A 144,179-nucleotide genomic window follows, 5' to 3' on the forward strand; every position below is an offset into this window, starting at 1 on the left:
GTGGATAGGACCAATTACAAAGGAGGCTCTGCCAAAATTTTTGAAAAATTTAGGACTTAAAAAAAAATAAAAATTGGTTGCCTAGAGAGTGGGCTTAACTGTTGTGTGAGTAAATGCAAGAATTGCAGAAGAGTTAAAATTCCAGATGATTCGTGTTTCCACGAGCTTATGATGGAGTGAGTTTAATCTCACCATGATATTACGACAGCAATAGAGTATATGTGTTGTGATCTATGGCTTCGAGCCAAGTTGGGGAGCTTGCTGTTGATTAGCTGATTGCACGGTCTATTACCTGCGTGAATTTTGGTTATTGGCGTATTGGTGGGTTATTGCAGCTATGGAAAAGGACCATGAGTGGTAATTTGAGTAAATGAATTGTTGGATGCATGCTATGGTTAGCCTTATTGGCTCATGTTCAGACTTGAGAGAAGATTCATGATTTATGCCTCGTATAGGTGCATGCTTCGAGGGAAGTGATCCCTCTAGGTGCTTTATCGAGAGGGTATTTATATGTTATAAAATTCAGTAGAGTTGGTTGCATTCGAGGCCAAGTCAGAGCAAGGTGGCTCTCAATAGCGGTCCTAGTTAATTCAAGAGGTAAAGTGTGGTGCCTAATGATTTTGAGTCTATAAGTACGATTAAGAGTCAAGCTTTTGAAGCAGCTTATGAAGAAAGGCACAGAATGTTCTATGATGTTTTGACTTGCAGTGTAGCATTTGAGAGACATGAAATGGTCATGGTATTTGAGACAGCATGGTCTCGTGATTTAAGGTCACTCAGGGTGAGTTTGGTTGAAATAAGTTAGGTGTTAAAGGGAGATATTATTATTTCTAAGGCAATCAAGGATAAATTGGAAGGAAGTAGATTGATTAGCCATAGTTGAGTTGGTATACTGGTGTCAGTGATCGGTTCGTCCAGCGTGATCGAGTTATGCATGTGAGGCTTGTCGGCCGCAGTGATTGATGTTATTCTAAAGCATGCTTTTGTTAGGGCCTATTATGAGTAGGCGGATCCCAAAAAGTGTTATGGTGGCTTGGACCACTACTTAGAGATTGACATATTCGACGGTTATGAGAATTCGCCTGTATGTTGCTATAGTTCTCCTGAAATGAGTTAAATGGAAGGTCTTATGTGATGAAGTATTAGCCTATCGTCGGTTCCAGAGTTATGATGGAGAAAATGTCTATTGTATATTGGCACATGAGGTGCAGTGAGTGGTATGGAATTTGAAGTAAGGACCAAGGTCGCAGTTTGATCAATGAATATGATGTCAAGAGCTCGGATGAGCAGGAAAGGAGTTTCAGTGTTTGAGTAAGATGGGTATTGGCGTCAGTATCACCTGAGATCGGTGTTATGTGAGAAAGGCCTTGCATCCTGGTTAGGGATTCCTGATCGCTTTTTAGTGTTAGTGCAGCTGGTGGTTTGAATGTGCGAACCCGTTAATTATTTCGGAAGATGGTGGGAGCTTGTCCCACAGGAAGATTGTATAAGTGTGACATGTAGTCACTTGACTAATTAGAAATTTAAACCAAGTATGAGGATTTTTGGTAATATCATCCATTTGAGAATTTATGCCTGGAGGGCACTCTACTTATTGGGTTATAGACCTGTGAAATATTATTAGCCTAGCTTGGCACGATCAGGATCAACTTGAGGTCGGGGGATATATTTAAATGTGGAAGTGAGCCTTACGTCAGGTCAGTTGTGTTTATTTCAGCAATGCGCTCTTTATGGAAGGATAACCGCGGTCTTATTTCGTGGTCAGATAATTCATGTAAAGATATATTGTGATGTATGAGTTGTGAGACGGCTTGGTAAATTCCTTATGTGTTGAGGTTCCGCTCAGCGGTGATGTTATATGAGCAGGATGGCTCTTGAGACTTAGATCATGTATCACACCTCAGTTGTGCTTGAGTTTGTAGCCTATAGCGCTATATATTTCCTTGGGAATGATATTATGCACCTTAGTGTGTTTATGACCGATATTCAGTATTTTGATGTGATGAGCTATTTAGCTCGACGTATATCTCCTTATGTGAGTTCTATATGTGGATCGGGTGGCACACCGCCATGGGTATGTTGTTTGGATCGGGTTGCACGCCGCAACAGTGTGATGTTCAGTTCAGTACCCATATTTGCTTTTGTGTGTTCTGTTTCCCTGTTTTCTGAGGAAGTCTATGTTAGTGTGCGAGTTGAGTAGTTCCTTCTAGAGTTCGCCTTCCTTTTGTATCGCGTTCGAATTGATAGCATACTGGCACATTGTGGCGTCTTGTGGGATTTTTGATTATGTCTGAGGTGGCTTATTGCCTGAGCAGTTCGTACTGGGTGAGACGAGGTTACTAGATTTGGGGTCAGTGCAAACTGATTATATGAAGTATATTATAGAGCAAAGATCATTCTTTGGTTTGGGACAAGGTAATGGAACTTGTCAGGAGTGTAGATCCAATGAATTGTTGATTTAGTAGTTGGTTGTGAATTTCGGCACATCTCTTCAGTCGTATCGGTGTTGAAAAAAAAACTAGAGCAAGACCTGTGTAGATCATGAGATGCAATGGGAGCATCAGATTCGTGGAATTTCGACTATTATGTTTAAAGAATGTTATTGTGGTTCTATGAGTAAAGTGATGCAAAGTGTGAATTCAGCAAAGTTATGCAGTCATGTTTGGGTACAGCGTGTGGAGATTGATATGGTGGTCGTATGATGGAAACAGGCTTGGCAGGGAAATTCAGGATGTTGGAATTGGGCCTAATGGCTTATTTGCTTGAATAAATAAGTATATCTACAGAATTATCGAGCTAATGTGCTCAACGGAGTAGTGGTAGCATGGGAAGGTGCATGATGTGTTAAACAAGTGATTTCAGACTACTTCAGTGTAGTTCTCAGCACGTTCGAGGACGAACGTATGTTTAAGTGGGGGAGATTGTAACGACCCGACCGGTCGTTTTGAGCTCTGGCGCGTCATTTAGCAGTTTGAGGCCATGAGCAGCTTCATCTCAGGTATATTGACTTGTGTGTATGGTCAGAATTAAAATTCAGGAAGTTTGGAGTCAAATCTAAATGGAAATTCTCATTTTGAAAGCTTAAAATTGAAGAAATGAACTAGGATTAGAATTTTGAGTAAACGACCTCGGAATTGGGATCTGAAAGTTCCAGCATGTTCGTATGATGATTTCGGACTTGGGCGTATGTCCGGATTTGGTTTTGGGTAACCCGTGAGCATTTCAGCGTATATTATGAAAGTTAGTATTTTAGAAGAATTTCATAAATTTGGGTTGGAAGGCATTTCAGTGTTATAGATATCCGTTTGGGATCCGAGTCTGGGAATAGCTCCGTATGGTGATTCTGGAGTTGGGAGCGCGATCGGAAGTGAATTCGGATGTCCGGGGTCATTTTGAAGTCATTTGGCTAAATATAGAAATTTGAAGGTTTTTGAGAAAATTTGACCGGAAGTGAAAATTTTGATATCGGGGTCGGAATGCGGTTCCGAAAGATGGGGAAAGTACGTAATATCGAATGTGACTTGTGTGCAAAATTTGAAGTCATTCCGGAATGATTTTGGTAAGGTTTGAGACACTTAGTCTCTTTTAAGCAAGCTTAAGTTGGAAAAGTCAACCGAATATTGACGTATGTGTTAGAGAGCTCGAAATGCAAATTTTATGGTTCGGATAGCTTCGTTAGGTGATTTTGGACTTAGGAGTGTGTCCGGAATATTTTTGTGATGACCGGTGTAGAATTAAGCTTGAATTGGCAAAGTTAGTATTTTGGCGAATTCCGGTTGATAAGTAAGATTTTGATCCGAGGGTCGGAATGGAATTTCGAGAGTTGCTGTAGCTTCGTTATGTCATTTTGGACTTGTCTGCAAAATTTGAGGTCATTCGGACGTGGTTTGGTTGGGTTTTTGATCAAAAATGGAATTTGGAAGTTCGTGAGATTCATAGGCTTGAATCCGATGATGATTTGATGTTTTGATGTTATTTTGGGTGTTTCGAAGGTTGGGACAAGTTTGAATGATATTGTGGGACATGTTGATATAATTGGTTAAGGTCCCGAGGGCCTCGGGTGGATTTCGGAAGGTTAACAGAATGAAATTCGGACCAAAAAGAAAAGAAAAAGCTGCAGAAATTTCTGCTGCAATTTTCTGCAGGTCTTTGGACTGCAATCGTGGAGCGTACTTCGGAGGCCTATAGATTTTGATCTACAAGGAATTTTGAGATAATTGAAAAACGAGAGTTGTAGCCCTTCGTATCTAGTTTCGAGAAAGATAAAGAAATCGTAATTTGGACATTTGTAGAGAAAGTTATGATTGATTAAAGATGACTGGTGGAGCAGTTTCTCCAGAAATTTTCTGATTTCATGGAGCCGATTTAGAAGCTCATATCTCGGGATATATAAAGAGTTATATGGTGTACAACCTATCAAATTAAATATCTTTGAGTCTAGTTTCTAAATCTTCAAACCGTTTGTCATTTGGATATTTATACAAGACGTTATGGGTGTTTAAACAGAAGGTGTCCGACAAGGAACAATTTTAATAGGATGTACAACTTGTATAGCACAAGTGCAAGGTACAACTCGACGAAGCACAGGCAGATTCTTTTATACACGGATTTAGCTCACTTTTCTTCATTTCTTCAAAGTATGGACGATTTTTGGGGAGCTTCAAGAGGGGATTTTCATCATCAATGTGAAGGTAAGTTATCCCCACCTATTTTGAGTTAAGTACATCAATTATGTATGGATTTGAGCATGAAAATTGTAGAAAAATTGAGGATTTAGGCCTAGGGATTTGAAAATAAGATTTGGTGATTTGAGGGGTCAAATGAACTCCGATTTTAGTAAATTTTATATGTACGGACTCGTGGCGAGACGAGGAATCCGGTGATGTGACTTTCGTAATTTTTCGAGAAGTGGGCCCGGGGCTCGGGTTTTGCTAATTTCGGTATTTTCGACATTTTTCGAGTCTTTTCGATTGGGTTATATTCCCTTAGCCTATTGTAACATATTCGTTATGGTTTTGACTAGATTCGACGCGCGAAGAGGTCGATTCAAGAGGAAAGGGCATTGCGGACTAGTCTACGGCCGGTTAAAGGTGAGTAATAGATGTAAATGTTGTTCTAAGGGTTTGAAACCCTGGACTTTCACATCGTAACGCTATATTGAGGCGTAACACGCACTCCATGGCGAGTGCGGGGTCGGATACTATTGGGAATTGTGACTTGGTCCATCTTGTGTGATGTTTATACTATACTGGTGATTGATACACATACTTCATTGATATTACTGGGCTTGATGCCATGTTTGGGGCCTTGTGCCGATTTGTAAAATCCTTCGAGGATTGATATTTCTGCTTAGCATGATTTGCATATCATTTAATTTCAGTCCAAGGTTTTAAATGCTGTTTTGCAAACTCAGCCATAATTCTAAGTGTTGAAAACTTAAATGATATTTTTAAATGTATTCCGGGCTGGGAACTTCTGTTTTGTAAATGCCCAAGGGGCTTATTATATTATTTTCTGGACTGATTATAAAGTGACTTGAAACAGTGGTAACAATGACACTGTGTGATATACTTGAAACAGTGGTAACAATGACACTGGATGATATACTTGAACAGTGGTAACAATGGCACTGTATGATATAAATTGGTCAGGTAACAATGGCTGACCGGTCAGGTAACAATGACTGACCAAGATATTGCGCTTGGGCTGTAGGAGCCCCTCCGGAGTCTGTACACACCCCCAGTGAGCGCCGTCGACGATAAATAAATATGGATGGCTCGGGCTGCACGCCGCAGTGGGTACTGGAATGTACCATCATATGCATTGCATTGCATTCATGTATTTCTATTTATACTGTTGTTTAGCTGCTCAGTTCCATATGTTGCTGTATATTTGGATTTTAGCTTACTTTGTGTATTTACTGGATTTTCTTATCTTCGGACTGTAGTTACTTTTATTACTCATTGGGTCGGAGTACTCACTTTACTCCCTGCACCTTGTGTGCAGATCCAGGGCAGTCTCAAGCTCAGTAGATCCAGTTGATCAGCAGATCCAGCTTCTGGGAGTATCGAGGTAGCTGCACGGCGTTCGCAGCCATTGATCTTCTCCCTCCTATCCTATCTCTTTATTTCCGCATTATCAGACTTTGGATATACCATGTATTAGGATGATATTCTGTATTCTAGAGGCTCAGATTCATGACACCGGGTCCTAGTGAGATTATATTGTGTATTTTGTTAAAATCTTCAGTACTTTAATCTTGCTTAATTGATAATTTTTCCGCTATTTTTGATAAATTGGGTTAAGTGTTGAATAATGGTCGGCCTTGCCTAGTAGTGTGTTGGGCGCCATCACGACCGGGATTTGGGTCGTGACATCCCTGAACATGATATCTAAGTGAGCAAGGGTTATAAAGTACTGAATTAGGCCAATATGTGAAGGATCCTATTTAACTTGCCTACTGATTAAACATGTTAAATCTGAATAACTTTAAGTAGCAGAAATGTAGTTTCAGAGTTGCAAGATTTGAAAATGCCCTATAGGCTTGCCTAACGCAGAACAGTGATGTCCTAAGAGCATGATAACTAAGTCTGATGTAGTACAACAGTGAGCAGTTTTTTAAGTACAGATTCTCGGGTTCCTATAGGCATGTTGTCTAGTGATAGTGAAGGCAATATTTGAAAGAATTCATTTAAGGAAAGCAACCAATGATTAGGCCAGTTCGAAGTAAACTAACATGAGTTGAACTGACTTATTTGAACTAAATTGATTTTAGATTTATAGGCAAAATTTATGATATTATTCCCTATAAGCATGATATCTAGTTGTTAATAGCTGATGTTAGAAACTTGTAGGCATGATATTTAATGAAAAACAAATATAATTACCCGATATAACAGAAGTTGAACTGGATCACATTCTATAGACATGATATCTACTTGTGAAGTTGATTATAAAACCTATAGACATGATTTCTATTATCGGAAGCACTTGAAACCTATAGGCATGATTTCTGACATGGTAAGGCAAACATAGAAAATATAAAATCCTATAGGCTAGGTTTCTACCCATATTACCCCACAAATATGTAACTACCCACCCCTTTTTACTAATCACCCCATTATTCGTTTACAAATTATTACAAACCAGATGAACGGATAACATAAATAGATAAAAGAAAAAGAAGAAGTTACACTATAGGGAGACTGAAGCAGGACCAAGTGATTTCCCATACCTCCAATAGCCTCAAATGCCAATTTCATAGGCAATATCATTATCTAGGTACGTCAGAGTTCCCTAAGGATCTCAAGGACCCCTGGCAGTGCTCACACCTAGACTTTGTAACCAAATTGAGTAAGTGTAGTGTGGAAGGGCCAGCCTCAGTGTGCTAGAGTTCAGAGGGATCTCAAAAGGATCCCATGGTAGTACACACACTGGAGGGGGCAGAACCTAGGGACTTAGGAGTAGAGTGAGAGTGCTTGACACAGTTTGAAAGGGTTTTAGTAGGAAAATAGTGTTAAAAGAGATTTTCTCGAAATAGTTTTTTAAAAACAACATAGAAGTTATTAAATAAAATAATTTTGAAAAGGGTATCGTGATCAACAATCAACAAACCAAATAGAAAACCAGAAGAGGTTCATCAACACTTCAATACATGGACTCAAACAGGTACACACATTCACTCAGGGGTAATGGGGGATTTAGGGTAAGTATAGGGCACTTTGTAAGCACAGATGCACATAGGTACAGAAGAGAAGCCTTGAAAGGGGTCCAAGGGATTTTAAGGTACAACATGAACTTCAGAGTTAATACAGAATCAAGCAGACTTAGGATAGCCAACTACTTTACGCAGGAATGTGCATGCCAGAAATCAGAGAAACATAGTTACATTGGGGCATACTAGAAAGGGGTTCATGAGCAGGCTAATTCTAAGGGGGTATATTCAGAGGCATGCAGTAAAGAAGACAGTGAAGTAGCCATGTTAGTTGCAGGTTGAACAACAAAACCATAAATAGAAGCATATTAGAAACATGACAAATTGAAGTAGTAGGAGATGCATATTATTTTGGGACTTGAATTAAAATTAGATTATACCAGTAAAGAGATAGTAAACAAAAAGTGAAAGAGAACTCAGTAGTTAGCCTTGGCTTGCAACCAGCTAACTTAGAAGAGTAATAAGCAACACAAAAGCGAGCAGAAAGCATTGAGTGTGTGAGAGAGAGTTTTGAACCAATGTGTTTGTATGTTGTGTCAATGAGAGAGTATGTATATATAGTAGTTCGAAAGTAGGTAAAATAAGGCAAGAATCACAATTGTATAGTGATTATGCATCTCAGAACCAATTAGAGCAAAATCAGTATAAGTATTCCTTTAATTTAAGTGAATCAGTTCAAACGGTAAGAACAAGTAACAAATAAGGAAAGAAATCAATATGTAGACAAGGAAATAATTCGAACATAGTAGGCATAGAGTAAACCATTAGGGCTAGGTTCAGAAAAACTCTATTTAAGTAAGGGAAAGTTAATTTAGGCAAGCAAATCAATCATATTTAGTAAGAAGGTAAGAAAAGAAGGTTTAAAGGGAAGTTTTCAAGTTAAACCGAGAAACAGGGAATTTATAATCAATCAAAGAGAAAGTCATGAGTCAGTGTTCAACATATAAATAATGTAAGACATAGATAGTCAAGAATCGACATAGAACTCTAGCAAACATGATAGTCAAACAATACTGATTCAATGATAAAGATGGAAGTTTTGAATGGTGAAGATGAACACAAGCATATAAAATCAGTGTAAGTTTAGGCTAAGAGACTCAGTAGAAACATATCAAGGCAAGATAGTCACAAGAAATCACAGAAACTCAAAAACGAGGACCGGTCAGTCATGCTAATACACAAAACCAAACGAAAAAATCCTGAAAATTAGGTCTTTCAACATAGACGAGTTAAAGATGTAGTAAACTCATAGAATCAGTCAAGATATGCAAGAAATAGAAGTTTAAACATAAAGAATCAGTTAAACAAGGTTTAAAGGAAGTTCTAAAAACCCTAGTTTTAGAAGAAGATGAAAAACACTTGAAACTACATGATTCTTGTAAAAAACTTCAAGGAAAGTGTAAAAAATTCAAGAAACAAACTCAAATCGCCCTAGATTTGTGGGTTATAGAAAAGAAATTAGGGTTTCGGAAGAACCCATATAGAGACGAAGAAACCTGTCCAGAAACTCAAAGATCGTGGCGAATAGATTGATTCTGCTTGGAAACACACTGGAATAGCTAGGAACAGGCAGGAGATGAACCCTATATGTAGGTCAGCATGTCCCTGGGCCTTTGAAGACCTTAGAGAAGGCAAGCGTGGTATGAGAGAAGCCATTGGAGGCTTAAGAGACGATGAGAGGTCACCGGAGATGGGAGGTCGGCGGTTGACGATTAGGGTTAGGTTGAGAGTGTTTTGAGAGAGGAGAGGATCTTAGGGTAGCGGATGTGGAAAAGTGATTAGGGTTAAGGGGTTGTTTGGAATTAAAATGGAAAGAACAAACGAGGGTCGTTGATCTTTTAGATCAACGACCAGGATAGATCAACGACTAGGATCTGATGGGGCCTTAGGTCGGGTAGGTGCATTTAGGGCCTGGGTCGGGTTATTTAATCCAAAATTGGGATGGGATATTGGATTAAATTGAGGCTAAAATTGAAATACAATTTGGCTAAGTTTTAAATAGCCAATTTAACCCTATATAATTTATAATAAATAATAAATGATTTCTAAAAAATAATTTTGTGTGCTAAAATGATTTAAAATATATATTTAACATTTTAAAAATATAGAAGATCATTTTATTTATTAAAACATAATTATGCATTAATAGGGATTGCAAATATATGCAAATTAGTATAAAAATATAAATGCAATTATAAAAAATGCACAAAAATATTTAAGCAAAATTTTGCCATACATATATGATTTAGATGATTAAAATATCACAACAATAATTTGAGCAATAATTATTGGAAATTTTATAAGTAAAAAAGGAAGAATTAAATTATTTTAAAGCCTTTAAAATTATGAAAAAATTATAAAAATCATGTGCATGCTTATATATGCTATTTTAAAAGTATATATCTATATTAAAATATATAGAAAAAAATTGGGTATCAACAGGCCTAATCCTGAGGACTATTCCATTCTCGCCACCTTCTCACTCGCCTTTTCTCGTTCTTACATCCTGTCATAACACTTTGTCGCTTTTCTATACTTTAGTTTCCGACCTATACATATCTATTTATACTACTTGTAATCTTCCTTCAACTTGCTTGAATTTCCTTGTATTATTTTAGAACATCAAGCGAGACATCACATCATCTCTAACTTTTCTTTACTTTCTTAACTAGACCTCTCTATACCTAGAAATCATTGACTAGAAGATATGCCACTGACGATGCCGCTATTATTCTTGGATATTGAATCCTGGTGCTTATAGCCTTCTATCCAAAGTATGGACTATTCACGATCTTCTGCCTTTGAGTATCTTGTACGTTGTTCACCTTTACCTTACTTACCTTAAAATCTTGCATCATATCTTCTATGTCTCTCATGACCTCCCTTTCACCTAGGTGTAATCCACCTCCATAATTTGAAGTTCTATTATAATACTTGCACCTATGGTACATACAAAATCCCGTGAGAGTTTCATAATGACTTCTTATGAGACTGGTACCCTTCTAACTGGATTTATCGTAGAGCCGTTATAGAACATAGTTGTTGTGCTATCTCTCTTGCACCTCTAATATTAAAAGTGATTCTGCTATGTTCTTAATCATGATTCCTATAACTTCTGGGTCCAATAATTAGATTCCTAATTTACTTTGTTGATGTAACTCTTTAAGTTTCCTTCTTCTTCTGATCGGCCTTTATGCTGGCTTAAGTTATTTTCCAATCTGTGGCTCGTGGTATTAGTTATTACTTTAGCCCTCCATGGACGCTATGAAATATCCATGATACAATCTTTTAACAATTCATTCCTTTGTCTATAACCTGGGCTCAATTCTTTCTTTTAACTTATACCACAATCTTTTACGGCTGTATAATTGTCAATATATATGTTGTATGAATAAAAATCCAAACTCTTAAGTGCGTTAATAACGTCACCAACTCGGGATCATTGATCAAATAATTCCTTTTGTTCCTTCTCAGCTTTCTTTTAACATAAGCTATTACCTTTCCTGATCTTTCTTCCCCTTGTTGCGTGCATACTTAGCTTAACTTAGCTCCCACGCATGCCGAAATTTTTGTACAACTCATATGATTCGAATATTTCTTTTGATTTTTACTTCCCGTTCACTAACCACGGTAGATTCCTCTTTCTTGTGGAGGACATACAATGTTGTTGTAAAACTGTTGTTCCAAGACCATTTCCTCTTTAGGTCAATATGCTTAGGTTGAAGCCTTCTTCCTCATTTTCTCAGATAATCCTTCACTGTAGTACTTAGGAAGGATCCTCTGGCTCTTTTAAAGATGTGAGCTTATTATATCGTATTCCCGATAGAATTTATGATGTTCGTGCTCACTTATAATTATCCTTAGTTACTTACCTCCATACTCATCTGCTTGTACAGCTGCTTCTGAACTGAAGTTTTGATTGTCTTCCAAGTGGAACTATCTTTTGTTTCCATAACGCTCATACGGTACCTTTAACTGCCCCCCAACTCCTATTTGAATATTTCTCAAGTATTACATTATCATAACTGCGGGGCTAAATTCCCTATATTGGGTTTACTATCTTTATCTTGCATGACCTACTGTCTTGTCTGTATCCTCTTGACTAGCCATAACTAGGCTCTTCTTGAATCAACTACTAACTACTCGTTGGCCCATTCTCATACCAATATTCGGCGAAATCTTTCTTGGGTTATTTCCTTGGTCTTACTTATGTCTCGTACTGGCTCCTTAATTATCAATAACATCTTGGGCAGGAACCCTTACTTCTTTTCCTTGACGTCGTGTTTGCATAATGTTTTGGAATCGTATCATATCTGTAGCATTTAGATAAGTGCAATCTCATCCCTTTCTCATTTTTTATTGCATTCTTCCTTTATCATCCCATATTCCCCCCTTTAGGAGAGTACTAAGAGTTGAGGCTACGACGACCTGCCTATAGATGCTTCACCTTTTCTTCTTTGGCGTCCTTTTACATCATCTATGGACCTTACTCGCCTTGTGGTAATCCTTATGTATCAAGGATATCAAAATTCCTTACTCACAATGGTGACACTTAGTGTAACTGACACATACATTCCCTTAAGCTTAACCTTGCTCCCCTTGCTTGCTTTAGGGAAATGTCTTCCTGAATGACCATTCTCTGAATTTTCCATGAATCTTCTTTTGTTGTCCATTCTATTATTGCCGGAACGCGATCAGAAATTCTCATGATGCCGACCATTATAAAATCACTCAGTCCCTAATTCATGTTTAGTTTATCTTGTTCACCTGCCCATACTGATTTCTATTATTGTGGGTTTAATTCTCCCTTATGGTAATCATGTTAGAGTCACGAACTTATTCCCCAAAATGAGGATGTGACTGTATGGCCTATACTATTTTATTTTCTTAAGACCCATCACCTTTCGTCTCTTTCTTCATTTGACAATAGGTTCTGTAACACTCTACCGTTGTCATCCATGTATAACACCTTATTCATAATGCTCCCTTATCTCTTTTCTCATTACTCTACTAATATTTCTGCATATCCCCCCCTTTTTTGTGAAAACTTTAACTCGACATTCTTTCACTTTTAGCTCCCCTTTGATCCATTCACTGGATCTTCGAGTTGCCTAGCATTTCTCTTTACTACGGACAGGAGTCATACTAAGATAATATTTATCCTTTCCAGCCTTCCAGCGCCTATCTTTGTAGCACTCATATCTAGTGGTACTATTTTAAAATGCATCATCTAGGTGTTTCACAAGGAGATCTATTATCACTTTTTGTAATGTCCTTTGAAATTTTCAACTAACGCATACCATCCATTTACCAATTTGGGTTACCCTAACCCCAGTCGGATCTTGATATCCTGTCCTTCTCTAAACTATACATGTTATCCCCCACAGGGCATAATTGGAATGGGTGTTGCCAATTGTACATACCACTGTTACTACTGAATATAACTCAAAAAGCTTAGGTTGCCCTGCCTGAATTATAAACACTATTAACCTTCATTAACTGGGCGCCTCGTACCATCTTCATCTTGCTTCTTTGCTTGTTGAAAATTTTATTTATCTTCTTAATCTCTCATTGTCTTTCACTATTAAGATGGATATGCATTCTTTACTTAAGGCTCCTTATCAGGAAGCTTACACCTTTTAGTACACCCATGATCTACTAGAGACCTCACATTTACTTATCGTAGGCATAATATAAAAAAATCCAATTCCTCTGACTCAACTCTTCCACAACCATCTCTCTTTCCAACATTCTTTCCGAATGTAGATATCATCTTATTACAAATAAAATAGAATTTTTGATTTTGAATTCTTATAAATGAGCTCTATCACACGATCTAGAGTAAGAAGAAAGAGTGGCAATCCTAAATACCCAGTAGCCTTCTGCTTATAAGTGTGGTGCACGACACACCCATAAACAAGACTCTACTAAACACGACTTGTAGACTTCCTAGGACAGACGGGCACCTGGTAGCTTACTCAACCGAGTACCAACATAACATATCTTTCTTATTACATTATCATATACACGTGATATACGGGCCTAATAGGCCAACATGATCATTTATAAACTCAAAACATAGGTCGTACAATCTTTCACGTACACTACATATGTCTACAAGCCTCTGAGAGTACATAAATGTCATAAAGATCGGGAAAGAGTCCCGCCATACCAAACAATACACGTCTAAATCATACTAACCTAACAAGCAACTCCGTAGCAAATGGAGCGCACCAACATCTTCCGTTTAGCTGATAGCCTACTTGGAGGGCTTTCGACCTGTCTATAGAGACCTGCGGGCTTGAAACAAAGCATCCCTAGGCAAAAGGGACGTTAATACGGATAATGTACCGAGTATGTAAGGCACATAAATAAATACATAAGAGACATGGAAGAAATATAGAGTACATGACTTAACTTATATGTCTGAATAACTTTGTAAATCACGAAATAATTATATTATCATGCATATGCGTAAGAATATCATGTCGTGCATAGGTACATGGTTCAAAACATCATCAGCCTCTGAGGCATCCCATCATATCATCTTGGCCACTGTGGGCAAAATCATCAAAGTATACCAGTTGATCAAGTAGTTTGTGCGTATATAACACCTTAACCTTTCCCATGTCCCATATATATATATATATATATATATATATATATATATACATATATATACGTATATAACACCATCTAGTCATGGGTTAATGTACATGAATACAATGCAAGAAAAGCACGTTAATAAAAAATTTCGGAATTGTCATAAGACTATTTTCCCTTTGAGTTATATCATAAAGTAACTTCTTTTCAACTTTCGTATTTTTCTAAGACCCATGAACAGATCATAGAATATTATGATACATGGAAATTCAAGAGCATAGATATTTCTAATACTTATATGAATAGAGTCATTCATGGAATTTTTGCATTTGCATGTTTCGCTCGTATCGTATGGATCATGACAAAAGAATAGAAGGAATAGCCTTAACATACCTGGAGTAGGAAAAACTCCGTATAATATTTCGTTGGAAACATTCATGGATTGAACTTAGAACCTAAAAATCGGATTAAGCTTCTGCGCTTTGAAATTGAGGAACGAAATCTTGCTTTGATTGTTGAAATTTGACGAAATACTTCAAATGAAGCTTTCGTTTGAAATGAAATGTTTCTGCTCACATTTTTGGCTTTAGGAAGCATTTCGTTAGTTTCAGATTGCTTTCATGAAAAGCCTTTCTAATCTCTTAAATATTGAAGATATAAATCTTCTAATTTGTAAGATAAATATGTAGCCTTTTCAAATTCAAGACTTATCTTTTAATTTGTTGCCACCTAATCCCAAAATGATTAATGAGTTATTTAATTTCGGTGGTGGTTTCTGCCACGTTTTGGGGGTGGGGTTTTTATCTCATCCCAATATTAATAGTTAACTGGGTAATGTCCTGTTACTCGGTAATTAATCAATTACCCGCATAATTTAAAAATTATCTCAAATTACTTAAAATTCTACTTATTTTTAATATATTTTATATACCTTACTATTATGGTTATGGGGTACCTTGTATGGTACTAGTCCATAAATATCAGGTATTTTAGCTGAGGCCATATTTTATCTCAAAATGCCAAACTTTGATAAAAATTCATTTTCTTCGATATTACTTACCCTCTTACCTTCACGAATTTACTCATTACTTCTAATCCTTATAATCCCCAAATAGTCTTTTCCTTGGACTGATGCCAATTACCTTACGACAAATGCAACGTACAAAACTGTAAGGTGCAACATTATCGTAACTTAATACTGCGAAGCGTGATGTCACAGTAATATAATACTGCAAGGCATAACATCATCATAATACATTACTGCAGGATGTAAGATCATCGTAATATATTACTGCAAAGCATAACATCGTCGTAATACTGCGGGGCGTAAAACATTTCTTGGCCTTAGCATTCTATTCCCACTTCTTCAAGTCCTCAGCATTACAGTCAGCTCTAGTCTTTGACACATCCACTCCTTCAGCATTCTTCTTCATGGTAGCCAAGGGACCATTAGTAACAATGTCCCACAGTTCATATTCCTCTCCGATGATGTGATCTCTCATTATGTTCTTCCACCAGGAGAAGTACTGGCCATTAAAGAGTGGAGGCCTAGCAGTGGATTGTCCTTCCCAGTTTCCAGGTGGTGCACTCATCTTGATCTGTTCCTAAGGTGTTAGCCTCTTCAAGGATAACCTACTCTGATACCAATTAATGTTTTATACTTCAATACCACACAAGAGAGGGGGTAATTTGTGTGGTGTCCAATTTTTCGCTTAACCTGATTATAGAAGGACCTAGTTCTTCTATGTGTTCCAACTACTACTATGGCGGAATAATAAATACAGAAATTAAAGAACACAAAGATTTTTCATGGAAAACACCTGGCTCAAAAGGTGAAAAATCCACGACCTACTTTCCAGTAGGATTTTCCAAAACTCTCCACTAAAATCATTGAGCCAAAAACTGCATTTACAAAACTCTTTGTAAACCTAATGATTACATCTAATCCTTTTGTAGCAACCAACCTCTAACTGTTGCGATAACTTCAAGTTAACCCTAAATTGAATACTCAAAGTACCTATTACAATTGCTTCTAGTTAAAGCTAAAAGATATAATATGAAAATACCTACTACAATTGAACTAGAATAAAAGACAGACACTTGGAACTGGTTCTTCTATCTAGTTCAAGTAGCTTCAGGTTTGCACACTTGAATCACACACAAATTGCTTGCAAAGTTTCTTTGTTATTTGCTCTCAATTCATGTTTAACTTGTGCTTATGTGCGTTACCTATAAAAGAGAACAACACTGATATTTATAGAGTTAGTAAATAGAGATTGACTAGAATTCTGATGCTACTCTTCCTTGGTGGAAGAGTTCTAGTTGATCTCAACCTCTAACTCCTTCGCTTTCTTAAACCATGTTCTCTTTGAGTAATGACTCTTTCTCCTTATCCAATATGCAGCCTTTTTAATTAGGATCAGGAGATATCACTTCTGTTAAGTTAGGTTTATCTCAGTCACGTGCATCTCACATGCTTGAGTTGACCATATCTGTGATTCACTAGGATGGACCTAGTCCATGTCTGAGTTCCTTCGCCAGACTTCAAAACTCACCTTTACTTGGGCCAACATTTAGTACTCTCCCCGTTTCAATTTATGTGAACCTATTTTCTTTTTAGTCCGTTAAAAAAAGGATCATTTTCCCTATTTGGAAACAATTCACCTTTATGCAATGATTTGTAGCCACACAAAATATATGTGTCTTATTTTACACTACAAGTTTAAACTCTTCTCTCTTTTCTTAAACTTCGTGCCCAATCAATTGGATTCACATAAATTGAAATGGAGGGAGTACTTGTTTTTAAAGTACAGTGATAGTTATCTTGAGACCGTTAGGACAATCATTGGAGAGAGAAGAAATGTAGTAACGAACCCCAACTTTGTCAAAAGTGATAGTGGTTTTCCCAGTGTTATCAATGTACAATATATTTGTTGGAAGCCAGGAGTTATAGCAAGTGGTGTCCACTTGAAACAAGTTATGGAGTTTTGGGTCATAACAAAAAGCTGCAAAACAAAAACTACACAAAGTTTTCATTACATATTATTAAAAATCTTTTATAGTAGGTTATATTTTTTTGAAATGAAAGAACCCAGAAAACATACTTACTTCGTCCCAATTTATATGATTCCTTTTTTTAGTCATTCCCTTTTCTATATTTGATAATAATTTAACTGTAAATTTTTCTTTTTATCATTAATGAGATGATTTCTACCTACATGTCCAGTCAAGCACTTTCATATAAATTGGGACAGAGAAAGTATAATTTATGTGAGAAAAATAAATGATAAGTTAGAATATTAGATATAGTTACGTGACTAACTATTAAGCCCCACAATATTATGTCCCGCATTATTATATTACGATGATGCTATGCTCTGCAGTAATATATTACGATTATGTTATCCTCTGCAGTAATATATTACGATGGTGTTACGTCCTGCAGTAATATATTACGATGATGTTATGTCCTGCAGTATTATATTACGATAATGTTATGCCTTGCAATATTACATTACAGTGATGTCACGCTTTGTAGTATTAAGTTATGACAATGTTGCACCAGCAGTATTACATTACGGTGATGTCACGCTTCACAGTATTAAGTTATGACTATGTTGCACCCTGAAGTATTGTACATTGAATTTGTCGCAAGGTAATTGACAGCAGTTCAAGTAAAAGACTATTTGGAGATTATAAGGATTATGCTATTTCACAAGTGATTAGTAAATTCATGAAGGTGAAAGGGGGAGCAACTCAAAGAAAATGAAGTTTGTCCAAGTTTGGCATTTTGGGGTAAAATACGGCCCGGTCTAAAATACCCTGTATTTATGGACTAGTGTCACGACCCCAACCCCGGTCATGATGGCGCCCAACACAGTGCTAGGCAAGCCCGACCATTCAACAACATTATTCCAAATTCTTATTCAGATTATAGATAAATATCACAGAGAATTTACTAAGTCATTTCATTCAAGTGTATAATTAATAATAAAATCTGCGGAAGTTCAATTAAAATACCACACCATAGCCCAACAGAATCCGGTGTCACGAATATGAGCCTCTAATACAGAATATCCACTTATTACAAGTCTATCTAGGAAAAACACGGAATAAAAGATGGAGATAGATGGGAGAGATCAAGACTGCGAACGCCATGCAGCTACCTCGATACTCCTGGATACTGCTGCTCAGCTAAACAAATCCTCACTCAGCCTGCGGTGTACCTGGATCTGCACACAAGGTGCAGGGAGTAATGTGAGTACTCCGACCCAGTGAGTAATAAACATAAATAAAGGCTGAGAATAAGAAATCATAGAAAAATAAACTATAACTGGCAGTTTAGAACAACAAATAGTGAAGCAACAAGTCAATTAAGTTAGAGTACCAAATACTGAGACATGTATAACAGATAAAATCAAATGCATGAGTGCAATGCAATGCAATGCATATGATGGTACACTCTAGTACCCACTGCGGCGTGCAGCCCGAGCCATCCATTTATTTATCGTCGACGACGCTCACTGGGGGTGTGTGCAGACTCCGGAGGGGCTCCTACAGCCCAAGCGCAATATTAAGCCATCTCGTGGCATCAAATCTAGGCCCTTGGCCTCATATCAATATCAGTATAATCACCCAGGCTCTCAGCCTCAATATCAATGTAATCAACCAGGCCCTCGGCCTCAATATCAATGTAATCAACCAGGCTCTCGGCCTCAATATCAATATAAAACTGCTGCAGCGCGCATCCCGATCCATGCTCAGTCCAGAAATCATCATAAGCCCCTTGGGCATTTGTAAAATAGTAGTTCTCAGCCCGAAATATCGATTAGAAATATCATTTAAATTTTCAAATCTTAGAAAGATGACTGAGTTTACAAAACAGTATTTAAAACCTTGGACTGAGATCAAATGATATGCATGTATGCGAAAGCAGTGATGTCACTCCCTGAAGGATTCAAATAATTGGCAAGAAGCCCAAATGTAACAATTAAATCCACGTAACGATGATTCTCAATTTAGTTCAAGTAGAAAACACGGTAAAAACATCTCTCAAGCCCTATTTTCTTACAATTTGGCTATATTTTCATGAATTTCAAGGATGATTTCACAATATAATCATGTATTTTAGTTCATAGGACTTACCTCCAATCACTTTCCGTCAAAACCCTTTTAATTCCCGTCCAAAAGCTCTCAAGGTTGCTCAAAAATGGTGGAAAAATGGGTTGGGTTCGCGGATGAAATGTTAATTTTTCGGAAGTACTGTTCACCGCGCGGTTACTGTTCACCCGCGTGGTCACTGTTCACCCGCACGGTTTTTGTTCACCCGCGGTTACTATACACACGCGGTTACTGTTCACGTTGCTAAAAAATTACAGCAACAGCGAAAAAATTTGCAGCTTTTTTTTCGCTTCACTAAAATGGCTCTAACTCCATCATACGAACTCGGAATTTGATGATTCTTGTTCCTATGAGTCACAAATAATTGGCAAGAATCCCAAATGTAACAATTAAATCCACGTAACGATGATTCTCAATTTAGTTCAAGTAGAAAACACGGTAAAAACATCTCTCGGGACGGACCATGTCACAATCCCCAATGGTGCTCTACCCCACGCCCGTTATCCGGCGTGCAAGTCACCTTAATATAGCGTTACGATGTGAAATTCCGGGGTTTCAAACCATCAGGAAATCATTTACATCAATTACTCACCTCAAACCGGTCAAAGCTCTAGCTCGCTATGCCCTTGCTTCTTAAATTAGCCTCCTCGTGCGACGAATCTGCCCAAAATCACAACGAATATGTCGCATTATGCTAAAGGGATAATACCCAATCGAAAACACTCGAAAAATATCAAAATTCACGAATTTGACAAAACCTGAGCCCCGAGCCCACGTCTCTAAACTCAAAAATTTTTATGTCATCGGGTTCCTTATATCTCCACGAGTCTATACATACAAAAATCTCTCAAATCGGACCACAAATGGCCCCTCAAATCCCAAATTTAGAATTTCAATTTCAAGCCCTATTTTCTTACAATTTGGCTATATTTTCATGAATTTCAAGGATGATTTCACAATATAATCATGTATTTTAGTTCATAGGACTTACCTCCAATCACTTTCCGTCAAAACCCTTTCAATTCCCGTCCAAAAGCTCTCAAGGTTGCTCAAAAATGGTGGAAAAATGGGTTGTGTTCGCGGATGAAATGTTAATTTTTCGGAAGTACTGTTCACCGCACGGTTACTGTTCACCCGCGTGGTCACTGTTCACCCGCACGGTTTTTGTTCACCCGCGGTTACTATACACACGCGGTTACTGTTCACGTTGCTAAAAAATTACAGCAGCAGCGAAAAAATTTGCAGCTTTTTTTTTCGCTTCACTAAAATGGCTCTAACTCCATCATACGAACTCGGAATTTGATGATTCTTGTTCCTATGAGTCACAAATGATGATACAAACATAGTCCTTCAATTGAAAGTCAATTCGGAGCTCGTTTGCGCAGTGCGATATCCATTTCGTTCGTTAAACAATTAACTCATGTTTCGCGTCAAAAACCCAATCGCGACTTGATGAAATTAGACCAAACTTTCCAGATCACTCCTATAATTCATTATTTAAATTTTGGAAATCTTGAAATGAAATTTCTATCTCTAGAACTAAAAATAGACCTTTGGATCATTACATGCTTATGCTCAAACGGTAAAAATCTTCCAAAAACTCTTCCAAAACTTATTAGAGCCTCATGGGACCACGACCAAATATGCCAACATAATTCATAACATTATTCAAACCTCTTCCAATCATCAAAACACCTCAAAAAATATCAAATTACCTAAAACTCATCGAATTCAAGCCTAATTTTCTAAAAACTTCCGAAATACACTTTCGATCAAAAACCCGACCAAACCACGTCCGAATGACCTGAAATTTTGCACACATATCCTAAATCACCTAACAAAGCTACAACAAAACTCGGAATTCCATTGCGACTCTCGGATCAAAATCTCACCTATCAACCGGAATTCGCCAAAATACTAACTTCGCCAATTCAAGCCTAATTCTACACTGGGTCTCCAAAATTACTTCTGATCACACTCCTAAGTCACAAATCATCCTCTGAAGCTAACCGAATCATCAGAATTTAAATCCGATCCCTCTAACACATAAGTCAACGTCCGATTGACTTTTCCAACTTAAACCTTCTTAAAAGAGACTATGTGTCTCATTTCCTATCAAAACCAATCCGATTTAACTCTAACACACCGAATACCGATAATGAAACATGAAGAAGCATAAAATAGGGGAAACAGGGGGGGGGGAGTAACTCATGTAACGACGGGTCGGGTCGTCACAACTAGTGTCATACAAGGTACTACATAACCATGCTAGTAAGGTGTATAAGGTATGTGAAAAGTGAGTAATATTTTAATTAACTAGGAATAATTCTTAATTATACGGGTAATTGGTTAATTACCGGATAATGGGACATTACCTAATTAATGGCGGATATATTGGATAAGTATCAAATAACATGAGGTGGTAGCCCCATATTCAAGGTTAATGACTCATAGCCTTGATTGAATTACGTGTAAGGCATTTATGAAGTTGGGCTTCATTTGATTAAACAAGAAACAATATAACATTCTTACTACTTAAAGACTTAGAAATAACAGAAACAAAAGAGTATATGCCATAAAGTCATATCCTCATCTCAAGAAATAAGTTCGTGGCTCTAACGTGATTACCAGAACCCATCAGTTTGGGTCGCGACAAAAGTGGTATCCGAGCAGTTCGGCCCTAGAGAGTCTACAAGCCGTGTCTAGTAGAGTCTTGTTTATAGGTGTGTCGTGCACCACACTTATAAGCAGGAGGCTACAGGGCATTTAGGACTGTCACTCTTTCTTCTTACTCTAGATTGTGTGGTAGAACTCACTTATAAGAATTCAAATTCTGAAATTCTATTTTATTCGTAATAAGATGATACCTACATCCGGAAAGAAGGTTGGAAAGAGAGATAGCTGTGGAAGAGCTGAGTCAGATGAATTTGATTTTTGTATGATGCCTATGATATGTAAATGTGAGGTCTTTAACAGATCATGAGTGTACTGAAAGGTGTAAGCTTCCTGATAAGAAGCCTTAAGGCAAGAGTGTCTATCCACCTTTATGGGGAAAGCCAATGAGAGATTAAGAAGATAAATAAAAGTTTCAGCAAACAAAATAAGCAAGATGAAGAATGGTATGAGGCGCCCAGTTAATGAAGGTTAATAGTATTTATAATTCAGGCGGGGCAACCTAAGCTTTTTGAGTTATATTCAGCAGTAACAGGGGTATGTATAATTGGTCACACCCATTCCAATTATGCCCTGTGGGGGCTAACATGTATAGTTTAGAGACGGGATATCAAGATCCGGCTGGGGTTAGGGTAATCCAAATTGGTAAATGGATGGTTTGTTGTTAGTTGACAATTTCGAAGGACATTAAAAAAAGTGATAATAGATCTCCTTGTGAGATACCCAGATGGTGCACTCTAGAATATTACAATTAGATGCGAATGCTAGTATGATAAAAAAAATCAGATGATAGGCACTGAAAGTTGGGAAGGGATAAATATCACCTTAGTGTGACTCTCATCCCTAGTAGAGCAAAGATGTTGAGCAACCCGAATAGCCGATGAATGAAGCAAGGAGAGCTAAAAGTGAAAGAATGTCATGTTGAAGTTTTCACAAGAAAAGGGATATACAGAAATATTAGCAGAGTAATGGGAAGAGAGATAATGAAGCATTATGAATAAGGTGTGATTCATGGATAACGATGGTAGGAAAAACAAGAAATGGCAGTATTACAGAGTTCAGTCAAGTGAATGAAGAGACAAGAGGTGACAGGCCTTAGGACAACAAAAGAGTATATGCCATAAAGTCATATCCTCATCTCAAGAAATAAGTTCGTGACTCTAACGTGATTACCAGAACCCTAGTTCGTGACTAAACAGGGCTTAGGAACTGAGTGATTTGATAATAGTCAGCATCATGAGAATTTCAGATTGCATTCCGACAATAATAGAACGGACAATAGAAGAAGATCCATGCTGAGTTTAGAGAATGGTCATTCAGGGAGACGCTTCCCCAAAGCAAGAAATGTGATCAAAGTTAAGCTTAAGAGAATGTATGTGCTAGTTACACTAAGTGTCACCATTGCGAGTGAGGAATTTAGTTATCCTTGGTACATAAGGATTACCACAAGGTGAGCATGGGTCATGGATAATATGAAAAGACGCCAAATATGAAGAGGAAAAATATCTATGGGCAGGTCGTCATAACTCTAAGTCTTAGTACTCCCCTAAAGGGGGGGGGGGTATATGGAATGATAAAGGAAGAATGCGATAAAAATTAGAAAGGGATGAGATTTCACTTAACCAAATGTTGCGGACATACTATGATTCCAGAACATTATGTAAGCACGACGTCAATAAATAGGGAGCTATTGCAAAAGGTAAGATAAGACAAAGAAAATAACCCAAGAAAGATTACACGGAACATTAATATGAGAATGGGACAACAAGTAGTTGGTAGTTGATTTAGGAAGAGCCTAGTTATGGCTAGACAGGAGGTTACAGACAAATCAGCAGATCATGCAAGATAAATATGGTGAACCCCAACATGGAGAATTCAGCCTCGTTGTAATGTCATTATAATACTTGAGATATATTCAAATAGGAGTTGGGGTAGTTAAAGGTACCGTATGAATGTCACATGATTAAAAGAGAGTGCCACTAGGAAGATAGTCAAATATCAGTTCAGAACCAACCCTACAAGCACAAGGGTGAGAAGGTAAGTAACTACAGATAATTGTAGGTGAGGAAGGACATCAACAATTTTATTGGGTATACGATGTAATAAACTAGCAGCTTTATAAGAGTCTGAGGGTCCTCCCTAAGTACTACAATGAAAGGCTAGTTGAGAAAATAAGGAAGAAGGGTTCAACTTAAGCATGCCGACCTAAAGAGGATGTGGTCGTATAACAACACTCTCACAACAACATTATAAGCACTCCAAAGGAAAGTGGCACCTACCGTGACTAATGTACGAAAAGTAAAATTAAAGGTAATATTCGTGATCATATGAGTTGCATGAAAACTCTGGCATGTGTGGGCACTAAGATAAGCTATGTATGGACGCAACAAGGGGCAGAGAGACTAGGAAAAGTAATAGCTTACGTTGAAAGAAATCTAAAATTGAAGGAAAGAAATTATTCAATCAATGATCCAAAGTTGGTTATGTTATGATCTCACTTAAGGGTTCGGAGTTTTAAACATGCAGCATATACAGCCGTAGAAGATTTTGATATACGTTAAAAGAAATAATTGAGCCCAGGTCATAAACGAAGGATTAAATTATTAAAGGGTTGTATCATGCATATTCCATAACGCCCATGAAAGGCTAAGGTAATAACTGATACCATGAGCCACAGATCGGAAGATAGCTTTAGCCTACGTAAAGACTGGTCAGAAGGAAGAGGAAACTAAAGAATTACATCACCCAAGTAAATCAGGAGTCTGATTATTGGACCTAGAAAAATTATAGAATTTGTGCTTGAGAACATAACAGAATCACTCTTAATATCAGATGTTCAAGAAAAATAACACAACAACCATAATCTATAATGGCTTTACAAGGAAGCCAGTTAGAAGAAGTACCAGCTCATAAGAAGTTAGTACGAAGCTCCCACCGGATTGTGTATGTACTAGAGGTGCGAGTATTATAATAGAGCTTCAAGTTATGGACGTGAATTACACCTAGGTATAAGTGAGGTTATAAAAGATATAGAAGATATGATATGAGATTTTAAGTAAGTAAGCTTAAGGTGAACAACGTACGAGATACTAAGGTGGTGCAGAAGACCGTGAATAGTCCATACTTCAAATAGAAGGCTATAAGCATGGGGATCCAGTAAGAGGGAATGATAGTGGCATCGTCAGTGGCATGTCTTCCAACCTATGATTTCTAAGTACTAAGAGATATAGTTAAGATAGAAGAGAAGCGTTGGAGACGATGTGACGTATTGCTTGACGTTCCAGAATAACATAAGGAAATCTACGTTGCAAGCAAGTTGAAGGAAAGTTGCGAGTATTATAAATGGATATTTATAGGTCGCAAGCCAAAGTATGGTAGAGCGACAAAGTTTTAAGAAAATTTGAGTAAGGATGATGAAAGGCAAGTGAAAAGTTGACGAGAGTGGATAAGTCCTCAAGATTAAGTCCATGAAAACAAGAGAGATAATGGTTTCTCTAAGTTATTGAAAGTACAGTATAGCCTGAATAAACTCAAAGGAATCTAAGATTAATAACATTTAGAAAGAATGAAATACTTACCTAGTAATAAAATGAGGGTATAATTGTGACAGATCAAAGATAACGTTTGGGCCTTCGTTTGAATAATGATTTGAAAAAAAAATAGAAGAAGAGAAGGAGAAAATATTTCGCTGGCAGCACGAAATTTGGATACCCCGTAAGGTGAATCATATTGAGACACTATGAAATATGATTATGGAAATCACTTCAAATATTCCTCAATGCAACGTAAGCCCTAGCAGTAATGTATTACGTAAGAAGTTTCAAGTCTTCAAGTAGAGGATTATAGATCAACATTAAGGCAAATCAACAATGGTTAGATACAAGTTACAAAGTATGACATGAGATTAGACCATGATTCTTAAGACGATTGGTAATGAAGGAGTATTGAAGGACTGAGATTTATACCTAAAGGATAGGCAACAAAAGTAACTAGGAGCTTGTTAAGCATACATCAGTAAAGATAGATTGAAGTAAAAAATATTGTGGTATAGTATAACCCATGTAAATGCAGTAAAGTCATATGAATGGATAACCAGATCAATGAAATAAGATATGGCCATATTCACAAGTTCTACAAAGTATCAAGCAAATGACTTCAGTATACCTATAGAGGCCTAGAGAGGCATCCTATTAAGCCTTGTATATACAAAGTAAGGCCTAGAGATTGGCTAAAAGATAAAAGGAAAAAGGAAAGATGAATCGCATAACTGCACTTGCAAAGCCAGGGTCATACAGGTTGTATCACAAGAGGTAACAACAGTTGCAAGATTAGGAAGATTTCGACCACAGGTCATGATAAGAGCAAAAAGACTAAAGGGGGAATACCCTAGACTTTGGATTTATTCACACAGCAACTGCTTAAATGGCAAAAAGAGTATATTCACAAGAGCTATAAGTTATGAAAATGATAAGAGCATCAGTTAACATTCGAGGACGAATGTTCCAAAGGGGGGAATGATGTTACGCCCCACAATATTACATCAATATTACATCCCGCAGTATTATATTACGATGATATTATGCTATGCAGTAATATATTGCAATGATGTTACCCTCTGCAATAATATATTACGATGGTGTTACGTCCTACAATAATATATTTTGATGATGTTACGTCCTGTAGTATTATATTACGTTGATGTTATGCCTTGCAGTATTACATTACAGTGATGTCACGCTTTGCAGTATTAAGTTACGATAGTGTTGCACCCAGCAGTATTACATTACGGTGATGTCACGCTTCACAGTATTAAGTTACGACGATGTTGCACCCTAAAGTATTGTACATTGAATTAGTCGCAAGGTAATTGACATCAGTCCAAGTAAACAATTATTTGGAGATTATAAGGATTATCCTATTTCACAAGTGATTAGTAAATTCATGAAGGTGAAAGGGGGAGCAAGTCAAAGAAAATGAATTTTGTCCAAGTTTGGCATTTTTGGGTAAAATACGGCCCGAGCTAAAATACCCGGTATTTATGGACTAGTGTCATACAAGGTACTACATGACCATGCTAGTAGGATGTATAAGGTATGTGAAAAGTGAGTAATATTTTAAGTAAGTGGGAATAATTCTTAATTATACGGGTAATTAATTAATTATCGGATAACGGGACATTACCTAATTAATGGGGATATATTGGATAAGTATCAAATAATATGAGGTGGCAGCCCCATATTCAAGCTAAATGATTCATAGCCTTGATTGAATTACGTGTAAGGCATGTAGGAAGTTGGCTTCATTTGATCAAACAAGAAACAATATAACATTCTTACTACTTAAAGACTTAGGAATAACAAAAACGTGATTTTCCAATTCATTCCATTACAAGTCCTTCCAATTCATTCCATTATAAATACAAGTCTTTTCAATTCATTCCATTACAAAAACAAATAGTAGCAAGATTAAGATTTTGCTCAATTTATTTCAAGAAAATGTGAAGGATCAGTAGATTAGCTTTCTTGATTTGAACAAAAGGGACTAACATCCCAAAATCTTGACAAGCAGAAAGAATTTCGTTCCTATTTTATAGAGTCCAGGAATCAATTTCGTTCAAGTTCAAAGGAGCAGAAGCTTCATTTTGTGCAAATAATTCAAGGAAAAGGTATGTTAATGTTATCCCTTAATCCATACGATATGAACGAAACGTGCAAATGCGCAAAATTCCATGAATGACTCGATTCATAGAAGTATTAGAGATATCTATGTTCTTGAATTTCCATGTGTCATAATATTTTATCATCTATTCATGGGTCTCAGAAAAATACTAAAGTTGAAAAGAGTTTACTTTATGATATTACTCAAAGGCAAAATGGTCTTATGACATTTCAAAAGATTTTATTAACGTACTTTTCATGCATTGCATTCATGTACATTGACCCATGACCATATGGCGTTATATACGTGTATATATATGTATATATATGTATATGGGATACGGGAAAGGTTATGATGTTATATAAGCACCACCACCTGATCAGCTGGTATACGTTAATGATTTTGCTCATAGTGGCCGATATGATATGATGGGATGCCCTCAGAGGCTGATGATGTTATGAAACATATACCTTTGCACGACATGACATTCATATGCATATACATGATACTATAATTATTTCATGATTTACAAAGTTATTCAGACTTACAGGTTGAGTCATGTACTTTATACATGTTCCATGTCTTTTATGTACTTATTTATATGCCTTACATACTCGGTACATTATTCGTACTGACGTCTCTTTTGCCTGGGAATACTGCGTTTCATGCCCGCAAGTCCCAATAGACAGGTCGAGAGCCCTACAAGTAGTCTATCTGCTCAACGGAAGATGTTGGTGCGCTCCGTTTGCTTCGGAGTTGCTTGTTTGGTTAGTATGATTTTGACATGTATTCTTTGGTATGGAGGGACTCTGTCCCGACCTTTATGACATTTATGTACTCTTAGAGGTTTGTAGACATGTGTCTTGTACGTAAAATATTGTACGGCCTTGTTGGCCTATGTTTTGAGTTTATAAATGATCATGTTGGCCTATTAGGCCCGTATGTCACGCGTATATGATGATGTAATAAGAAAGATATGTTATGTTGGTACTCGATTTAGTAAGGTACTGGGTGCCCGTCGCGACCCATTGGTTTGGGTCGTGACACTAACTAATAAATAGAGAAATATAATTCAGTAAAAACATAAAATAAGATTGACAAAAAAAATTATTTTGGTTATATTAATTAGAAGAACATATTTAGCTATTAAAAATTAATATGACAATAAAGAAATAAATTTATCAATAATAGGAATAATTATATAAATAATATACTATATATAAAGAAATTGAGTAGTAATTCTAGGGCCCTTAAATTCTTGGGGCCTAAAGCAAGTGCTTTACTTTCTTTAGGGTCTTGCCGCCCTTGAAGAAAACTTACCGAGGACATCCCCGACCTTGACAGTTAGCGACTGTTATTTTAGAGTGTACCTAGACACACTAAAACAAATATAAGCTATGATAACATTTAATTAGTGACATCTATGAAAAATACGGGAGTTAATTAGTTTAGCGGCATTTACTTGAAATTGTCATAAAACTAGTGACATTCGATAAAATAAAAATGACCGAATATTATAACATTTGCTTTAATTAACACAATATTAGTAAATTTTGACCAACTTTTTACAATTTATAGTAGGAAAGTTTGCCACATATGGGGCATTTTTTTAAAGTGAAAGAAATTAGACTCGCAATTTCTGTTAGGTCTTATTCGCCTTATGTGCAACGCTCTTTTCTTTCCGTCTACCATAGCGGTTCCACCGGTCTTTGCGGTCCTCTGAGTTCGTCTCCACTAGTGATATTTCTGATGTTGGTGCCTCTGCTGCCGTTAGTTTCTTCTATGCAATTGGTGTCCACATAGATGAGAAGGACCGAGAAACCAATTGGGATGAGTAGGGTGAATTCGATGGATGATGCCTGATGATAACTAATCAAGAACTGAGTCTTTCAATCTCTCTTTCTATGCTACCATCAAGTATCTCTGATTACATCCAAATGCATGCCTCTAAAGAGGTATGACACGGTCGTTTGCAATATCAAAAACCCAACAAAGAGTCGGGGTTGAATCCACAGGGAGCTAGGATGTGAGTTAAAAGTATATATTCAGAATAAGCAAGTGCAGTATATACATTACACTTCCACAAATATGTTTTTGTTTCTATTTCTGAAATTAAGTTAATGATTTTAAATCTAAAGATATAAAACTAGAGATGATTATTTTTGAGTATTTTCAAATATATAAAAGGTCTAGGGTTGCGACCATGACCTAGGTGTTTGCCTAATGGAATAAAGACTTTTATGCTCGTTTTATTGACTAGGGTGTATCATAGCTTACAATACTCCTTTGTCCACTCAATACCTCTCATTCAGAGAGTGGTTTTTCCCAATTTGGCTTTCTCAAGATCAAATGGGTATCTACCAAAATGATTGATAATAGCTCAAGTCAGATTGTTACTATCTTTAGGTTGAACCCATTAATTTGGTTAATCAATCTCTCAATTGACTCAATTCCTTGTTAGCTAAGTTAACCTAGGCTAGGTCCCTCTTTGTCAAGAAGAGACTAAGTCAAATAGGCTTGAGTCAATGTTTGCAACCATTAATTTTACAATTTCAAGCATGAACTAAGCTAAATAATAAACACTCATTCATAAATGAGCATAAAATTAATCACCCATAAGGTTTATACACTAGGTTTGGGTCACCAACCTAGTAAAAATCTAGCTACCAATAGTGGTTGTAGAAGGAAATAAAGAAGAAAAGATAATAAAACTCATATTGAAGGATTAAAATATAGAAATCCAATGTTAAATCACCAAAATAAGTTAGAGTTGTCTAAAGAAGCAAAGAAAAATGGCTATAAGACTTGCTGATGTCAAGACTTGACCTATGTTTGTGAAATTCTTCTATTTATACAAAGCTGACAATTTTGAACAAACATTTCCCTCGGGAGGTTGTGCGGCCACACAATTCCATGTGCAGTCCGCATGTTTTTTCATCTTGTCAGGAATTGGAGGTCTGTGACTGCACAATTTTGAAATACGGTCACGAGGCACTATGTTTACGGTTTGCAGATTTAGCATAGCGGCCGCAAGGTACTCTTTTGTGGTCTGCAATAGTTTAATTTTGGCCGCACAAATCTTGTGCGGACCACAATTTGAGGAAGCTATGGACTTGGCTTTTTGTTATCTCTCTGATCTTTGTTCATAGCCCAGCTTTTGCGGCCTCACATTTCATGTGCGATCCACAATTTGCCCAAAAGTCTGCTGATTTTTCCGCAAATAGAATTCTGCGGACCGCACATTGTAATCTTCTATGCCTTTTATTGCCTTGTGTTTATACTACTCCTTTTTGAGTCGTATTTTATCTCGGGAGTCCAACTTCTAACATTCATGCAATTTTACACATTTCATTAGTTTCGAAAGCATAATTCAATGATTTTAGACTAAAACAATATCTAAAAGGCGTTAATAATTAGTCAAAATCCCCACTTATCAACTCCCCCAAACTTAAGTCTTTGCTTGTCCTCAAGAAAACAAATTAGTTCTCACCTCCAAAAGTTAAGGGACATTACAGGTAGCCATGGATGAACCATTCACACCTCAGTTGGGACCAACAATTACCCACATCGCTCATGCATTATTAACAAGGCAATAAGTTAAACATTTATGCACTTATAGTTCTAATGTGACACTTGAGAATCAAGAGTTGACTTGATTCATCAAGGAAGCTCTCTCTCTCATGTAGGTTATGGTGGATCCCAAACTCCTCCTCCTCTATGCTCTGTTTTCCAAGCTCACTTAATACTTATAGCACTCAATCCAAAGGTGTGAAAGGTCCACTCATCCCTCTGAAGATACTGTCGCAAGTACGGTTTCAAGTATCATAGGGTTGCCCCTCATGTAGATCGCCAATAATGTAAACTCACTTGGATTAACATCAAGTAGGGCTTTTTTAGAATGTAATGAAGGCTTTTTGATTAGGGATTGATACAATATGTTTTAGTGGTTACACCTTCCTTAAGCACTCCATCTTTCAATTTTTCGGCTCACACTTTGCCACGGGGGACTAGAGAGACTTAACAACATTCTTTCTTGGTCATTACTTTCATAATCTCCCTCTTTGATTTCTCCATATTTTGGATCATTATCTTTCTTTGAATTCTTTCAACACTTTCATTTATTCATTTTTTTTGCATTTCTCTTTTTGTTCTTTTCTTTTCTTTGCCTTTCCTTCTTATCATTTCTTTTCTCTTTATTTGCCTTTATATCTCTTTCAAGTTCCTCGTCTTTCCCCCAAACATGCATTTTTAACCTATTATTTTACAAGAGTGTTAAGAAAATCTCGGGTGCCAAGAGAGGGTCACGATAAAATAGGTAAAGGCTAGTAACATGGTTATCAAATGAGAAGACTCGAGGCTCAAATGGGTTTACTAGAGATAATAACATTGGTAGGAAATGGAAAATTCAAACGGGCCAGGGAGATCCTACAATCACTTCTCAAGCCAAGCAAAACTTATGATTTCACCTTAAAACACATTCGGGGCAAGTTCTAGGCCTTACGCATGGGTACTTGGACTAGCAACAAAGCATCTCACCCCTCACACAACTAGATTATTAAAGAGGATAGAGTCAAGGGCCAACAATGACCACATTCATGATTGAGGATCACTATGGTCCAATGTCACGACCCCAACCCCGGTAGTGATAGCGTCCAACACACTACTAGACAAGCCTGACCAACTAACAACCTCAATCCGTCTTCTTATAAAAATCATTATTAGCTAACACAGTTAAATTGCTAAATTATCCTAATAAGAGTTTAAGACAACGAGTTAAATATGCGGAAATTCAGATGATAATACTACTACATAGCCCATACAGATCTGGTGTCACAAGTCTCGAGCCTCTAGTACAAGTTTAACAACCTAATACATAATCAGTCTAGGAAATTCGGATAAAACGAAAGGATAGAAGGGAGAGATCCAGGCTGCAGACACCGTGCAGCTACCTCGATGCTCCTGGATATGAACTGATCGATTGAAAATCCTCACTCAGCCTTTGGGACACCTGGATCTGCATGCAAGGTGCAGGGAGTAATGTGAGTACTCCGACCCAGTGAGTAATAAGCATAAATAATAACTGAGGATAAGAAGTCACAGAAAACACAGAGTAATCTATAATGCATCAGTTTAAACAAGTAATATGAAAGCAGTAAACCAATGGAAACAAAATATGGTAATGCTACAACAAATAAGCGGTTAAGTGACATATATATAAAGAAAATCAACACATAGAACGGTACCCTATAGTACCCGCTGCGGCGTGCAGCCCGATCCATATATTTCGTCGACGACACTCACTGAGGGTGTGCACACTCCGGGAGGGGCCCCTTACTGCCCAAGCGCAATATCAAGCCATCTCGTAGCATCAAATCAAGGTTGTCAGCCTCATATCAATATCAGTATAACACTGTTGCAGCGCACAACCCGATCCTATAGTATCCTTACATCTGGACCTTGGTTGTACTCAGTCCAGAAATCATATAAGCCCCTCGGGCATTAGTAAAACAGTAGTTCTCAGCCCAAACATCATTTAATATATCATTTTAGTTTCAAAACCGAGTAAAAGTGGCTGAGTTGTAAAACAGTGAAAAACGGTATGACTGAGTTCAAGTAGTAAGTAAAAACAGTGAGGAAATAGTGATAAAACTCCCCGAAGGGTTCAAATAGTTGGCACGAAGCCCAAATATGGAAATCAGTCCAAATAATGATGATAACAAATAAGCTTCAATCAAATATGCGGTAAAAGCATCACTCGGGACGGACCAAGTCACAATCCCCAATAGTAAACGACCCCATTCTCATCATCAAGCGCGTGTCTCACCTCAATATAGCACTACGATGTGCAAATCCAGGGTTTCAAACCCTCAGGACATCATTTACATTCATTACTCACCTCGAACAGGCAAAAACTCTAGCTCGCTACGCCTTTGCCCCTCAAATTGGCCTCCTCGCTCATCGAATCTGACCAAAACCAGAACGAATACGTCACAATATGCTAAGGGAACATAACCCAAGCGAAAACAATCGAAAAATATCAAAAAATCCTGAAATTAGCAAACCTCGAGCCCCGAGACCACTTCTCGAAACTTAGAAATTTTCACATCAACGGGTTCCTTATCCTTCCACGAGTCCATATATGTCAAGAGTTCTCAAATCCGACCTCAAATGGCCCTTCAAATCCCAATTTAAAATCTCAAAATCCCAAGCCCTAGTTCTTCCATTTTTAGCTAAATTTCCATGAATTTCTAGGTTAATTTCACAATAGAATCACATTTTATGCTCATACATTTTACCTCCAATCACTTCTCCTCAAATCCCTCTTCAATTTCCCTCAAAGAGCTCTCAAAATACTCAGCTATGGTGGAAAAATGGCTCAAAATCACGGATGAAATGTTTAATAAACTCACTGCCCAGTTTTGAATTTCCTTCATCGCGATCGCGAAGCACTAAATTTCGGCTTCTCAAAATAACACTATGCGAACACGATGATGCTACTGCGAATGCGATGCTTTAACTTCCCAGAGCTATGCGAACGCGACTGTGAACACGTGATTTTTGCTTCACGAAAACTACTCCAAAAGAAATCGAAAAATAAAACAAATGTCACTTGGCTACAAGTTTAAGAATTTCGCGTGACATTTTTTCATAATTATTTTGTCTGTGAGTGTTTATTTTGTTTAATTAATTAAAAAATACAAAAATATGTGTTGCATGTGCATTTAGGATTTAATTTTACAATTTAGGAATTAATTAAACAATCAAGTTTGTTTTACAAAATGGAAAAAAAATCACAAAAATATGAACTTTGCATTTTAGCATTTAATGTCCAAATTGTGTGATTTTATCTTTATTGGTGTCTAATTTCGTGTGATAATTATTATTAGGAGCCAATATTTTAAGTTAATTGTCGATTTTATAATTTAATTTAGGATTTTTTTTAGGTTTTTAATTTTGAAAAAATTAGTTTTAAGAAGTAAAAGAAAGTAAGAACAAAAATAGCAATGAAATCCGACTGGGCCATCCCTTAATTTGAACCAATCAGGCCCAAACTCTCACACACCTCACACACCCAATCCAGGCCCAAACCGACCGGTCCCAGATATATCCAAACGATGTCGTATCTGGATAATAGATCCAAGCCGTTGATACGACTTGATCCAACGGTCCAGATCACCCCATCCTCACCCGGTCTAGCCCGACCTACTTTACATTCAAACCGACCCAACCCCCACCTAAAAGAAGCAGTGTCGTTTCTATTAAGCGTTTAATCCAGTCCGTTAATTTTAATTAATCTAACGGACTGGATCGAATCCTTCATCCACTATATATTCCCAAACCATACCCCATCCCCTCCGCCAAGCCAAACCCCCCCCCCTCCACCTCTTCGTCTCTGAGCTTTAGAGACCAAACAGATCCTCCGCCTCTTACCACCGTGCTCCGCCCACCAGAAATCGCCTTACGGCGGTTCCGGTGGTCCAAACGACCCCATCTTTTCACCACTGATTCCCCTCGACCTCCCCATTCTGAATCCCTAACTCTTATCTCTCGAATCCCAGCCGTGTGCTTCAAATATTAGATCCAAAATCAGGCCGGAACCCTATCTCGTCCAATGGCCTCCAATTTCACACCACAGCTTCCCCAAGACTTCCTCGTTCCAGTCGTATATTCATTTCCCTTCGAATCAAGCCCAAGAATTTCGAATATTCATTCGAAGGTCCAAACCCTAGCGCCGCCACAAGATTCTTTGATGGAGGCGCCACCTCCCAAGCCATCCCTAACTAACACCCAGTAACCTCCTTGACTCCCTCACCCCAAATCCCACCCAGGTTCTGTCCAAATCTTGTTAGAGTCTTTCGAATTTCAGATCAAAGGCAAACCCTAGAGGAACCAGCTTCAGACTGTGTACAAGGTTAAAGGTTTGAGGTCTTAACCGACTTTAGTCGAGTGTTCTCAGTCGAGAACACTCGATTAAGGTCTGTTTTGGCTTCAAAATTTCAAAACGAAGTGTCAATGAGAATGAGGTTCATTTGGGTTTTTCTGATTTTTGAGGTAATTCTCCTCTTTTCCTTTTTCTTATTTGATTATTGTTTGTTATTTGCCTAATTAAGTTTCCTTGCTATGTTTGTCAATCAATCCTCCTCCTCTTTCGGACCTTTTCTGGTCCAGTTTTCTCATCTTGGTCGATTGGCATATGTTGAATTTATTATTATGATTCGTCGATTGACCTGTTCATGTATATAGTTCAGTTGTTCTTCTCAAGTTATTGGTTGTTGTTTTCCGACCTTGTTATTTTCAGCCTCGGGGCTCATAGCCAGTATACTTGTTTGTTCCAGCATTTTTGTTCGAGGTGAATTTAGAATTGTATTTGTTCCCAATATAGATTGCTTACTCTCGTGCATCTGTATGAGTCAATTTCTTGACCTTAATAGTCCAGTCTGACTATTGTCCTGAATCATTGAGTCCCCATATTGGTTGAAATGTTGTTGGATTTGATTTGAGTTTAGTTGCTGATTAAGTTTAATGACTTGGATCTACTTGTTAGTTCTGTTAAGTTTGTTCTGATATGAATCTGGCTTTGTTGAATTGTCCTAATGTTGTTGATTGGGAGTTAGTTTCATGTGTTTGATTAGTCAATTGTTAGGATTTCTAACTTAGTTGAATTGGTTATAGCTGATGGATTTGGTACAGATTGAAAAGGGTTGAGGTAGGATAGTAATTTCAGGGGTTTTAGGAGGGTATTTTGGGATTGAAAAGGTTTGAAAGTAGTTTAAGTTGAATGGTCTGACATTAGGGTACTAAAATACCATTAAACTAATGAATTTTTTAAGTGCTAATGAGGAACAAAACATAATGGTAGGGGAAGGTTTAAAGGAAATGGATTAAGAAATAGGTGCCCATACCTATTTGAATTTAAATAAAGAAAAGACAAGGGTAGTGGGGAACAAGTGAATTAAAAAGGGAACAAAAGATGTAGTAGTGGTCGAGGAATATCATGGACAGAAAATCTGATAGTTTCAAGGCAGAGAGGGCAGGCCTGTTTTTGGGTTATAAATAGAGTCATTTTAGACATATTGGGGGGATTTTGAAAAATCTGAAGGGGGCTTTTTGAATCTGAAAAAAGTTCAGAGAGATAGAGTAAGGTTACACTGGATTTTTGACACTAAGAATTCAGAATTAAAAAGCAAAGAACAGGCTGGTCTTAAAATCAAAGAAGAGTTCAGTTTTAGAGAGTGAACACAGGCTGTCTTTGTCCTGAGACCAGTAGTTTGAGAGTTTTTTGAGATTGTTCTATTTTGAATGTTAAAAAAAAATCAGAACTGTCCATTGAATCTTTTCCACTTCTGAATACATTCTGGTTATGTTCTGATTGCTGGCTATTTCTAGGATTTCACTGAGGTTTTAAGTGGTTTCTTGAGTTGTTATTTCTGGTCTGCATTGGTTTGTGTTGGTACTGTTTCATTGAGTGTGCTGGGATCCTGTTGGTTTTCAAATCTGTCACTAGGTGTGTTCTGTTTACTAGTTGTTGCTGGTTGTTGTTGTTGTTGCTGGGTTACATACTACTCTGCTGATCTTCTTCTTCTTGTGTTCCAATACCAGGTACACCACCCTGAACCACATTGATGTAAGCTCGTTGAAGTTTGAAATGAAATGTTCAAACACATTTATTGTTCAACTGAGGACTGCCTACATTTTAATTGATAGTAGTTTAGATGTTTTCTTGTTATATAGATGGTAGTTATGTGTATAATCAAAACTGTTTCTTAAGGTGAGTTATCTGTTAAACATTGTATAACATTGAACTGTTAAATTGAACCCTTGGAATGGCATGAAGTGTAGTCAGTTCAATAGGTTTATGAAATGGGATTGTTGAATCAGTTTGGAGGAACTCGATTGTCATCAGTAATAGGTGGATCTAGATTAATGTCAGGTTAAAAGGGTAATGAACTTATAATAGGATTTCAATTCATGAGCTGATCTAGTAATATTCATCCTACTCGCTAGTAATTTTATCATTAATCATGCTAGTGTATTAGGATGTCTTCTTTTGAATAACAGTTTTTGAATTCGATAGTAAGCAAAAACTGAATTGTTGTTGGTAGATTAGTGTTGAAATCAGTTAAAAGTCAGGAAAAGAAAGGCTCATTTACATTAAATCGGTTCATTAAAACCCATAGTTCGTAATAGATAATGGGTATGATAAATTGGTTTAGGAATTTTGGAGTTCTTGTCTGTCAATTAAAATGAAGGTATGCATTGTCGTTGAGGTGCGTCATCGTTAAGTTGTTGGTCCGAACAACAAAAGATGGGACATTGCACGCTTGTAATTAATTAGGCCTTTTTCTCTATCTTTAGAGACAAAAGTAAATATATAACCATAGTCGCTTTAGGATATCCTTAAAATAAACGAGGCGTGCCTCGCCTAATAAGTTGCAAACTGCGCGGCCCTCAATAGGTGCTTATGATAAACACTTAGGTTTCGGGATATGTCGTCTTAGCAAATTTCGCGACATTCTCAAAATAATAACGTGTTAGCATCTTTAGGCGCGTATTTAATAATGTTATCATCCTAAACTCCGGTGCACATTTATGTGACCCAAATCCAAATCTCAACGAAGTTGGAACGTATCGAGAATTGCGGGTACATTTATGTGGCGCAATTCGAGATGCATTCTCACGACGTTGCAATTCTTTAAATAATAAATGACAAAAGCGGTTCAAGGTTAAAATTGGTACATACGTTCAATATGTATTAAAATCAGATAAATAAGCCAGATATGATAGTTGAGCGACCGTGCTAGAACCACGGAATTCGGGAATGCCTAACACCTTCTCTCGAGTTAACAGAATTCCTTATCCGGATTTCTGGTTCGCGGACTGTAATACAGAGTCAATCTTTTTCTCGATTCGGGATTCAACCGGCGACTTAGGACACCATAAATCTCCTAAGTGGCGACTCTGAATCTTTAAGTAAAATCCCGTTTGGATTGCCCTTGAATTGGAAAAACTCCTTTTACGCCCCTTTACGGGGTGTAGGTAAAAAAGGAGGTGTGGTGACTCTGCTGGGGACCGAACCCAGAATCTCTGGTTCAGGGTTCAGAATTCGAGCTTAGATGAATTGTTATATTTGGCTTTATTTATTATCTGATTTTATTACATATTTTGTCCTAATGTGCTAAAATGTTGCTTTTACCGCTTTGATATTATCTGAACTATATATATAAACTGATACGGAATCCCTCTCTTCTCTCTCTTGAGGAGTGCACGCTGGTCGTGACTTCTTTCTGTTAGTGTCATATCCCAAAATAGAACGAGGATTCCGAGGAGTTGCAAAACCGGATGATCTTTTGGTTACCGGTATGCAGTTCCCATCCTCGGCTCGAGTGGTCCGCTTGGGTAAGCCAGGTCTAGAACAAACACCCAGGATAAACCTAGTATAACAAAACCTCATGTCGGATCCTTAGTAGGAATGCTTATTTGCATCATGTGCACTTGACTTATGGGACTCAACACAGGGGTTGGGTCCGTCTAGGACAAGCGACCTAAAATGAAAAAGACCATCCTGCTGCATCCTGTTTGTTTTACACATTTATTTGCTGCAGACTTGCATGCGGACCGACTTCTGAAAATACTGGAATATCGGAAAAAGGAAAAAAAAGAAAAAAAATGGAAAAAATGTTTTTAGTGTAATTTATTTAAACAAGTCTTGTTTTCAGAATTATGTTATTTTCGTTGTCCGAACTGCGCTAGTTTGATTCTCACCGGATGTGAGATACGTAGGCAGCCCTCATCGGGTCCAACCTCCCATTTTGCAAAATAGCCAAAAATGTCAAAATTTCAAATCTTTCGTCATAAATAAGTCGGGTGATTCCATTCTTGTAAAAAATAGCCGAATGTCCCTGAAAAGACGCCGGAAGGCTATTTTTGCGAGAACAACCATTGTTGGTCATTTTCAAGGTTTTTGTCCGGTTGGTAAAACACAACCTTTAAATCTTCTTCGAAGTGCTGAAAGGCCGTATTGACAAGACCGGAGTTTTATTAAAATGTGTGTCAATTTTAGTTTATTCTTTCTTTGAGTCCAATGGATCTTAATCACCCCAAATAAACATGTAGAATGAGCACGAGTCCAAGTTTGCCGGTAACAGATAGGAGCAAGATCCCTTTGGAGTTGCGCTTGTGGTGGGAGGATTTGGAAAAGTCAGAGCGAGATAAGATCAAACCACATCTGGGAGGTCTCACCAGTTTGTTGAACGTCAGACCCAAATGTGACATCATAAAAGCTTTGGTTACATTTTGGGACCCGGCCCACAGCGTATTCCACTTCTCAGATTTTGAACTCACCCCAACCTTAGAAGAGGTAGCAGGTTATATGGACCTTACTGAGGGGCTAAGGCACAAATATCTTATTGCTCCAAGAGCCGTCAATTCGCACAAGTTCATGGATCTACTGAAGATAAGCAAGGGAGTCCCATACTCTGAGTTGGATAGGGGTTTTTCTACTCTGCAGTTCATATACCAGAGGTATGGGCACATAGGAGGGTTCGACGATATGGAAAGCGGGGTTTGCAGCAGAGGGAATCAGACAAAATGGGATGAACATAGGCGGTTCGCCTTCATGGTAGCATTCTTGGGCATTGTGGTGTTTCCTCGGAAAGATAGAAATATTGATTTGAAGGTGGCTGGAGTCGTCAAGGTCCTGATTACCAACAACAAAAGCATACTTGCCCCTATGATAGTGTTCGAGATATACCGAGCTCTCACAGCCTGTAAAGCCGGGGCAGATTTTTTTGAAGGATGCAATTAGTTATTGTAGATGTGGATGATCGAGCACTTGTGTCATAATCCTCAGTATATGAGCTATAGATCTACAAACGAAGGCTGCATTGAAGGATATAACACGAGGGTTTCAGGGCTCAAATTGCCAGAAGGGTCTGAAGACTGGGTATCTTGCCTTCGCGCCATCACTGCAGCACAAATAGGGTGGTCCTTGGGTTGGCTTCCTGTTGAAGAAATTGTGTATATGCCCGCCACAGGGCCTTACTTCCTCTTAATGGGACTCCGAGGTATTCAACTTTATGCGCACTATCAGGTGATAAGACAGTTAGGAAGGTGTCAGGTGGTACACCCAGATGAAGATCTCAGTGTTTATACAGTCAAGATAAGCACCGACAGCCAATTTCATGAAGAAACCGTCCGTTATATATGGAATGAATGCCAGCATTTGACGGTAAACACTCGAGTGCGCGACCTATCCAGAGGTGATGTCTCACCGGCTTATCTCGCCTGGTACAGAAAGAAGGTCATTATAAGAGACGAACCAGAACGGCCAACCAAAAAACCTCACATTCAAGAGTTCGTTGGGGCATCACAAGAACCGTGGGACTGGTTGGCCAAAGAGCGCGAATACCGGGCCGAAGTAGGCAAGCTGAGGCAACAGATTAGAGACCTGGAATTTGAAATAGTCTGCAAGTTGATGCCGATCGTGGTGAAAAGAGCAAATTGTCCCAAGAAAATGAGGCGTTGAAAGCCCAAATCCGACAAATGAGGAGAGATGCTGACAAACAACAAAGGAGTCGGTCAGATGAGCGGTTAATAAAAGGGTTGAAAAAGGAAATCGGTGAGTGCCGGGATGATTTGAAGAAATTTGAGGATACCATACCACAACTCCAGGCACAATGGTCAAAGAGAACGAAAGAGCGCACACAGTACTTACAGTAGGCAAGGAAAGATCATGAAAAGACCATTGTCAGTCTAAAAAGGAAGGTGACCACCCTAGAGAGCGAGGTGGCTAATTAAGCCAAGACTTTTGAAACCGAGAGTAAACACTGCTATAATCTGATGGCCTCGATGGAAGATGAAATACAACAGTTACGGAAACAACATCTGCATGATTCTAGGGTTTTGAAGGCTAGAGGGGATCAAATAGAACGCCTACTCCTCGGGAAAGACCAAACCAGGAACAAGATTTTGACTATTGCTCGTGCTATTACCAGGAAATGTCGGGAGTGTGAAAACATGACCCGTACTACCTTCTTCTCGGCGGTGATGATATTTGTGAAGCAAATCATGTATGAATTGGAATAGCTGGAAAGGAACCTTACACCTAAACCCGCGGTGAGGCCGAATGACGCCCCGCGGGCACACAAATTTAAAACTTTAATGTGTTCATAGTTTGAATCTGCATTTTCTTTTTCTTAGAGTCTGTTGCCTGTTAGAGTCTATCTTTATTTCGCATCAGAGTATGTCAGTAGTTATTGAGTTCGTACTTAGTTTGGTTTCGAGTCTGTTATTTTCCTTTCCAAAAAGCGTCTAGTTTGTAATAGAATGTTTATTAATGAAAAATCGAAAATTTCCAAAAGTTATCTTTTTACTTTTCGCACTTATAGGGCAGAACTACGCGCGGTCTGATTCATGCGGGGACATGATATGTAGGCAATCCACATAAGATTCGACCACCACTAAAAAGAAAAAGAGAAAAGGCAAAGTGAATAAAAGAAAGGAAAAAGAAGGAAATAAAAAGAGAGATAAAGAAAGTTTCAGAAACACTTAAACGAGGCACAAACAAAGTAAGCCGGAATGACGCATGCGGTCGAAGCAAAGACATGTTAGAAATGGTTAAACTGCCTAGGAACATTGCATCCCCCAACGTGAAATTGCAATATGTGTTAAACTCTAACGCTAACAAGTTTGTTGTCCTACCAGAGATTTCGAACTAGTTAGTTTGTTAGAACGTTCTGGCAGATTACCATTACCAAACACGATCCAAAGGGCCCGTACTACAAAGCATGACTAGTTTAGACCAAAGTGTCGAGGATGAAAGGACGGAGAATCAAATGCTGAAGGAGGAAATGGATAAGATGAGACAGGAGATGAAATAAATGCAGCTGGCCTTAGCTAGGGTACAAAAAGTGCCTGGCCCTCCCGTTACTCCCACTCTCCCACCAGGACACACGCCGGAATACCCTCCCTCCGGCCCTTCGACAAGCTTCCCCAGTCACCAATACTATCAGGGAAGGAGTTCCTATGATCCCCAAGCTTCACAACCCAATCAGAACCCTCCTCCACCAAATGTTCCTGTTTTCGTGGCACCCCCACCAGCCACGCTGCAAAGATCATCCAGCGAGCTGTTGTTTCAGGCTCACAATAACCAATATTACCCCCTGAACCAACCTTCCAAGCACCCGAGCCTCATACTTATAATACTCACTTCGAGATACCGGTAGAGACTGAAAAGCCGGCTAAGATACTAGAGCAAGACGAAGTGCTTCAAAAGTTTAAAAGCCTGGAGCAATCCTTCAGGAATATTCATGGGTTAGGCAACCAAGTCAGTATGGCCTACAAAGATCTGTGCCCATTCCCCGACATTCAATTGTCGGCAGGGTTCAAGATGCCAAAGTTTGATCTATACGAAGGGAATGGTGATCCAATGGCACATCTGCTAGGTTTTTGCAGTAAGATGAGAGGGGCCGAGGGAAAAGACGAGCTATTGATAGCTCATTTTGGTCAAAGTCTAAGCGGGTCTGCACTGGAATGGTACACAAGACAGGATCCTAGCAGGTGGTACACCTAGGACAATCTGGCACAAGCCTTTGCAGGCCACTTCCAGTACAACCTTGAGATCGTCCCTGACCGTCTCACATTGCTGAAACTTGAGAAGAAGCCCGGGGAAAGCTTCCAAGAATTTGGGTTCCGCTGGAGAGAGTGTCACACCTCCTTTTTGTGCGTCCGCCCCGAAGGGTAGAATGCACGAGGGAGTTTTTCTAATTTAAGTGACAATATTCAAAATGGGATTATTTATTTAATTCAGAGTCGCCACTTGGGAAAGGTTTGGCTTTTGGTGTACCAAGTCACCGGTTTATCTTGAATCCCGAATCGAGGAAAATATTCGACTTTTCCAAATGAAGTCTGCGACCCAGAAATTCTAAGTAAGGAATTCTATTGACCCGAGGGAAGGTGTTAGGCACCATCGAATCCCGTGGTTCTAGCACGGTCGCTTAAATTGTTATAATGGCTAAATATCTAATTTAAACACATGTTGTGACTTATGTGCTTTTATTAAATTTAAACCGCTTTTATTATTATCATTTATTTTTATAGAATTGCAACGTCGTGAAAATGCATCTCGAACCACATCACAATCAATGCACCCGTAGTTGTTAACACACTTCAACTCCGTTGAGATTTGAATTTGGGTCACATAAATGCGCACCCGAATTTAAGAATATAATTTGATTAAATCGCGCCTAAAGAGTCTGACGCTTTATTATCTTTGAGGAAGATAGTGAAATTCACTAAACAGTCATTCCCAAGTTCTAAGTATTTATTATGATCGACCATTGAGGGCCCCGCGATTTGCGTTTTGTTTGGCGAGGCTCGTCTCATTTATTTTAAGGATATTCTAAAATGACTACATTTCTATTAATTTCGTTTCTAAAAAATAAGAAGAGAAAAAGGAAAATCTTACTTAGCTAACATGCTACAAGCACATCATTTTACATACTAGATTAAGATGAACGTTAACAGAAAAGAATATTACTTAAAATTTGAAATTATAAGGGAATACAAAATCGACAAAAAGAATGTATTCAAGGAAGATTAATTACTCTATAACTAGCTTAGCTTCACATAGTTATGTGGATAGGCCAATAATTGTTTTTGACTAGTCAAAATAAGCATTAACCTTGGGTCTTAGTGTTTATTCTAAATTTTAAGCCATCTTGCTAGATTCACGGCTATTAGATTAAAGCTTTTAACCCTGCAGCATTGATTTGTACTCCAAATATGTAAAACCCAACGATTCTATAAAATTAGTAGCCACTTCGTTTAATGGTGAGCCGATGCTAACATCAATTATTAATCTATGCTATTTAAACTTTATCGAAGCATGGAATTTAAACAAGAGAGTTGACATTAATGGTTAGTCCGTTGGCATTAACTAACGTAATATGAAAGTTTGCTTGAGACATATGTTAAAAACAAACTAGATTGGGCCATGACAAAACGACTCGAAGATCCAATGGGATACATACAAACGCCCGCTAACATTCTGTGTTATATTGTCATCACCAACCAAACTAGATTGCTAAAATATATGGAAACATGTCTAATCGATCTAGCACCGTGTTATTTAACAGTCCCAAAATCGCGTCTGAGTACGTTCCGATTCACACAAAGTAAATACAATTAGGATGAGCTTAAACAATCAAAAACTATTTTATCATTCATCCTATTACTACATCTTGAGCATAAATACTGTGAAGCAGACTTTATTCACTTCAAACTCCAACCTCAAGCTTAAACATCACACTGTGTCAGAAATATGTACCTGGAAATGCTTACAAATGAAGAAGAAGATGGAAGCAGAAAGTCAGCAACAACTCAAATGGCAGCAGTGACCACAGATAAACAGCAACGAACAGCAGCAGTAGCAACAAATAACAGCATAACAAAATCCAGTGCAAGGATGCAACTATAACCGATGGAAAGCAGTAGCAAAATGACAGCAGCAAACAGTATAGTAGAATCAAAACTCCAGATGGACCAAACCGAGAAGCAAACTAATGATACAAGCACCCAGTACACTCAGTTGGGACTTGGAAACACCACTGTTAATCAATAGGTCAAGAGGTGAAATCAAGACAACAATGGGAAAAACAATTTCTAATTCTTGTCTGTGTGTTTTCTATTTTCTCCTTCTATGTCTATATGTGTGTATGTATATCCTTAACTAATGGAACCCCCCTCTATTTATAACCTTCCCTCAGACCATCTACAGCCTGTAAAACCATTCAAATTCCCTACCAATCCCCCGCTGTTTTTCCACTCAACCATTAAAATAAAACCCCTCCCATGAGATTCCCCTGTCAACAAACCTTTTCATTATTAAAATGGGTTTCTCTTTTATTAAGCTAAAACAAGAGTATGGGCAGCCTGCATATGCCCTGGCAGCACATGCTATCCCATTTGCTCTAATTAATAAAAGAAACTATAATGCACATGTTGCCCAAGAATACACAAGCCATCAATTCAAAACTCAAACCTAAACTGAAACTATAACCCAACCCATAAATGTTTCTGATTCAAATTGAACAACTAACAAGCAGCTATACTCAGTTCCTAATTGGATTCAAACAAAACTTCAGCATAAAAACCAATAACATGAATCAGATTATTACCATTCAAAGCTGAACTAATCGACGACATATATCGACTCGACTACGCGAATCACAACACATAAAAAATCGAGCCAATGATCAGAATCCAACAGTGTTAACATGTGATTCAAATTGTACTAAACAAACAAAGTTGCCCTGGAAACTAATTAATCGACCAAATTCAATTTCAGTCGATTGTACAGTTTACACACATACACACGATCAATAAATGAAGAAAAACTTGACCAAATACAGAAGTCTGGGCAAAGTGGACGGGGCAGTCGACAAGAATTCAAAATAAATCAACTAAAACATTTGGCCATATGAACAGACATTTAACTATAACAACAATAAAATGAACTGACAAAGAAAACAAAATACCTTAAAGGCTTGAACAATCAGAAAGCCCTAGCCCAGATTTGAATCAACCTTTCTTGGGGTTGAATGGACTTTAATCGAAGTGTTCTCAACTGAGAACACTTCAATTAAGGTCCATTAGACCCTAATCTTCTGGTTCAAACGGACACAAATTGAACTCAAGACTTCTAGGGTTCCTAAAGGCAGATTTGGGATTCAGGTTGTCCTGGTTGGATTCGGACCAATCCAAACCTGGTTTGGTCATGGGGGAGGTCAGGGGAGTGCCTGACATGGATTTGGGGTGATTTGGTGTAGGTCAGGGTCCGGCTCGAATCTTCAAATAAAGATTCGAGAAGGTGGGGGAGGATTCGAGACCTACGGTTAGTGGATCTGTGTTAAGGGGGTCAAGGTGGTCCTAGGGTGTTAAGGTGGTGGTCACCGGTGTCCTTGCCGCTGGGTTTATAGTAAGGGGAAAGGGGGCGGCGCTACGGTTCCGTGGGGTTTGGGGTCTGGTGAAGGAGACGACTCAAGGGGGGAGAGGGTCTGGCTTGGGGGCGTGGGGTAAAAGGGACGGGCTTATATACGGGGTAGGTGAGTGAGTTCAAGCCGTTGGATCTGATGAGATCAACGGTTTGGATTACCTTAACTATATAAAACAGGGTCGTTTCAACTAAAGGGGGTTGGGTTGGTCCGGGATCGAACGGGTCGGGTTGGCTGAGATGGGTTAGGGTTTGTGATCTTGGCCGTTGATCATTCTGAGATCAACGGCCCAGATCAAGCTAGATCAAAACGACGTCGTCTGGACGCCCCTGAGGTCAGCTGATCTGGACCGGGCAAGGCACATGTCTTGGGCTAGAGTTGGTCCAATTGGAACGGCCCAAATCCAATTTCAAACCCATTTTTCTTCTTTTAATTTTTGATTTAAATGAAATTCCTAAAAAAAATGTAATATCAAAAATAGGAATCACACAAATACTAATTAGTATTCAAACAACAAATATCACTCTCATTAAACATTTAATTAAAATAAAATCATTTAATGACAACAAATAGAATAAAGACGTGTATTTTTATGATTTTCCTTTTAAAACCAAATTGTAGTTGATTAACTCCTAATAGTAAAATGACATCCTAAACTCACATGCGACCTATATTTTGTATTTTTGTTGGATAAGACTAAATAGACACGGACAAAACCACAAATAGCTAACAAAAAATGCCACGTAAATTCCAAAAATTGTACGGCAAAGCCATTTGTTATTATTTTGATTTCTTTTGGAGTAATTGTCGTGTAAACAAAAATCACGTGCTCACAGCTGCCCCTCTTTGTGCGAAAACACGAAGAGTTTCCGTACAAAGATAAAGTGAGCGGATATGAGCGATTTTGCATATTGGGATACTCCATGTGAAGCGCTTTTTGAAAGATTTGACCGAATCTTCGCTTCAAAGATTTCCTACATATCCTGGGCTAAACAGGAATCATGTCAATGTAGTTCGGGAAATTTTTGGTAGCTAGGACTACCATGGGATTGCAATGCTTGTCGTTACTGCTGTTGTTGTTGCCACTACTGCTTACTGACCGCCTTATTACAACCAAAGGAAATTGAAACTGAACTAATTATTTATGTCTGTCAACCGCTAGTTACAAGATTCCTATTTATAATTCTTTTGCAACTTGATCTTGGGTCTTGGCTGATTCTGCTCGTAGACTTCGATCCGAATCTTGATGCTTGCAAATTGTAGGCGCTTGTTTATTTCTGCGATATTGAGTGAGACGGATTGGCGGAGTCGGGACCTTGATTAAATTTTGGAGTGATCCGCCCTTTGTCTATTAAAATGTCTCAGAACAATCTTTTTTTTTGTCTTTTCTTCTTTTCTTCATTCCGGATTGGGACTCATCCCGTAGGTCGTCTCGATCCATGCGCCTCGAGGCCAAATCTGCCGAGACAAAACAAAATAAACGAGCGAAATTTTCCTGCCCCAGTTTCACTAGGAAAATTTCGTGAGTTAATTGTCATAATAATCTACAGCACTGATTCGGGGATAAGAAAAAAAACTAGTCTGCAAAACGCAACTCAGAGGCTGGAACCCTAATGTCGCCAAAGGTAAAAATGCTCAGTTCAGGGTTGGGGCCCTAATGCTGGCTAAATGGAAAATGCTCAGTTCAGGGTTGGAGCCCTAATGCTGGCTAAATGGAAAATGCTCAGTTCAGGGTTGGAGCCCTAATGCTGGCTAACAGGAAAATGCTCAGTTCAGGGTTGGAGCCCCAATGCTGGCTAAATGGAAAATGCTTAGTTCAGGGTCGGAGCCCTAATGCTGGCTAACAGAACAATGCTCAGTTCAGGGTTGGAGCCCTAATGCTGGCTAAATAGATAATGCTCAGTACAGGGTTGGAGCCCTAATTCTGGCTAACAGAAAAATGCTCAGTTCAGGGTTAAAGCCCTAATGCTGGCTAAACGGAAAATGCTCAGTTCAGGTTTGGAGCCCTAATGCTGGCTAAATGGAAAATACTCAGTTTAGGGTTGGAGCCCTAATGTTGGCTAACAGAAAATGCTCAGTTCAGGGTTGGAACCCTAATGCGGGCTAAATGGAAAATGCTCAGTTCAGGGTCGGGGCCCTAATGCTGGCTAACAGAACAATGCTCAGTTCAGGGTTGGAGCCCTAATGCTGGCTAACAGAAAAAATGCTCAGTTCAGGGTTGGAGCCCTAATGCTGGCTAATAGAAAAATGCTCAGTTCAGGGTTAGAGCCCTAATGCTGGCTAAACGGAAAATGCTCAGTTCAGGGTTGGAGCCATAATGCTGGCTAAATGGAAAATGCTCAGTTCAGGGTCGGAGCTTTAATGCTGGCTAACAGAACAATGCTCAATTCAGGGTTGGAGCCCTAACGCTGGCTAACAGAAAAAATGCTTAGTTCAGGGTTGGAGCCCTAATGCTGGATAAATGGAAAATGCGCAGTTCAGGGTCGGAGCCCTAATGCTGGCTAAATGGAAAATACTCAGTTTAGGGTTGGAGCCCTAATGCTGGCTAACAGAAAATGCTCAGTTCAGGGTTGGAGCCCTAATGCTGGCTAAACGGAAAATGCTCAGTTCAGGGTTGGAGCCCTAATGCTGGCTAAATGGAAAATACTCAGTTTAGGGTTGGAGCCCTAATGCTGGCTAACGGAAAATTCTCAGTTCAGGGTTGGAGCCCTAATGCTGGCTAAATGGAAAATACTCAGTTCAGGGTCGGGGCCCTAATGCTGGCTAACAGAACAATGCTCAGTTCAGGGTTGGAGCCCTAATGCTGGCTAACAGAAAAAATGCTCAGTTCAGGGTTGGAGCCTTAATGCTGGCTAAATGGAAAATGCTCAGTTCAGGGTTGGAGCCCTAATGCTGGCTAACAGAAAATGCTCAGTTCAGGGTTGGAGCCCTAATGCTGGCTAAATGGAAAATGCTCAGTTCAGGGTTGGAGCCCTAATGCTGGCTAAATGGAAAATGCTCAGTTCCGGGTTGCAGCCCTAATGCTGGCTAACAAAAAAATGCTCAGTTAAGGGTTGGAGCCCTAATGTTGGCTAAACGGAAAATGTTCAGTTCATGGTTGAAGCCCTAATGCTGGCTAAATGGAAAATGCTCAGTTCAGGGTCGGAGCCCTAATACTGGCTAACAGAACAATGCTCAGCTCATGGTTGGATCCCTAATGCTGGCTAACAGAAAAAATGTTCAGTTCAGGGTTGGAGCCCTAATGCTGGCTAACTGGAAAATGCTCAGTTCAGGGTTGGAGCCCTAATGCTGGCTAAATGGAAAATGCTTAGTTCAGGGTTGGAGCCCAAATGCTAGCTAACAGAAAATGCTCAGTTCGAGGTTGGAGCCCTAATGCTGGCTAAATGGAAAATGCTCAGTTCAGGGTTGGAGCCCTAATGCTGGCTAAATGGAAATTGCTCAGTTCAGGGTTGGAGCCCTAATGCTGGCTAACTGAAAATGCTCAGTTCAGGGTTGGAGCCCTAATGCTGGCTAAATGGAAAAATGCTCAGTTCAGGGTTGGAGCCCTAATGCTGGCTAACAAAAAAATGCTCAGTTAAGGGTTGGAGCCCTAATGCTGGCTAAACGGAAAATGCTCAGTTCAGGGTTGAAGCCCTAATGCTGGCTAAATGGAAAATGCTCAGTTCAGGGTCGGAGCCCTAATGCTGGCTAACAGAACAATGCTCAGTTCATGGTTGGAGCCCTAATGCTGGCCAACACAAAAAATGTTCTGTTCAGGGTTGGAGCCCTAATGCTGGCTAAATCGAAAATGCTCAGTTCAGGGTTGGAGCCCTAATGTTGGCTAAATGGAAAATGCTTAGTTCAGGGTTGGAGCCCTAATGCTGGCTAACAGAAAATGCTCAGTTCGAGGTTGGAGCCCTAATGCTGGCTAAATGGAAAATGCTCAGTTCAGGGTTAGAGCCCTAATGTTGGCTAACAGAAAAATGCTCAGTTCAGGGTTGGAGCCCTAATGCTGGCTAAACGGAAAATGCTCAGTTCAGGGTTGGAGCCCTAATGCTGGCTAACAGAAAAAATGCTCAGTTCAAGGTTGGAGCCCTAATGCTGGCTAACAGAAAAATGTCGGGGATACTAACTGACCCTTTTTTTTTGAGTTTTCTTGTTTTAGTAAAATGTAAAAGAGAATTCTGTGGAAACTTCCCTTTCGAGTGGATTCCTTATTGCCAAACTGTTTCTTGCACTCATGTATTTCTTTTTCTTCTTTGGGCGAAACCTGCTTCTTGCACGGTTGTCTTGGATCATACTTGTTTCAACTTTTCAAACAAAGAACAATCGTCAGTTCGGAAATGGTTGTTGGTTCGGTGACCTTGATTGTTCTAGTTGCTTTGTTGCGTCCTTATTTCTGTTGAGAAGTTCTGCAATTGATTGGATTCAAAAGGCGAAACCCTTTTAGACTACTCAGACTCGTATTTCCAGATTCTGTGATGATTTGCCCGCGTAAGGCTTTGGTTCTTTCATCCCATTCTGTTTGGGGATTTTGAGTGGGGACTTTTACTGGGGGGACTCTGTGGGGATTTGTATAAGGCGAGACCCTTGTGGGGATTTGTCTAAAGGTGGCTCTGTGGGGATTTTTTATAAAGCAGACTCGCTGGGGATTTGTTGGGGCAGACTCACTGGGGATTTGTTGGGGCAGACTCTTTGGGGAATTTTTACAAAGGGAGGCTTTGTGGGAATTTTTACAAAGGGAAGCTCTGTGGGGATTTGTACAAAGGGAAAACCTGGGGTTTTTTTTTGTGGCTCTACTTCGAATGCAGTCAACATCATGATCCATCGGGTTTGGACAAACATACCACTGAAGCGGGGTATTTTCCCTTGCGAAACGAAACTCCATGAAACCGGTCCTGCCACCTATCCTTTCCAGTATATCTGGAACTTGGGGTTAAAAATTAAAGGGATTCAAAGAAAAGTAAAACAAAGAATGGTGAAAACAAATTTCGGAAAAGAAGTGTCCCTTTCGGGACAAGAAAGACTTATCCGAGGGAAACATGCTGACTTTAAATGGACATGACATGCTTTTTGGACTGGACGCCTGACCTTCAATGAACTTGCATTTCCTCCCGAACCAAAATGGATCTGTGTTTCCCAACCGGTGTAACTTTGCCGAGACTTCCTGAGGTGGAGTCATCCTTTCGGCTAACAACGCCCTTTGCGGGTTTTCGCTAGTCGACCTCTCTCATTTCCCTCCTTGTTGTCGCTTGATAGCACTCTTTGTGAGTTTTTACTAAACAAACTCTCTCATTTAGGTTTCTCTACTCCCGTCGCCTCACGGTGCCTGAAGGTTTTCACCGACAAAACTCTCTCATTTTATTTCTCTCAATTTAGAATGTACCGACCTCCAATCGTGATATCTCTTGGCTCCCCCTACCTTTGGTAATTGATCCGAAGGACTTGTGCTTGGTAGAGAATGGTAGATGAAACTACAACTTCTAAGCCGTTTGGTGTGCCCCGGTTTCAATTTCAGGGCAAATGGGATTTTATTGTTGGTGTGACTGAACCTCAGAGAGAGGCTACCTACGTATCCTTTCGGAATCAAGTCAGACGTAGTTCAGGCCTCAATGTTTTTTTTTCCGAAGGTAGCCAAAGAAATGTAAGCGGCTCAAAGGGCTTGTAGGGAGAGTTGATAGTGTTTGGGGTAGTGGGAATAAAACCTTCATTATTTCAAATGTGTCAGGACCACTGGAGTATAACTCAGACATAGTACCTTTTGACTGCATCTGCATTCACTGCTGTTTCGGGATCATTTCCTTCAATATCACCCAGATACAATGCTCCTCACGATAATATCTTCCTGATGATGTATGGTCCTTTCCAATTTGGAGCAAATTTTCCTTTCACTTCCTGGTGATGTGGCAGAATGCGCCTCAGTACCAGTTGACCTACTTTGAAATTCCTGGGTCGGACTTTCTTGTTGTTAGCACGGGCCATTCTTCGTTGGTACAACTGCCCGTGACAAACTGCAGCCATTCGTTTCTCGTCAATCAAAGTCAACTGCTCCAATCGAGTCTTAAACCACTCGCTATATTCGATTTCTGCTTCGACAATGGTTCGAAGCGAAGGAATTTCTACCTCTTCTGGTATCACAGCCTCGGTCCCATAAAACAAGAGATAAGGGGTTGTCCCTACTGACGTGCATACCGTAGTGCGATATCCCAACAATGCAAAGGGTAACTGTTCATGCCACTGTCGGGAACTCTGGATCGTCTTCCTCAAAATCTTCTTGATGTTCTTGTTTGTTGCTTCTATAGCGCCATTGGCCTTGGGCCGATAAGGAGTGGAATTCTTATGCGTTATTTTGAACTGTTCGCAGACGTCTCCCATCAAGTGACTATTCAGGTTTGCTGCGTTATCTGTGATGATAGTTGCAGGAATACCGAAACGACAGATAATATTTGAATGTACAAAATCCACTACAGCTTTTTTAGTGACCGACTTGAGAGTGACGGCTTCTACCCATTTTGTGAAGTAGTCGATAGCAACCAGTATAAATCTGTGTCCATTTGAGGCCTTCGGCTCGATCGGACCAATGACGTCCATGCCCCAGGCAACAAATGGCCAAGGTGCAGATATGGGATGCAATTTCGTGGGAGGTGCATGAATCAAATCACCGTGCACCTGACAATGATGACACTTCCGAACGAAGCTAAAGCAGTCATTTTCCATGGTCATCCAGTAATAACCTGCTCGAAGGATTTTCTTTGCCAAAACATACCCGTTCATGTAGGGCCCGCACACTCCTGTGTGTACTTCGTGCATGATCCTTTTCGCCTCCTCGGCGTCAACACATCTTAGTAGATTGAGGTCTGGGGTCCTCTTATACAACAACTCGTCGCTTAGAAAGAAACCACTTGCATGCCGCCTAATGGTTCTCTTTTGATCTCCAGTAGCATGCTCGGGGTATTCTTGTGGCTTCAAGAACCTCTTAATATCATGGTACCATGGCTGTATACACGATCCTGCCTCGATTACGTTACAGTAACCGTGTCTCTCCCTGATTAGGATTTCCAAGGGATCAACATGGGCGTTGCCTGGGTAGGGTAGCATCGAAGCCAAGGTAGCAAGTGCATCTGCTAGTTCATTGTGACATCGCGGGATATACCTGAACTCTATTGATTTAAAACGCTTGCCGAGATCCTCCACGTGTTGTCGGTAAGGAATAAGCTTGACATCCCGAGTTTCCCATTCACCTTGGGCTTGCCGGAAAATCAGGTCAGAATCTCCCATAATCAGTAAGTCTTCGAGATCCTGATCGATCGCCATATGCATACCCATGATGCAGGCTTCATACTCAGCTGTATTGTTCGTGCAAAAGAAACGCAGTCTAGCTGTGGCAGAATAATGTTGACCAGAGGGCGAGATCAAAATTGCCCCGATTCCTACACCTTTGGCATTTACGGCCCCATCAAAGAACATCTTCCAAACATGAGCGTTTTCCGAGACTACTTCTACGGTGTTTATTTCTTCGTTTGAAGAATAAGTACTCAGTGGTTGGTATTCTTCATCAACCGGGTTTTCGGCCAAATGATCGGCTAACGCCTGGGCTTTCATTGCCGTGCGGGTGACATAGACTATGTCAAATTCAGTAAGCAAGATTTGCCACTTGGCCAGTCTTCCAGTAGGCATTGGTTTCTGAAATATATACTTCAAAGGATCCAGCCTGCTTATGAGGTAAGTAGTGTGAGCTTGGAGATAATGTCTCAACTTTTGAGCAACCCACATCAAAGCACAACACGTTCTTTCTAGCAGAGTGTACTTGGCCACGTAGCCGGTGAATTTCTTGCTCAAGTAGTAGATCGCTTGTTCCTTCTTTCGGGTTATGTCATGTTTCCCTAGGACGCAACCGAAAGAATTTTCCAAGACTGTCAGATACAAGAACAGTGGTCTCTCTGGCTCTGGCGGGACCAAAACTGGCGGATTTGAAAGATATTCTTTGACTTTGTCAAAAGCTTCTTGACACTCAGCCGTCCATTTGATCGTCGCGTCTTTCCTCAATAGCTTAAATATGGACTCACACGTGCTCGTCAGCTGGGCAATGAATCGACTGATATAGTTTAACCTGCCCAACAAACTCATCACGTCTTTCTTCGTTCTTGGGGGAGGTAGATCACTGATAGATTTTATCTTTGTTGGATCTAAGCTTGCCTGATAGGACTCCGAAAGCACATTTGGCTGGGTTCAGCTTCAAGTCGTACTTCCTCAGTCTCTCGAAGAACTTCCTCAAGTCTTGGATAAGATTATCCTGCGTCCTGGACTTGACTATCACGTCGTCCACATACACCTCTATTTCCTGATGCATCATGTCATGAAAAATGGCAGTCATGGCCCTTATGTAAGTTGCCCCATCATTCTTCAGACTAAATGGCAGAACCCGATAACAGTAAGTGCCCCAAGGTGTAGTGAAAGTAGTCTTCTCGGCGTCTTCTTCATCCATCAACACCTGATGATACCCAGCGTAACAATTTATGAAAGAATGTATCTCGTGTTTGGCGCAATTATCAACAAGGATGTGGATGTTGGGCAATGGGAAATTGTCTTTGGGACTCGCCCTATTCAAGTCTCGATAATCCACACATACCCGAGTCTTCCCATCTTTTTTCGGCACGGGAACTACGTTTGCCAACCACGTGGTGTACTGGACTACCCGAATTACTCCTGTTTTCATCTACTTAGTGATCTCTTCTTTAATTTTGTCACTGACCTCAGTTTTGAACTTTCTTTGCTTTTGTTGAACTGGAGGACAATCAGGGTGAATTGGTAATTTATGAACCACTAGATCAACACATAATCCTGGCATGTCATCGTATGACCAAGCAAACACATCTTTAAATTCAAAAAGGAGTTGAATTATCGCGTCTCGCGTTTTCTCATCCGTGTGAATGCTTATTTTGGTCTCTCGGATTTCTTCAGGAGTTCCCAAATTAACCGGTTCGCTGTCATTCAAATTCGGCTTAGGTTTATTCTCAAAGTGTTCCAATTCTCGGTTTGTTTCCCTAAAAGCCTCTTCTTCGTCATATTCTGGTTCTTGGTTCATTATTTCACAATTAAATAGCTCGTTGTGATCTGGGCGTGAAGTCCGCAAGCATGTCATATTATTTAAAGCCGCATTATTATAACTGAAAGAAAAGATAAAGGAAAATAACAAAATCAGAACAAATGAAAAAATGAGAAAACAATGATTTTTATTTTCTTGGAATTTGGAAGATAACAATGTTTATAACTCAGGAATTCAAAACAACAATTGAAGGGAAAAACATCCAAGTTATATCTTGGGGATAACTCGTGATGCAGGAAAGGTGGCAGGACAGGTCTACCCGGACTTCTGTCTAGTGGGGAATGGCGTGGCCTCCCAGTTTCGAAGCTTGGCGTTTGGCCCCACATATAGCATCTCAGCGGTGCTGGTGCCTTCTCCTGGTTGAACCATGTGAGCTTCGTAGAGCATTTCTCTCATTGACCCACATATCTCCTCGATTTCCTCGGCCGTGAAAACCTCATCGTCTTCTTCTTCACTGTATTTTGGTCCGACGAAAGTTTCATATAAATCCGGCAATGGCCGAGGCAGTTTCCAACCCTTATTTTTCCTCTTCTTTGCCCACTCTTCATCTTCTAGAGTGGGTTGAAAACCTATCCAAAAAAGTTTCTTGGCGGAAGGCAAGGTGATGGGTTCCGTTATTCCTTGCAATGTTCGTCCGAGCCCTTTCCCTGGCCTGAATCCATGCCGGATCATCTCTTTAGCCACCATGATCGAGGCGTTAGACAAGAAAGGTTGGGGGCAAGGTCTTCCCTCTTCATACTGCTCTGCTAGCACAACTTCAAAAGCCTGATAAACCGTGTGCTCGCTCCCTTCCCTTGGTTCAAGATATGGGATGGATGGGTCCCGATAAATAGACTGTTCATCTTCTCCGTGGACCACAATTTCCCGGTCTTCGTACTCAAACTTCACCATTTGGTGAAGAGTGGAAGGTACAGCCCCTGCCGCGTGAATCCAAGGTCTGTCGAGGAGAAAATTGTAGGATGTATCCATGTCAAGCACCTGGAAAGTTATTTCAAACTCCACTGGTACTATAGTCAACACCAAGTCTATTTCCCCGAGGGTGTCCCTCTTGACACCATCAAAAGCCCTTACGCAGACATTATTGGGGCGGATTCTTCCGGTCCCAATTTCCATTCTCTGCAGCGTGGAGAGCGGACAAATGTCAACACTTGAACCTCCATCCAACATTACCCGCTTGACATAGTAGTCTTCGCATTTAACTGTCAGATGCAAGGCTTTGTTGTGAGCCGCTCCCTCTGGAGGTAAGTCATTCTTGCTAAAAGAAACCCGGTTAACGGCGAAGAACCTCTCCGTCATTCATTCCAGTTGTTCGGCTGAGGTCTCAACTGGCGCGTATGCTTCGTTCAGGGTCTTGAGTAAGATCTTTTGATGCTTGGCCGACCTCATCAGCAGAGATAGCATGGACACTTGCTCGGGGCACTTGCATAGTTGATCTACCACTTCGTAGTCTGGCATTTACATCTGTTGGAAGAAAACTTCCGCTTCTTCAACGCTTACAGGCTTCTTCGGTGGGAAGCGTCTCCGTGTGGCGTTGTTTAGCTCTTGAGTGTTCGAATACCTTCCAATGAAAGTATTTTCCGGAAGTTCTCCCGTGACTTCTCTACCTTTGTACGTAACCAACGTTCTCTGATAGTTCCATGGCACCGTGGACGGGTTGGTCATCGGCTTCTGTGGCACGCATCCGATAACCACTGGCTCATTCAGCCGAGGTGGTTGAATCGTCCCCCAGACCACATAGGCCCCTTTTGGTACGCACATTGGTTTTGCGCTTTTGACCTCGAAGCTCTGCGGCTTCTCTGCTCGACCTCGTGGGACGTAAAGAACTCCATTCTTCGCATGCACCATCTTTTTCTCCACCTTCTTTTCGGGCTCGCCCTTCACAGTACTGACCTTCTTTTCCCCTTTTTCTAGCTTCGGGGCTGTTTCAGGCTTTTTCCCCACGTCGACGATGGCGATTATAGCTTTTAAAGCAGGATCAAATTCTTTATCCTCGCAAATCATTCCGATCAGCGGCCCGTTATTGTGAGCTGGCAACGGATTGTTAGTCACGTTTGGGACCTCCTCGTCCCTTGGTACTATTTTCCCCTGCTCTATTAAATTCTCGACTACCCTTCTCAAAGCCCAGCAGTCATTTATATCGTGCCCTTCTGCTCCTGAATGATAGGTGCACCTAACACCGGCTTTGTAAGAAGGTGATGCCGGATTGTGCCTTGTCTGAGGGACTGGCTGCAGAAAACCCAACTGGACTAGCTTCGGGAACAAAGTAGAGTAGGGTTCACCGATGGGTGTGAAAGTCCGCCTTCTAGGTGGTTCCTGAGGGCGGAAGTTATTTTGAGGAGGCTGTGGGTTATAGTGGTTGCGGTAGGGAGGCTGATTTCTGGGAGGTGGAGCTTGGCCTCGATTGGCTTGCTGTGGCGGATGGACGTAAGGCTGAGTGTTCATAACCATATAGGGTTGAGGAGCATATGTCACATTTTTGTGGGGGTAGTAGTGTTGTGGGGTTCTTTCTGGAAAACGGGGCCTGGGATTACGATATTCCCTTGCTTCTGATGCCGCCATGGCCGTTTCTTCCTTTTTCTTTCCTCTTGCCATTCCTCCGGACCCGCTTTGGACGGCTTGGGAGGTTGCTCTTATGGCTGCCTGACTTAGGATTCTACCCGTTTTCAAACCGTTCTCCACTATCTCCCCGATCTTGATTGCTTCCGCGAAAGGCTTTCCCATGGCTGACATCATATTCTGGAAATAGTCTGATTCTTGAGCCTGGAGAAAAGTAGTGACCATTTCTATCTCGTCCATGGGAGGTTTTACCCTCGATGCCTGCTCGCGCCACTTAATAGCATATTCTCTGAAGCTTTCTGAAGGTTTCTTCTTCAAGTTTGACAGAGAATTTCGGTCTGGTGCAATGTCGATGTTATACTGGAATTGTCTCACAAAATCCCTGGCTAGATCATCCCATATATGCCATCGAGATATGTCTTGGTCCATATACCATTCTGAGGCTATTCCTACCAAACTTTCCCCGAAATATTCCATTAGCAATTCCTCTTTGCCACCGGCTCCCCGCAGTTGGTTGCAATATTTCTTGAGATGAGCAATGGGGTCGCCGTGCCCGTCGTACTTCTCAAACTTTGGGGTTTTTAAACCCACGGGTAGGTGCATGTGAGGGAACATGCATAGATCGATATAGGAGACGCTCTTCTGTCCGCTCAAACCTTGCATGTTTTTCAAACTCTGCTCAAGGCTTCTCATTCTTTTGGCCATCTCATCTCGTTCAGCAATTTTGGAGTTTTGATCCTGCCCAGGTTCAAACTCGTATTGAGGCTGTGGAGGATGAGTGTTGGTGGCGAACCGAGTTGGTTCCATTGAGAAAGATGGTGCTTGGAATGTAAACGAGGATGAGTCAAAATTTGGCTTGTGTGTAGCAGGTTGTGCCGTGATTGGACAGAGAGGTGCAGTAAAGATGTTTGTATTTACATCCGTTGTTGACACCCGGGGATAAGAATCAGAGGGCGATCTAGCAGAGAAAGCCGAAATGGCTGGATGCCCGAATGGGGTAGCCGGATAGCTTATGGGGACATTAGAAGTCCCACTCGTCCTGGAGAACAACTCAGGGAATCCAGGGATAACACTTGGTGGCTCTTTCCCGTTATTCCAGTCATCCAGCATTTCCAACATGCGGAGTTGCAGGATTCTATTTTCCTCCGCAGTTGCGGATTCGGGCGTGAAGACGCTGAGATCGAACTCTCCTCGGAAACAGGAACTGTCGGCAAAGGAATTTCTGAAGACATTTCTATGCTTCCTTTTGATCTTGTGAAATAAGTGTGAGTACCCCTTCTTGGCTTAACAACGGGTAACTGAACACTCCCTTTCGACCTTGTGAAGTATGAATGTGAGGCCAGACCTTCACCAAACCAACCGCCTTTCTAAAACCTGGAAAAACTCAATGACAAACGAATGGTTAGTTCGAAACAAATAACAGATAGGTAATCTCACGTTGGGGCATGATGCACCTATACAGTTAAATGAATTCCTACGTGTTTGCAGCGAAGGCATGCGTCATTCCGGATTCTTTTAGGCTTCCCTTTATTATTTTTGTTTTTTTATTATTTTTTTATTATTATTATTTGCAGTTGAAAATGTGACCGGATCCGATGAGGATTGCCTACGTATCACGATGCCGCGTGAATCAGATCATTACGTAGTTCGAAAACAGATGAGTGTAAAAGGAGCACACATTTTATTCCTGAACAAATCTATTACAAACTAATATTCTTTGAAAAAGAAGGAAAATAACAAGCATTGAAAATAGTACAGACTCAAACAGACTAATACACCTTGATGCAAAAGACGGACAGAAGATGCTAAGATACAGACTCGACCTATGAATGCAATAAGGTTTCGAAAACTGGTGCCCGCAGGGCATCGTTCGGCCTCGCCGCGGTCCTAGGTGTGAGATCCCTTTCAAGTTGTTCCAGCTCATGCATGGTATGCTTGACATAAACCATCACTGCCGAAAGAACGGTAATGTTGGTCATGTTTTCGCATCGTAACACCGTCTGATTATGGCGTGGGAAATGGTCCTGATCTTATTCCTGGTTTGCCTCTTTTCTTTGAGTAAGTACTCTATTTGATCATTACGGGCTGTCATAACCCGAGAATCCTGGATGCATCGATTCTGCCACTGCTAAATTTCTACTTCCATCTGGGCTAGAAGCTTGCGACAATGTTTGTTTTCGACTCCTAGGGTTCGGATTTGTTCAAACGCTCTGTCCACCTTTCCCTTTAGATTGGCCATGGTTCGCTCGTGATCCTTTTCCAATTGTCGCAAGTGTCGGTTATGTTTTTCTGTCCTTCTTGCCCAGTGTGCTTCGAGCCCTGCTATGGTATTTTCCGACTCATTTCGGCGCTCCCCAATTTCCGTCCTTAAAGCTTTTATCAATCGTTCATCCGACCGGTTCCTTGGCTGATTATCAGCATCTATCTTCATTTGTTTGATCTGGGCCCTGAGCATCTCGTTTTCCTGAGTCAACCTGTTCTTTTCTCCCAGATCGGTAGCAACTTGCACATTGTGCTCATATTTCAGACCTTCAACCTGCTGCTTCAATTTGCCGATTTCGGCATGATAGCCTCTTTCTTTTTCCAACCAATCCCACTGCTTTTGCGACGACTTGGCGAAGCTTCGGATGTGAGGTCTCTTAGTCGGCCTTTTGTGTTCAAGTTCTCTTCTGTACCATGCAAGGTAACCTGGTGCCATCTCACCTTTGGCCCGATCCTGCACACAAGTATCTGCTTGCAAATATTGACATTCATTCCAGATCTGGCGGATTTTTGCTTCAGGAAATTGTCCGTTAGGGCTTATCTCCACTGTTTGAGTACTAAGATCTTCCTCCTGTGGTACTATCTGGTATCTTCCGAATTGTCTCAAGACTCGGCAGGGCACGTAAGGTTGAATGCTCTTATGTCCCATCAGTAGAAAGTGATTTCTAGTTGCTGGCATATACATGACCTCATCTACAGGCAACCATCCTAGTGTCCACTGTATTTGGCTGGCAGTGAGAGCTTGAAGGAATGAAGTCCATGCCATAACTCCCTCGGGCAGACTGATCTCTTTGGTTCTAGTGTAAAACTCTTTTATGCAAGTTTTCTCCGAGGAACAATGGCTCAAAAACTCGGAACGATGGCAGAGATGTTCAATCATCCATATTTGTAGCAGCAAGTTACAACCTTCGAAGAAATTCCCCCGGCTTTGCAGGCTGTGAGAGCTCGAAAGATATCAGATACCACCATAGGCGCGAGAGTGCTATCATTCTGAGTGAGCAAAGTACTGACTACCCCGGATATTTTCAGATCAATGTTCCCATCTTTCCTTGGAAATACCAAAAGGCCCAAAAATGTTATCATGAAAGCCACCCGTCTGTGCTTATCCCACTTCTGACGACTACCTTTGCTGCATAGCTTGTTAATCGGATTGTTGAATCCTCCTACATGACCATACCTGTCGTATATGAAGCATGGATTACAAAAGCCGGCGGCCAAATCTGGGTTGCGGACCGTCCTGGGTATTTTTAGTGAGTCTAGGAATCGATGTACCGTGACAGCTCTTGGGGCGACCAGGTATCTTTGCCTTAATGGAAGTTCAGCATTTCCGATGTACCCAGCCATTTCTTCCAGAGTCGGGGTGAGTTCAAAATCGGAGAAGTGGAAAACATTGTGCGCTGGGTCCCAGTAGGTGACCAAAGCTCTTATGATATCTCCCCGAGGCTGGATTTCCAATAAACCCACGAGACCTTTCAGATATTTCTTGACCTCATCTTGCCCTTCAGCACCTAGATCATTCCACCATAGCCATAACTTGACAGAGATTTTAGTCATTATCAAAAAGTGTTCATTTTGCATCGTGCTCATCCTGCACATTTATTAAGGTGACTTTAAAAAAAATATTTTGACTATTTTTCAAAAAAAGAAGATCAGATTTTCGAACACGGCCTTTCAGCACTTCGGGGATGAAGATTTTAAGGCTGTGTGGGTCAACTGGACAAAAATCCTAAACATGACCCAAAAGGTGGCTATTTATGCAAAGTCAGCCTTCCGGCGTCCCTTTCGGGAACATTCGGCTATTTATGACAAAACAGCACCACCCGACTTATTTTGACATGTTTTTTTGGCTATCTTAGCAAAAGGTGGGGTTGGACCCGAAGAGGGTTGCCTACGTATCTCACACCGGTGAGAATCAAACCGACGTAGTTCGGTCGGATCAAAAATAGGGGAAACAAACTAAACCCCTTTTTGAATGAAATCTTTTAAAGAAAAGGAGGAAAACTATTTTATAGATATTTTTATTTTCATTTTTGAAAAGGGACGAATACTAATGAAATATTATGAGTTTTGAACTTCTTTTTTTACTCTATTTTTTGAATTTCGAAATTTATTTATTTTTCAAAAGATACTACAAATGAAACAGTATTTTTTTGAATTCTGAATTTTCCCTTCTTTTTTTTTTACTTTTAAATAAATACCTTTTTTGGATTTTGAAAGTGATTAAAAGGAAATTTTTATATGTTTTTTTTAATAAATCAGACTAGAAGACAAATTTTGATTTTTTTTTTTAGAAAATACCGGTGAGGTTTTGACATTACTTGGACATTGGTTTTATTTTTTCCAAAAATAAGTAATTATCTCCCTACACTGCTATTTTTCTTCCCTTTTTAAGTTTCTTTTTTTTAGGAACCGGTCAACATGCAGATCCGAAGCAAATAAATGCGCAAAACAAACGGGATGTAGCAGGATGGTCTTTTCATTTCAGGTTGCCTGTCCTAGACGGAGCCAACCCCTGTGTTGAGTCCCCTATGTCAAGTGCAACATGATGCAAATAAGTGTTCCTACAAGGGATTCGGCATGAGGTTTCGTTATACTAGGTTTATAGCCTGGGTATATGTTCTAAATTGTGTACCCGAGTGGACAACTCGAGTTGCGGAGGGGGCTACGTACCGGGGACCCGCGAGATCGTCCGGCTTTGTAACTTGTCCAACCTCTTTCGTTTTTCAAGTATTGACACTAACAGAATAGGGAGTCTCGACCAACGAGCTTCTCCTCGGAGGTAAGAAGAGAAGGGTTTCGGCGCAGTTTATATACAGTTAAGATAATATCAAAGCGGAAAAAACAACATTTAGCACGTTATGCCAAAACATGTAATAAATATCAGCCAAATATAACAATTATTCTAAGCTCGAATTCTTGAACCCTGAACCGGAGGTTCTGGGTTCTCAATCCCCAGCAGAGTCGCCAGAGCTGTCACACCTCCTTTTTGCGCGTCCGCCCCGAAGGGTAGAATGCGCGAGGGAGTTTTTTCCAATTTAAGTGACAATATTCGAAATGGGATTATTTATTTAATTCAGAGTCACCACTTGGGAAAGGTTTGGCTTTTGGTGTCCCAAGTCACCGGTTTATCTTGAATCCCGAATTGAGGAAAATATTCGACTTTTCCAAAAGAAGTCTGCGAACCAGAAATTCTAAGTAAGGAATTTTGTTGACCCGAGGGAAGGTGTTAGGCACCCAAAAACAGTTTCTAATTCTTGTCTATGTGTTTTCTATTTTCTCCTTCTGTGTCTATATGTGTGTACGTATATCCTTAACTAATGGAACCCCCCTCTATTTATAACCTTCCCTCAGACCATCTACAACCTGTAAAACCATTCAAATTCCCTACCAATCCCCTGCTGTTTTTCCACTCAACCATTAAAATAAAACCCCTCCCATGAGATTCCCCTGTCAACAAACCTTTTCATTATTAAAATGGGTTTCTCTTTTATTAAGCTAAAACAAGAGTATGGGCAGCCTGCATATGCCCTGGCAGCACATGCTGTCCCATTTGCTCTAATTAATAAAAGAAACTATAATGCACATGTTTCCCAAGAATACACAAGCCATCAATTCAAAACTCAAACCTGAACTGAAACTATAACCCAACCCATAAATGTTTCTGATTCAAATTGAACAACTAACAAGCAGCTATACTCAGTTCCTAATTGGATTCAAACAAAACTTCAGCAGAAAAACCAATAACATGAATCAGATTATTACCATTCAAAGCTGAACTAATCGACGACATATATCGACTCGACTACGCGAATCACAACACATACAATCGAAGCCAATGATCAGAATCCAACAGTGTTAACATGTGATTCAAATTGTACTAAACAAACAAAGTTGCCCCGGAAACTAATTAATCGACCAAATTCAATTTCAGTCGATTGTACAGTTTACACACATACACACGATCAATAAATGAAGAAAAACTTGACCAAATACAGAAGTCTGGGCAAAGTGGACGGGACAGTCGACAAGAATTCAAAATAAATCAACTAAAACATTTGGCCATATGAACAGACATTTAACTATAACAACAATAAAATGAACTGACAAAGAAAACAAAATACCTTAAAGGCTTGAACAATCAGAAAGCCCTAGCCCAGATTTGAATCAACCTTTCTTGGGTTTGAACGGACTTTAATCGAAGTGTTCTCAACTGAGAACACTTCGATTAAGGTCCATTAGACCCTAATTTTCTCGTTCAAACTTAAGGTCCATTAGACCCTAATTTTCTGGTTCAAACGGACACAAATTGAACTCAAGACTTTTAGGGTTCCTAAAGGTAGATTTGGGATTCAGGTTGTCCTGGTTGGATTCGGACCAATCCAAACCTGGTTTGGTCATGGGGGAGGTCAGGGGAGTTCCTGGCATGGATTTGGGGTGGTTTGGTATAGGTCGGGGTCCGGATCAAATCTTCAAATGAAGATTCGAGAAGGAGGGGGAGGATTCGAGATCCACGGTTAGTGGATCTGTGTTCAGGGGGTCGAGGTGGTCCTAGGGTGTTAAGGTGGTGGTCACCGGTGTCCTTGCCGCTGGGTTTATAGTAAGGGGAAAGGGGGCGGCGCTACGGTTCCGTGGGGTTTGGGGTCTGGTGAAGGAGACGACTCAAGGGGGGAGAGGGTCTGGCTTGGGGGCGTGGGGTAAAAGGGACGGGCTTATATACGGGGTAGGTGAGTGAGTCCAAGCCGTTGGATCTGATGAGATCAACGGTTTGGATTACCTTAACTATATAAAACAGGGTCGTTTCAACTAAAGGGGGTTGGGTTGGTCCGGGATCGAACGGGTCGGGTTGGCTGAGATGGGTTAGGGTTTGTGATCTTGGCCGTTGATCATTCTGAGATAAATGGCCCAGATCAAGCTAGATCAAAACGACGTCGTCTGGATGCCCCTGAGGTCAGCTGATCTGGACCGGGCAAGGCACATGTCTTGGGCTAGAGTTGGTCCAATTGGAACGGCCCAAATCCAATTTCAAACCCATTTTTCTTCTTTTAATTTTTGATTTAAATGAAATTCCTAAAAAAATGTAATATCAAAAATAGGAATCACACAAATACTAATTAGTATTCAAATAACAAATATCACTCTCATTAAACATTTAATTAAAATAAAATCATTTAATGACAACAAATAGAATAAAGACGTGTATTTTTATGATTTTCCTTTTAAAACCAAATTGTAGTTGATTAACTCCTAATAGTAAAATGACATCCTAAACTCACATGCGACCTATATTTTGTATTTTTGTTGGATAATACTAAATAGACGCGGACAAAACCACAAATAGCTAACAAAAAATGCCACGTAAATTCCAAAAATTGTACGGCAAAGCCATTTGTTATTATTTTAATTTCTTTTGGAGTAATTGTCGTGTAAACAAAAATCACGTGCTCACAGAGAGCAGGCGGCAAGAGTTGATCCTCCGATGAGAGAGAGGGAAATGGTGGACTACTTTCTACAGACTCTGGAGCCAACTTACTTCGGTCACCTGGTGACATCAGTTGGCAAATCTTTCAACGAAGTTGTAAAAATGGGCGATATGATTGAAGAGGGACTTAAGACCAACAAAATCCTAAGCTATTCTGCGATTAAAGTAACCACTCAGTCCATCCATAGCGGCACACGAGGTGCGCTCGGAAAGAAGAAAAGGGAAAATGTCGCAACAGTCGAGGCAGGTACTTGGTCCAAATCCAGAGATCCCCCTCACTACCAACCTAGACCCCATCACTCAAATTACCCACACATTCCATACGGCCCTCCGCAACCCTACTACCCACCACAAGAGCCACATTTCTCTGTCCATCACGCCCAAACTTACACCCAGCCTCCGGCTCGCCCGCAATGGCGTGCGCTGGATCCCCAGAATACATATCCACCTCCACAAAATACATATCCACCTCCCCAAAACACATTTCCACCTCCACAAAACACAAATCCACCACCAAGGGCCTACAGGAATCCTTCGGGACCAGGTTTCCGTGGGAATCAGACTTTCAGGAATGAAAGGGTACAGAGGTAGAGAACATTCACTCCACTGGGAGAAACCTATACTACTCTGTTCCACAAATTGAGGCAGTTAGGCCTATTGAGTCCTATGGAGCCCAAATTGCCAAATCCCCTTCCCAAAAATCTGGACCACTCGGTAAGCTGTGAATATTGTTAGGGGGCTCCCGAGCATGATACTGAGAAGTGTTGGAAGTTGAAGACTGCCGTATAAGATCTTATTGACACAAATAGGATCGAGGTCCAGGAGCTAGAGGCACCTAACATCAATCAGAACCCGTTGTCGGCACTCCATGAAGCCCACATGATCGAACTAGTGCACGAAGGAGGGAAGCTGAAGAAGCCCTCACAAACGGTAATGATGATCCGTGCCAGTCCGAAAGAAAAGTTGATCAGTGGAAAAGCAGTAGTACAGGCAGAAAGGGTAGAAGGCAAGCCAGTGGTGGTGATGGGGAAGAGTTCGTCTGATGTTGCCAAGGATCCAGAGCCGGTCAAAGTATGGTGCAAGGGATATCAAGCAAGCCAGTAGCCGTGAAGGGGGTATGCACAGGACCAGTTGTTATTAGGCCAGTAGTGCAGTTGCTGATAATCAGCGAGAAAGCTGTGTCATGGAGCTACAATCAAGTAATGGTAATGCACAGGGGGAAGGAAGTTGTGGAAGAAATATGTGAGGCACAGGGGTTAACTCGTTCGAGAAGGTGTTTTGCTCCCGTAGAGTTAAGAAGGGCCAATCTAGTAGCGACAAAGAATACAGTTACCGAGGAAGAGGCAGAAGAATTTTTAAAGAAAAATGAAGGCGCAAGATTACTCCATTATGGAGCAGTTGAGGAAGACCCCGACACAGATCTCATTGTTATTGTTATTGATCCATTCAGACGAGCACTGCTGGATATTGATGAAAATTCTGCACGAAGCCCATGTTCCGGATAAGATGTCTGTAAACCATCTGGAGAAAATAGCAAACAAGATTTTCAAGGTCAACAGGGTCACTTTTTCAGACGACGAGTTGCCCGTGGCGGGTACAGAACATAATAGAGCCCTTTATTTGACCGTGAAGTGTGAAGACTCGGTAGTCACTCGAGTACTGATTGATAATGGGTCCAGTGCCAATATCTGTCCTTTGACCACGTTGAACAAACTGAAGGTCGATGGTGACAGGATTCACAAGAACAAAATCTATGTTCGAGGCTTTGATGGTGGTGGTACAGACACAGTGGGTGACATCATACTTGAATTAACAATTGGTCCAGTCGAGTTCACCATAGAGTTTCAAGTGTTAGACGTGGCAGTGTCATATAATCTTCTATTGGGGCGACCCTGGATCCATGCCACCAAATCAGTGCCTTCTACATTACATCAGATGGTCAAATTCGAGTGGGATAGGCAAAAGATCGTAGTACATGGGGAAGACAATGCAAGCGTCGTAAGTGATGCCATCGTACCCTTCATAGAGACTGATGATGATAAGGGACCGTGGGTTTACCAGGTTTTCGATACGGTTTTAGTGGACAAAGTTCCCGAAGGTGAAAGCATCCCACTTCCCAAAATAGCAGCTACAACTGTCATGGTAGCCTCGAAGATGTTGAAGAACGAGTTTGTGCCAAGCAAAGGTTTAGGGGCTGATCTTCAGGGTATTGTTCAGCCGGTTTCTTTGCCCAAAAATCTGGATACCTTTGGGTTGGGGTTCAAGCCTACAGCGGTGGATATGAGACGGGCCTGCAAGTTGAAGAAAAGAGTGTGGGTCCTTTCCAAGCCAATCCCGCGCCTATCCAGATCATTTGTTAGAGCAAGTATCAGAAAGTTATCGGTCCCGAAAGTTCTCGGACCACTGATTGGGCCAGATGGAGATTTGAATGAGGGCTTTGAAAGGTTGTTCGCCGATGTCAACATGAAAGAAGATGGAGAAGGGTCCAGTAGGTTAGATGTACAGTTTGTGGGGCCTAGGGCAAATATCAACAATTGGATGGCTACTCCCCTTCCTACCAAGAGGGAGTCTTGGTAGTGGGCTCTGATTTTTCTTTCTTGTTTTTTTTTGGATTATTCCAGGGCTCTAATCCAGTTTTATTTTGTATTCAGCAAAGTGTGAAACTCTGTTATCCCGTATTTTTTTTAAAAAAAGTGAAACTAAAATATCAGGGAAACTAAAATAAGCATCCACATTGCACCGAATATCAGGGAAGAACTAATCAAAGCACTTATTGAGTTCAAAGACGTTTTTGCATGGTCGTGTGATGACATTCCAGGGTTAAGCACGGATTTAGTGGTTCAAAAATTGCCCATTAACCCGGTATGCCCTCACATCAAGAATAAATTGAGGAAGTTCAAAACAGACATGAGTTTGAAGATTAAAGAGGAAGTAACCAAACAGCTGCAAGCAAAGGTTATTCGGGTCACTCGGTATCCTGATTGATTGGCTAATGTGGTGCTAGTGCCCAAGAAAGATGGGAAGATCAGGGTGTGTGTCGATTACCGCAATCTGAACAGGGCAAGCCCAAAGGATAACTTTCCATTACCCAACATCCATATCTTGATCGATAATTGTGCCGGACGTGAGATCGGGTCTTTTGTGGATTGCTATGCTGGGTATCATCAGATTCTGATGGATGAAGAAGATGCGGAAAAGACGGCTTTCATTACGCCGTGGGGGACTTATTGCTACCGGGTAATGCCATTTGGTTTGAAGAATGCTGGGGCAACGTACATGAGAGCAATGACTACTGTGTTTCATGACATGACACACAAAGAGATTGAGGTATATGTGGACGATGTGATCATAAAATCCAAGCATCAGGAAGACCACGTAGCAGACCTAAGGAAGTTTTTCCAAAGACTTCGAAGGTACGATATTAAGCTCAACCCAGCCAAATGTGAATTTGGTGTTCCATCTGGAAAGTTGTTGGGATTCATAGTCAGTCGGCGAGGCATTGAGTTGGACCCGTCAAAGATCAAATCCATCCAAGATTTTCCACCGCTAAAGAACAAGACAGAAGTAATGAGTCTGTTGGGAAGGTTGAATTATATCAGCAGGTTTATTGCTCAACTCACAGCAACTTGTGAACCCATTTTTCGGCTATTGAAGAAAGATGTTGTGGTAGAATGGACGGCAGAATGTCAGGAAGCATTTGACCAAATCAAAGGATATTTATCAAATCCACCTGTGTTGGTTCCACCTGAGCCGGGAAGACCATTAATTCTTTATCTAACGGTCCTGGAGAGTTCGTTTGGCTGCATACTGGGGCAACACAACATTACAGGAAGGAAGGAGCAAGCCATCTATTATCTCAGCAAGAAGTTTACAGGCTATAAGGTTAAGTACACTCAACTCGAGAAGACATGTTGCGCCCTAACTTGGGTGGCCCAGAAATTGAAGCACTATCTGTCATCATATACTACTTATCTCATTTCACGCTTGGATCCACTAAAGTATATTTTCCAGAAGCCTATGCCCACAGGGAGATTGGCGAAATGGCATATATTACTCACAGAATTCGACATCGTCTACGTGACGAGGACGGCCATGAAGGCCCAAGCATTGGCTGATCACTTGGCCGAGAATCCTGTTGATGAAGAATACGAGCCCTTGAGGACGTATTTTCCTGATGAAGAAGTGATGCATATGGATGAGTTGGAAATGACCAAGGAACCAGGATGGAAGCTTTTTTTCGATGGAGCCGCAAATGCGAAGGGAGTTGGAATAGGAGCAGTACTTATTTCAGAAATAGGACATCATTATCCTGTTACGGCTCAGCTGCGCTTCTATTGTACCAACAACATGGCTGAGTATGAGGCATGCATTTTGGGTCTACGGCTAGCTGCAGACATGGATGTCCAGGACGTCTTGGTCTTGGGAGACTCGGACCTCCTGCTGCATCAGATTCAGGGTGAATGGGAAACAAGGGATTTGAAGCTCATACCATATCGACAATGTTTGCACGATCTGAGCAAGCGATTTCGATCAGTGGAGTTCAGACACATCCCAAGAGTTCATAATGAGATTGCCGATGCTTTTGCCACCTTAGCATCAATGTTACACCACCCAGACAAAATTCATGTTGACCCGTTGCATATTCAGGTTCGTGATTAGCACGCTTATTGCAACATGTTAGAGGAAGAGCTGGATGGAGAACCATGGTTCTATGATGTCAAGGAATACCTCAGGATGGGGATATACCCGGAGCAGGCCACCGGAGATCAAAAGAGAGCCATTTGTCGACTGGCAAATGGATTTTTCCTCAGTGGAGGAGTGTTGTACAAAAGAACACCAGATTTGGGATTGCTCAGATATATAGATGCTAGTCAAGCCACAACAGTTATGACAGAGGTACATGCTGTAGTTTGTGGGCCACATATGAGCGGATATGTATTGGCGAAGAAGATTCTTCGAGCAGGTACTATTGGCTCACTATGGAGCGTGATTGTATCAGTTTCGTGCGGAAATGCCATCAGTGTCAGATACACGGAGATCTGATTCATTCTCCGCCGATAGAATTGCATACAATGTCAACACCATGGCCATTTGTTGCCTGGGGCATAGATGTCATTGGACCTATTGAGCTGGCAGCTACCAACGGTCATAGGTTCATTCTGGTGACCATCGATTATTTCACTAAGTGGGTTGAAGCTAAAACTTTCAAGTCGGTAACCAAGAAGGCAGTGGTAGATTTTGTTCATTCCCATATCATCTGTAGATTTGGGATCCCAAAAGTGATCATCACGGACAATGGTGCTAATCTTAATAGCGGTTTGATGAAAGAAGTATGTCAACAATTCAAGATTACACACCGTAATTCCACACCATATCGTCCCAAGGAGAATGGAGCGGTCGAGGCGGCCAACAAGAATATAAAGAAGATACTGAGGAAGATGGTAAAAGGGTCCAGACAATGGCATGAGAAGTTACCATTGGCATTGTTGGGTTATCGCACTACTATTCGTACTTCAGTAGGTGCAACTCCTTATTCGTTGGTATACAGAACTGAAACAGTGATACCGGCAGAAGTTGAAATTCCATCCCTTCGGATTGTCGCTGAGGCTGAGATTGATGATGACGAGTGGGTCAAAACCCGTTTGGAGAAGTTGAACTTGATTGATGAAAAGAGATTGGAAGCTGTGTGTCATGGCCAGTTATATCAAAAGAGAATGGCAAGAGCATACAACAAAAATGTGCGTCCCCGGAGGTTTGAAATGGGCCAGTAAGTACTGAAACGCATCCTCCCACATCAGGCTGAGGCAAAGGGCAAGTTCGCCCCGAATTGGCAAGAGCCATTCATTGTAACCAGAGTGTTGTCCAATGGCGCTTTATGTTTAACAGATATCGAAGGGAAATGCGTCGACATGGCTATCAATTTTGACGCAGTTAAGAGATATTATGTATGATTTCTTTTAATTGTAATTGTTGTCTGTTTGCATTTGGCATGGTATCGGAGAATGAAATGACGGAGGCAATTTGTTCTTCCATACAAACACCTCAACCTTTTCTTCCCCTTTTGAGACTTATTTATTCTTTCATACCCCTCTTTTTGGAATCACTAATGAAAATGAAAGAAAAAGAGAAGAGAAAAATAATGATAATAAAGACAAAAGAAAAGTCACAAGAAAAACAAAGGAATTGGGATCTACGTTTGACCTGATTCCTCAAAAAGGATACGTAGGCGCCTCACGGCTTGGTCATAGTGTAACAAAAATAAAAAAATCCTCAAGCAAGAAACTGGGCAGAAAGTGTGTTTGTAATTTTGGGAAGGAAGTTTGATTCCAAGAGTTGTAATGTTTTACCCATCAAAATTATTTTGAACCTTTTGATACCCCTTTTCTTTTAGTTATACACAAAAACCCATATTGATGTCCAAAAAGACCTCCCAATCATTATCTGAGAAGTGCTAAGTCATGCAAATGAAAGTCGGGAATAACACTCTGATCCCCAGTAGAGAAGAGGATCATAAGCTGGAAATGAATTGATAGCCGAAAGAATCCCAGCAGAGAGAGTCATATCGGTAACACTCCAATCCCTAGTTGAAAAAATAAAATGAGAGAGTCTTATCGGTGAAAACCTCCACAGGCACTATAAGGCAACGGAAGTTGAGAGAAATAAAATGAGAGAGTCTTATCGGTGAAAACCTTCAGAGGCACCATAAGGCGACGGGAGTTGAGGGAAAAGAGAGAGTCTTATTAGTGAAAACCCCTCAAAGGGTACTATGAGGCGACAAGGGGTCAAAAGAGGCAAACAAGATAAGATTGACGGAAAGGATCCGTTGAGGCATGAAGCAGTGCAAAGATGTTGAGTCGAAAAAAGAATTGGGCGCTTACATATCCCCAACAAAGTAAGGCCATCAGAAAGATTGATTGATATAAATAGAGTGGGTTGGTTAATCCAAAATGCATGACGTGATCATTGGAATTGGTTGTACCATTCAGAAAACTATTCTTCTCTTATTTTCTTGAATTCATCATTTTTTATTTTTAAAGACTTTATCTCCAGCAGTTTGTTTTTGAAAAGGATTTTCAGAGCTTATTACCAGTTGCCAAGATGGTGCAAAAACACAATGTGGATATGACGGGCCAAAGATAATGCAATGGAACGAGAAAGACGTTCGTTGCAAGACCAAATGATGGATTGGTCTAGGATTTCAGGGAGAGTATGGAGAAAAGTGGGAAGCATAATTGGTGAATAAAGAATCGTCAAGAAACAAGAGCATCCCTGGCAGATTATTGACCAAGTCCCAAGAGGATCGGACAACACGGAGCAGGGAAAGAAGAGTGGGAAAACCATCCCCAGTGGGAATATGATCACCAGCAGAAATATCATCCCCAACAAATAATCTCATCCCCAGTAAGCTTTAGTAATGTAATGGAACACAAAGATAGGAAAGGAGAAAGAGAAAATCATCCCCAGCAGGAGTGGCACGACCATTAACCACGTTTTAAACTAACAAAACTTTTTCTTTGATTTGAAGCAGGGACAGGAAATGTTATAGATGATGAAAAGACATTATGATACAAGAAAGATTGTCAAACTGGGGCGGAAAATTTTCTGGAAGTCCGGTACCCACTTGGGGAAGAAGCAAGATAACACAAGTTTGGGGAAAAATGGTATCCCCAACAGTTTTCGGAAGAAGGCCAAACAAGTTTTAAAGGAAGCAATTTCAGAAGGAAGATAACACAAGTTTTAAGGGAAGTAGTTCCAGTGGAAGGAAAGCACCAACTTTAAGGGAAGTAGTCTTTGAAGGAGGAAAATAACATATTTTTGAATAAAACACCGGTGTTATCCCCAGCAGTTTTCAGAGGAATGAAACACCAGTTTTGAGGGAAGCAGCTCTAAAAGAAGATAATTTCAAATTAGAAGGAAAATGGTTCAGGAGGCAGGAAGGAGCAACAACAATAAAATGCATTTCTTAGAAGTTATTGAAGTCCGGAGCCCGCCTGGAGAATGGAGGTATTATATTTTTAAGAAATAGTTGAAGTCAGGAGCCCGCCTGGAGAATGAAGGTGTTATATTTTTAAGTCGTTGTTGAAGTTAGGAGCCCGCCTGGAGAATTTTTAAGAAATTGTTGAAGTCAGAAGCCCACCTGAAGAATGGAGGTTGTTATCATTGCAAGTTATAGTCGAAGTCAGGAGCCCGCCAGGAGAATGGAGGTATTATCTTTAAATTGTTTATTGAAGTCAGGAGCCCGCCTGGAGAATGGAGGTGTTATATGTCAAGTTGTAGTCGAAGTCAGAAGCCCGCCTGGAGAATGGAGGTATTATCTTTAAATTGTTTATTGAAGTCAGGAGCCCGCCTGGAGAATGGAGGTGTTATGTTTTTAAGAAATAGTCGAAGTCAGGAGCCCGCCTGAAAAATGGAGCTGTTATATTTTTGAGTTGTAGTCGAAGTCAGGAGCCCACCTGGAGAATGGAGGTGTTATATTTTTGAGTTGTAGTCAAAGTCAGGAGCCCGCCTGAAAAATGGAGGTATTATATTTTGAGTTGTAGTCGAAGTCAGGAGCCCATCTGTAGAACGGAGGTTGTTATATTTTAAGTTAAAGTAGTCAGGATCCCGCCTGTAGAACGGAGGTTGTTATGTTTCAAGTTGAAGAAGTCAGGAGCCCGCCTGTAGAACGGAGGTTGTTATATTGAAGGAGTCAGGAGCCCGCCTGTAGAATGGAGGTGTTTATTTTAAAGTTGTTGTTGAAGTCAGGAGCCCGCCTGAAAAATAGAGGTGTTATATTTTTAAGAAATTGTTGAAGTCAGGAGCCCGCCTGGAGAATGGAGGTGTTATGTTTCTAAGAAATTGTTGAGGTCAGGAACCCGCCTGGAGAATGGAGGTGTTATATTTTTGAGTTGTAGTCGAAGTCAGGAGCCCGCCTGTAGAACGGAGGTTGTTATATTTTAAGTTAAAGGAGTCAGGAGCCCGCCTGTAGAACGGAGGTTGTTATGTTTTAAGTTAAAAGAGTCAGGAGCCCGCCTGTAGAATGGAGGTTGTTATGTTTTAAGTTGAAGAAGTCAGGAGCCCGCCTGTAGAACGGAGGTTGTTATATTTTAAGTTGAAGAGTCAGGAGCCCGCCTGTTAGAACGGAGGTTGTTACATTTGAAGTTGATGAAGTCAGGAGCCCTCCTGTAGAACGGAGGTTGTTATATTTTAAGTTAAAGGAGTCAGGAGCCCGCCTGTAGAACGGAGGTTGTCTTTTTTTAAGTTGAAGGAGTCAGGAGCCCACCTGTAGAACGGAGGTTGTTATATTTTAAGTTGAAGGAGTCAGGAGCCCGCCTGTAGAATGGAGGTGTTTATTTTAAAGTTGCTATTGAAGTCAGGAGCCCGCCTGGAGAATAGAGGCTAATTTATTTGCAAAGTCGCTATTGGAGCCAGGAGCCCGCCTGTAGAACAAAGGAGTACACATTCAAGTTGAAGTCAGGAGCCCGCCTGCAGAACAGAGGAATACATTTCAAGATCAAGTCAGAAGTCAGTAATGCGGAGGGTTACAACAAAAATACCCCCAGCATGAATCCCATTTCAAAAATCAGAACGAAGAGTACAAGAGCAAGTCGAAGATAGATAAGATTCTGTAATCATTAGTTTAGTCTAGCTTTTGTTTTCTTTCTAGCAATGGTGTAATAAGGAGGTCGGAAAGCAGTAGTAACAGCATGCAACAACAGTAACAACAACATTGCAGTCCCATGGTAGTCCCAGCTACCAAAACTTCCCGAACTACATTAACCTGATTCCCTTTTAGCCAGGGATATGTAGGAAACCTTTGAAGCAAAGGTTCAGTTAAGCCTTTCAAAAAAAAATGCTTCACACGGAGTATTTCCAACGGGCAAAAATCGCTCGAATCTGCTCACTTTACCTTTGCACGAAAACTCTTTGTGTTTTCGGACAAAGAGGGGCAGGTGTGAGCACATGATTTTTGCTTCACGAAAACTACTCCAAAAGAAATCGAAAAATAAAACAAATGTCATTTGGGTACAAGTTTAAGAATTTCGCGTGACATTTTTTCATAATTTTTGTCTGTGAGTGTTTATTTTGTTTAATTAATTAAAAATACAAAAATATGTGTTGCATGTGCATTTAGGATATAATTTTACAATTTAGGAATTAATTAAACAATCAAGTTTGTTTTACAAAACGGAAAAAAAATCACAAAAATATGTACTTTGCATTTTAGAATTTAATGTCCAAATTGTGTGATTTTATCTTTATTGGTGTCTAACTTCGTGTGATAATTATTATTAAGAGCTAATATTTTAAGTTAATTGTTGATTTTATAATTTAATTGAGAGTTTTATTTAGGTTTTTAATTTTGAAAAAATTAGTTTGAAGAAGTAAAAGAAAGTAAGAACAAAAATAGCAATGAAATCGGACTGGGCCATCCCTTAATTTTAACCAATCAGGCCCAAACTCTCACACACCTCACACGCCCAATCCAGGCCCAAATCGGCCGGTCCCAAATATATCCAAACGATGTCGTATCTGGATAATAGATCCAAGCCGTTGATACGACTTGATCCAACGATCTAGATCACCCCATCCTCACCCGGTCTAGCCCAACCCGCTTTACATTCAAACCGACCCAACCCCCGCCTAAAAGAAATGGTGTCGTTTCTATTAAGAGTTTAATCCAGTCCATTAATTTTAATTAATCTAACGGACTGGTTCGAATGCTTCATCCACAATATATTCCCAAACAATACCCCACTCCCCAAGCCAAACTCCCCCCCCCTCACCTCTTTGTCTCTGAGCTTCAGAGACCAAACAGATCCTCCGCCTATTACCATCGTGCTCCGCCCACCGAAAATCGCCTCACGGTGGTTCCGATGGTCCAAACGACCCCATCTTTTCACCACTAATTCCCCTCGACCTCCCCATTCTGAATCCCTAACTCTTATCCCTCGAATCCCAGCCGTGTGCTTCGAATATTAGATCGAAAATCAGGCCGGAACCCTATCTCGTCCAATGGCCTCCAATTTCACACCACAGCTTCCCCAAGACTTCCTCGTTCCAGTCACATACTCATTTCCCTTCGAATCAAGCCCAATCATTTCGAATATTCATTCGAAGGTCCAAACCCTATCGCCGCCACAAGATTCTTTGATGGCGGCGCCACCTCCCAAGCCATCCCTAACTAACACCCAGTAACCTTCTTGACTCCCTCACCCCAAATCCCACCAGGTTCTGTCCAAATCTTGTTAGAGCCTTTCGAATTTCAGATCGAAGGCAAACCCTAGAGGAACCAGCTTTAGACTGTGTACGAGGTTAAAGGTTTGAGGTCTTAACCGATTTTAGTCGAGTGTTCTCAGTCGAGAACACTCGATTAAGGTCCGTTTTGGCTTCAAAATTTCAAAACGAAGTGTCAATGAGAATGAGGTTCATTTGGGTTTCTGATTTTTTAGATAATTCTCCTCTTTTCTTTTTTCTTCTTTAATTATTGTTCGTTATTTGCCTAATTAGGTTTCCTTGCTATGTTTGTCAATCAATCCTCCTCCTCTTTCGGACCTTTTTCTGGTCCAGTTTTCTCATCTTGGCCGATTGGCGTATGTTGAATTTATTATTATGATTCGTCGATTGACCCGTTCATGTATATAGTTCAGTTGTTCTTCTCAAGTTATTGGTTGTTTCCGACCTTGTTATTTTCAGCCTCAAGGCTCATAGCCAGTATACTTGTTTGTTCCAGCATTTTTGTTCGAGGTGAATTTAGAATTGTATTTGTTCCCAATATAGATTGCTTACTCTCGTGCATCTGTATGAGTCAATTTCTTGACCTTAATAGTCCAGTCTGACTATTGTCCTGAATCATTGTGTCCCCATCTTGGTTGAAATGCTGTTGGATTTGAGTTCAGTTGCTGATTAAGTTTAATGACTTGGATCTACTTGTTAGTTCTGTTAAGTTTGTTCTGATATGAATCTGGCTTTGTTGAATTGTCCTAATGTTGTTAATTGGGAGTTAGTTTCATGTGTTTGATTAGTCAACTGTTAGAATTTCTAACTTAGTTGAATTGGTTATAGCTGATGGATTTGGTACAGATTGAAAAGGGTTGAGGTAGGATAGTAATTTCAGGGGTTTATAGGAGGGTATTTTGGGATTGAAAAGGTTTGAAAGTAGTTTAAGTTGAATGGTATGACATTAGGGTACTAAAATACCATTAAACTAATGAATTGTTTAAGTGCTAATGGGGAACAAAACATAATGGTAGGGGAAGGTTTAAAGGAAATGGATTAAGAAATAGGTGCCCATACCTATTTGAATTTAAATAAAGAAAAGACAAGGGTAGTGGGGAACAAGTGAATTAAAAAGGGAACAAAACATGTAGTAGTGGTCGAGGAATATCATGGGAAGAAAATCTGATAGTTTCAAGGCAGAGAGGGCAGGCCTATTTTTGGGTTATAAATAGAGTCATTTTAGACAGATTGGGGGGATTTTGAAAAATCTGAAGGGGGCTTTTTGAATCTGAAAAAAGGTCAGAGAGATAGAGTAAGGTTAGACTGGATTTTTGACATTAAGAATTCAGAATTAAAAAGCAAAGAACATGCTGGTCTTAAAATCAAAGAAGAGTTCAGTTTTAGAGAGTGAACATATGCTGTCTTCGTCCTGAGACCAGTAGTTTGAGAGTTTTTTGAGAGTGTTCTATTTTGAGTGTTAAAAAAAATAAGAACTGTCCATTGCATCTTTTGCACTTCTGAATACATTCTGGTTCTGTTCTGATTGCTGGTTATTTCTGGGATTTCACTGAGGTTTTAAGTGGTTTCTTGAGTTGTTATTTCTAGTCTGCATTGGTTTGTGTTGGTACTATTTCATTGAGTGTGCTGGGATCATGTTGGTTTTCAAATCTGTCACTATGTGTGTTCTATTTACTGGTTGTTGCTGGTTGTTGTTGTTGTTGCTGGGTTACATACTACTCTGCTGATCTTCTTCTTCTTGTATTCCAATACCAGGTACACCACCCTGAACCACATTGATGTAAGCTCGTTGAAGTTTGAAATGAAATGTTCGAACACATTTATTGTTCAACTGAGGACTGCCTGCATTTTAATTGATAGTAGTTTAGATGTTTTCCTGTTATATAGATGGTAGTTATGTGTATAATCAAAACTGTTTCTTAAGGTGGGTTATCTATTAAACATTGTATAACATTGAACTGTTAAATTGAACCCTTGGAATGGCATGAAGTGTAGTCAGTTCAATGGGTTTGTGAAATGGGATTGTTGAATCATTTTGGAGGAACTCGATTGTCATCAGTAATAGGTGGATCTAGATTAATGTCAGGTTAAAAGGGTAATGAACTTGTAATAGGATTTCAATTCATGAGCTGATCTAGTAATATTCATCCTACTCGCTAGTAATTTTATCATTAATCATGCTAGTGTATTAGGATGTCTTCGTTTGAATAACAGTTTCTGAATTCGATAGTAAGCAAAACCTGAATTGTTGTTGGTAGATTAGTGTTGAAATCAGTTAAAAGTTAGGAAAAGAAAGGCTCATTTACATTAAATCGGTTCATTAAAACCCATAGTTCGTAATAGATAATGGGTATGATAAATTGGTTTAGGAATTTTGGAGTTCTTGTCTGTCAATTAAAATGAAGGTATGCAATGTCGTTGAGGTGCGTCATCGTTAAGTTGTTGGTCCAAACAACAAAAGCTGGGACATTGCACGCTTGTAATTAATTAGGCCTTTTTCTCTATCTTTAAAGACAAAAGTAAATAGAGAACCATAGTCGCTTTAGGATATCCTTAAAATAAACGAGGCGTGCCTCGCCTAATAAGTTGCAAACTGCGGGGCCCTTTATGATAAACACTTAGGTTTCGGGATATGCCATCTTAGCAAATTTCGCGGCATTCTCAAAATAATAACGCGTTAGCATCTTTAGGCGCGTATTTAATAATGTTATCTTCCTAAACTCGGGTGCACATTTATGTGACCCAAATCCAAATCTCAACGAAGTTGGAACGTATCGAGAATTGCGGGTACATTTATGTGGCGCAATTTGAGATGCATTCTCACGACGTTGCAATTCTTTAAATAATAAATGATAAAAGCGGTTCAAGGTTAAAATTTGTACATAGGTTCAAAATGATTTAAAATCAGATAAATAAGCCAGATATGATAGTTGAGCGACCGTGCTAGAACCACGGAATTTGGGAATGCCTAACACCTTCTCTCGAGTTAACAGAATTCCTTATCCGGATTTCTGGTTCGCGGACTGTAATATAGAGTCAATATTTTCCTCGATTCGGGATTCAACTGGTGACTTGGGACACCATAAATATCCTAAGTGGCGACTCTGAATCTTTAAATAAAATCCCGTTTCGATTGCCCTTTAATTGGAAAAACTCCCTTTACGCCCCTTTGCGGGGTGTAGGTAAAAGGAGGTGTGACAGCGACCCCACAAACGCGAACACGAAGAGCAATTGCCCTGGGACCTGATTCCTTATACGCGAACGCGAACTCTCTCCTACGAACGCAAAGCACAAGCTGCTCACTCTCCGCGAACGCGAGCCCTCAGACACAAATGCGAAGCACAAACTCAGACCCACCCAAATTCCTCCTACGCGATTGCGAGGGACCTCACGTGATCGCGAAGGCCAAAAACCCTCTGCAACTGCTGCTCAAATTCTGCAACCTCTCAACATAGAAATTGGTCCGATTGACCATCCGAAACTCACCCGAGGCCCCCCGGGACCTCAACCAAAAGCACCAACACATCCTAAAACCTCATTCAAACTTGTTCCAATCATCAAGACACCACAAACAACACCAAAACCACCAATTCACATCGAATTCAAGCCTAAGTTTTCTAAAAACTTCCAAAACACGCTTTTGATCAAAAACCCAACCAAACCACATCCAAATGACCTGAAATTTTGCACACATATCCCAAATGACATAACGAAGCTACGCAACTCTTGGAATTCCATTCCGACCCTCGGATCAAAATCTCACCTATCAATCGGAAATCGCTAAAATACTAACTTTGCCAATTCAAGCCTAATTCTACACCGGACCTCCAAAACCACTTCCGATCACACTCCTAAGTCACAAATCACCTCCTAAATCTAACCGAACTATCGGAACTCATATCCAAGCCCTCTAACTCATAAGTCAACATCTGGTTGACTTTTCCAACTTAAACCTTCTTAAAAGAGACTAAGTGTCTTATTTCTTACCAAAACCACACCAACCGCAAACCAATCAACTCGACCACATAAAACATGGATAACGAAGCATAAAGAAGCAGAAATGGGGGAAACGGAGAGGTAACTCATGAGACGACTGGCCGAATCGTCACATCCTCCCCAACTTAAACAAACATTCGTCCTCGAACGAGTCAAGAACCATACCTGAAGCCTCAAACGGGTGAGGATACCTGCTCCGCATCTCCCGTTCGGTCTCCTAGGTAGCCTCCTCCACGGGCTGACCTCTCCACTGCACTTTCACTGAAGCTATATCTTTTGACCTCAACTTCTGAACCTGGCGTCCCAAAATAGCTACTGGCTCCATATCAAAGGTCAAATCATCATCCAACTGAATTGTGCTGAAGTCCAAAACATGAGACGGATCTCCAACATACTTTCGAAGCATAGAAACATGAAATATCGGATGCACGCTAGACAAGCTGGGTGGCAGAGCAAGCATATAAGTCACCTCCCCAATCCTCCGAAGTACCTCAAAAGGCCCAATGAACCGCGGACTCAACTTCCCTTTCTTTCCAAATCTCATAACACCCTTCATGGGCGAAACCTTCAGCAAGACCTTCTCACCAATCATGTAGGATACATCTCGAACCTTCTGGTCTGCATAACTCTTCTGATGCAATTGCGTTGTACGAAGTCTCTCCTGAATCACCTTCACCTTCTCTAAGGCATCCTAAACCAAATCTATCCCCAATAGCCTATCCTTGCTAGGCTCGAACCAACCAACTGGAGATCTACACCTCCTCCAATACAAAGCCTCATATAGAGCCATCAGAATACTCGACTGGTAGCTGTTGTTGTAGGCAAACTCTGCAAGCAGCAAAAACTCATCCCATGAACCTCCAAAGTCAATAACACAAGCACGCAACATGTCCTCCAATATCTTAATAGTATGCTCGAACTGTCTGTCCGTCTGAGGATAAAATGTTGTGCTCAACTCCACCTGAGTACTCAACTCTCTCTACACGGCTCTTCAAAACTACGAAGTAAACTGAGTACCTCTATCTGAGATGATGGAAACCAGAACACCATGCAACCGAACAATCTCCCGAATATAAATCCCTGCCAACCGCTCTGAAGAATAGGTAGTACACACAGGAATGAAGTGCACAAACTTTGTCAACCGATCTACAATCACACAAATAGCATCAAACTTCTTCAAAGTATGAGGAAGTTCAACCACAAAGTCCATAGTGACCCTCTCCCTCTTCCACTCGGGAATAACCATTTGCTGAAGCAAGCTACCCAGTCTCTAACGCTCATATTTCACCTGCTGACAATTGAGACCCCGAGCTACAAATCCCACAATATCTTTCTTCATTATTCTCCACCAATAGTGCTGCCTCAAATCCTAATACATCTTCACGGCACCTGGATGAATAGAATATTGCGAGCTATGGGCCTCCTCCAGAAACAACTCTCTAAGCCCATCTACATTGGGCACGCAAATCCGGCCATGCATCCTCAACACCCCATCATCACCGATGGTCACATCCCTAGCATCATCATGCTGAACTCTGTCCTTAAGGACAAGCAAATGTGGATCATCATATTAGTGCCCTCTGATGCAATCATATAAGGAAGATCGAGAAACCACACAAGCCAACACCCGACTGGGCACCGAAATATCTAATCTCACTAACCGATTGGCCAAGCCCTGAACATCAACTGCAAGGATTCTCTCCCCAACTGGAATATATGCCAAACTCCCATACTCACTGCCTTCCGACTCAAAGCGTCGGCCACCACATTGGCCTTTCTAGGATGGTACAATATGATGATATCATAATCCTTAAGCAACTCTAACCATCTCCGCTGCCTCAAATTAAGATCCTTTTGCTTGAACAAATGTTGAAGACTACGATGATCAGTTAATACCTCACAAGATACGCCATACAAGTAGTGGCTCCAAATCTTCAATGCATAAACTATGGTAGCCAACTCCAAATTATGAACAGGGTAATTCTTCTCAAGGGGCTTCAACTGATGAGAAGTATAAGCAATAACTCTACCCTCCTGCATCACTACACAACCAATCATAACTCTCGAGGCATCACAATATACGGTATATGAACCTGAAGCTAATGGCAAAACCAATACTGGAGTTGTGGTCAAAGTTGTCTTGAGCTTCTGAAAGCTCTCCTCACACTCCTCCGACCATACAAATGGAGCACCCTTCTGAGTCAACTTGGTCAAGGGTAATGCGATAGATGAGAATCCCTGAACAAACCGGCGATAACAGCCTACCAACCCAAGAAAGCTACGAATCTCTGTGGTTGAGGACGGTCTAGGCCAACTCTAAACCACCTCTATCTTCTTTGCATCTACCTGAATACCCTCGTTGGACACCACGTGTCCCAAGAAAGCCACTCAACCGAGCCAAAACTCACACTTGGAGAACTTCGCATAAAGCTTCTCCTCCCTCAATCTCTACAATACAACTCGCAAATGCTCTGTGTGCTTCTCCTAACTACGCGAGTACACCAGAATATCATCAATGAATACAATAATGAACGAATCCAGATAAGGTCGAAATACACAGTTCATCAAATGCATGAACGCTGCTGGGGCATTGGTCAGCTGGAAAGACATGACAAGGAACTCATAGTGACCATATCTAGTCCAGAAATCCCTGATCTTCAACTGGTGATAGCTTGAACGGAGATCAATCTTAGAGAACACCCTCGCTCCCTGAAGCTGGTCAAATAAATCATCAATGCTAGGCAAAGCATACTTGTTCTTAATTGTTACCTTGTTCAATTGCTGGTAATCAATGCACATTCTCATTGTGCCATCCTTCTTCCTCACAAACAGAACTGGCGCACCCCACAGTGAAATACTAGGCCGAATGAACCCCTTATCTAGGAGTTCCTAAAGCTGCTACTTCAATTCTTTCAACTCTACTGGTGCCATACGATACGGCGGAATAGAAATGGGTTGAGTGCCCGGCACTAGGTCAATACCAAAATCAATATCCCTGTTCGGTGGCATGCCCAACAGGTATGCAGGAAAAACATCGGGAAAATCCCTCACAACTAGAACAAAATCAATGTTAGGAGTCTCAGCTCTAACATCCCTCACAAATGCTAGATATGACAGACAACCCTTCCCAACCATACGTTGGGCCTTCAAGAAAGAGATCACTCTACTAGGAACATAATCAGTCATGCCACGCCACTCGATCCGCGGTACACCCGGCATAGCCAAAGTGACTGTCTTAGCATGATAGTCTAGAATAGCATGACACGGAGATAACCAATCCATGCCCAAAATAACATCCAAGTCCACCCTGCTCAATAGCAATAGATCAACTCTGGTCTCCAAACCCCCAATAGTCACAACACATGACCGGTACACATGGTCCACAACAACAGTATCGCCCACCGGGGTAGACACATGAACAGGTAAAGTAAGAAACTCCTGTAGCATACCCAAATAATGAGCAAAATATGAAGATACATAAGAATAGATGGAACCAGAATCAAATAATACAGAGGCATCCCTGTAGTAGACTGAAATAATACTTGTAATGACAGCGCCTGAAACAATAGCATATGTCCTGCCTGGAATAGCATAGAAACGAGCCTGGCCACCGCCTGATCGACCTCCCCCTCTAGGGCAACCCCTGGCTGCCTGACCTTCACCCCTAGCTGGTTGGGCGGGTGGTGAAGTAACTGGAGCAGAAGTCGAGGGTTGACCCCTCTGTTGAAACTGACCATCACGAAGTCGAGGGCACTGCCTCCTCATATTTCCAAAATCTCCGCACTCATAACAACTACCCGGTGCTGGAGTTGGGGACTGAAGGGAACCCCTCACACCGGAGTGACTAGCAGATGCAATCGGCGTAGACAAACACTGAGCTTATGGGGCACGAGATAAAATCTGAGTTGGGAGGGCGCTGAATGAAGGCTGGCCCTGCTGAGACCCATGATGACCACGATTTGAAGATGCCCCATGATACTCTGGACATGCCGACTGAGTAGTCCTGAAAGAACGACCTCTACCATGATAGAACTGGCCCCTCAAAGGAGCACCATTGTAACTGCCCGATCCTCGAGGCCTCTTGGCCTCCATCTCCTCTCGCTCTCGATGGTGAACCGTATCAATCTGACGAGCGCTATCAACCACCTCCTCGAACGTAGCACCAACACTCTCTCTCTCTAGTCATCAGAATACAGAGATGGTAGTTAAGGCCATCCACAAATCTTCTGATCCTCTCTCGATCTAGCGAAATCATCCAAATGCCATGACGAGCCAACTCAGAAAACCTCATCTCATACTGGGTTACAGTCATATCCCCTTGCGTCAACCACTTAAACTGGCTACTTAGCTCCTCTCTGCGGGACTACAGTACATACTTCTCTAAGAAGAGAGCGGAGAACTGCTGCTAAGAAAGGGGTGCTGCACCGACAGGCCTATGCCTCTCAAAATTCTCCCACCAAGTAAAGGCAGCCCCCGAGAACTGAAAGGTGGTAAATGCCACACCACTAGACTCAAGAATATTTGTTGTACGGAGCATCCGCTGACACTTGTCAAGAAAACCCTGGGCATCCTCGCCCTCAGCACCACTGAATGACGGAGGCTAGAGCCTACCAAACCTCTCAAGACGACGATGCTCATCATCCGGCATGGCTGGTACTACGAACTCCTGAATTGGTGCAACTGGCTGAGCTGAAGGTACCCCTGGCATATGTAGTCCCTGCACTACCTGCTCAGGTGTACGAGTAGCGAGGGCCTAATTGCCTCCCTTGGCCTGTGAAGTAGCTGCTGTGGTAGTGGCTGAAACTGCCTGAGCCAGGCTAGTGCAAACTGATAAGATCTGTGCCAAGGCCTCCTGAAGACCTGTAATCACGATGGGCACAGCTGGTGCCTGAACTGGTACTACTGGAGCCCGATCCAGAGCTGGGGCAGCTGGTGGATCAATAGGTGCTTACCTTGCTGCTTTGCCTCTGCCACGTCCACGACCACGTCCATGGCCTCTGGTGGTCTCAGTGGGTGGCACTGGTGGTCGTCCACCTCGTCTGGTAGCTTGGTCCTCACCATCTATGAGAGAATAGAATAACAGAAGTTTAATTCTCGAATCAACAAAATTTCATGACAAGAATTTCAAGAATGTGAAGTTTTTTCTAAAGGTTCTGCAGCCTCTTGAGGATAAATACAGACATCTCCGTACCAATCCGCAAGACTCTACTAAACCGGCTCATGACTTACGAGACCTACGTGACCTAGGCTCTGATACCAACTTGTCACGACCCCAACCCTGGTCATGATAGCGCCCAACACACTGCTAGGCAAGCCTGACGAACTAACAACCTCAATCCGTTTTCTTATAAAAATCATTATTAGCTAACACAGTTAAATTGCTAAATTACCCTAATAAGAGTTTAAGACAACGAGTTAAATATGCAGAAATTCAGATAATAATACTACTACATAGCCCATATAGATCTGGTGTCACAAGTCTCGAGCCTCTAGTACAAGTTTAATAGCCTAATACATAATCAGTCTAGGAAATGCGGATAAAACAAAAGGATAGAAGGGAGAGATCCAGGCTGCGGACGCCGTGCAGCTACCTCGATGCTCCCGGATATGAACTGATTGACTGGAAATCCTCACTCAGCCTCTAGGACACTTGGATCTGCATGCAAGGTGCAGGGAGTAATGTGAGTACTCCATCCAGTGAGTAATAAGCATAAATAATGACTGAGGATAAGAAGTCATGGAAAAACACAGAGTAATCTATAATGTGGTAGTTTAAACAAGTAATATAAAAGCAGTAAACCAATGGAAACGAAATATGGTAATGCCACAACAAATAAGTTGTTAAGTGACAGACATATAAAGAAAATTAACATATAGAACGATACCCTATAGTACCCGTTGCGGCGTGCAGTCTGATCCATATATTTCGTCGACGGTGCTCACTGGGGGTGTGCAGACTCCGGGATGGGCCCCTTACAGCCCAAGCGCAATATCAAGCCATCTCGTGGCATCAAATCTAGGCCCTCGGCCTCATATCAATATTAGTATAACACTGCGGTGGCGCGTAGCCCGATCCCATAGTATCCTCACACCTGGCCCTTGGCCATACTCAGTACAGAAATCATATAAGCCCCTCGGGAAAAGTGTAGTTCTCAGCCCAAAACATCATTTAATATATCATTTTAGTTTCAAAACCGAGTAAAAGTGGCTAATTTGTAAAACAACGGAAAACGGTACGACTGAGTTCAAGTAGTTAATAAAAATAGTGAGGAAATAGTGATAAAACTCCTCGGAGGGTTCAAATAGTTGGCATGAAGCCTAAATATAGCAATTAGTCCAAATAATGATGATAACAAATAAGCTTCAATCAAATACGCGGTAAAAGCATCACTCGGAAAGGACCAAGTCACAATCCCAATAGTAAACGACCCCACGCTCATCATCAAGCGCGTGTCTCACCTCAATATAGCACCACGATGTGCAAATCCAGGGTTTCAAAACCTCAGGACATCATTTACATTCATTACTCACCTCGAACCGGCAAAAACTCTAGCTCGATGTGCCTTTGCCCCTCAAATCGGCCTTCTCGCGCGTCGAATCTGACCAAAACTAGAACGAATACGTCACAATATGCTAAGGGAACATAACCCAAGCGAAAACAATCGAAAAATATCAAAAAATCCTGAAATTAGAAAAACTCGAGCCTCGGGCCCACTTCTCAAAACTTAGAAATTTTCACATCAACGGGTTCCTTATCCTTCCACGAGTCCATACATGTCAAGAATTCTCAAATCCGACCCCAAATGGCCCTTCAAATCCCAATTTAAAATCTCAAAATCCCAAGCCCTAGTTCTTCCATTTTTAGCTAAATTTCCATGAATTTCTAGGTTAATTTCACAATAGAATCACGTTTTATGCTCATAAATCTTACCTCCAATCACTTCTCCTCGAATCCCTCTTCAATTTCCCTCAAAGAGCTCTCAAAATACTCAGCTATGGTGGAAAAATGGCTCAAAATCGCGGATGAAATATTTAATAAACTCACTACCCAATTCTGGATTTCCTTCATCGCGATCGCGACCAAGGTCTCGCGATCACGAAGCACTAAATTCCGGTTTCTCAAAATAACACTATGCGAACGTGATGCTGCTGCTGCAAACACGATGCTTTAACTTCCCAGAGCTATGCGAACGCGACCCCACATACACGAACGCGAAGAGTAATTGCCCTGGGACCTGATTCCTTATACGCGAACGCGAACTCTCTCTTGTCTTCTCACTCTTCGTGAACGCGAGCACTCAGATGCGAACGTGAAGCACAAACTCAGGCCCACCCAAATTCCTTCTACGTGATCGCTAGGGCCCTCATGCGATCGCGAAGGGCAAAAATCCTCTGCAAATGCTGCTCAAATTCTGCAACCTCTCAATATAGAAATTGGTCTGATTGACCATCCGAAACTCACCCGAGGCCCCCGGAACCTCAACCAAAAGCACCAACACATCCTAAAACCTCATTCAAACTTGTTCCAATCATCTAAACATCAAAACACCAAAACAACACGCTTTTGATTAAAAACCCAACCAAACCACATCCAAATGACCTAAAATTTAGCACACACATCCCAAATGACATAACAAAGCTACAACAACTCTCAGAATTCCATTTCGACCCCCAGATCAAAATCTCACTTATCAACCAGAAATCACCAAAATACTAACTTTGCCAATTCAAGCCTAATTCTACACCGTAGCTCCAAAACCAATTCTGATCACACTCCTAAGTCACAAATCATCTCCTGAAGCTAACCGAACCATCAGAAATCATATCCGAGCCCTCTAACTCATAAGTCAATATCCGGTTGACTTTTCCAACTTAAACCTTCTTAAAAGAGACTAAGTGTCTCATTTCTTACCAAAACCACACCAACCGCAAACCAATCAACTCGACCATATAAAATACGGATAAGGAAGCATAAAGAAGCAGAAATGGGGGAAACGGAGCGGTAACTCATAAGACGACTGGCCGGTTCGTCACATCCAATTAGGTCATTCGATGGTGTCAAAGTCAACACAAGAAACAAAAAGTCACTAACTAGAGTTATTTCCTTTTAAAAATCCTTGTCTCTAACCATAAGAACATAGTTAAATGTGTTGGTGCCAAATGAAACATGTTTGACTCTTTGAGTTTGACTTAATCAGGTCTTTTTATTCATTACTACTACTATTATTACCTAAACACAAAATGGACTCATTCCCTTAAGAAGGTTGTTCCACCATGCATCGTTGGGAAGAGTTATCCGATACACACAAAAAAACAACATTTGGAAACAATCGTGGCATTAACAAAACCAAAGGCTTATTATCTACTAAAATATAAAAAGAAGCTACTAATTTAAAAAAACAAGCTAACAAATTAAACACTAACTAATAAGAAAACAAATATCATAAAAAATAAGCTACTAATTTTTTTTAAAAAAGAAGCAACTAAATTAAACACAAACTAATAAGAAAACAAACATAAAGAAGCCAAAAGACAAACTATTAAAAGCATAACGAATATATATAATGAAAGAAGGGAGAGAAGATATATACATAAGGAGAGAAGGGAGAGAATATATACATTGTCCTTAATTCTTACAAAATAAGAGTAAAGGAAGGAAAAGAGTGAAGAAGACTCTCTATGGCTCCTTGGACATCTCTGTGTCCACAACAACATCACAGCCCTCAGTCTCCTCCAACTAGATCTCATCATCCTCAACTCTGGAGTGACTGGGTTGGTGAACATCTGATGCACTGCCTCGGTAGTGTCGGCAGCCAGGTTTGGCTCCTCAGACTGGTCAGCTGGTACCAATGGAGCTGCTAGTGCTGTAAGGGTCGGATCAATCAACATCTCAAATGGGAGATCTCCAGCTGTTGTAATCTTGGTCACTTGTCTCCAGAGCCTGTCAACTGACTTCTTGGAAGACTAGGACTTTCTCATTTTCTTTACTTCTTTTCCCAGCTCCTCAATCACTGAACCATGTTGCACTAGAGTGTTCATGATAGTAGTCTGGTTCTCCAGGAGATTCTTTAATGTATCTTCCACTGTCGGAGGAACCTAAGGTGCTGGAATGGATGAATGTGCTGCAACAGTACTGGATATGTCATACAACATTGCAGCGGCTATCTGCATCCAATTGTTGAGGCTCGCCATGGGAGACTCACAGCGCAGAAAGTGAAGCAGTAGGCATGGGCACCAACTTCAAAGTCGAGGTGGAACTTGTGGAGAAAAATGCAGTGGGAACTGAAGATGGTGGTGGAGGCATTGTTGTGGCACTAGATGAGGGCTCGGCCGAAGTGGATGGACCACCAACTGCCTCCGCAACTACCATAGTGGGCTCATTAGGCTGGCCCGCAGTTGTAGGAAGCTAAACCTTCTTCTTTGGGTTCGTGGCATCCATCAGAGAGTACTATGAGAATGGCTTCTTCCACCGCACCTTCATATCATAATCCCTAGGCTCTACCCCCCCCCCCCCCATCTGTGAGATACTCCATAATAGTGTTGGTATATGGGTAAGACGAGTCAGCTTGCCTAGCGATCACAAAGATGTTAGCCGACATCACGACATCCACATTGATCGTATACCCGGCCATGATAGAAGCAACTAGAACTTCCCGTGGTATTGGAAGATAAGTCTTATTCTAGCATGGGTCTAGTCTATTGTAGACACAGGTTTGCCACCCCTTCGCCTCAAAGTTCTGAGTGTTCCTTTGAATAAGAACCCCTGTTGTGATCCATGGTGGTGGTGGACTAGGAGCTGCAAGAATCTCTGCTAACTAGGGACGAGTTGCCTCCCCAAGTGCATACTTTGCTAAGTACTCTATGGGCTCAACATCACCAAGCCCCAAGTATGTGTTCAATGTTTGCTGGTCAAATCGCACCTTGAGGTTTCTCACTTTTGTCCCCTTTTTGATGCCACATTGGCGTAGAATTCCCATACAATATACTCCTTAGCATCCACCATGCTCTGGGTAAACCACATCCACTCTTTGCATTCTCTAAACTACCTCAACACTATAGGGTTGAACTTTTCTAGATCTTTCAACTAGAACTGTCGCTCAAGAGTGAGAGTCCTCATTGTCCACCACTGACGGAAAGTAGAGAAAGCAGCCAAACTAACGAAATGGTCCTCCCACACCTCTTTTAACAAGGATTACATAAGTTTAATTATGTATTTCATGTATTTGCACGAATGTATTTATAAATACAATGAGGTAATCCGCCTAAAAATAGTGATTATGGGTGTTTAATAACGAACAACGCAATATTGAATTTTATTCAATTTCAGTATATTGGATTCAGTTGTATTCAAGCAACAAAAAATAGAAAATAGTGTGTTTACCATTCTATTCAATTAGAACATATACATTATATTCAATTCACATATATTCACTATTATACATTATATTCAATTCACTGCATTCAATTCGACTGTATTTAAAATAACAAAAAATCAGAAATAGAGTGATATTCGACTGTATTAGAAAGTAGAAACATTCAAAATACATAAATACAGGCGAACAAATTATGTATTTATACAAAGTTATAATATATTTGAGTGTATTTGTATAGAATATAATGTATTTGTATTATTTTATGAGACTAAATAGCAAAGAAGAGAAGAAAGTTCGTCGGAGATAGCATTATCCGGCCAATCAAAATATTGTATATATTGCATTAAAACTTGTGATGACTCAATAGGTCATCTAGAGCATTAAACCTTAGTTTTGTGTTTCAAACCCTCAAATAGCTCCTTTTAGACTTCCTCGTTTTGTGTGAAATTGATTAAAATGTGAAATTGTGCTTTAAAACCCACTTTGGTTGACTTCGGTCAACATTTTGAGCATACGGACCTGGATCCATATTTTGACAGTCCCAGTGGGCTCGTATCGTGATTTAGGACTTGGATCTATGCCTGGATTCGGATTTGGATATCTCTAGATCGAATTAACACAATTTATTGAAAATTAGAGCTTAAAGGTTTAAAGAATTAAAAAGTTTGACTTTGTTGATACCGGGTCCGAATTTTGGTTTCGGAACTTTGTATAGGTTTATTACTATATTTATGACTTGTATGAAAATTTTTGCACAATACGGAATTGATTTGACGTGATTCGGACGTCCGATTGTTAAAATAAAAGTTCTTAAATTTTATTGAAAATTTCATTCGTTTTGGTGTCCAATTCATAGTTCTAGGAGTTATTTTGGCGTTTTGATCGTGTGGGCAAGTTCATATAAATTGTTTTTGACTTGTGTGCTTGTTTAGTTTGGAGCCCCGAGGGTTTGGGTGAGTTTTGGACAGCCTACAAACCATTTGAACTTAGAAAAATCTATTTTTTTACTGTTGTTGGTGTCTGAGGTTTTGTACTTCGCGATCGCGAAGGTACTCTCGCGATCATGAATGGGAAACTAGGATAGGGGAGGATGTTCTTCTATGCGAATGCGTAAAACCGGCTGCAAACGCAAAGCAATGGAGGGATAACCCTTCGCGAACACAATCGTTCATGCGTGAAAGCAATGGGTTAATGGAGATTCTGGTGCAGGCAGGGGTTACTATACGTAAATGTGAGCTTAGGCTTGCAAACATGAAGGCTAGGTGGCTGAGGCCATGACGAATGCGTAGGTTTTCCCGCGAACACGAAGGCCATTTAGGGCGCAATGTTTCGCGATCACGTCAAGTGTCTCGCGAACGCTATAAACACCCGACGCACAGTCTTTTAAACAAGCCAAAAATCAGAATTTATCCCATTTTCACCATTTTCAAGTTTGAGCTCGGCCGAGGCGATTTTGAAGAGGTTTTTGATTCCAACTTCATAGGTTAGTAGATTTTAACTCGTTTTCTTTCATTTCCATCAATACCCATTAATTCCTAGCCTTAATCTTTGTTCTTCCATGGTAGAAAACTAGGGATTTGGAAAAAATTGGGATTTTTTCCAAACTCGGGATTTAGAACTAAATTTAGGGTCATATTTCGAAATTAATTACACAATCGGGTTCGGGGTTGAATTGGTAAATGGGTTTTGATTCAAATCTTGGGTTTTGACCAAGCGAGTCTAGGTTTGACTTTTTTTTATTTTTGGGGGAAAATTGTAAAAATACTGACTTTGTGAATTGTAATTGATTCTCTTAGAATTATTTAATATTATCGAGTCGGTTGTGGTTAGATACGATTGGTTTGGAGGTGGATTCTAGAGGAAAGGCCCCGGTAGAGCTCTGAGTTGACTGCGGAGTGTAAGTGTTGGATTTAACTTTGATTTGAGGGAATTAGGAACCCTTGGACTACGTGCTATGTGAAATTCATGTGTTGCTGTGTATATGCAAGGTGACGAGTGCTTATACGCCACCGAATTACGTGTTTCCCTGATTCATTGCATTTTCATTAATTATCTCCTTCCATGCCTTAATTGTTACGTGCTCTAAATGCTTCCCATGCTTTTACTTGCTACTTTTCACTTATTATTCTCGTGTTAAAATGCTATATTTTCCCATAGTTTTACTTGCTAGAGATTCCAACTCAAATTGTACTTGTTGGACCAGCTTAGGTCCTCGAGGGGTTCATCGCCACTCTAGTGCTTCACGACGCTCTAGTCCATTTGGTGGGCCTTATGGAGAGTGTGGCCCAGGCTGGTATATTTTTGATAGCATCAACCATCTCTCTGGCTGAGGGATGAGAACAGACTCTGCTATTCGCACTCCGTAGTAGATGACTCCCCAGTACCAGACTCCAGCAACGCCGCTAATTAGGTTAGTTTAGCCGGTTGTTGCGGCACAAGCTGGTGATAGGACCGCCATGTCTTTTGAGGCTTTACTGAGATTGGACAAGTTTACAAAGCTCTTTCCAGTTCACTTTGGTGGTGTACCTTCTGAGGACCCACAGAATTATCTTGATCGCTGCCATGAGGTGCTGTAGAACATGGGTATAGTCGAGACCAAGGGTCGATTTTGATGTGTTTCAGATGACGGGATGCGCCAAGAGGTAATGGAGAGATTATATGTTGACTAGACTAGCTGGGTCACCTGCACTTACTTGGGAGCAATTCTCACAGCTATTTCTAGAGAAGTTCCTTCCTGTCACATTGAGAGAGGATTACTGCAGGTAGTTTGAGCATTGCAGTAGGGTAGTATGGCTGTTACTCAATACGAGACCCGTTTTTAAGACCTAGCTCATCATGCCATCATCTTAATTCCTACTGAAAGGGAGAGAGGGAGGAGATTTATTGATGGAGTCACCTACACTATCAGACTGCAGATGGCCAAGGAAACCAGTAGTGATATCTCCTTTCAGACAACCGCAAACATTGCTAGGCGGATCGAAATGGTTCGTGCACATGAGTGGGACAGGTGTCGGACAAGAGGCATCGTCATTCTGGTGCTTTCAGTGGTGCCTCATCTTGAGGCAGGGGTGCCTTTGGAAGAGCCCATCCTCCTAGGCTATTTTAGCCAGCGCTTCAGGAATCTCATAGTGCTTCAGGGAGTCGTGGTCCTTATGTGCCTTATTTTGTGCAACCAGCCTACAGTGCACCATTAGTTTCTATCAATGCGCATCCGATTCAGAGTTATCACTGTGGTTATCCGGCCCGTTCGAGTTAACCTCAATTTAAGCAGCCACAACAACAGGATGGGTGTTTCGAGTGTGGTGGTATTTGGCATATTAGGAGGTCCCGTCCAAGATTATTGGGTGACATACCATAACAGAATTCTCGTGCCACAATTCCGGCACCAATTTCTCCACAGCCCGCTCAACCAGCTAGGGGCAGGGGTCTGGCAGCCAGAGTTGGGGGTCAGGCCGTTAGAGGTGGAGGTAAGGTCGTTCGAGGTGGAGGCCAGCTAGCGAGTGTTGATACCAATTTTTTCCTATAATATTTTTCAAATGCATATATACCCTCAAAACTATACATTAGCATCAATTGATATTTTTCCATAATTTCTATATTTTTAAATTAATTTATCCCAGTATTTTATTTATATAATAATTATAAATTACATCACAAAGGACTTTATAACAATTTCACAGTTTAATTTTGCTATTTATATTCATAATGAGCTCAAAGTATTTCGCAAATAGTCACATCTACATTTTTTGGGTTAAAATTGCAATAACTTTGCAATTATAGCTCATGCATACATTATTGCATTATTTTACCAGAAAATAGCTCATTGTATTTTTAAAATTATTAAAGTAATTATTTTAAATCATTTCCATGTATGCAAATTATCTTTTATAATTAGTTAATTATTTTATAAAATATATTTTATCAATTATTTGAGTATTTAACAAATAACCATTTTTATTTTAAGACCTAACCATTTTTACCAGCCCAAAACCCCTTTAATATTAACCCAAAAGCCAGCCCAAACTCCTCAGGCCCAATCTTCCTACCAGACCTAATAACCCCTCTTCAATCGTGGTCGTTGATCTTTTAGATCAACGGTCCACGTTCACCCTTAACTTAATTAACCCCTAACATACCCCAAACCCTTTTCATTCTCTCAAAACCCATTGTCATCGTCTCCACTCATCTCTCAACTCTCTATGAACTTAACCTTAACCCTAGTCATTGTCACCGGCATAAACCTCCCTCCTATGGTGCTTCTATGTCTTCTCCGGTCACCCCTGGCGTTCTACACTCCATGGCTTTTCGACTTCATTAGTCCTTGAGAAGATCTCAAAGAACTCCAACTGGTTCTGGTTTGAAACTTTGTTTACCGGCCTGTCTTATGCCGTTTTTCATTCGTAAGTAAGGATCTCTACTTGTTTTATTACGAATCTATGGGTTCTTGACCTATTCTCTTCACCTCAGCTATTTTTCTTAAAACCCTAATTCGATACTGTCGATTCTTCTCAGATCATTATAGATCCGAGGTAATTTGAATGCTATTAGGTGTTTTCCTTCAAAAAATCTCTTGTTTTAACTGATTATTTTGATTTTTAATCATTCTTTCTAAACTAGGGTTCGTCTTAAACTTTCTTCAACGATTTTTATAAGTTCTCAGTGTTTAGTTAATTGTTTCTTCATCATCTTAACTTATTTTCGCATGAATGTTCAAACCCTAGTTAATTCTGTGCGATATACTGGTTTCTTCGATTTTGTTTCGATACTTTGTTATTTTTGTGATACCAGTCGTATTAGTTTACTCCATTTTTGGGCTTAAATGTTTTCCTTGTTAAAATCCAGTATTTCTTTGGGATTTTTCCCTAATTAATCTCTATTTATGGTTCGAACCTGTTTTTCTTGCTGAATTCTGTATTTCTGTGAAGCTTTACTTATTTAATTTCTATTTATGGAATTTGATTAATTCTTTCCCAAAAATTAGTATTCTTTTGAAGGTTTTATTGATTATTTCCTATTATTTTTCCATGTTAAAATCTATGTGCACAGATCTTATTTGCTCCCTTATTTGTGACTTTAATTGATTACACTTGCCTTAATAAGTTATCCGTATGGTTTTGGAATTCTTACTTATTCCCTATTTGGTATGATTTGGATTCCTTACCCTAATTAACCCCCATTTGCTGTGACCGTTAAGTGATTGTCCCTAATTAAGGGGTCCATTTCGGACTCCCTTACATGAATTGATTCTGTGACTATTTGATTGCCCCCCTAATTGACTGACTTCTGATTCTCTTTACCTTATTTGCTCTACTCCCTAAGTGCTATATAAAATCTCATTCTGACTTCTTTAAACATGAATAGTAGCTCAATATACACACACAATCAAACTTTCTCTCATCTCTCTTTCTGCTACTTGTTCTTATTGCTCGTCTAGACGGCTGAAAGCCAAGGGTAGACTGTGGAACTCTACCTTCTTTACTTTCTGCATTTTGCTTCCTTAACTGGTATGTTCTTATTTCAATATCATTCTAAAATTCAAATCTATGTGCTCCATAGTTTCTAAATCCATGCCTATTTCCGCACTAGTTTAACTGATTATGTACTTAGTTGTTGTAACGACTCAGCCGGTCGTTTTTAGAATTTACGCCCCAAACCCCTATTAACTGCTTTCCCCAAGTTTATTTCTGCTAATGTGATTTGCCGAGATGCTCGGTTTTGAGTTTCGAGGAGTTTTGGGACACTTAGTCCCTAAATGAGAGCTTAAGTGTTAGAAAGTTGACCGAAGTCGGAACAGTGGGGAGACAACCTCAGAATTTAAATCTGACGGTTCCGTTAGGTGAATTTGGGGTTGGGAGCGTGTTCAGAATGTGTTTTGGAGGTCCGTAGCTAATTTAGGCTTGAAATGCCGAAGTTTGAATTTTTGAAGTTTCCGGTCTGATAGTGAGATTTTGATCCGAGGGTCGGAATGGAATTCCGGAATTTCAGTAGCTCCGTCATGTCATTTGGGATGTGTGTGCAAAATTTCAGGTCATTTGGACGAGATTTGATACAGTTTTTGATCGAAAACATAATTTAAGAGTTATTGGAGTTCTTAGGCTTGAATCCTATGTGAAATTGGTGATTTGATGTTGTTATAAGCGTTCTGAAGTGTTGATCAAGTTTTGAACGATGTCATGGGATGTGTTGGTATAATTGGTTTGAAGTTCTGGGAGTTCCGGGTAGGTTCCGGGATGTTTTAGTGCAAAAATCATAGTTGTAGCAGGTCTACAGGGGTTGAAGGCCCCGGAACTCACTCACGCGGTCCGCACAAAAATTAGTGCGCCCGCGCTAAGTGCTGCGCAGACCGCACAAAAGCGGGCGCGGTCGCGGTAGGCGTCGCACGGACAGCACAAAGTGGGGCGCGGCCGCGGTGAAGGGCCCTCCTGCTGGTCCTACTTCGGAAGCTCATATCTTTTGATATACAAGGAATATTGAGGTGATTGAAAAATGAAAGTTGTAGCCCTTCGTGTCTAGTTTCCATAAAGTAAAGATACCGCAATTTGGACATCGGTAGCAAAGGTTATGGCCAAAATACTAAAGCCTATCACTACAGAGGGAGGCCTGTACGGCCAAACGTTGCCTTTGCGCGGACCGCACTGGCTTGCGCGGACCGCGTGAGTGCGGCCCGCAGTAGCTGGAAACCTGAGGGGTACCTATAAATACGAGGTTTTAGGTTTTATTTATTATTTTGACCTAGAGAGCTCGGATTTTGGCGATTTTTGAAGGTTTTTCAAGAAATTCATCGGGGTAAGTGATTTTAACTCAGATTTGGCTAGAATACATGAATCTAACACTGAATTCATCATTTAATTCGTGATTTGAGAGGGAATTTGGGAAGAAAATTGTGAAACCTTTCGAAAATGTAAAATGATGATTTGAAGGGCCAAATAGTGTCGGAATTGTATAATTTTCGTATGGTTAGACTCGTGAGAGTGCGATGTTTCTGGGAATATAAATTTTTACCGATTCTGTGACGTGGGCCCTAGGGGTGTTTTGGTCATTTTCCATAATTTCACGTATTAGCTTTGAATTAAAACATAGAATCATTTGTTTGAGATGATATTTACGATATGCAATTGAATTGAGTAAATTTGGGTCATTTGGAGTCGGATGCTCGTGGCAAAAGTATGGTTTCTAGTTGATTTTGAGCCGATTCGAGGTAAGTGGCTTGTCTAACCTTGTGTGGGGGACCTTTCCCCTTAGGATGTGCTATATTTGATAATTGAAATGCCATGTACGTGAGGTGACGAGCGCGTACTTGAGCTAATTGTTGAAAATCTGGTTTTTCCTTAAGTATTTCAATTGAGTTCTTTTTTTTCTGTTTATTCTACTCGTGAATTTAGCATGTTGCTAGTCTAGAAAGGCATGTTTGGTTGACTTAATTGCCTATTTGCTTAAATCGCCTGAATTGCATTACGTGAAGCATGTTAGGCTAGAAATAAGTGTTTACTTGGTACGAAATTGGTGTTTAATTTAATATTCTTGTATTGCTGCTCTGTGTTTTAAATTGGGACTACGGGACGGTATCCCGGGAGATTCCCCCTGCACATTTACTTTGGGACTACAGGTTAGATTCCCGGGAGATTCCCCTGCATATTTATTTTGGGACTACGGGTTAGATTCCTGGGAGATTCCCTTACACATTTATTTTGGGACTACGAGTTAGATTCCCGGGAGAACCCTCCCCTGCACATTTACTTTGGGACTACGGGTTAGATTCCCGGGAGATCCCCCTGCACATTTACTTTGGGACTACGGGTTAGATTCCCGGGAGATCCCCCTGCACATATATTGAGGATACCAAGAGATCCCCGAAATATTATGGAGGATACCAAGAGATCCTCAGGATACTAAGAGATCCCAGAATTATTATGAAGGATACCAAGAGATCCTCGAGATACCAAGAGATCCTCGATTATCATGCATGTTGTGAGCAGTATTTACCTTGTATTGTTTTGTCTCTGTTTTCTATTACTGCATTCCTTATTATCCTGTTTCGATTCACATTGTAGACTTTATCTATATTGTTCCCTTTATCTTATCATTTATTATACTTATCTCATTAGGGCCCTGACCTTCCTCGTCACTACCCAACCGAGGTTAGGCTTGGCACTTACTGAGTACTGATGTGGTGTACTCATGCCTCTTCTGCGTATGTTTTTCATTTGCAGCTCCAGGTACGCACTATCCTCACGGTGGAGACATCTAGCAGAGACTTTGAGGTACATCTGCCACGTCCGCAGACCATGAGTCTCTATCTTATTCCAGCCTTAGTATATGATTTTCCTTTCCCTTGGTTGTGTAGACATTCTGGAGTTAGAGCAGTATATTTCATTTCTATTAGCCTGTGTTTCCCGTGAGTTTCCGGGTTTTGGGATTGTTTTAGTCTTGAGATATTGAGTTGTATATGTCGAGCGGCATTCAGTACAATTTCCTTCTTAGACATTCAAATGTGGTATTCTATTTTCCGCAATTATTATGTTTCCGCTAATGTTAGGCTTACCTAGTCATAGAGACTAGGTGTCATCATGACATGTTCACGGTTGGTGAACTAGGGTTGTGACAGTTGTTCTTCATGTTTACTGCTTTGATCAGTATGCTTAAGTTTTACCCTTCTTGTTCAGTGTTTTAATCAGCATGTTTAGGTTTCAATCTTCTTGTTTGCTATTTTAGCCAGCATATTTACTTGATCTCTTATCTATTTTCTTCAACTATCTCATTTTAACTAGTTCAGGCTCCTAATTTATCTAATTAACCACAATTGGTATGACTAATTCTGTGTGGTAGACTCTTGTCCTTAATATGGATATTTCTGCATTTTGTCTCTATGCTCTAATGTCTATTATCACTTTAGCTTTAAGTATAATTTCCTTGTTAATACTCTGAATCAGTAGTTTGTATTCTAATGCTATGAATTTGGTCACTGGTTGTAAATTAATCCCTGCTTGTTCTGTGTACGTGTTGATCAATATGCTTCCCCTCTTATCCATGTTCATGTGTTTCTGATTTAATCTCCCTAAGTTCCCAATCCCCCTGATCCCTGTTTGTAAACTTATTTGTATTCACTTAAAATCAAGTAATAAATGGCTTTGAATCTGGGCACTCTAAGTTTTGTGATTGTGTGGTTGTTTGTTGAATATTTGTTCTTCTCAGAATTGCTTCCAATACTGTTTTCACTCTTAACATTTTCTTGAAACTGTTTCCATTCCTAAAATACCTTTTCACTCCTAAATATTTTACCTCTAAACTGTTTTTACTAAGTTCTTCCAACTATGTCAAGCACTTTCACTTCTACTCTTAGATAATTTAAGTTTTGCCCCTCCAGTGTATGCGTTGCCTAGAAATCCATAAGATTCCTTCGAACTCTGGCACACTGGGGTAGCCCTTCCACACGGCACATAACTACTTCTCTATTTATAAGGATCTTGGTGTGAGCATTACCCGGGGTCCTTGAGGCCTTTGGGAACTTTGACGCACCATGATACCTCATTGGATACTATGGACTATGACATCTTGGACCTTTTTGAAGGCCTGGTATTTCCAGGTTCACTTTGGGCCTATTTAAGGCTCCCTATAGCATAGCTTATATTTATTATGTAAATTTATTTACTTATGGGTTGCTCTGATGGTAAGCAACCCCCACTTCCAACCGAGAGGTTGTGAGTTCGAGTCTCCCCAAGAGCAAGGTGAGAAGTTCTTGGAGGGAAGGATGTCGGGGGTCTATTTGAAAACAGTCTCTCTACCCTAGGGTAGGGGTAAGGTCTGCGTACACACTACCCTCCCCAGACCCCACTAAATGGGATTATACTGGGTTGTTGTTGTTGTTGTTGTTGTATAGTCTGTAATGATAATCTTTGTAAATAGATATTGGAGAAATTAGTAAAAGGGAGGGATTCTTATATGATTTTTGTGGGCAAACAGGGTAGAAATCATGCCTTTAGGTCTATATTATGTTTACTTGCATCAGAAATCATGCTTTAGGTTTATACTATGTTTACCTGCATTAGGAATTATGCTTTAGGTTTATACTATATTTACCTGCCTTAGAAACCATGCTTTTATGATAACTTAGCATACTAGACAACATGTTATAGGCTCACTACCTCATTTGTTACAAAATTCTATTTCTGCATAATCATGATCATCTAGGAATCCTATTATTAAGTTACTGCTATAATTCTGCCTAATAAAAATGTCCATTCTTTCTGTGCATTAGAGATCCTGCCTTAGGACTGTATTTGTATTCTCTTAAACCATGTCAACATCGCCTAAATCAATAACTATATTGTCTATAAAAATGTTTTAAAAACAATCTCAACACTTAGATGTCATAGAGATAAGTGTGTATAAACCAATTTTGTAATGTAATATTCAGCACCTAGACCAGTATGCCTATAGGATCCAAACTGTCTGCTTAAAATTATTTACTAGTTTATTGCACTCCCGATTAATGATTAGATACCATGCTTATAGGACATCACTTTTACATTCCTAGTCAAGCCTGTAAGGCGACTAAAATACTACAAACTATAAAACTACGCTTTTGTTGTTTGTGAACTGTCCAAATTCAACAGGCATTAAAATTAGTAGGCAAATTGATTAGGTCTCTATCGCCCCGCTTTAACACGATGTTGCATACATTCTATTTTCTCACCTAGATATCCTGCTCTAGGACCTTTGGAAATGTCTGAAATCTTGTTGTTTGAGACGTGTTGTTGTTTGCTTATTTTTGGAGGTAAACGTAATCCCCTTAATTGTTCTTTACTTGACAGTCCTAATTGTTCTGATTGTCGCCTAGATTTTTCTCCTTTAAGTACCTTAGGGAAATCTAGAACCGCCTAAATTAGAGGTCCTAAATACCTCCGGGGCCACAAGGAAGGGACAGGTAATGCATGCATAGAGTTCGTTCAATTAAAAGCACTTATATAACCACTAAGGAGAGGGTAATTGGGTAGTAAAAGGATATGATGACTTGTGCGCTAATGCCACGTGTAACCCCTCTAGTTGAGGAAGGTTTACCGAGTATTGTACAGATGTGATCCTGTAGGCTAAAAACCCAAGGACCCCTTTTACCCCTTGTTTTAAATGTAATACCTATTTATATAAATTGATTTATCTGTTTATAAGACTAATTCACATAATTTGAGTTCGGTCGAGACCCATCATTGTGGACCGCGAGGGGTGCCTAACACCTTTCCCTCAAGGTTATTTCGAGCCCTTACCCAATCTCTGGTAATGCAAACCATTTTTTTATGAGTTATTTGCTTTGGGTTCCCTAACGCACCTTAAATCCGTTAGGTGGCGACTCTTCAAATTTAAATAACCAATTCCCAAAAAGGAAATGAGTTTTTCCCAATAAATGTCGAAACCTGGACTCCGCGAGGGAAAGGGGGGCGCGACAGCAAGAGCCCATCCTAGAGACGTAGTTAAGAGTGGTGGGGCCTAGCCCCGATTTTATGCTTTCCCAAATAGCCCTGATGCTGAGTCATCTAATGTTGTTATCACAAGTATTGTTCCAGTTTACCATAGAGATACTTCAGTTCTATTTGATCCGGGCTTTACTTATTTCTACGTGTCATCCTAGTTTGATTTATATCTGGTTGTGCCTCGTGATTCTTTGAGTGCTCCTGTGTATGTGTCCATACTTGTGGGTGATTCTATAGTTATATATCATGTATATCGCTCGTGTGTGGTTACTATTAGGAATCTTGAAACTAACGTAGATCTCCTACTTCTTTATATAGTAGATTTTGATGTCATCTTGGGTATGGATTGGTTGTCACCCTATCATGCCTTATTGGATTGTCACGCCAAGATAGTAACCTTAGCCTTTCCGGGGTTGCCTCTATTAGAGTGGAGGGGGACTCCTGGAATTCTACCAGTAGAGTTATCTCATATGTGAAGGCATGACCTATGGTCAAGAAGGGGTGTCTAGATTATTTGGCTTATGTTCGCGATTCTAGTGCGGAGGTTCCTTCCATGGATTTAGTGCTAGTTGTTCGTTAGTTTCAGAGGTGTTTCCTATAGATCTACTGGGGATGCCATCTAAAAGAGATATTGACTTCTGTATTGATTTGGCTCTAGTCACTCAGCTAATTTCTATTCTGCCATGTCGTATGGCCCCGCCAAAGTTGAAAGAATTGAAGGAGCAAGTGTAGGACTTGCTTGATAAGGGATTCATTAGATCTAGTGTCTCACCCTGCGGTGCGCCTGTGTTGTTCCTGAAGAAGAAAGATGAATCAATGAGGATGTGCATAGATTATCGGTAGTTGAACAAAGTCACCATCAAGAACAAGTATCCATTGTCGAGGATTGATGACTTATTTGATCAGCTTCAGGGTGCCAGGTGTTTCCAAAGATCGATTTGAGGTCTGGCTACCATCAGTTGAAGATTAGGGAATCTAATGTCCGTAAGACAGTTTTTCGAACTCGGTATGGGCATTATGTGTTTCTTGTGATGTCATTTGGGTTGATAAATGCCCCAACAACATTTATGGATTTGATTAATCGGGTGTGAAAGCCCTACTTGGATTCCTTCATGATTGTATTAGTTGACGATATCCTGATCTACTCCCCCAGTCAAGAGAAGCATGAGCAACATCTTCGCATTGCACTTCAGACTTTGAGGGATAGCCAGTTATATGTCAAGTTTTAGTTAGACTCGGTCGCTTTCTTGGGGAACGTCGTATCGGTAGAGGGCACAAAGGTGGATCCTAGGAAGATTGAGGCAGATCAGAATTGTCCTAGACCTACTTCAGCTACAGAAATTTGGAGTTTTTTGGGTTTGGCAGGTTATTACCGTCAGTACATGGAGGGTTCCATCGATAGAGGCCCCATTGACCAGATTGACCTAGAAGGGTGCCCCGTTTAGGTGGTCGAACAAGTGTGAGTTGAGCTTTCAGAAGCTCAAGACTACTTTGACTATGACGCTAGTGTTGGTGTTTCCCACAGGTTCAGGATCTTACATGGTGTATTGTGATGCATCTCGTATTGGGGTCGGTGCAATAATGATGCAGGATGGTAGGGTGATTGCATATGCATTACGATAGCTGAAGGTTCATGAGAAGAATTACTATGTTCATGACTTAGAGTTAGCAGTCATTGTTCATGCGCTGAAGATTTTGAGGCACTATCTTTATGGTGTGTCGTGCAAGGTATTCACGGATCATCGGAGTCTATAGTACTTGTTGAAGCAAAAGGTTCTCAATGTGAGGCAGAGGAGGTGGTTGGAGCTATTGAAGGATTATGACATCACCATTTTGTATCACGCCAGTGATGACATCCAAATACACTACTAAAAAGTAAATGGACATGGTCACATGCAATATAATTTACCCAACTATGAGTCGGGGTCGAATCCCACAGAGAACAATATATATGTGATTAGGAATATAAGAGAATTATCACTTGTTGTGCAATGACAAACACTAAGAATTGGTTTGAGAAAATATTTATACCTAAATGTGGAAATGTAAACTAACATAGAAAGGAAGTAAAATGATCAATGGCTACAAGTATGGATGCATCGGGAATTACACTCAAGTAACTATCCAATGTATTTCACGATTTTACAAATATGAGCGAGTTTATTGTACACAGCAAATCCGGGGGCCTGATTTCCCCGTCATAAGGACTGTCTCGTGGTCATGTCCCTCGAAGCTCAAAGCCAAGGTCGAGACTCATCCTCGAGGTTCGACATATATCGGTCTAAAGGATATCGCATCCCGACAAATATAGCGGGCTACAGCAGGCGAGGGGGGAGTTCCCAAGGCACGCGGCTTAACCTGACAAGGTTGGTCTATCCGAGGCCTATTTTTAAGATGTCACGTCTAGCCATCCTATCTCCATACCTTTACGGTTAACATGTTTTGTATTATAACGGATTCCCCTCCTATATAAAGGGGATCCCCATCATTTTGTAGGCTCGTCTGATGTTGCTCCATTTTTCCACAAGTGCAATAATATTTCTCTCTCTCTTCTTTCTAACTTGCTCATTCTCGCTAGCCCGAGGCCACTTTAATATTTATCGCTATCTTACTTGTTCTTCATTTTATTGCTTGGCATTGGGTATAACGAGCCTTATTTAATCATATCTTAACTGTTATTCCATTCTCGACTGCCCCCGATAGCTCGAGCTCGACCTGACGTCGACCCTGATGTCCCCCATCGATCAGTCCTATATCAGGGCAGCAGGCCCCTCGGTTTGATTACTGCCTTGTTTTAGCTTGCATTTCATTATTAAACTTAATATTCTTAGCATCAACTGTTCTAAACAACTAGCTCGAGAATAGATCACATATTTTTAGAATCCCATTTACAAATTTAATTGTTGTTACCATTTTCACGGTAAACAGTTTGGCGCCCACCATGGGGCTAAAAATAATAGTGATTATTTTCTTGCTGGTTTCATTGCAAAAACGCAAGTTATATTTCACACTTTTTCTTGCCCAAGATCTGTGCTTTCAGGACGGAACGCCTGGCTCGACTAGTTAAATGGGAAGCCGGAACCTCAAAGGCAATAGAAAAAAGGGCACGACCGACCTAGAGACCGGTGTCCATATGGGGGAACCAACGTCCCCCGAGGACCCGTGTCCAAACGAAAGATAACGTCTGCTACAGAAGAGGGACTGGCCCGAGAATGCTTACCCGAAGAAACCCTCATATTCAGCGAAGAGGATCTCGAGGCTATGATGGAACCATACAACGACGCGCTAGTAATCTCATTTCTCTCAAACAACACTAGGATAAAGTGCGTGCTCGTGGATCCAGGCAGCTCGATCAACATAATCGGGTCAGAAGTAGTAGAATAGCTGGGGTTTCTCAACCAAGTTGTTCCCACCCCTCGAGTCCTCCACGGCTTCAACATGATCAGAGAAGAAACGAAGGGAGAGATCACCCTCCCGATCAACACGTCTGGCACACCCGCCTCAAAGATTCCTTCCTGTTGCCTAATATCGATTGCCTGATCGATGCTACGGCCGGCCACGAGACATTCACTTTCCTCGATGCCTACTCGGGGTACAATCAAATCCAGATGAACCCCGAGGACAGGGAAAAGACCTTATTCATCATGAAGTACGGTACATATTGCTATAACGTAATGCCCTTCGGGCTAAAACATGCACGAGCAACATACCAACGCCTAGTTAATAAAATGTTCGAGCACTAAGTAGGTAAAACAATGGAGGTATATATTGATGATATGCTAGTCAAATCCTTGCACGTAGAGGACCATCTGACCCATTTGCAGGAAACTTTCGACATCCTCAGAAGCTACAACATGAAGCTCAACCCTAAGAAGTGTGCCTTCGGAGTAGGCTCGGGCAAATTCCTGGGCTTCATGGTTTCAAACAAGGGGATCAAAATCAATCCCGACAAAATAAAGGCCATCGAGAAAATACGATGGTGAACAACATAAAGGTCGTTCAACGGCTGACAGGGCGGATCGCAGCCCTGGGCAGATTCATATCGAGATCATCAGACAAAAGCCACCATTTCTTTGCCCTACTCAAAAGAAAGAACAACTTCAAATGGAGTCCAGAATGCCAACACGCCCTAGAAGAACTGAAGCAGTACCTATCTAGCCCGCCTTTGTTGCACACACCCAAGGAGGATGAAACGCTATACCTATACCTTGCCGTGTCCGAAATAGCGGTAAGCAACGTACTGGTCTGAGAAGAGCAAGGTACGCAATTTCGTGTTTATTATGTAAGCCGAACCTTGGGGGATGCCGAAACCAGGTACCCCCATCAGGAAAAAATGGCTCTCGCACTGATAAGCACCTCGCGCAAGCTGAAGCCTTACTTTCAGTGCCACCATATTTGCGTCTTGTCGACTTATCCCCTCCGGAGTGTACTGCACAAACCTGAGTTATCGGGTCGATTGGCCAAATGGGCCATTGAACTAAGGGGTATGATAGCAAGTATCAACCTCGGATGGCCATCAAGTCCCAAATCCTGGCGTATTTCGTGGACAACTTTTCGCCATCCCTTGTGCCCGAGGTAGAGAAGGAGCTTTTGGTAAAATCAAGCATGTCCTCCAGGGTATGGACCCTGTTCACAAATGGTGCCACAAACGTAAAAGGATCCGGACTCAGTATAGTCCTAAACCACCCGTCGTCGGCATAATCAGGCAATCCATAAAAACCACAAAGCAAACTAATAATGAAGCCGAGTACGAGGATATGATTGCAGGTTTGGAGTTGGCCAAAAGTCTGGGAGCCGAGACTGTCGAGGCAAAATGCGATTCGCTCCTCGTGGTAAGCCAAGTAAACGGAAGCTACGAAGCCCGAGAAGATAGGATGCAAAGGTATTTGGACAAAATCCAAATCACATTACGTCGCTTCAAAGAATGGACCTTGGTCTATGTTCCTCGGGAGCAGAATAGCGAGGCCGATGCCCTCGCAACCCTGAGGTCTTCCACTGAAGAAGAAGACCTGCTCCCCAGAACAGTCGTCCAACTGTTCAAATCTGTGGTCGAGGAAGGTCACGTAGAAATTAACTCCACTAGCCTGACATTGGATTAGATAAACAAATACATCATTTATTTGAAGGACGGGAAGCTACCCACAGATCCAAAAGAATCGAGGGCCCTGCGAACCAAAGTGGCCTGGTTCTCCCTCAACGAAAATGGGGCTCTCTACAGGAGAACTTTCGATGGCCCTGTGGCGATATGCTTGGGACCGGGCGACACTATTATGTGCTCCAAGATATCCACGAGGGCACTTGCGGAAATCACTCCGAGGCCGATTTCTTAGTCCGAAAGGTGATCAGAGCGGGCTACTATTGGGACAACATGGAAAAAGACGCCAAAGAATTCGTCCAAAAATGCGACAAGTGTCAGAGGTTCGCTCCCATGATCCACCAGCCCGGCGAACAACTGCATTCCGTTCTATCACCATGGCCATTCATGAAGTGAGGGATGGACATCATCGGTCCTTTGACAACGGTGCCAGGTAAGGCCAGATTCATTCTATTTTATGACTAATTACTTCTCAAAATGGGTAGAAGAGCAGGCCTTCGAGAAACTAAGAGAGAAGGAATTCATCAATTTTATATGGGAACACATCATATGCCGGTTCGAGTTCCCGTCTGAAATAACATGCGACAACGGGAGGCAATTCATCGAGAGCAAGGTAACACAGTTCCTTGAAGAAAACAAAATCAAGAGAATCCTGTCGACGTCATACCACCTGTGTACGAACAGCCAAGCCGAATCTATGAATAAAACCATCATTCAAAACTTGAAAAAGAAGTTGGAAAGCGCCAAGGGGAAATGGAGAGAAACGTTGCCCGGGGTACTGTGGGCATATCGGACAACTCCAAAATCGAGCACCAGGGAAACACCCTTCTCTATAGTATATGGCGTCGAAGCACTGATACCAGTGGAAGTCGAGGAACCAAGCGCCAGATTCTGGCACACTAATGAGGGATCAAACAACGAAGCCATGGCAACGGCCCTCGAGCTGCCCAACGAAAGACGGGAAGCCTTGCTGCTTCGGATGGCTGCCCAGAAGCAGAAAATTGAAAGATACTACAACAGAAGAACGAATCTCCAATACTTTGGAATCGGAGACTTGATCCTAAGGAAGGTTACTCTAAACACCAGAAACCCTAATGAAGGGAAGTTGGGCCAAAATTGGGAAGGGTCGTACCTCATCCTTGGGATAGTTGGCAAAGGATCCTATAAGCTTAGTACCATGGAGGGCGAGCAACTTCTGAGTAACTGGAATGTATCGATGCTTAAGCGGTATTACTGCTAGGGCGTCCGGTTGTGACACCCCACTAATATCCTCAAGCCAACATCGCACTATTTTCCTTCGACCGGGTTTTTTATACCAAAACGGGTTTTTGCCAGCAAGGTTTTTAACGAGGCGATGTCCATGCACTTCCCAAGAAGGATTCGAAGAGCCTACTAGATTTCCTTTGCAACCAGCCTCGTCCTAGGAAAATGACGAACGAGGCTCCGATAGGAAAGAACGTACATGATCGAACAGTTCGAGGAGCCACGCCCGCAAGGGTTGAGCTCGCAAAATACAAAACAGCATGTATTTAAAGTGTGTATTTACACCAAGCAATAAAGAATATCTTCTGGCATCTCATACTCCGGAAAAGCAGATTTCAACATACTCACGGTGATGGCCTCTCCACCAAATACGTCCCGAAATACTTGGAGACTTAGCATCAACAATTCGTCACCCGCACGACCTCGGGGTCGGAACTCCAAGCTCATAAAACTCTAATAAGGTAACTTCGAGCTCACGAATAACGGCCTTCAGGCCTAAGCAAACTCGATGACTCAGAGACTGTCACCAATCGCCATGCACTGGAAAAACCGAAGCTGTAAGACCCCGAGTGGGCAGACTCGGTGTAACCAGATGTATTCTACAAAGCAACACAAACTGTAAGACCTCAACAGGCATGAGAAAACTGTAAGACCTCAACAGGCATGACAAACTGTAAGACCTCAATAGGTATGACAAACCGTAAGACCTCAACAGGCATGAAAATTCCGAAGTTTAGGCTATACGTCGCATTTGTAAGAATCCCGAAAGGGCATACTCTCGATTTAGACGCCTAACTATTACTCGGGATCAAAAACGGCTCTAGCCAAACACATATGACTACGGTCAAAATGGCTGATACATCCAAATTAACGCGACTCGGGACGCCTGACCGTTGCTAAACAAAATCGCAGGCCATTACTTCGAATATACTTCGAAAAGAACCGGGTAAAATAGGGTTCCCTCCATAGGCAAAAACGAGCTTCGACCATGTCAGCTCCAAATCACAAGGTGTCGATCTACTCTACCTATGAGCTAAAAACCTTCTGAGATGCTCAAACATCGCCGATAACGACTTGAAATAGAGGTTCCTCCGGAACCGACGACGGGTCAGGCAAAATTATCTCAAAAGACCTTAACGAGCGGAACACAAATCCTATAAAAAGCCTACAGACAAAATCGTAAGAGCCATTGTCACCAGCCAAAACGAGCCTCCGGACCACACACTAAAAGGTCTCAATGCCCAAAACAGCATAAGAGACACTGTCGCCAGCTTGAAAATTGACAACTTGAGGATTAAAATGAGCTAAAGTCATAAACCGATTCGGAGACCGGATCCAAAATAGTTAACTATACAAGCCCCAGGGCCGCATATAAAAAATCTCAACGACCAAACAGCATAAGAGCCACTATCGCCAGTTTGAAGATCGAAAACAATTGAGGGACAATTAAAGCCCGAGTTGCAACACGACTCAGAGACTGGACCCAAAACAGTTGCCACAACAAAGCCCAAGGGAAAGAAATATAAACCATCATCATCCACCCATATAGGCACAAAAAAACTTGAGGGTTAATTAAAGCTCGAGTCGCAATGCGACTCGGAGGCTGAACCCAAAGTAAGCCGAATACAAATGCCCAAGGGCATGGGAAAAGAACCGTCATCACCTGACCGTGCAGACACAGGAGAGCGGAAATCAATGAGGCTCGGGACAAACCTGGCCCGGAAACCCAACACAAAATGGTTGGGCAAAAGCACAAGACCCCTATGACGGTTCACATCGGAGGCCGCATCAACCAGCCATACGACAATTCTCGAGCCAGCCTAAACAGGCCACAGGGCTATATTGTGGTTCTAAGGTTTTTTCTCTAATCCTTACTGAATTCAGAGCAGAAAGGGAATAAGGGAAACAAAGCCACGAGATTCTCTTCATACATATGCCGAAATAAAAGTATTGTACACAAATAGGGAGATCAACAGGAAAACACAACAGATCCTATTCTATTGCCGAACCGACAGCCTCAAAAGTTGCATCTAGGAGATTATGAATCCCCCAACGGCCCCTTCTCGACGGCATCCTCCCACTCCAGGGATCCACCCCTATTTTTTACCCCGCTCGAGCTGCCTTCCAATGCACCCTCGATGGTCAGTCTTTGGGGACCTGGCCAAGAATGATCCGCGGCTCGAGGTAAAGTTGGGCCAGGCCCCTCGAACGCCCTCTCAACGCAAGAATCTGCGACGACCACTCCTCCCCCCATGCAAAGATACAAGCGCCTCGGCCTCAACTTTGATCCAAAACAGTACAGCCACCAGCTCGGAATGGAGGCTCTTATACTTGACGCCATCCTCTTTCGCATTCTGGAGCTGACGCTCAATCAAGGCAACTCTCCCTCTGAGGCTGTCCCTTTCGGAAGACACCTTACTCATATGCCGACTAAGCTCGGAGATTTCAGCATCTCTGGCCCGAAGCTCCCCTCTCAGCAGGGCATTCTCCTTCTCAAACTACACAAATCGGGGCCTAAGGAGTTAAAAGTGATGGAATTTCATAAGAGCTCAAATGGCAGTTTAAAACAGGGGATGAATAACATGTTCGGTAAAATAGGCTTTCTCACGCTCGGCGACAACTCACGCCATCATTAGACTCCTATCCGGAAGCATCTATCCCCATGGCCCGAGGATCAATCGACCCCAAACGCTTTTCGAAGGGTTCCGAGAAGCTTATTTCTCCCTCACCTTTAGCACGAGGATTTCCCGTCGCCCTGGAGACTGGAGCCGATGGGTCAACCTTGGAATCCTCCACTCTGACCCTCTTGGTCTCCGGTGGTTCAATCGATAGGCTCTCCTGCCTTTTCTTCTCCTCGTCAAGCATCAGAGTGTCCCCTCAAACGGACGGCACCTCCCTTATCAGTGGGAATCCTCCCAGACCTGCATAGATGCAGAGGTTAAGTGCACAGAATAGAAAAAGCTATTAACAGCAAGCTACGTCAAAATACACGGATGCATCAAGACTTACTGTGGCCTTCGGCTTCCCACCGAGCTCGGGATAAATCCCGCCATGATCGATCAGTATACAAGCATATTGAGTGCAAATGACCGACCCAACCCTGAAGATATGACACCCCACCAAGGTACATCACTACGGTTAAAAGGACAAGGAAAGCAAAGTCAGACGTATAAGGAAAAGTTACCAAAAAGGGGAAAGGGCACCACGTTCACTTACGCCCAGCGTTCCACTTCTCAAGGAACGACATCTTTTCCACTGGAATCAGGTCAGATGTCCTCACTCGAACAAATTAGATTAACCATCCATCATCCCCGAACTCCTCGGTGGGGGAAAAAGGGATCTCGGGGCTCGACAACGAAGCTTGACTAAGCCCCCACGAAGCAGACAAGGACTATACATCTGAATCAAATGATTCAGGGTGAAGGGCATTCCCTTTATCATGCTCGAATAATGCCTGATCATATAAAACACACACCAGAACTAAGGGTGAACTTGAACCAGGGTTACCTAGTAACTCCGACAGAATTCGAGAATCACAGGGTCGATAAGGGGCGAGGATGGCCACACCAGCCCCAAAGGGAATGGGTAGGTGTACACACTCAGAAAGCTAGCCTTATAAGCCGTAATATCTTCATCCCGAGTGGGAATCTCCAAGAGCACGGAATCTCCCCAGAAGCAGTTAGCCTTCACTCTTTTGATGTCCGTTATAGAGCTGATGTACCGAGTTACAAGCTTGCGGCGCCCTGACTTCTTGGAGGGACTCTCGACCCTAAAATTGGAGGTCATGACAAAGGGTCCCGGAACGTAGTCCTCAGCACGGGGGGGAGTGGCCGCTCCACCTTGAGAGAGGAACGAAGAGGATGAGCCCACAACCTTCTAGGAAGCAGAAGTGGAAATATTCATCATCCTTGGGGAACTCTGAGAAAAGAAGAAAAGGGGGGTTGTATCCCTGAGAAAGAGCGAGAACAAGGGGAAACAGACCTCACTAAGGGTTTTTAACACGATATGGACTCTATAAAAGAAGATGCGAGTATTTATAAAAGCACCATATGTACATTGAAGGAAGCCAACCTCCGCAGTCAATGCTGAAATCTGTAGAAACGGTGTACATAATGCACCTTGACATCTTGTATCTGTTATCAAGGGCATCATAGGAAGCAGGGGTTCAGAACCATTTCTTATTTTTTATTGTTGCCTTCACTCTAAGAAATGCGGAGACTATCTGTACATGGCGAATTTGGGGGCTCGATTTCCTCGTCATAAGGACCGTCTCGCGGTCATGTCCCTCGAAGCTCGAAGCCAAGGTCGAGACTCATCCTCAAGGTTCGACATATATCAATCCAAAATATATCTCATCTTGAAAAATATAGTCGGGCTACAGCAGGCGAGGGGGAGTTCCCAAGTCACGCGGCTTAATCGGACAAGGTTGGTCTATCCAGGGCCTATTTTACGGTTAACACGTTTTGTATTATAACAGATTCCCCTCCTATATGTCACGACCCGAATCAGAGGGCCGCGACGGGCACCCGGTGCTTTACTCAACTGAGTACCAACGTAACATATCTTTCTTATCATACTATCATGAGTAAATGAGCCAGAAAACCGGTCATGAGATAACAAGAATAAAACATAAGGGAATACTCAACATATGAAGACCCAAAATGATATACAAACTTATATATGTGACATACGGGCCTATAAGGCCGACATGACCATTTGTAAACTCAAAACATAGGCCGACAAGGCCATACAAGTGTCCCTACACCTGACATCAGTCTACAAGCCTCTAAGAGTACATAAAATCATAAAGATCGGGACAGGGCCCCGCCATACCAATCAATACATATCCAAAGCATACTGACCATCTAGGCAACTCCGGAGCAAGTGGAGTGCACCAACACTTTTGCTGAGCTGATAGCCTACTAGGAGGACTGTCAACCTATCAATCGGGACCTACGGGCATGAGACGCATCATCCCCAAACAAAAGGGATGTCAGTACGAATAAAGTACCGAGTATGTAAGGCAGGAAAGCATAAAAAAACAGTAATGTAAAGAGAGATAGAGGAGATACAACCTGTAACATCTGAGTTCCTCTGGGGGCTACTGACATGAAATGCATAATACATATATATACATGAACTTTTTTAAAAATATTCGCCTCTGTGGGCATCATCATCATCATATCGTACCCGGCCTCAAAGAGGACTCGGTAAAAACGTACCCGGCCATCATAAGGCTCGATAGAATCGTACCCGGCCACGTGGAGCTCAGTAAACCAAACTGATCAGTGGTTTCACAATAGGTGCCATACCCGGCCGACTATAGCGCGGCTCGGTAGAGTAAAATAGATACATATATATAATTCATGCTCGACTCATGGAATCATATTCTAAGCCTTTCGGGGTGATGTAAGGTCATTGCACCTTCGATTAACATTATGGACATCCCTACCATCAATATGAACCTTAGTGGGATTTAAGGATCATACACACTTGTTTAAAATAACTTTATAAGGAAAGAACAACATTGACAACCTTAGTTTCTAGGGTAGATTCGTTATGAATTAGCGTACGTTTATGTTCATGTCACTTTAGATCATGCCAAAAGAAAAAAGTAAGTGCCTTAACATACCTTGTATATTCTTCCCAATCTCAGGCTATGCAATTTCATGGCTCCTTAGTCTACAATAAGAGAAATGACACTCTCGTTATCGTTTAAGCGTCGTAACTATTATGTATCGACCACAACCTATTTTACAATGAAACGGACAGAACCTCCCCTATATATATGACTTCACACTAGTCAAAACAATCACAAACAGACCAACATACCCCTATCACTTCATACACAACACGATAACCATAATAGTGTCAACCAACCCGAAAATGTTACGACGAACGACCAACAAACAACCTTGCCATTATGTGGTGTTTCTCCACAACCTTCGTCCTATCAACTACATAAAAATAGTAGTAAAATAGACAACCCAATACCAACTCGAAACAGCCCAAAAATATTCCTACAAGTTCATCAACTCAAAAATAATTTTTCAGTTTACTTAAACACGTTTCGACTTGTCTTTTCTTTCAAATTGGGAAATACAACCAAAAGTACATCATTATACCTCTTATCCAATAAACCAGCCATGAATTCAACTTAAAAATAAGTTTACAACCAGCCAACCATTACACAAGAACAAACAACATACCATTCTTTCGAAACTAGCTAGGTCTATTCTTTACGATCGAGTTACAACTCGCAAACGCATAGATAATGGAAGGAGAAGCATAAACTACCTTGTACTGAGTATAACCCACGAAACGTGGTCCTTTTTCATCAAAAATAAGTTCCTCAACACGGCTACAAGAAGGAGAAAGAGAAACTAGCAAGTTGTCCGGACTTTTCAGCACTAGAATCGCGTCGTAACACTCGGAATACCCTAGGGTTTGTGTGGGATTTTTGGGGAGGGGTTTCAAGGGTTCAATTATGTTTTCTTGGTCTGAATGATAGGTGAAATAAATTATTTTATAATCCCTTAAAAGTCCCCTCTTGACCGACTTAGTTGAGGCCTCTCTTTTTGGCAAGTAGGTGATGCACCTACTTGTCACCTACTAGCTGCGCGGTCTCGCGAAAATGCGAATATGTCTATACTCCAAGATTGTATTGATAAAAGGTTTAATGAGTTTAAAACTAGACGCATATATCTTAAATTTCATATGTAGATCATCCCTTGATTCAAAGTATGTTGGGAGAAAAGCTCAGCTACATTTAACCTAAGTTTCAACTCATTTTTGAATGTAACTCGTGATGACCTTTTCCAACTTTTGTTCCACAATTTGCGTGACTTAAAAACATAACACAGGACTATCATACGACTAAACTAACTCATAACATAACCTCATCATCATGTTAATCACCCTTGTATCACCCCAAAAAGTATAGGTTATAACATTCCAAACTTGTCGACATTCGACGAAACGTATTTTAAATTCATTTAGCGCCTAAGCTTTCCAACCCTTTTGGTACTCGTTATTCATGATCATAAAGATTTGTAACCTCAATTATAAAAGTATTAACTTACTTTACGTACTTTCAAAGTTGATCTCATTTCTGAGCTTACATCAATTGACTTACGGATACTCTAACATACGAAAACATAGGGTGTAACATCTTTCCCCCTTTTGGAACATTCGTCCTCGAATGTTGACTGATCCACTTATCATTTTCATAACCCATAGCTCTTGTGAACACTTTCATACTCTTCTAGCCATGTAGACAACTATTTTTTGAATAAATCCAAAGTCTAGGGTATTCCCCCTTTAGTCCTCCTTCTCATACCATGAATTGTGGTCGAACCCCTTCCAATCTCGTAACTGTTGCTCATTTTTGTCATGTAGCATGTACGACTTTTTCCTTGTATGTGCGCCTATGAGACTCTTTTTTTTCTCCAGCTTTTATCCAATCTCTAGGTAGCATGTTGTAAATATATACAAAGCTTGATATGTTGTCCGTCTGGGCATCTATGGGTATACTGAAGTTCTTCACTCGGTACTTTGTTAAACGTACGGCTTTTGCTATATCTTGTTTCATAGCCTCAGTTATCTATGCTTATGGCTTTAATACAACTAGGTAGGTCATATTATACAATAACTCTTACTTCATTTTACTATTACCGAGGTCTGCCACCCAACTTCAGGTTACTCTCTCACCGCTTATCTTATATGTATAATCCTTATTACTGTTCATCTAAAGAATGACATCATAATCTCCTCTCATACTTTGGAATCTTTATCCATCTATTATTGATTTACCTTAATGTTAATCTATAATCTACCACTGATAACTTGAAACCTCTTATGTAATACATTGCCACAAGTCTCACGTCTCATCGGGGAACATTTGAAGTGGTTTTCCTAATCCACCTAGGGGCAATACTATACTTTAATAACCGTATTTCATAGCATCCCAATGTGATTCGTCTTATGGGGGTATCCTAGTCCCGTGCCATCCATGAAATCTCTTCTCTTTGAATCATTACTCAAATGAAGGCCTATATATCATCCTTTTATAATTTACCACTATTACATTACGACCAGAGGAGCATTCCATCTCTTCTAAATGCTCCTAGTCTTAGACTCCTCCGTGTTAATTCAAGCTATATTGAGCCTTTTATAACATATATAAACCATCAGCTCTCTTGTTTGATGGGCTTAATACCGAGGTCTTACCTATTCTTATCAGTTTCTAACTCACCTTTTCTCACCCTTACTCATATCTACCCAAAATATTTTCACTCTACTATACTTTCGCTTGTGACCTACACATATTTATTTATTCTACTCAGAACCTTCCTTTAACTTGCTAGCACCTTAGATTCCCTTTTGTGCATTCTCAGCTGTCTTTAAATGTAAATAATTACTTTTTCTGGTCGTTCTGCCACTTGCTACATGGATACTTGGCTTATCATAGTGCCCACGAACACTGGAATTCCCTATAACTCGTATGCTCTCAAGTATCACCTTTGATGTTTTTTTTCCTTTGTTTTCTGTTCATTAGCCATGATAGGTGCCACTTTCTTATGGAGTGCATGCAATATTATAGTGAGACTGCTTTTACAACATCAAAGATCATTTCCTTTTTAGGTCACTATGCTTAGGTGGAAACCTTCTTCCTTATTTCCTCAGCTAGGAGTACCTTTTGGATCTTGTAAAGTTGTGATCTTGTTATACTGTATACTCGAAGGAATTTTTGATATTCTTACTCGCCTACAAACATCCTTACTTACATACCTCTATGTTGTTGTGCTCGTAGGATTACTTGTAAAATCAGATTTTGATTATCTCCTTAGTGGAACCCTCCATTATTCCCGTAATACTTATACAATACCTTTAAATACCCCAACTCCTATCTGAGCATTTCTCAAGGTTTATGATGTCATATTTGCGAGACTGAATTCACTATGTTTATCTTGCATGATCTGTTGACTCGTCTATAACCTCCTGTTTAGCCATAACTGGGCTCTTCCTTAATCAAATCCCAAATACTCGTTGTCCTATCCTCACATCAATTTTCCGCGTAATTTTTCTTGAGTTATTTCCTTTGTTTTAACTTACCTCATGCATTGGCCTCTGATCTATCAATGACATTTCGGGCAGGAACCCTTACTTCCTTTCTTTGACGTCGTGTTTGTATAATGCACTGATATCGTAGCATATCTTTATGCTTTGAATAAGTACAATCTCATCCCTTTTTCACATTATCGCATTATTCTTCTACTAGTCCATGATTAGTAGAACCACTAAATTCTGACTCCATGCCACATCACTCTATATTCCCCCCTTTAGAGGAGTACTAAGAGCTAGAGCTACGACGATCTACCTATAGATAGTTTACCTCTATATATTTAACGTCTTTTCACATCATCGATTACCCTTACTCGCCTTGTGGTAATGCTTTTTGTACCAAGGATAATAAAATTACTTGCTCGCGAGGATGACACTTAGTGTAACTGGTGCACATAGTCCCTTAAGCTTAACTTTACTCATATTGCTTGCTTTAGGGAAGCGACTTCCTGAATGACCATTAAAGGGCATTCTTTTGTCATCCATTCTATTATCGCCGGAATGCAACCTCTAAAATTCTAATGATGCCGACTATTATCATATCATTTAGTCCCTAGTACACGTTTAGTTTATCTTGTTTACCAGTCCATACTGATTTCTACTACTCTGGGGGTATATCTTTTCCTGTTGGTAATCGCGTTAGAGTTGCGAACTTATTTCTCAAAAAGAAGATATGACTTTATGGCCTATACTCCTTTGTTGTTTCAAGGCCTATCACCTCTCATCTTTTTCCTTCACTTAACTATAGACTCTATAATTCTGTCATTTTCATCATCATTTTTTTCCACCGTTGTCATCCATGTGGACATCTTACTCATAATTCTTCATTAACTCTATTCTTATTTTCCTACTAACATTTATGTCTATCACTTTATTCTGAAAACATCAACAAGACATTCTTTTGCTTTTATCTCCCCTTGCTTCATCTCACTGGCTCTTCGGGATGCCTAAAATTCCCTCTCCTAGGGACACGAGCCATGCTAAGGTAATATTTATCCCTTCAAGGCTTCCAGTGGCTATCTTTATAGTACTCATATCTAGCTGTACTATTTTAGAGTGCGCCATCTGGGTATCTCACAAGGAGATTTATTAGCACATTTGCATTATCCTTCAGAAATTGTCAACTAACACAAACAATCAATTCACCATTATGGGTTATCCTAACCCCAACCGAATCCTGATATCTCATCCTTTTCTTAATCTACACATGTTAGCCCTCAATTGGGTACAACTTAGATGGATATGGTCAATTATACATACCTCTATTACTGTTGAGGGTAACTTACATTGCTTATATTTTTCTGTCGGAGATGCAAATACCGATAATCTTTATTAACTAGGTGTCGTGTACCCTTCCCATCTTACTCGTTTTACTTGTTGAAGCTTGTATCTATCTTTTGAATCTTTCATTGCCTTTAGGGGTGGATAGATATTCTTTGCCTTAAGGCTCCTTATCGAGAAGCTTACACTTCTTAATACACACATGATCTACTGAAGACCTTATATTTACCCATCATATGCATCATGCAAAATCAAGCTCCTCTAACTCAACTCTTTCACAGCCACATACAATCTTTTACCAACCATCTTTTTAAATGTATGTATCGTTGTATTATGACTAAAGTCGAATTTAGGAGTTTGAATTCTTACAACAGAGCTCTACCACACGATCTAGAATAAGAAGAAAGAGTGACAGTCCTAAATGCCCTGTAGCCTCCTGCTTATAAGTGTGGTGCACTACACACCCATAAACAAGACTCTACTAGACACGGCTTGTAGGATCCCTAGGACAGAACTTCTCTGATACCACTTTTGTCACGACCCGAATTAGAGGGCCGCGACAGGCACCCGGTGCTTTACTCAATCGAGTACCAACGTAACAAATCTTTCTTATCATACTATCATGAGTAAATGAGCCAGAAAAACGGTCATGAGATAACAAGAATAAAATATAAGGGAATACTCAACATATGAAGACCCAAAATGATATACAAACTTATATATGTGACATACGGGCCTATAAGGCCGACATGACTATTTGTAAACTCAAAACATAGGCCGACAAGGCCATACAAGTGTCCCTACACCTGACATATGTCTACAAGCCTCTAAGAGTACATAAAATCATAAAGATCGAGACAGGGCCCCGCCATACCAATCAATACATATCCAAAGCATACTGACCAACTAGGCAACTCCGGAGCAAGTGGAGTGCACCAACACCTTCGCTGAGTTGATAGCCTACTAGGAGGACTGTCAACCTAACAATCGGGACCTGCGGGCATGACACGCAGCATCCCCAGGCAAAAGGAATGTCAGTACGAATAAAGTACCGAGTATGTAAGGTAGGAAAGCATAAAAAACAGTAATGTAAAGAGAGATAGAGGAGATACAACCTGTAACATCTGAGTGCCTCTGGGGGCTACTGACATGAAATGCATAATACATACATATACACGAACTTTTTTAAAAACATTCGCCTATGTGGGCATCATCATCATATCGTACCCGGCCTCAAAGAGGACTCGGTAAAAACGTACCCGGCCATCATAAGGCTCGGTAGAATCGTACCTGGCCACGTGGATCTCAGTAACCCAACTGATCAGTGGTTGCACAATAGTTGCCTATCCGGCCGACTATAGCGCGGCTCGGTAGAGTAAAATAGATACATATATATAATGCATGCTCGACTCATGGAATCACGTTCTAACCCTTTCGGAGTGATGTAAGGTCGTTGCACCTTCGATTAACATTATAAACATCCCTACCATCAATATGAACCTTAGTGGGATTTAAGGATCATACAAACTTGTTTGGAATAAATTTATAAGGAAAGAACAACTTGGACAACCTTAGTTTCTAGGGTAGATCCGTTAGGAATTAGCGTACCGTTTATGTTCATCTCACTTTAGATCATGCCAAAAGAAAGAAGTAAGTTCCTTAACATACCTTGTATATTCTTCCCAACTTCAAGCTATGCAATTTCATGGCTCCTTAGTCTACAATAAGAGAAATGACACTCTCGTTATCGTTTAAGCATCGTAACTATTATGTATCGACCACAACCTATTTTATAATGAAACGGACAGAACCTCCCCTATATATATAAGTTCACACTAGTCAAAACAATCACAAACAACCCAACATACCCCTATCACTTCATACATAACACTACAGTCATAATAGTGTCAACCAACCCGAAAATGTTACGACGAACGACCAACAAACAACCTTGCCATTATGTGGTGTTTCTCCACAACCTTCCTCCTCTCAACTCCATAAAATAGTAGTAAAAGAGAAACCCAATACCAACTCGAAACATCCCAAAAATATTCCCACAAGTTCATCAACTCAAAAATAATTTTTTCAGTTTATTTAAACACGTTTTGACTTGTCTTTTCTTTCAAATTGGAAAATACAACCAAAAGTACATTATTATACCTCTTATCCAATAAACCAGCCATGAATTCAACTTAAAAATAAGTTTACAACTAGCCAACCATTACACAAGAACAACAACATACCATTCTTTCGAAACTAGCTAGGTCTATTCTTTACGATCGAGTTACAACTCGCAAACGCATAGATAATGGAAGGAGAAGCATAAACTACATTGTACTGAGTATAACCCACGAAAATTGGTCCTTTTTCATCAAAAATAAGTTCCTCAACATGGCTACAAGAAGGAGAAAGAGAAACTAGCAAGCTGTCCAGACTTTTCAGCACTAGAATCGCGTCGTAACACCCGGAATACCCTAAGGTTTGTGTGGGATTTTTGGGGAGGAGTTGCAAGGGTTAAATTAGGTTTTCTTGGTATGAAAGATATGTGAAATAACTTAGTTTATAATCCCTTAAAAGTCCCCTCTTGACCGACTTAGTTGAGGCCTCTCTTTTTGGCAAGTAGGTGATGCACCTACTTGTCACCTACTAGCTGCGCGGTCTCGCGAAAATGCGAATATATCTAGACTCCGAGATCGTATTGATAAACGGTTTAATGAGTTGAAAACTAGACACATATATCTTAAATTTAATATGTAGATCATCCCTTGATTCAAAGTATGTTGGGAGAAAAGCTCAGCTACATTTAACCTAAGTTTCAACTTATTTTTGAATGTAACTTGTGATGACCTTTTCCAACTTTTGTTCCCCAACTTGCTTGACTTAAAAATATAACACACGACTATCATACGACTAAAATAACTCATAACATAACCTCATAATCATGTTAATCACCCTTGTCTCACCCCAAAAGTATAGGTTATAACATTCCAAACTTGTCGACATTCGACGAAACTTATTTTCTTTAATTCATTTAGCGCCTAAGCTTTCCAACCTTTTTGGTACTCGTTATTCATGATCATAAAGATTTGTAACCTCAATTATAAAAGTATTAACTTACTTTATGTACTTTCAAAGTTGATCTCATTTCTGAGCTTACATCAATTGACTTACGGATACTCTAACATACGGAAACATAGGGTGTAACACTATAATAAGGGATCCCCATCACTTTGTAGGCTCGGCTGATGCTGCTCCATTTCTCCACAAGTGCAATAATATCTCTCTCTCTCTCTTCTTTCTAACTTTCTCGTTCTTGCTGGCCCGAGGCCACTTTAATATTTATCGTTATCTTACTTGTTCTTCATTTTATTTCTTGGCATTGGGTATAACGAGCCTTATTTAATCATATCTTTACTATTATTCCATTCTCGACTGCCCCCGATAGCTCGAGCTCGACCCTGACGTCGACCTCGAGGTCCCCCATCGATCAGTCCTATATTCAGGCAGTAGGCCCCTCGGTTTGACTACTGCCTCGTTTTAGCTTGCATTTCTTCATTAAACTTCATATTCTTAGCATCAACTACTCTAAACAACTAGCTCAAGAATAGATCATGTAGTTTTAGAATCACATTTACAAATTTAATTGTTGTTACCATTTTCACAGTAAACGTTTATGTTAATTAGCCATGGATAATAATTCTTAATTAACTTCTTCCGAAGACTAACAAGACTTCCCAATTGAACTATCCCTAAAACAATTATGAGATTAAGCACATCCGGAATGGCTACAAGTAGTTCAATCCTATCCCTAGGTAGAATCTATAAAATGAGGGTTAACGCCTCAAGTTCTTGTTAATTAATCTTTCCCAACCCCAAATTATCTTTTCCAAAATTAATTCGGAGTTAATGGGCGAGTCGTAGGGTTAACTAATCCCTTTGGAAACATTAAAGAACAAGAATAATTAAAGAAACAACAACTCACTTCATAAATAAATGAAAATCACTCAATACATAAGCACAACAAGGTATTCAATATGCACTTTAACTATGAATATTTCCATAAACAAGATTCAAGTGTTGGAAATAAATACTACACACTTAAATATTCAATACAAAGCAACGAGATTAAGAGATAAACATAATGGGTAAGAAATCCTTAACCACACGCTTTAAATCTTCAAAACCCAAGTGTGTGTGCAAACCCTAGCTTCCAAAACTTGTTCTCTCTAGTCTCTTGGAACTGAAAATAAGCCAAAAGATCCCCTAAAATGACTAAGTCGGGTATTAAATGATTTGGGGCCAAAAATTGTAAAATTCCAGAATTGCCCAATTCTGATGCTCGATTTTCGCATTTACGAACTATTCCTATACTGCTCCACTTCGCATTTGCGATGAATGCTTCGCATTTGCCAAGGTTGACTGCTTGGGTTGACTTCGCATTTGCGAAGTCTTCTTAGCATTTGCAAAGACTGCCTAAATTGTCTTCCTTCGCAATTCACATGCTTTACTCGTAATACCCATGATTGTTGGCTTCGCTATTCCCAGCATTATGTCGCATTTGCGACAACTGAAGCCCTTTTCCAGATTTTTCTCTTTTTATCTTATTTTTGACTTGTTTCACTTAGTTTCCTCAAGATTTCCTCTAAATCACATAGAACCTGTAATATAGAAGTAAATGGCATTAAACACATGATTTTATCACTCAAACATAGCAAAAGTATAGGCTTAAAGACAAGATAAGTTGGTAAAATACCAACTTATCACCCAGGAAGGCCAATGTGGTGGTCAATTCCTTGAGTAGGAAGGTAGTGAGTATTGGCAGCCTTGCATATATTCTAGTTGGTGAGAGACCACTTGCATTAGATGTTTAGGCTTTGGTCAATTAGTTCGTGAGTTTAGATATTTCAGAGAACAGTCATGTTATAGCTTGTACAATCGCTCGGTCATCCTTGTATGAGCACATCAGAGAGCAGCAATTTGATGACCCTTATTTTCTTGTCCTTAGGGACACAATGCGGCATGGTGGTACCAAACAGGTTACTGTTGGAGATGATGGGGTTTAGAGGATGCAAGGTCGTATTTGTGTGCCTAATATAGATGGACTTCATGAGTTGATTCTTGAGGAGGCCCACAGTTCCTGGTATTTTATTCATCTGGATACCACCAAAAAATGTATCAGGATTTGCAGCAGCATTATTGGTGGAGAAGGATGAAGAAGGATATAGTTGCATATGTATCTCGATGTCTAAATTGTCAGCAAGTAAGGTACGAGCATCAGAGAACTGGTGGTTTGCTTCAAAAGTTAGATATTCTTGAGTGGAAGTGGGAGTGTATCACTATGGATTTTGTCGTTCGACGCGGTATAGGTCATGGACAGACTGACCAAGTCAACACATTTTATTCTTGTAGCAGTTACCTATTCTTCAGAGTGGTTGGCTGAGATCTACATTCGCGAGATCGTCTATCTTCATGGTGTGCCCTAGTCTATCATTTCCGATCGAAGTACGCAGTTCACCATTCACTTCTGGAGGGCAGTACAGCATGAGTTGGGCACGCAGGTTGAGTTGAGCATAGCATTTCATCCCCAGACAGATGGACAGTCCGAGCCAACTATTCAGATATTGGAGGACCTGCTTCACGCTTGTGTTATGGATTTCGAGGTTTCTTGGGATTAGTTCTTGCCACTTGCAAAGTTTGCCTATAACAACAGTTGCCAGTCGAGCATTCAGATGGCTCCCTATAAGGCATTATACGGGAGGTGGTGTCGTTCGCTAGTTGGGTGGTTCGAGCCGGGGAAAGCTCAATTGTTGGGTGTAGATTTGGTGCCAGATGCCCTGGATAAGGTCATGATTATTCAGGATCGACTTTGTACAGCTCAGTCTAGACAGAAGAGTTATGCCAAACATAGAATTCATTATTTTGCGTTCATGGTTGGACAAAGAGTATTGCTCTGGGTTTCACCCATGAAGGGTATGATGAGGTTCGGGAAGAAGGTCAAGTTGAGCCCTAGGTATATTAGATCCTTTGAGATTCTTCAGAGAGTGGGTGAGGTGTCCTACAAGCTTACATTGCCACCTAGTCTGTCAGCAGTACATCCGATGTTCCATGTGTCCATGTTCTGAAAGTATCACGGTGATCTGTCCCACATGTTAGATTTCAGTTCAGTCCAGTTGGACAATGATTTGACTTATGAGGAGGTGTCTGTGGCTATTCTAGCCCGACAGGTTCGACAGTTGAGGTCAAAGAGTTATCCTTCACTTCGAGTGCACTAGAGAGATCAGTTGATCGAGGAAGCCACTTGGGAGTACAAGTCGGACATGCGGAGTAGATATCCTCACCTTTTCGCCAGTCCAGGTACTTTTCTATGTTCGTTTGAGGACGAACGTTTATTTTAAAGGTGGAGAATGTGATGACCCAATAGGTCATCTAAAGCTTTAACCCTTAATTCTATGTTTTGAAACCTCAAATATATCCTTTTAGCCTTCCTCATTTTGCGTGCATATTCTGTGCCTTTTTCTGGAAGGTGTTTATGTGAAAAATTGATTAAAATGTGAAATCATGCTTTAAAACTCACTTTTGTTGACTTCGGTCAACATTTTGAGCAAACGAACCGGATCCGTATTTTGACGGTCCCGGTGGATTCGTATCGTGTTTTGGGACTTGGTGTATTCCCAGAATCGAATTAAGAAGTCCCTAGCTCGAATTATCGCAATTTAATGAAAACTATAGCTTAAATTTTTAAAAAATTAAAACGTTTGATCGAAGTTTTACTTTGTTGATACCCGATCCGGATTTTTGTTCTGGAACTTAGTATAGGTCCATTACTATATTTATGACTTATCTGCAAAATTTGGGACAAAACGAAAGTTTTATTGAAAATTTCATTCGTTTGGTGTCTGATTCGTAGTTCTAGGTGTTATTTTGGTGTTTTGATTGCGCAAGTGAGTTTGTATAATATTTGTGGACTTGCGTGCATGTTTGGTTTGGAGCCCCGAGGGCTCGCGTGAGTTTTGGCTAGCCTACGGACCATTTGAAACTAGAAAAATCTATTTTTATTATTATTGTCGGTGTCTGAGGTTTTGTACTTCGCGATCGCGAAGCGGAAACTAGGATAGGGGAGAATGTTCTTCTACATGAATGCGAAGCAATGGAGGGATTACCCTTCATGAACGCAACTGTTCACACGCGAACGCGATGGGTTAAGGGAGATTCTAGTGGAGGCAGGTGTTACTCTACGCGAATGGGAGCCTAGGCTCTCGAACGCGAAGTCCAGGTGGGTGGGGCCATCACGAACGCATAGGTTTTCTCGCGAACGCAAAGGACATTTAGGCCGATGCTTTATGATCGCGTCAGGTATCTCGGGAACGCGACAAATACCTGACGCACAGTCTTTTAAACAATCCAAAAATCGGGATTTATCCCATTTTCAAGTTTGATCTCGTCCTAGAGGCGATTTTGCAGAGGTTTTCCATCCCAACTTCATAGGTTAGTATATTTAACTCATTTTCGCTCATTTCCATCAACACCCATTAATTGCTAGCCTTAATGTTTGTTCTTTCTTGGTAGAAAACTGGGGATTTGGGAAAATTTAGGGGGGGAGAGTTTGCAAATTCAGGATTTAGACCTTAGTTTGAGGTCAGATTTCGAAACTAATTACATAATCAGGCACGGGGGTGAATGGGTAATGGGTCTTTGGCCCGAATATAGGGTTTTGACTATGCGGGCCCGGGATTGACTTTCTGAGGGAAATGTAAAAATTCTAACTTTGTGTATTGTAATTGGTTCCCTTAGCATTATTTAACATTATCGGATCAATTGTGGTTAGATACGATTGGTTTGGAGGTAGATTATAGAGTAAAAGGAGCTCTGAATTGACTATGGAGTGAGGTAATTGTGCTTATACACTGCCAAAAAATGTGTTTCCCTAATTCTTCGCATTTCATTAATTATTTCCTTCCATACCTTAACTGTTGCGTGCTCTAAATACTTCCCATACCTTTAGTTGCTACTTGTCACTTATTATTCTCGTGTTAAAATATCAGATTTTCCCCTGCTTTCATGACTTACTGCTATTTTCCTTAAATGACTTAACTGTACCCCTAGTTGTCATTTATTGAATTGTCTTGATGCTTAGTATTCATTATAGTGGATTCTTGATTTAAGACAAGATTTCCTTTCTGTTTCTACTTCATATCTATTACTCGTAGAGGACTCTTGTCATTTCAGTAGTTAAACTAAATGCACTTATTGATTTGTTCATACTGTATGGTGGGATCGGGTTGCGCACCGCAACATGTGAAATAAGGATGGATTGAGATGGCAAAATAAGGGTGAATTTATATTGATACGGTGGGATCGGGTTGTGCGCCGCAACAAGTGAAATAAGGGTGGATTTATATGATGAAATATGGGTGGATTTTATTGATACGGTGGGATCAGGTTGTGCGCTGCAATAGGTGAAATAAGGGTGGATTGATACGGTAAAATAAAGGTGAATTATGATATTGATTCTGACTATATGATGGGATAAGGTTGCGGTATATATATATATATATATATATATATATATATATATATATATATATATATATATATATATATATATTATGGTGGAATAAGGGAGGATTATATTGTACGTTGGGATCGGGTTGCGCGCCATAATAGTCTATGTATTTCTATTTTATTATCGTGTTGTGTTGGCTTCGGTAATTTTTATACGAGACTCTAAGGATTGATATTTCGGGCATTTACTGGTTTTCCTTCAGAGGTTGAGTTGTCTTTATGTATTAGTTGCTTTAATTCATCCTACATTTTCCTTCCTGCCATTATTTTTATATTGCATACAGGTTATTGTAAGTGGCTGTCTTAGCCTCGTCACTATTTCATCGAGGTTAGCTTCAGCACTTATAGAGTACATAGGATCAGTTGTACTCATACTACACTCTGCAGTTCTTGTGCAGATTTTGGAGTTGGTCCTAGCGGCAGTCCGTAGATTGCTTGTGTTGTCGATTGAGTGAAGACTTGAAGTACAGCTGTTCGGCGTCCGCAGCCCCTAAAGTCCCCTTCTTTCTACTTTTAGCTGTGTAATTTCTCTCAGACAACTTTACTTTTATTCAGACCTTTATGAGTACTATTCTAATAGCTCGTACGCTTATGACACTAGATCCAGAGTTGTATTAGATATTTCAATTGATATTGTTTTCCGCACTTTACCTTAGATTTGTTATAGTTATTTTAGCTTCTTTTTCATCATTTTATCTGAATTGTTAAAAATGGATAAATTATTCTTTCATTGACTCGCCTAGCAAGTGAAATATTATGCGCCATCACGGTCCTGAGGATGGAATTTCTGGGTCGTGACAAAACTAAAAATGGAAACGGACAAAAATTCAGCTCTCAAATCCTCTCCGGCGTAGCCATGGCCAGATTTGTTTGCCTAAGAGGGTGAGCCAATAGTGGATGATGACGCTAACGATTCTGACTCATAATTATGTAGAGTCATCGTTTTAAGAACTTCTTCCCTATTATCCGTTGAACGTTCATATTGGTGTACATGTTGTAGATTGATTGAACCTGTAGACGTATTTTAAATTGCAGTAACCCTAGAGGATTCAGCCAGAAAATTCACGATTAGAAGCAGGTATTTTGCTCAAAGAGAGAGAGAAAGAAGAAAAATTTTGTTGAGATTTTGAGAAAGAATCGTGTGTTAACTGAAAGAAAGAGAAGAAAAATATAAATAGCGTATTTCGCGCCTCAATGGTAGTATATACTTTAAATACCTATTTAGCTATAAGGTAGCTATAGAAACTAATATTTTAAATAGGGTGTATACTTTTGCTATAGGAGGTAAAATTTCCAAAATTTTACCTAAAGCCCCTATACAAACCCCTTAGGATCGGCCCACTACTAAAGGGTTGTGGGCTGATTTGGTAATTATGAGCGGATCTATATATGGGATTGAGGGGAGAAATTCAAAAATAGCCAAATTTACATGTGGTCATTCAAAAGTAGTCACAAATATAGCCACTTTTCATATAAAGATAAATCTGAACGAAAACACTATTCAAAATCCAGAAAAATACTCCAGTATAATATACCGGTCCAACGTAACGTTGGAGTTCCAGCATAATATGCTGGAAGTTCATACACGGATGAACCGATTTCCAGTATATTATGCTGGAACTTTTCATGTTGTAGCAAAATAATGGCTATTTTTCAATAATTTTTCAAATGTTGGCTATTTTTGAATGATCAGTCCGAAAACTGGCTAGCCCGTGCTATTTTTACGGGATTGAGGTATCGCGCCATCAGGATGCTTAGGTAATATTCTTTATATATATTGGTATTTTACATAAGGGTGATAAACGGGCCGGGTCAGCCCGGTTCCGGACCGGCCCAGACCGGTTAAAACCGGAACCGGCCCGGACCGGCTAAACAGGGTTGGGTTGGGCTGGGATAGGGGGGATGCGCAGGTTGCTCCGTTTACGTTTGGGATACCGGTTACCTGGACCGGTCCAACCCGTTAGGTGAACAATGTTCATAAAACGGTTAACCGGCCCTTGCCCGGTTTAACGGTAAAAAAAATTAAATTTTTTTTTAAAATTTGGGCCAAATCTGACCGTTGGCAACGGTCCATTTCAGAAAATGGCCGTTGCCCAATGGGTGAATTGCACAAATAGCCCAATTTTGGTTTTTTTTTAAAATTAACCCCCCCTTTCAAAATATATAAATACCCCCTCCCCCCCCCTCCCTCATTTTTTCACTCATCTCTCAATTATCATACTCTCTTATTCTTCAATCTTCATTCTTCACCTATTAAAGTGCAATCAACTATTTGACTATTTTTTTCTTTGGAATTTAATTTATCATAGTATTTATTTTTTGAATTTTGAACAATTGAACTTCAAAATTGGAACAACTGACATTTTTTTGTGGTAACATTGGAGTTGTGGAATCATCAAGTGCTCAATTTATTGCCGAATTCAGTGCACTCCCTCCAACTCTTTCTCTTATTTACTATTTTATTTGCATATTTATTTGTCTTGTTGCTAGTAGTTAAATTTTTACAATATATTTAATGCTGCAAAAAGAAATTGTAACAAGGTTACTAATCGGGGAAATAAAAAAAGAGGTAGTACTTTAGGTTCAGCATCTGGTAGTTATTTAAATACCTCTCCAAATATTCCTGAAACATTACCTGATAATAACATAGATTATGAACAATTGCAGGAAGATTTTGTTATAGATGATAATGAATTAGAAATGGAAGATGAGATACCACTTACACCTAGTAGTGTTGGAGCTTCTAGAAGGGGTGGTGGTCGTGTTGCTAGTAGTAGACCACCTGTGCCCCCGGCTAGTAATCGTAGAAAAAGAAGTAAGGTTTGGAAATTCTTTCAGGAAATAGAAGGTATTGATAGAGTTAAATGTAAACTTTGTAATGATACTTTTAAACATAAGACTGGGGGATAATTAGGGGGGACTGGCATACTTAGTAGACATATGAGAATTGAGCATCCTATAGAATGGGGATCTGATGGAGATGGAAATCAATCAACTCTAAACCCTACTACTGGTGGCCTTGTGAAATATGATAAAATGAAGGATCGTGTGGAGTTAGCAAAAATGATTGCTTTGGGTTGTCTACCTTTTTCTTTTGCTTCTTCATCATATCTTATTATGTATATTCAAAGGATTTACAATCCTTTATTTAAAGGTATCCCTAGAAGTACTTGTAGAGCTGATATCTTTAGACTTCATGGACAATATCAAACATACATACATTATTTGTTTAGCCGCCTTCCTTGTAGAGTTTGTCTAACTTCTGATATTGGCCATGTTGTTAATGAAAATGATTATTTGACAATTACATGTCATTGGATAGATGATACTGCTTGTATGCAAAAACGTATTATCGCTTTTAGATATGATGAAGATCAGAGTCATACTACTGCGTTTATAAGTAGTACTATTTGTGAAGTTGTTGAATTTTATAATCTCAAGCAAAAAGTATTGTGTATGCCTTTTGATAATGCTTTTAACAATAATGTCGCAATTTCAATATTAAAACTGCAATTGCAACTGTCACACCTCCTTTTTACACACCCGAGGTGTATATGGGGAGTTTTTCCAATTAAAGTGACATTATTCGAAATGGGATTATTTAATTATTTCAGAGTCGCCACCTGGGATAATTTATGGTGTCACAAGTCACCGGGTAAAATTCCGAATCGAGGAAGTTGACTCTTATTTAATGGTCTACGAACACAGAAATCCGGGTAAGGAATTCTGTTAACCCGAGAGAAGGTGTTAGGCATTCCCGAGTTCCGCGGTTCTAGCACGGTCGCTTAGTGATTTATACTTGGCTAAAATTGCCTAATTACTTATTATAAAACCTATGTACATTTACCTTTTACCGCTTTTAATCACTTGATTTGTTTGTAATTAAAGAATTGAGTTACACGTACGTATAGCCTTTTCTTTTGGCGCGTCAAAAAATCATGTCACACAAATGTGTCCACAATTAATAACGCTTGATTTATTTATATTAAGAAAGGTTTGGTTGAAGTTACGCGAACGCATCCCTCGAGTTACTTTTTAGAATTAAATTCGCAATTATGTTACGCGAACGTATACATAATTACAATACTAGTCTAAATCGAGCCTAAAATAAACTACGAATATTTGTTATTTTTATATTTAGGGTGTGGAATTTATACGAGGGTCATGTGTGATTTAATGATGGATGGCGCCCCTCGGACTATATTGCCAATTTTATTATTATGAAAAAAAAATTAGATCGAAGTTGCGCGAAAGCATACTCCGATTTGGTTTTTTTTAGAATTGCAATTATGTCACGCGAATGTGTACACAACCACAATTGCATATTAAGCGCGCCTAAAGCAACTACACGTTTTTAACTTTGAGAGGGCCATAAAAATTTATTAAATGGCATGTCTTGAATTCTAAGGATTTTGAAAAAAATTAATAATATGAGGGCCATGTATTTTAGGATTTTATTCGGCACGGCACGCCTCAAATTATTCCAAAAGGACTTTATTCAATTAAAATAAACTACGGATGTTCATAGACTATTTAACTAGATTTTCATATTGTTATAAGGTCAAGAGTGTTGGATATAAAATTATCTTTGGAACAAATGTATGATTTTAGCTATATAGAGTTGCCAAGTTACTAGCAATTTAAAGAACTCGGGTCTGTGAGCCTCGTTATGGATCGGGCTTCACAAAAAATCAACCACTCAGCCCAATATTACCTAACAATCAAGTCCAAATTCTCCAACCTCCTCTTTTCTTATTTATTAGTTTATTCCACTAACCCCAACTGATTGCTTTACCAACAAAACCAAATCCAACATCTTAATCTTAAACATTTAGCATCCAAAATATGATAAATATTTTATAACTACACAATCCTATTTAATAATGTATGATAAATACAGTAGTTTATAACTCACAGTGATAAATATGACAAAGCTACAGGAATACAAAATAACCAACCTCTGGATGTGTAATAAACACTCATACAATATGATAGAGCCCTATTAATTAGTTTCTACAAATCCAAAGCAATAAAACTACACATTTTGCCAATATTCATGCTTGAATCCAAATTTAAACTCAAACAATAACCTAAAAAAAAACTCAAAAAGCCATTCACCTTCATCCTTACCGAACAGACCCGAGTATCCCTAGGCCTTTTACATTCAAGCAATACTAATTAGAGTCCTATAAATAAATGACAGTATCCAATGGCATATTCCATTACACATGAAGAACCTAATTATGAAAGTATAGAACAGAGTAATCTATGAAAGTAAAGCTAGATTATGGACCACAACTTAGTGTTAAGCTAAAAAATAACTTCCATTTCCATTTCAACTCCAATTTGAACATCAATTCTACAAGTTTAAGAACTAGTACCTGGAAATGAAACAAGAAACAAAGAAATGTGAAGTCAAGGACCAGAAGAAGAAAATCAGCAACAGGACAGCAGCAATTTAACACCAGCAAGGAAGCAGCCCAGCCAAATCAAGTTCAAAAATAACAGGAGGCTAAATCACTCGAACAAAAAACAGAACAAACTTCAGAACTAAGCCTCCAAACCCAATTTCGAATCGTTTTTGAACTCTATTAACCAAGTAAACTCTTCAGGGAGCAAAAACTTAAGAAAACTACAAAGATTGGTAATGGAACAATAAACTTTTGCCCTTTTTTTAGTTCTTAAATATCTTTCTTTGTTCTCTCTTTTTGACTCTCCCTCTGTCCAACTATATTCTTCAACCTTTTATAGGCATTCAATTAATGCAATTCCCATTACGAGTGTCCCTTCCCTTATTTTAATTATCCCCACTAACTTAGTTTCTCTAAATTAATCAATTAGTGTCATTCCCATTATCAATTTCAGTTTTTCATTTCTTAATTGTCCACTTAACCTAGTTAGTATAATTCTAACCCTACCACTATTGAGAAGCTTCTCAATTAGGTAAATATCCTTTTTATTAAACAATTCTTAAGCTAATTCAACTAAATGGGTTCATGTCTATATAATCGAAGGGCCAGAAGATACTGTTCAACACACTTCGTCCTAATTCCTCGCCTCAGTTTTAAAAAAGGTGGTGGAATCATACTCTGGGAGACAAAGATTAAAACCAAGCTGCAAGGTTAACGAAGGAACCATGTGCTAGAAATATCAAAGATTACAAAGCTCTTTCATGCAAAAGGCATATCAACTTATACAATGGCAAGTTGGCAACCACGCCTATAGACAACAGTGACATGTTTTGAGATTATAGTTTAGCATACTTTATTGTAAGAGCATCTCGGAAAACTAATCAGAGGCAGACAATCATGAACACATTTAAGCAACTATAGATATTTTCAAAATGGTTAAGGTAACTACAAACTCTAAATATTTACAAAACCATTAGAATAGTACCATCCAAACAAAGCATTAAGAAAAATGGGAGATAGACCTGAAGAAACTTTCAGATTAATTGAGTTGCGGCAATTACACAGACTGAAATGAAGCAACAACTTTAGCCGGACATCCACACAGATGCGAATGAAATCAGCAAAATCGAACCTGAACTTCGGATTTGAACCTATCTTCCAAACTCAGGCAAAACATCAGCGGCAAATTCAAACAGGAACCGCAAGCAAAATCGAGACCTAGAACCGGAAACCTCGTCGAATTCGGAACAGGCTGCCTTCGACGGCGACCTCCATACGATTCAAACTCAGAAATGGCTCCAACTTAGATTAATTCTATGGTTTTTTTTAATCGAAAACAGACGGACAAGAGAAACTATGGAATACGGATCAGTAGAATTTGAACCCAAAATCAGACTTCGAATTTCCTTACACGTTGTTGTTGTACTCGTCTCCTTCATCCGTCCCTCTTTGGATCTATTTTTGTGTTTCTTTGTTGTGTTTTAGCCAAGTGATATCGAAACCAGTGGTTATTAGTTCGCTTTTTGTCTCTTCGCTTCGTTTTCTTCTCTTTTTCGCAGATTGTTGCTAATTTCCTTTGGGTCTTTAGTTGTTAGGTTCTGGGGATGGGTCGTTTGTGGTGAAGATGAGGCGTGGAGAAGAAGATGACTGACGAGGGGGTGGGGGTTTTTTGCACTGTTGGGGCGGATTGGGATTGTTAAGGTCTAGGTTAGTTTAAGATAGGGATCAGGGTCGGGTCTGGATTGGGGCGGGTTTGGATGGTTTTTTGGGCTGGACTGGGGAAAATTTGACTTGGTCTTGAAGAATTAAATTAAAATTTGGCCCAATTCTGATTTTTTTATCTTTTATCAATTCTTTCTCTTTTCTTTTCTTCCTTTTCTTTCAAAAAGTAAAACTTAAGAATCCTAAATTAATCTATAAAAACCCAAATTATCTTAAAATATTAATTATCTCTAAATAATAATTATCACACATAATTAATACCAAATTAAAAGAAAAATCACAAAATTTTGACATTAAACACTAAAATGCAAAAACTACGTTATATTTTGTGAATATTTTCATTTTTTTTGTAAAGCAACATTTACTAAATTAACCACAAAAATGTAAAATCAAATCCTAAGTGCAGATGCTATATTATTTTGTATTTTTTAATGTATTAATAAAATTAAATATGCACCCAAAAAATATGCAGACAATCAGGAAAATCGCACAGTAATTCCTAGAATAACACATAATTAAAGAAAAGACCTGATTTTGGAAATTCTTTTGGAGTAATTCGTGTGAGGCAAAAATCATGTACTCACAGTTGCCCCTCTTTGCCTGGAAACATGAAGAGTTTCCGTGTAAAGGTAAAGTGAGCGGATACGAGCGATTTTTGCCCGTTTGAATACTCCGTGGGAAGCATTTTTTGAAAGATTTGACCGGATCTCTGCTTCAAAGGTTTCATACATATCCTTGGCTATAAAGGAATCAGGTCAATGTAGTTCGGGAAGTTTCGATATCTGGGACTACCATGAAGTTGTGGTTTCACTGTTACTGCTGCTGCTACTGCTTACTGACCTCCTTATTACACCATGACAAAAGTAAAGAAGCTAGAATAAAATATGATCTATGCATTACAAAGATCTACTCTATACTTCTCAAGCTTGATCTTGTGATTCTTGTTGCCTCATTGACTTGTGTTTTCTTCAGAAGTTCCTTTGTTACTGACTCGAATTGTATTTTTGAGATGCTTTCCTTCTCCTCCAGGCGGGCACCTGATTACTGAACCTTTTAAATGTCTTCCTTTGACTACTGTTTCCTTTCCTTTGTTCTCCAGGCGAGCTCCTGATTACTTGAACTTGAATTGCTTCTTCCCTTCGTTCTACAGGCGGGTTCCTGATCACTTGAAATTTGATTTGTATTCCCTTGTTCTCCAGGTGGGTTCCTAACTACTTAAAATTTGAATTGTATTCCCTTGTTCTCCAGGTGGGCTCCTGATTGCTGAACCTTTAAATGTATTCCCTTGTTCTCCAGGTGGGGTCCTGATTTCAACAAAATATAGACAAAACAAAGAAATATTTCTGCCCCAGTTTGGTAGCTGGGCACATAGGTGAGTGTAAACTAAACAATGTTACCAAATATCAGTAAGAACTTGAAAGCTGAAACTTGAGTTGTACTCTCTTGCTCTCCAGGTGGGCACCTGATTGCTGCAACTTGAACTGTTGTTCCTTGTTCTCCAGGTGGACGCCTGATTACTGAATCTTCAACTGCTTTTCCTTATTCTCCAGGTGGACGCCTGATTGCTGATACTTCAATTGTTTTTCCTTGTTCTCCAGGTGGATGCCTGATTGCTGAAACTTCAACTATTTTTCCTTGTTCTCCCGGTGGATGCCTGATTGCTGAAACTTCAACTATTTTTCCTTGTTCTCCAGGTGGACACCTGATTGCTAGTACTTGGTCATGCTCTTATCTTTAACATCTGTGTTGTTCTCCTTGTTCTTCAGGTGGGCAACTGACTTCAACAAAAATAGACAAAACAAAAGAAAATTTTCTGCCCCAGTTTGGTAACTGGGCGCATCTGTGAGTGTTAAACTGAATCATATTACCAAATACTACTAAGAATTTGAAAGCTAGGTCCCATTATCCAGGGGGATCCTGACAACTCTTAACTAAACGATAATTTTAAATTTAAGCTATATCTTTTAAAGGTATGACTTCCGCTAAATCTTGTTATCTAAGAAGATCTTAAACTATTCCCTGTTATCCAGGAGGGTCCTGACAAATCTTAATTAAACGACAATTTTAAAGCTAAATTACATCTACTGAAGGTGTGTCTTATGCTAAATCTTGTTATCTAAGCCAGTTTTAAACTACGTCCCATTATCCAGGAGGGTCCAGACAACTCTTAAATCAAGTCTTATCTTTAAGAGTGACAATTTTACGTCTAAATTATATTACCCTACAACAGAACTTATGCTAAACCTTGTTATCTAATGGAGATCTCAAAGCTAGGTCTCATTATTCAGGAGGGTCCTGAAAACTCCTAATTGAATCATATCTTAAGCATGCGAACTTTAAAACCATCTTATTCCTTGGGATACATTTATACTAGATTTTACTACTCATGACTATTTTAAATTTTAAGCTAGGTCCCATTTTCCAGGAGGGTCATGAGAATTTCCGATTAAATTGGGGAAAAGGTGGGAAAAGATGGTGTTTCTTCTTGGGGGAAAGGTTGAGGAAGCAGAAAATCATGACTACCAACCCGGGAAAGAAAAGAAGTCAGAATCTTTGTTCTCATGGGGTAATGTCCAAAGTGTATCTCCAACATGCAAACTTTGGAGCTCCACTTATAATCCTCTATGGTGCATTTATGCCAAATTCCAATACTCATGATTATTTTGAATTTTAAATTAAGTCCCATTTTCCAGGAGGGTCCTGAGAACTCTGCGATCAAACCTGCCTGGTACTTGCTCTCCTTACGGATGATTTCCTGAAACAAAATGCTATTTTCGCCCCTGTTTCAAATCAAAGAAAATTTTGTCAGTTTAAAACGTGGAGACTAGTTGTGGCATTCTTGCTGGAGGTGGTTTTCTCTTTGTCATTTTTTGCTTCGTCCAATTGACTTGAACTGGTCGAAAAGACTGTTTTGACCTTCTGACCGATCCTTGACTGCAGGATCCCCCAACTGTTATTCTCCCCTCCTGACCTTCTGCCTGAACCCGTACATCTCCCACGACAGTACTGAACCATTCCACCGCTATAACCTTTGGTTACACCCTATGTCCCACTTTTTGTCATATTATCTCCGGCATGTTCTAGCCGCATTTTGCTTTGTGCAATTTTGAATCTGGTAGTACACTTTGACATTCCTTCTTATTTGTTGAAACAAAGCTAACCTTGGAAGAGCTTTTAGAGGAGTAAGATTAACAGTAATGAAAATGCAACGATTTGAGAATTAAGAATAAAGAAGAAAATCCAAATTTGGATGACTGTTGGAAATAGGAAAAGAAACTTATCTGAGTGGAATCACTGGCACCAGTGATCATGGCATGCTTTTTGGATTAATCAACCCAGTCTATTAACCAACCTCTTTTCCAATTGTTTTGTTCCAACATTTCTACAACCCAATTTTTATTTTCCGCCAACTTACGGACCTTGTTCGACTTGTAGTTCCCTGAAGGGTTTTCACCGACAAACCTCTCTCCTTTGTTTATTTCTCAATTCCTTGTCGCCTCACGGTGCCCGCGAAGGTTTTCACCGATAAGACTCTCGCATTTTCATTTCTTTTTCTGCTTGGACCAGAGTGTTACCCTGATATGAATCACCTCCATTTGATAGATTTTGGCATTTCTCAAAGACTGATCAGAAGATCTTTTTTTGGGTCGTAGTGTGGGCTTTTAGATGGGGTAGAAAGAAAGGGTATCAAAGGCTCAAAACAATTTGACATGGATTTAAAATTACAACTTTTGGAATAACATTTCACAACTTCTGCCCCAGTTTCTTGCTTGGGGATCTTTGGAAATTTTATTTTACTATGACCGAGCCGTAAGGCTGCCTACGTATCCTTATCAGGAATCAGGTCAAACGTAGTTCACACCTGAATTTCCTTGTTGTTATACTTTCTCTTCTTTTCTTTTCTCTTTTCTCCTTTTCTTTCTTTTCCTTTTCTTTTTTTTTTTTTGTTATTGATTCCAAAAGAGGGGTATGAAAGAAATAAATGCGGCTCAAAGGGGGGAACAAAGGGTAGAGTGTTTAGATAGCGGAACAAATTGCCTTCGTCATTTCATTCTTCAAAACAATGCCAAGTACAAACAATCAATAATTATAACAAAGAAATCTTACATAATATCTCTTGACCGCATTGGAATTGATGGCCATGTCTATGTATTTTCCTTCGATATCTGTTAAACATAGAGCACCATTGGATAATACTCTGGTCACAATGAATGGCCCTTGCCAATTCGGGGCAAACTTGCCTTTTGCTTCAACCTGATGTGGAAGAATATGTTTCAGCACTTGCTGACCCACATCAAACTTTCGAGGACGCACCCTTTTGTTGTATGATCTTGCCATTCTTTTTTGATATAACTGGCCATGACATACTGCTGCCAATCTTTTTTCATCAATCAAGTTCAACTGCTCCAAACGGGTTTTGACCCACTCATCATCATCAATCTTAGCCTCAGCAACAATCCGAAGGGAAGGGATTTCAACTTCTGCAGGTATTACTGCTTCAGTGCCATATACCAACAAATAAGGAGTTGCACCTACCCAAGTACGAACAGTAGTGCGATATCCCAACAATGCAAATGGTAATTTTTCGTGCCATTGCCTCGAACCTTCTACCATTTTCCGAAGTATCTTCTTTATGTTTTTGTTGGCTACCTCGACCGCTCCATTCTCCTTCGGACGATATGGGGTAGAATTGCGATGTGTAATCTTAAATTGTTGACATACCTCTTCCATCAAGTTACTGTTAAGATTAGCTCCATTATCTGTGATGATCACCTTTGGGATTCCAAATCCACAGATGATATTTGAGTGAACAAAATCGACCACTGCTTTCTTGGTCACCGACTTGAAAGTTTTGGCCTCAACTCACTTGGTGAAATAATCAATGGCTACCAGAATGAACCTGTGTCCGTTGATGTTGCTGGCTCAATTGGTCCAATGACATCCATGCCCCAGGCAACGAAGGGCCATGATGCAGATATTGTGTGCAATTCCGATGGTGGAGAATGAATCAAATCTCCGTGTATCTGGCACTGATGACATTTGCGAACAAAATTGATACAATCTCTCTCCATGGTAAGCCAATAATAGCCTGCTCGAAGAATTTTCTTTTCCAGCACATATCCGCTCATATGTGGTTCGTAGACTCCTAAATGTACTTCGGACATGACAGCCGTAGCTTGTCTAGCATCTATGCATCTTAATAATCCAAGGTCTGGTTGTTCTCTTATACAAAACTCCTCCACTTAAGAAGAATCCATTTGCCAACCGTCGAATTGTTCTCTTTTGATCCCCCGTGGCTTGCACTAGATATATCCCCATTCTGATGTACTCTTTGATACGTGGAACCATGGTTCGCCATCAAGTTCTTCTTCAATCATGTTACAGTAAGCATGCTGATCTCGGACTTGAATATGCAGTGGATCGACATAAGCTTTGTCCGGATGGTGAAACATTGATGCTAGGGTAGCCAAAGCATCGGCGACCTTATTGTGTACCCTCGGAATATGCCTAAACTCCACTGATCAAAACCGTTGACAAAGATCATGTAAATATTGTTGGTACGGTATGAGCTTCAAATCTCGTATTTCCCATTCTCCTTGAATTTGATGTACCAGAAGATCCGAGTCTCCCAAGACCAAGACTTACTGGATATCCATGTCTGCAGCTAGTCTTAGACCCAAAATACAGGCTTCATACTCAGCCATATTGTTGGTGCAATAAAACCGAAGTTGGGCCGTAACAGGATAGTGATGCCCTGTTTCAGAAATAAGCACATCTCCTATCCCGACTCCCTTCATGTTGGCAGCCTCATCAAAGAAAAGTTTCAAGCCTGGTTTTTCAATTTGCTCCAGTTCATCGATATGCATCACTTCATCATTGGGAAAATAAGTTCTTAATGGTTCGTAATCTTCATCGACCAGGTTTTCGGCTAAATGATCGGCCAATGCTTGGGCTTTCATCGTAGTCCGAGTCACATAGATGATGTCAAACTCTGTGAGCAATATCTTCCACTTCACAAGTCTCCCTGTCAGCATAGTCTTTTGAAAGATATACTTCAACGGATCTAAGCGCGAAATGAGGTAGGTAGTGTAGGATGACAAATAATGTTTCAATTTTTGAGCCACCCAAGTTAGGGCGCAACATGTCCTTTCCAGATGATTGTACTTAACCTCATAAGCCGTGAACTTCTTGCTAAGATAGTAGATAGCCTATTCCTTTCTGTCGGTAATGTCATGCTGCCCTAGTACACAACCAAATGAATTTTCCAAGACTGTCAAGTAAAGAATCAAGGGTCTTCTTGGTTCTGGCGGAACCAGCACTGGTGGGTTTGACAAGTATCCTTTTATCTTATCAAATGCTTCTTGACACTCATCAGTCCACCTGACTGCAGCATCCTTCTTCAGCAATTTGAAAATAGGCTCACAAGTTGTCGTGAGCTGAGCAATAAACCTGCTAATGTAGTTCAACCTCCCTAATAGACTCATCACTTCAGTCTTGTTCCTCGGAGGTGGCAATTCTTGGATGGCTTTAATCTTTGATGGGTCCAACTCGATGCCTCACCGGATGACTATGAATCCCAACAGCTTTCCGGATGGAACACCAAATGCGCATTTGGCAGGGTTAAGCTTGAGGTTGTACCTGCGAAGTCTCAAGAAGAATTTCCTCAAATCCCCAACGTGGTTGGCCTGATGCTTTGATTTTATGATCACATCATCCACGTATACCTCAATCTCCTTATGTATCATGTCATGAAACACTGTAGTCATTGCTCTCATGTAAGTTGCCCCGACGTTCTTCAAACCAAATGGCATTACCCGGTAGCAATAAGTTCCCCACGGCGTGATGAATGCCATCTTTTCTGCATCTTCTTCATCCATTAGAATCTGATGATACCCGGCATAGCAATCCACAAAAGTTCCTATCTCTTGCTTGGCATAATTATCGATCAAAATATGGATATTGGGTAATGGGAAGTTATCCTTCGGACTTGCTTTGTTGAGATTGCGGTAGTCGACGCATACTCTGATCTTGCCGTCTTTCTTTGGCACAAGCACGACATTAGCCAACCAAACAGAATATCGAGTGACCCGAATGACCTTTGCATCCAACTGTTTGGTGATTTCTTCTTTAATTTTCACACTCATATCAGTTTTGAATTTCCTCAACTTTTGCTTGACGGGATGAAACACTGGATCGGTGGGCAATTTGTGGACTACTAAATCAGTGCTCAAGCCCGGCATGTCGTCATATGACCATGCAAAAACATCTTTGAATTCGATGAGTGCTTTGATTAACTCTTCCCGGATCTTTGGCTTGAGGTGGACATTTATTTTAGTCTCTCGGATATTATCTGTGTCTCCTAAATTGACGGCTTATGTATCATTCAGGTTGGGTTTGGTTTTTTCTTCAAAGTGAATTAACTCCTTACTAATCTCTTCGAATGCCTCATCCTCATCGTATTCTGATTCGTAATCACAACCTACTTCTTGAACTATGATTTCAGAATCAGATTGATTTTTAAGACTGGGCTGAGGATTCCTTATGCATGCCACATCACTAGAGCCGGCGTAAAAAGAACTGTACAGAAAAGAAAAACAAAAGAAAAACTATCAAGAATGATAAAGAAGGGGAAACTGCATTTCATTAAATGATGAAAGATAACAAGGTTTGCACACTTCAAACAGATTAAAAGATAAAAAATCTGGATTACAACCCTGGAATAACCCAGACAAACTGAAGGAAACTCAAAATAAACTACCAAGATTCCTTCCGAGTGGGGAGAGGAGTAGCCTTCCAATTGTTTAGCTTTGTTTTTGGCCCAACAAATTGCACTTCCACGTTGCTAGAACCCTCTCCAATTTCCACCATGTTCACACTGTCGAACAACTTCTCAAATCTTTCAATTAACTCCTTGTCAGGATCAGTCACAAAACTGGGAATTGCTGTTATTGGGCAACTTCTGGTACCGGACTTGAAAAATGATTTGGAAAGACGTAGGACTGGCTTTGAAAGGACCCATGCCTTCTGTTTTAGCTTTCTGGCCTTTCTTATGTCTGCGGCAGTGGGCTTGAATCCCAAACCAAATGTTCCCAAGTTTTCGGGAAGAGACACCGGTTGTATGATGCCTTGCAAAGATGAGCCCAAACCTTTACCTAGTACAAAACCATTCTTCAACATCTCATAGGCTACCATGACTGATGCGGCGATTATCTTTGGATTTGGGATGTATTTCCCCTCCGAAACGTTCTCTACCAACATCGAGTCAGAAACCTGGTAAACCCATGGTCCTTAGTCATCTTCCACCTCAATGACTGGTACAATGGCATTGCTGCGAGCACATAAACTGTCTTCCCCATGCACAACTATTTATTGTCTATCCCATTCAAATTTGATTATCTGGTGTAGTGTTGATGGGACTGCTTTAGCGGTGTGGATCCATGGTCGACCTAACAGTAAATTATAGGAAACAGTTATATCCAGCACCTAAAATTCCATTGTGAACTCGACTGTCCCTATCGTCAGCTCCA

This window comes from Nicotiana sylvestris, chromosome 10 (assembly GCF_000393655.2).
Source record: "Nicotiana sylvestris chromosome 10, ASM39365v2, whole genome shotgun sequence".
Taxonomy (NCBI): domain Eukaryota; kingdom Viridiplantae; phylum Streptophyta; class Magnoliopsida; order Solanales; family Solanaceae; genus Nicotiana; species Nicotiana sylvestris.